The sequence below is a fragment of the Eriocheir sinensis genome, chromosome 48 (assembly GCF_024679095.1).
Source record: "Eriocheir sinensis breed Jianghai 21 chromosome 48, ASM2467909v1, whole genome shotgun sequence".
Taxonomy (NCBI): domain Eukaryota; kingdom Metazoa; phylum Arthropoda; class Malacostraca; order Decapoda; family Varunidae; genus Eriocheir; species Eriocheir sinensis.
The window spans coordinates 11488510-11623354 of record NC_066556.1 but is presented as its reverse complement, the minus strand read 5'-3'; the positions used below and the strand labels follow the sequence as shown (position 1 = coordinate 11623354).

Sequence of the window (134845 nt, the reverse complement as noted above, 5' to 3'; positions counted from 1 at the left end):
GACTTTCCTAATGTTCCTTTTAACCAATCTTAAGGTCGTATTGGCAAGTTAAAAATAAACAATGTTACAACAGAGAAGAATGTTACTTTCCACCAATGTTGTTTAAGCAATGTTTACCATAGTTTCATATGTAAACAAGGAGGCCAGAGTGACCAGGGTGGGAGGCTGAAGTGACCAGGGTTGGGGCCGGAGTGACCAAGGGCCGGAGCAACTAGGGGCTGGAGTGACAAAAACCCACAAAAACCTATACTTGCCACAAACAAAATATAAAGTAGAGGTTGCGGCTCAGGGTTAACCTTCGGAGGGCTCCTGGAACGTCTGGAGCCTTTTGGATGCTGATTGCCTGCCCTACCAAGGCTGAGGGTGGACATAGTGGCACTCTCTGAGACAAGGAGGCCTGGCACTGACGAGATCATTAAGGGTGGGGGGGGGACACATTCTACTGGTCCGTGATGAGCCCAGCGGGGACTCGATACTCCTGCCCTGCCCAGCCCTGCCCCCAGCATCACACACATCACCGCGGCCTATGTCATCTCTCTCTCTCTCGCTCTCTCTCACACACACACACACACACACACACGCACCATCCCCCTCTCTCTTTTTCTCAGCCTCCCTCTCTCTCTCTCAGCCTCCCTCACAGCATCCATCTCTCTCTCTCCCTCACAGCATCCATCTCTCTCTCTCTCTATCTCTTTCTCAGCCTCCCTCTCTCTCTCTCTCACAGCCACAGACAACTCACCAAAACAGACGAAAAACACGAAAATATGAAGGATCTGTCAGTAGTAGTAGTAGTAGTCGGTCGGGACTCGGGAGTTTTGCCTTTGTAACGGCACTCCCTGATGTGTCTACTGTCTGGGTCTATTGTTTTCCTTTTTCTTTCATTCTTTTTTCTCTTATTGTCCAAAACTTGTGTACTGTTGTTTTTGTTTGTTCGGTGTGTTCATTTTCAAATAAAATTTTTCCAATGGTGTCGTCCTCTTCTTCCTCGTAAGGCTGTTGCTGCCTCACGCACTTTATTCTTTCCTCTGCATAGGCCGGGCACCAGAGCAGGAAGTGTCGCAGGTCTTCGTTTTCAGCTTCACACATGTCACACTTGGTTTCCTCTTGCCGGTGTCTGTTTCTGTCTTTTAGTTGCAAGTTGTTTGTCCTGCATCTGAATAGCACTTCTGAGGCTTGGTTGTTGGTGTATACCTCGATCCTCTTGTCCTCCCAACTCCTGTCTCCATTTTCTATATATCTTAAGGCTTGCTCTCTCATTCATTTGCCTCTTCCACTCTCTTGTATCCACCTCTCTCATTCTCTGCTTTATACTCTCCTTTGTCTCATTCCTCACACTCACACTCAGTCCCTCTGTTGCTCTCAGTTCATTCAACAAATCTTTCACCCACCTACTTTGTCTCTTCTCTATCATCTCCTCTCCCACCCTTCTCACCAAATCGTTTCCTTCCACAAGAACATACCTTAAGTACTTCCACTGTCCCTCCCTTATCCTGTTTTTAACACTGGAGCTTCCTATCTCCCCCCTGAGTGCTGCTTCCTGTGCATACATTGGTGCCCTCAAAATCTTCCTGTACACCCCATTCTCTATCCTCTGCAACTTTTTTATGTCTGTCTTTGTGATGTTTATTATATTTACCCCGTACAGGATGGATGGCAGTGCAACATTTTTCCAATAAGTCTTTCCTATTAACATTCTTGAACAGCTCTTTTCAATTACATATTGTACGTCATATTTGCTAGCCTTCTCGCTTTCCTGAACATTTCTTCCTTTTGCATTTGAAAACAGTTCCTCTTGTCATTGACTATTATTCCTAAATATTTAATTCTATCCCCAACACTAATGCCCCCTATATTTTCTGGTTTAGTTTCCATATTAAAAATGATAATATTGCTTTTCTGCTTATTTGCTTCTAGTCCATATTCTTTAGCTATAGTCTCCATCTTCTCTATCACCTGTACTGCTTCCCCTACACTATTTGCCAAAAGCATGCCATCATCTGCAAAGAAGAGTGAGGTAATCCTAAATGCCTCATCTTTGTACCCACATTCTAGCTCCTCTAGCTCCTGAATTATTTTAAAAGTAATCATCTTAAATAGTGTAGTTGAGGCAGTACATCCCTGTCTAATCCCACTGGTCACTTCTATTTCTATCTCCTCCTCTTCTTTATCTATCTCTATCTTAGTTCTATCTCCTACATAAACTCCTGCTATGAAGTTAATTATATCTGGGTTTACCTTGCTATCCTTTAAAACTTCTATTAACTTATCTCTTCTTACACTATCATAGGCCTTTGCAAAATCTATCGAGATTACTATCAATGGTTTCCTCATCTTATATGCTCCTTCTACACAATATCTTAGAATAAATAGGTTGTTTTCTATCCGGCTTCCCTCTGTAAATCCTGCCTGTGTATCCTTACCTATACCATTTATCCTAATGTGGTCTTCCAAGCTAGTGATAATCACCGCCATCATTAGCTTATACCCTACATTCATCAGAGCTATTGGCCTTAGTTCTTTAACCTTTGGTCTACACTTCTTTGGTAACATGACTGTCCTAGAGTCCCTCCATCCCTCTGGTATCCTCCCTGTCTCTAATACTGCCCCAAGGTCTTCAACCAACACCTTCCGTAATACTTTACTTTTGGCAAATTCTTTGTACATTTCTGTCTTTATTTTGTCTGTTCCAACTGCTTTTTTATTCTTCATTCTATTGATACATTTAATTACTCTATCTTCCCTTATGCTTTCTTCTTCCAGATAGATGAATCCTCCCTTCACCCTTCTTGTCATTTCCATGTGTTCTCTCACTTCTATTCCACATTTTTCAGTGTGCTGCCACCCCACTGCCCTCAGCTCATTAATATCCTCCAACCTTACAGCCTGGTTTTCCTCTATGTCCTTTTTTACCTGTTCATACTCCCTTACATACTCCTCTCTCTTCTCTGTGTTCCAAACTTCCTTTATATCATTTCCATGTTTTCTGTACACTCCACTCCAAAAACCTTTTACTTCCTCCCCCACCTTTCCTCTCTCCAGCTCCACTCCGTCCTCCCCATATATCCTTAAAGTGTCTTTATCCTTAACCTTTTCCCCTTTAAGTATTCTTATATACTCCCACATCTTTTTCCCTCCATCTTTCTTATCCTTAATTTCCTTTGTTATCTTCTCTTGTTTGTACATTTCCTTCCTTATCTTTAGTTGTACCTTTGTTCTTTGTTCTACATATAATTTTTTCCACCTTTCTTCCTCTTCTTTGCATTTTGCATTTCTCCTATTCCTGTTTAACTTTTTCCTTTCTTTTATTTATTTCCTTATTTCCTCGTTTATCCATGCTGGTTCTCGCATCCCCTCCTTTTTTTTTCTCTTCTCTTATATTTTTTTTTACTTTTTCTGCATTTCTCTCATTTTTTTCTCCAGTTCTCCTAGCTATACTGTCCACCTTATTCCTCGTCACACTTTCTTCTAGCTTTTTCCTAAAGTTTTCAAGCGATGATTTATCCGTTTTATAGTACTCCCTCTCAATCCATTCATTTTTCTTGAACTCCCTCTTTTCTTCTTTTACCCTTAATTCCACCTCTATTAGGTTATGGTCTAAAAGATCATATTCTTCCTTTTTTTCATCTATCTTCATTTTATGAAACCTATTGTACACCTTGTCTGTCACCACTACATAATCTATTACACTCTGCTGTCCATCTCGGCTTCATGTCACTTCTCCCTCACACCTCTCGTTATCATTTAACATAATCAATCCATATTTTTCCATCCACTGTATAATCACTTCCCCATTCCTGTTTACTTTTTGTGTTCCCTTGAACCCCACATGTCCATTAAAGTCACCCATTATCATCAAAGGCTCTGAATTTTCCTCTATTATTTTTTCTATTTCTTGTGTTATTTCCTTGTTTCTCTCTACATCACTAACACTAAAGTAGACTAACACTAACCTAACCTCCCATTTTCCTATTTTTCCTATTGTGTGTAATACATCCTTAAATTTTGTTTCTATTTTACATAATGTTGTTCCTTTTCCTTTTCTGTAAATAATCATTAGTCCTCCTCCCCTTCTGTCCTTTTCCTCACTCATATTGTCTAAGACTTCAAAATTATCGCCAAAATTAACCTCCCTACATTTTTTCTGGGTTTCCGTTAAACAAACTATACTATTGCCCTTAACTAATTCCTCCACATCCTTCCCCTTAGTTTTAGTTAACCCCTGCACATTCAAAACTTTCACTGCTGCAAATACTTCCCTCTCCCCTTTTCTTTCCCCATCTCATTCCCTACCCTGATGCTCTGCCACCCTCACAACCCTGCCTTTCTTTATTATCCATTTACCTCCCTCCCTCCTTTTCTCTTGTAGCTCTTCCCTTAGCCCTGCATCTTCCTCTCTCTCTTTCTTTGTTTTATCTACACCAATCCTGATATTTTTAATCTCTTCCTCTCGTACATAACTCAGCTCTTTGCTCCCTCTCACTCCCAGCCTGTACACCTTTTCTACCTGAGCTCCTTCCACTCCAAGCTTGTCCTTGAACACATACTGTGTACTCACACAGCTCTTTGTCCTCCATCTCCCTTTCTCTTGCATCATCCTTACTGCTTTCCTTTACATTAAACATGATCACATTCTTCTTTCTCTTCTCTCTTTCCTCCTTCTCTTCCAGTTCCATCATAACATTAAGGTCCATGATGAGCCTGTAGGTCGGGGAGTAGGCCGTGCAGGTCAAGGGGAAGGCTGTGGCGGCTGTTGAGGTGGAGCAGGAGATGGAGAAGGCCGTGGAGGAGATGATATATGACGAAGACGTCAGATGGACTGAAGAGGAATGTCGCCATTTTGGATTTCCAGTTCAAATGAAAAGCTTAAAAAAGAGTATATAATTATTTTATCACATATTAACCTCTCAATTGCCTGATGAATATACTATAATTACTTATATGTTAATTTAGTTATTTTTGAATCCATTATTAGCTTATCAATACGTCAGTCACATCACGAATAACACCATAGGTTTTCTGTTCACTCTTTTAAGGCTCATCGTTGCTGACGTAACTTCTCGTCTCGTCATGCACGTCACCAGCTAAGTCCCAATGTCTGATCAAAACATTCTCTATCGACAATATCAAAGGTTATTCACCCATGGTAGGAACGTCAGAGAACATATTATTTATTTTTATGTTCAGTAACGTAAGAAAAGTCCACAGCACCGCTTCAAAAATGGTAAAACACACCACCAATAAAAAAATAAAAACACGATACACAATGAAAACTAAACACAACATATGAATTCACAGCACGAAACATTTTTAAACTAAAGGAAAAGGAAGAAAAATATCGTTCACCCATCCCCTCCGCCCTCAACACCCCCTCCCTCAGGACAACCCACAGACCCCCCACCCCCACCCAAGACCACTACCACTTCCCCGGGGATGCCCCCCGACCACTCCCCCCCCCCCCGCTAAATACAAAATCGTTGATAACTCCGTTAACACTCAACCGATCGGATTCTAGTAAAGACCAAAATGTTCAGCGTCGAATGTTACACCCGGGGAGCCCCACGAACACGAGGAAAACATGGACACAGCAAGAGGCGCAGGCGAAAACCGTTAAGACCGAACTTTGGACCGGTATAGCTCAATAACGAAAAAAGCTATCTTGATTCTGACAGCGCCATCGTGTTCTCCGGCAAACTCTACGCCTTGGATCAGTTGTTCATTAAGAAATATCAAGAAATAAAAAAAAAAGAACCAAACGCGTCTTAAGTTAAATCTGAAAGCATCAAATTATAGCTCGTCTCGGTTCACCTCGCGATACTTATTTCCATAAACGTATCTCCACTAGTAAGGGCGAGACAGGCGGTTAAAAAAACGACGTTATCTCCGAAACTAAAGGTCGTAGCGCAGATTCGAGACCAGCGTTGTATTCCTCGTCAAATTCCAATACTTTTATTATCTATGGACTAAAAAGAAACAATACATAGTACGCGAGTGACGTTGGCTCAAATGTCGAAAAAAGTGCGAAATTTCAAATCGATATATATCTCTATAACCATTAGTGGTAGCGTAATTCTGAAAGCACCAGCGTGTTCCTCGGAATTTTCTCTAACACGCATTGATTCAAGAGTTATAGGCCTAGAAAGTTTTCGGAGGCTCTCACAAAACCGTTCATAACGCCGTCAGTTTTAGACCTATTGCAATTCTGATAGCACCAGAAATTCTAGTATTTTTTCCTTCACGTATATCAACCTCTCTCATCAAGCTGGAAGAAGGAATAACGATTTTTCAATTTTCAAGCTTTTTCGTGTTTTTTTTTTTTTTTTTTTTGGTTTAAACCAGATTTTTTTTTCTTTTCAGTATTTTTATTCCAGTAATTCTATCCGTATATACATATATGAGTTTGAAAAGGAATTATATATAGATTTAGAGATGGATTTAGCAAAATATTCATTTGATCTCCATACAATCTGTAAAAGAGGCAAAATGCAGCTTCTCTAACATGCTTTTTAATTGCAATGTTAAAGAGTAGTAAAACATGAAAGACCTCTTCTAATTTTCCAATTGCATGCTACAAAAACGGTTGTAAGAGAGAGAGAGAGGGGGGGGGGGGGCTTTCCTGGCTATACCCCGCACCGCATACTGCCGCTGCATCGCGCTCCCCGGAGTTAGGGGCGCTGTTATGATGACTCAGAACAACAATGGCCTCCTTAGCATACACAGACTGTACGTATGTACAATTTACAGTCCACAGACGCCAGTGTCACCATGCAACATGGACAGCATGCATCTAATATCTACTGTGCTAGAACCTAAGTAATACTTATTCTGAGTTGTTAATGAGAATAGAGTCACTAGGACTGAAAATCATTAGAATAGTGGTCCTGGCAATTATTCAGGCGACGATTACCATTGCAGCTTCCAGGACAGCGCCCCCCCCCCTTCGGTGATGACTGCATTCACGATGCCCCCCTACAATACCTAGTTACACTATACCTCGCTGCTACAGTAATACACTACCGGTACACAACACTATCACTTTGCACCTTGCTCCCGACCGCAGCTCTGAATGACTAGAATCGTGAGTCACTCTTTCCCTTCCCACCAGGGTTGCCAGGTTTGGCATAATTATGACAGTTTGGTATATTCCAGGCCTGGTTGGCGTACTGGAAATTTAGTTTTATGCCTAACCTCATTTGGCATAATTTTTGGTATATTCAGGGGTGTTTTTAATATTATTTCATCTATATTCATAATAAGGTGCTGGAAGTCAAACACGTTGACCAGATTCTATAATATATCTAGTGAATAAAACATCAAAAAAAGCATTATACACATCAGATGAGGGTACCGTTCCTCTTGGTACCGTTTCAGGACCTAAAGTTCCTGATCACCGCAGAACGCGTATTGTTCGTGTTGTTTCTATCATAACCCCAGCTCAAGTGGGCCTATGGAAAATATAATGCAAGGTTAAGCTGGGTTTCTCGGTGATGCACTTACAGCTCAGTAATACAGACTTGCTCTTTGCTTTCTATACTTATATTTTACAAATATAAATGTTTTGTATGCCACTGAAATTTAACTACCATCTTTTTTTTTTTTTTTTTTTTTTTTTTGTGTGTGTGTGTGTGTGTGTGTGTGTGTATGGATCAGTGCAGTACTGTATGCAATATATAATTGCTCTGTAGGATGAATATAAATTTGTTGTTGTACGATGTTGGGCTGCCGCCATTATTGGCCGGCACCACCGCTGTGTAGGCAGTCTGTTACCAGCAGCATTAAAGGACTCACGTACGCTCAGCCCGTGTCTCACTTGTTCCCTCGTACATGGCGCAGTGAGTCTTGGACCACGGGACCCCGACGCCCCCACTTCTCTGCAACACCACGGTCTGGTCATCGGCCCCGGCGGGCACCTACGGCTCTTGAGCAGGCGCAGCAACTGCTTGAGGCGCAGACTCAGGCCATTGTTGCACTTCAGCGGCAGATGACGCCTCTCCCTCCTGGGCAGCGCCCTCCACCCAGACCACCGGCGTCAGCCGCGCCCGAGAAGTGTGAGGCTGTGATGTCAACTGCAGCGTTCAGATCCTGGAGGAGATCTATGGAGTGGGACGTGAAGAGGCAGTTCTTCACATACGCCTCTTCTGCACCCCAGCCCTGCAGCGCGCCCTGGATGCGAAGCTCACCGTGGTGGAGTGGCAAGGACTATCAACAGTGGAAGCCTTGGATCAAGTCGGTCGCCTTGCGCTCCAGGCCACGAATCAAGCCGCGGAGTGGCGCAAGTTCTTCGCCATCAGCCAGTTACCCGAGGAATCCATAAGTGAGTACTTTGTGCGCTCGGCACGTGGCGCGGCGGACTGTGACTTTCTGTGCCCTAGTTGTGATAGTAGTCTCACGGATTATGTGCTGCTGCGGAAGCTCATGTCGGGCCTGTACTCTGTGGTGTTAAGAGAGGAAGTGTTCCGCAACTTTGCGTCATTCAGTGATGTGGACTCGCTGCGTAGTTATTGCACAGCGTTTGAAGCGGCTCACAAGGACGCCGCTCAGGATTCTGGCGGGAAACCGAGCGTCGCCCGAGAATGCGCCGTGGCGGCGGCCGCAGCCCCGCAGCCAGACGTAGCAAACAGCTGTTGCACGGCGACCAACACTCACCACCCGTGCATCAAGACCCGCAAGTGTGGCGATTGTGGCCGCAAACACCCCCCAAGAAAGACTGATTGCCCAGCTAGGAAGGCGGTGTGCTACAACTGCAGCAAGGTAGGGCACTTGGCGTCAGTATGCAAGCAGAAGAAGCAGGCGGCGGCAGCGGAGGACATGGAGGCGTCTGGCATTGTGGTAGCGGCTACCGGCAAGGCACCGCCGCAGCCGAGTATCGCTGTGACGGTACGCTGTGCGCATGGGGCAAGCAAGCTGGTAGGTACCCAGGGGGTGCCAGACACGGGTGCACAGGTGTGTGTGGCCGGACCAAAGCTGATGAGTGCCCTCGGCATCTCACACTCACTGCTGAAGCGCCGTGACGGCCTGCGCGACGTAGCAAACGTGCTCCTCCAGCCTTTGGGTTCCGCCACATGCAGCGTCCAGTATGGTGGGCGCTCCACAACTCAAGAAGTGTTCTTTGTGAAGTCGGCAAGCAACTTCTACATTTCACTTGAGGCATGCAAGCAGCTAGGGCTGGTGCACAGCGACTTTCCTCACCAGCCTCCCACCTCAGCAGTCGCCACACTGGACAGCGCCAGTAGCGGGCCTGGGCCAGCAGTCAAGATACCCCCCAGGCCTGACGCGGTTCCCTTCACCCCGTTGGAGGAAAGTGTGCCGCAGCTGGAGGAGTGGCTCCTCCGGCACTTTTCAGCCTCAACCTTCAACACCAGCCGGAACCCCTTACCTGTAATGGCTGGTAAGCCCCACCAACTTCACCTGATTGAGAACGCAAAGCCCTACGCCTGCCACACACCAGCGCCCGTCCCAAGGCACTGGGAAACCGAGGTGAAGCGGCAGCTTGATGAAGATGTAGCAAGAGGAGTGACTGAGCCAGTACCAGTTGGTGAGGCGACAGAGTGGTGCGCAAGGATGGTGGTGGTGGCCAAAAAGTCTGGGCAGCCACGGCGTACCATTGACTACCAGCAGTTGAATGCCGCCTGCCGTAGGGAGACACACCACACTCCCACGCCATTCGACATGGTGTCCAGTATCCCGCGCCACGTCTACAAAACAACGGCTGACGCTCACTGGGGTTTCCACCAGGTAGAGCTGGAAGAATCAAGCAGGAGGCTTACGACCTTTATCACGCCCTGGGGACGTTACCGGTATCTGAGGACACCCATGGGTCACTGTGCAGCCCCGGATGCGTACACTAGGAGGTACGACGACGCCATCGCGGGAATCACGAGGAGGCTGAAGTGCATTGACGACACGCTACTGTACGACACCAATGTGGAGGACTCGTTCTGGCACACCTTCGAGTTCCTGGAGACGTGCGCGAGGAAGGGCATCACACTCAAACCAGAGAAATTCAAGTTCTGCAGGAGGGAGACTGACTTCGTGGGCTTCCACATAGGGTGGGACTCCTACAAGCCCACAGCTGAGCGACTGGCTGCCATACAAAGTTTCAGCATGCCCGAGGCACCCACGCTGACAGACATTCGCTCGTGGCATGGTTTTGTGAACCAGCTGGCGCCGTTCCTCGCCACAGCACCCGTCATGGAGCCGTTCAGAGAATTACTTCGTAAACCACAAGGCAAGAAGGTCTACTGGGACACGCAATTGCAGCAGAAATTCCTACAAGCAAAGGAGATCATATGTAAACTGGCTAAGGACGGCTTAACGTTCTATGACAAAAACAGACCAACTATCGCCATCACTGACTTCAGTAAAGTAGGCATCGGTTTTGTGGTGCTTCAACAGTACTGTTCGTGCCCAGCTAACGACGCTCCGTTCTGCTGCAAGAGTGGGTGGCGCCTTGCACTTTGTGGCAGCCGTCATTTAACAGCTGCAGAGGCGGGTTATGCCCCGGTTGAGGGTGAAGCACTGGCAGTGGCCTGGTGTCTCCGCAAGGCGCGCCTCTTCCTCCTCGGCTGCCCAAACCTGGTGGTTGTCACCGACCACAGACCACTAGTGAAGCTCTTGGGCGACAGGGCATTGAAGGATATAGTCAACCCAAGGCTCTTCGCGTTGAAGGAAAAAACGCTACAGTACAAATTCCAAGTTAAATACCTTGCAGGAAAACGTAACTGTGCTGCTGATTTCCTGTCCCGCTATCCAGTGCTTGGGGAGCCTGAAGCCACAGACGAGGAACAAGCTGACGACCTCGAGGTGGCCGTGGCTGCTGCAACTGTCAACGCCCTCGCCATAGATGAACTCATAACGCTGGATGACACCATAGTGCGACAAGTTGCTGCTGAAGATCCAGATTATCAGCTATTGGTGTCCAAAGTGTCAGCTGAGGACTGGCACCAACAACGAGCCCGTGAGCCAGCCTGCCTGCGGCCCTTCTATGGTGTGAGGGACAGGCTAGCTGTCTCCCAAGGATTGGTGACTTACACATACGACCACGGAGCTGTTCGCCTGATTATCCCTGAGAGTCTTCGTCGGCGGGTGGCTCTTAACCTTCATGCAAGTCACCAGGGCCTTGACAGCATGCAACGACGAGCGAGACAGGCGGTGTACTGGCCCGGTATGGACGGTGACCTGCAGCATATCCGTGACTCTTGTGCCTCATGCAACGCCCACGCGCCTTCCCAAGCAGCCGAGCCTTTCATCCTGATGCCCCCACCGGAGTACCCATTCCAGCACACGGTAGCCGATCTGCTCCAGCTCGAGGGGCAGGTGTATCTGGCATATGCTGACAGGTGCACAGGTTGGCTGGAAATCAACCACCTTCCCAACGGCGCTACGTCAAGCAAAATTATGGCAGTGCTTCGGCAGAATTTTGCAAGATGGGGCGCCCTAGAAAGCATTTCCACTGATGGTGGCACCAACCTCACCAGCGACGAGGTGAGCAAGTTTTTGGAGTGCTGGGGTGTTGCCATGAGGACGTCATCGGCGCACTTTCCCCAATCAAACGGCCGGGCAGAGGAAGCGGTCAAATCAGCGAAGAGGCTTCTACGTGATAACACCACCCCGGGAGGCAGTTTGAACAGTGACAGGTTCCCCAAGGCCCTACTGCAGTACCTGAATATACCTCTGAGGGAAGGGAATAAGTCACCCGCACAGTTGGCTACAGGGCGGCAACTTCGCGACGGCATACCAGTACACCGACAACACTATATGGTGGACAAGTATTGGCAGCAGACGCTCCGCGCAGAGAGCGTGCGGTAGCCCGTCAGCGCCTTACCGTGATGGAGCGACAGGGATCCCCCAGGACGCTCCCTGCCCTGTCGCCCGGCACTCAGGTCTGGGTCCAGAACCAGGCCACACACGTCTGGGACAGACGCGGCGCGGTTGTGGAGGTTTTACCACACCGCCAATACATGATCAAGCTGGAGGGCAGTGGCCGCGTATCACTGCGTAATCGGAGGCACCTTCGGCCCGTCCGTGCTGGGAGCATGCCCCCGCCCCCGTCCCCGCCCCGACCTCCCCGCCATCCGAGTCACTAGTGTCTCAGCGTCCGGAGCGACGTGTCAAGCGACCAGGATGGCTGTCTGACTTTGTGACAGATACACCCACGTAGGGTGTGTGTGTGCGTGTGTGTGTGTGTGTGTGTGTGTGTGTGTGTGTGTGTGTGCTGTTGTGTGCGTGCTGAGTAGAAGGATATTTCTGTACTTTGTTAGTTCTGCCTAACACAGGCTGAGGTAATTTATTCTCTGTACCACCATTTGCATTTAGTTATCAGATATTACACTTTTGTTCCTATTACTTGTCAATATCTTGGGGGGGGATGTACGATATGTTGGGCTGCCGCCATTATTGGCCGGCACCACCGCTGTGTAGGCAGTAGGGATGGGCAAATACCGTTAATTTGAGTACCGGTAGTACCGGTACCGAAAACTCAAGTACCGTTAGTACCGGTACCCAAAGTAGTTTTTTTTTTTTCTTAATGACTTCTGATAAAATTCCCAAACAAATTTCCTGTAAAGAAAACTCTCTCTTCCTTCAACTTAATATCAACTAGAGTAGAAATGCAACGTTTAGGAGCCTTCTGATTAATGTAAAATCACTTAGGTTTAAGGACAGACCACCTAGTCTGTACCATGGGGTCTATGTGGTCTAATTTTCTATGTAAATCTATGTAAATCTCTCTCTCTCTCTCTCTGAATGAAGTGAATATTTATTTTTTCGAAAAAAAAATAGCAGGTACCAGGTACCGGTACCTGGTACCGATAACTGGTATCGGTACTGGTACCGCGAAGCATCATGATCACTTGGGTTCCGGGAAGCTTAATGATCACTCGCCGGTACTGGTACCGATAACTGATATCGGTACTGGTACCGCGAAGCATCATGATCACTTGGGTTCCGGGAAGCTTAATGATCACTCGGCACTGCGCATTGCCGTTAGGATCTTAGTGACGCTCGGTGCTCGCCCGCCTCCATGTGGTATGAGCCCTGTGTGTAGACGCTGAGTCACTGCCCCGCTGACCGTCTCCCCAAGTTCCCACCATTTTGTCCTGCTTTCCGTTTCCATCACAGCTCCCGTTTCCATTATTTTATTATTTTATTTATTTATTGGAGTTACTGGATAATTCTTCATGTCCGATTCTTTTTCTTTTTTAGGTTGCTAATAAATATTTTTATTGTTATTAGACTATGATCGAGTACATCCATAATAATGTTATGCCGGACGTGTTTCTTGGGTTCCGTGTCGCCGTCAGGAGACTCCGTGGGAGGGAGATATGTAAACACTTTGCACAGTTTCTGTAGTTTAATATTCTTCTTTAGTAGTACACTTCACTCTGACTCTTCACTTACCACTAGCTTACTATGACTGGGACTGGGACTCTCTCGCCCTCTTCTCCTATATATATCCAGAACAGTACAGTCTAGAATATTACAGTATATTTCAGATCATACAAGAACATGTAGCAAAAATATATGCGAGTTGGCAACACTTCCCGCCTGGCGCCTGGCCGCGCCCGGTGGGGCGCGGACGGCTCGCCTTGCTCCCCGCCCCTTTGCTCGTTTCTCCGGGAGCCTTCTAGAGGCCTATGGTCGCCGGGGGAAGCTTCCGGCACAACACTATCCCCCCCTCTTAATTGTGATCGTCCCGATCACACACTTAACTATGTACAAACATAAGATAATTAATCAAAAACATAATAATCGTCGTATCGCTGTGGACGCCTGCGTTGTCTCTGTCTTCTGTTCGTTGCCTCCTGCGCGTCTGTCTCTTGGTGCGCCTCGTCGTCGTCCGCTTCTTGGGGTGTCCCTGGAACATCTGCCGAAGCCGGGAGGTTATCTCCCTCGGCTGAAAGGGCCAGGAGGCCTACGTCGTCGTCGACCTCCTCTCGGTCCTGGACGTCCCTTGCGTTTCCGTCGGCTGCTGGGTGTCTGTAGTTGTTCAAGGTGTAGTTTCCCGGACCGTGGTACCTCCATAGGCGGTTGACGTGGACAACTTTCGGCTTGGTCTTTTCCGTTCTCCGGATTCGGTAAGTCACGTCGGAGAGGCGTTCTAGCACAGTGTAAGGGCCTTCCCAGGGGCTCTGTAACTTCGGAGACTGTCCTTTCTTCCTCTGCGGGTTGTAAAGCCAGACTCGGTCTCCTTCCTTGAAGTCAACGTGGCTTGCCCTCATATTGTAACCGCGCTTCATGGCCTCCCCGGAGAACTTCAAGGCACCACGGACTTGATGGTGCACCTCTTCCAGCCGTTCCTCTAGTTGACGGGCAAAACTGGAGGCGTCCCTTGGAAGGCTTTCCCCAGGAGGCCTTCCTGTCAGTAGGTCCACCGGCAATCGCAGCTCACGTCCAAACATCAGCTTTGCCGGTGAATACCCCGTAGTCTCGTGGGCGGCAGACCTGTAGGCCATGAGAAGCGCAGGCAGCTTCTGATCCCATGAAGACTGATCATTGTTGCACTGCTTGGCCAACTCCTGGCTCAACGTCCAATTAAACCTCTCCACCATTCCATCTGACTGTGGGTGCAGAGGGGTGGTCCGGGTCTTCTTGATACCCAGAAGCTTGCAGCACTCAGCAAGGCCTGTTGACTCAAAATTCCTTCCCTGGTCGGAATGGAGCTCGTTAGGCACACCGAAGCGACAGAAGAACTCCTCCACCAAAACCTTGGCGATGGTAGTGGCTTCCTGGTCAGGGATGGCGTAGGCTTCCGGCCACTTGGTGAAGTAATCCATTGTGACACAGATGTACCTATTTCCGTTCGTCGTCAGAGGCAAGGGTCCTGCTATATCCACTGCCACCCGTTCCATGGGGTCTCCAACCTGGTATAGTTGCAGTGGGGCACGGTGACGCTTCTTGGGGCCCTTCTTTGCACAGCACACCTCACACGCGTGACACCATTCTTCCACGTCCTTCCTCATGCCAACCCAGTAGAACCTTTGGCGCAGGCGACTCAGTGTCTTCTTTACCCCTAGGTGTCCGCTGGTGATGTTGTCGTGCATTTCTTTCAAGACGCCTTCCCGGGACTTCACAGGTAACACCGTGGACCAGTAGTGGTCAAGACCATCATGAGAGACCCAGCGTCGCTGCAACACCCCGTCGTCTATCCGAAGAGTGTCCCACTGAGTCCAGTAATTCTTGGTGGTAGGGCTTTCTCTCGAGATTACTTCCCACCCAGGTCGCGTTGACGACTGACTCAGCCACTCCATAATTGGTCTCAGATCTCGGTCCTCCCGCTGCAGTTTTCCCAAGTCTTCCCATGGCACCTCCGCTGTCTGTTCCACTTGGCAACCCGTCGTGGTGGTTCTCCTGCACATTGATATCTTCGGGGCATGTACAGGACAGACTGGTCGTTGCCCCCGTGAACCAGTTCTCCTTCTTCCCTCGCCCGAGTGGTGGTCCCTAGCCGGGGGCACATTTTTCCGACACTCATTCTTCCAGTGCCCCTTTTCTCCACAGGTCCAGCACTTGGGTCCTTCCCTGGGCTTCTTCTTAGCGGCACCTTCATATTCCTTCTTCCTCTTATAGCATTCGTTCTCCTTGTGCCCAACCTTCTCGCAGTACCAGCACTTTCCTTGGAACCTGTCTGTGTCGCTGACAGCGCCCTTTCGTGCCCTAAAGCCAGAAGTCGAGTCGTCCCTGAAGCTTGACAAGCTAGACCTAACAAAGGACTCAAACTCCATGGCACGTGCCAGAGCTTCCTGCATTGATGTTGGCTTAGCTTGGTTCACTTGTATCTTCAGCTGAGGGCTGTCCAGGGCATCGATGAATTGATCACGCAGCAAAACCGTCAGCAGGTCAGGGGTGGCACCTGGGTATGCCTTGTGCGCCATGCTCTCAAGGTCCTGAGCGAGTTCCTGAAGAGACTCGCCGCGCCTCCTGTTGCGGGTTCTGAACCTAACCCTGAAGAGCTCGTTCTGGTGCTTGGTCCCATATCGTTGCTCCAGCGCCTGTGCCAGCCCGCTGTAGCTGCCCTTTGTCGCATTGTCGAGCTGAGCAAGGACCTCCAGCGCCGCCCCTTTCAGGCTAGTGGCCAGCTGTACCGCGCACTCTTGGTCATCCCATCCGTTCCGAGCTGCCAACAGCTCAAACTGAGCGCGGTAAGCCTCCCAGGAGACCTTGCCATCAAACTCCTGAGGCTTCTTTCTAACAGGCGAACCCAGCAGACCCATGGGGCTGGCGGAACTTCTTGCGGGGATAAACTCAGGCGAAACAGGGCTCAAACTACCCCGGACTTGCGTAGGAGAAGCATCTTGGGTACAACTAGCCCCTGCAGGCACTGGCTGTCCGTTTCCAGCCAAGCAGTCTTCAAGGGCCTTCACTCTGTCACTTACGTCACAAACTGCCTGTTCAGTACGGTTCACCTTTCCTTGCACTTCTAATATTTCTTTGTGTGTCGTCTCCCGTACCACCTCCATCTCTTGTTGAAGATTTGTGTGTTCTTTCTCCACTTCTATCAGGCGTTGTCCCAAGTTCGTGGTTACATCAGTCATTTCTCTTCGCACTGACTCACTTCCATCTTGTACTGCTTTAAGCTGTAGCTGTAATCCTGTGAAGCGATCTTCTAGCTGTTCTTTGAGTTCTTGGAGTGTTCCTTCTTGTTGTTGCTGTGCTCTTTCTTGTTGTTCTTTGAGTTCTTGGAGTGCTCTTTCTTGTTTCTCCCCCTGTAGTCTCAAGGCTTCCAAAAGTTCAGTCAACATGTCGTCCCTCTGGGCAGCTTGGGAACGAGTCTCCATGGCGAAAAACAAATGCCTGCACTCCTGACACCAGTGTTATGCCGGACGTGTTTCTTGGGTTCCGTGTCGCCGTCAGGAGACTCCGTGGGAGGGAGATATGTAAACACTTTGCACAGTTTCTGTAGTTTAATATTCTTCTTTAGTAGTACACTTCACTCTGACTCTTCACTTACCACTAGCTTACTATGACTGGGACTGGGACTCTCTCGCCCTCTTCTCCTATATATATCCAGAACAGTACAGTCTAGAATATTACAGTATATTTCAGATCATACAAGAACATGTAGCAAAAATATATGCGAGTTGGCAACACTTCCCGCCTGGCGCCTGGCCGCGCCCCGTGGGGCGCGGACGGCTCGCCTTGCTCCCCGCCCCTTTGCTCGTTTCTCCGGGAGCCTTCTAGAGGCCTATGGTCGCCGGGGGAAGCTTCCGGCACAACAATAACTATACATGCTATTTTTTTTTTCGAAAAAATAAATATTCACTTCATTCAGAGAGAGAGAGAGAGAGAGAGAGAGAGAGAGAGAGAGAGAGAGAGAGAGAGAGAGAGAGAGAGAGAGAGAGAGAGAGAATTTACATAGAAAATTAGACCACATAGACCCCATGGTACAGACTAGGTGGTCTGTCCTTAAACCTAAGTGATTTTACATTAATCACCGATACCGGTACTAACGGTACTTGAGTTTTCGGTACCGGTACTACCGGTACTCAAATTAACGGAACTTGCCCATCCCTACTTCTTAGGACTCGGTTTCACATTAGCCGCCCTGAGCCTGTCCAGCACTGTTTTTAACCTTTCCAGAGCCAGCTTGAACGAGTCCCCGTACACTAGTACATCGTCCAAGTACACCAGGGCGCTTTTCCAGAGCAACCCTTCCAGCACACGCTCCATCAAACGCTCAAACGTTGCCGGGGCATTCACTAGTCCGAAACTCATTACCTTGAACTGGTACAGTCCTTGCCCAGACGAGAAGGCCGTCTTCTCTCTGTCCTCCTCCGCTACCTCAACCTGGTGGTAGCCGGACTTCAGATCCAAGGTCGAGAACCACTGTGCCCCCGTGAGCGCATCCAGCGTGTCATCCACCCTCGGGAGAGGGTAAGAGTCCTTTGTCGTCACCGCGTTAAGGCCCCGATAGTCCACGCAACACCTGGTGGACCCATCCTTCTTCTTAACGAGGACGACAGCGGCACTCCATGGGCTGCACGACTTTTCAATAACCCCTTGTGCGAGCAGCTCCTCCACGGCTTTTTCCACCTCCAGCCGTCGTGCAGGCGCAATCCTCCGGGGCGGCAACTTGACAGGACGACTGTCTCCTTTGTGGATGTGGTGTTTTACCAGACTGGTCTGGCCCAGGTCATGGTCTCCCTTCGAGAACACATCCGCATACTGAGTCAGCACTTTTCCCACCTCGTCCACCTGTTCTCCGGACAGGCATACCGAGCTCCTCTGCAATAGATCCTGCAGATGAGGTGGAACCCCAGTGCTACTCTCCTGCGTGCCCTCGACCAGACCTACCGGGTCCATATTCGTCTGTACACCTTCACACCCGTCCGGAACTAGACTCTCCTTCCCCTTCCCTAGTCGGCAGCGGTGGCTGGCTTCGGGGGGTGACGCAGCATGGGCTCGGTGAGTCTCGACAGAGACAGCACACTCCACTGCGCCTCCGCCGCCTTCCCTTAGCGGCACCACGTTGCCTCCGACCGCCATGGTCATATCCCCGAAATCCAGCACCGCCCTGCTCCGCTGGAGATAGTCTAGTCCCAGCAAGTTCTCCCCGACGTCAGCCACGAAGACAGGAAGACACTCCTCCGTGCCGCCCACAGTTACCCTGGCATCCACTGGCCCCCTGAGCTGTGTGCAGTGTCCCGTAATCCCACACAGCTGCTGCCTGGCCACCGGGGGCTGTCCGGTTGCCAGCATGCCGTCCTGCACGAACGTGCGCTCGGCGCCCGAGTCCACCGTCAGGTAGCAAGAATTCCCATCCACTTGCCCACCCACCTGAACGGTCCGGGCGCCCTCAGCGCGGCAACTTAGGCGGATTGGGGCTTCTTCTCCTCCGACTGGCGCTTGCCCCCCTCCGCCAGCCCGTCCCGGTTTCCCGCGGCCTCCTTACAGTCTGTGGCGGGGACCAGGGTACACTCTGAAGTCCGGTGACCCTTGCCACAGTTGTAACAGCAGGGCTTGTACTGAGTCGGCCCCGCTCCCGTGCCGCCAGCCTTTCTGCTGCTCTTGCTCCCCGGGCAGTACTTCCTGGAGTGTCCCTGCTGCCCGCACGAGAAACAGTTCCCCTTGAACTCACCTGGGGGTGGTGAAGGACTGGAGGACGACTTCCCCACGCTCCCCTTCTTCGCCTTCACCTTGTAAGGGCTATGGTTCCCGCTGGGTTTCTCCCTTGTTGTCCTGAGAAACGACTCCAGCTCCAAGCCCCTGGCCAAAGCCTCCTGAAGGTCCTTGGGGTGTGCCTGCTGCACATAAATCCTCAGTTGTTGATTATCGATAGCGCCAACAAACTGATCCCGCAGGAGGATGGTGATTAGCTCCTCACCTGCCTCGGGGTACGCACGGCGCACCAGCACCTCCAAGTCTTGCGCCAAGCGTGTCAGGGTTTCCCCCGGGCCTCTTGTCCGAGCCCGAAACCCGGTTCTGAACACCTCAGACTGGTGCTGATGCCCGTACCTCCACTCCAGAGCAGCTGTCCGTTGGGCGGCCGGCAGCTGGTTCAGAACCTCGAGCGCTGCTCCCTTGAGCGCGCACACCAGCTGCAGGGCCATTTCCTCCCGACTCCACTGACGGGCGCTCGCCAGGAGTTCGAATTGTGTCTTATATGCCTCCCAAGAGACACTCCCATCGAACTCCTGTGGCCGGCGCCTCGTCCCGTCCCGGAGCCGTCGTGTCGTGGAGCTGGTGCACGAGTGGCAGGACTTTACCGAGCCTGGCGGGGAAGGAGGAGGCGATAACATGTTATCCGGAGTGCCCAGAGGTTGAAACACGGGTGCCGCGGGCGAGAGTCTTGCCGGAACCAGGGGACGAAACCTGCTCCCGTCATCACTAATGTCACTTCCCCCCTCATCCCCACTGCGCTGCTCGTGTACCCTGAGCGGCATGTTTCCCTGAGGGGCGACAAAGCCTTGGCTAGCACCCATAGCCTCGTCAACATACTTCCTTAACTCACTGGCAACCCCTTCCACTTCAGCCTTAACCCCGGCCTTAGTAAACACCTCCTCAAGCACCTCTTCCTTCACCTTTTTAACACGGTTACACTCCTCCGCTAGGTGTGCCCTGAGCTCTTTAAATACCCGCTCGGCACTCCCCGCCACCTCCTCCCGTACACTTGCCAGGCTTTCAGTCATGTCTTCCCTCATGCCCGTCATGTCTCCCCTCATGCCCGTCACAGCCTCCACCTGGGCACTGAGGGCGGCCAGCAGGTCCTCCAGGGTAACTTCCTTCCCTGCCATGACTTAGGTAACAGTCCTAAGCCCGCCCGCTGGGAGGTAAACAACAGCTGATCCTCTTCCCGCCTTTCCGGTCAGCTGACTCCCCCACGCGGCGTCCACGCAGCAAGACCGGGCAAGAAAATGGCGACGCGTGCACACAGGGCGTAACCCTCCCACACGCTGCCCGTCGCTCTCACACTGTCCCAACACTCCCCGTAGCACCACACGCAACTCCAGCGGCACCCTCAGACAGACCAACAATAATCCCACTCCTGACACCACTGTAACCTTCCTGTAACCTCACCCAGGCGCCCGAAAACCCCGTCAGCGTCCCCAGGAGACTCACCGCTCCTTGTGGCTGGCGTCCAACGTCTGGATGGGCTACTCACGTTACTTCCGGGTTCTTGGTCCCCTGAAGTGCGACTCCCAGGCGTGTGTGCTACCCTGTGTTCTCTCCGAGAGCGACAGCGTGCGTGAAATCCAGCCTCTGGCCACCAGTGCACTTTACTGTGGAGAAAGCAAACCCCTTCCACTTCGGCGGGCTCAGAGAAACACAATCCGCCGGTTTAACGTGGTTTATTTCCTTTGTCACAGTTCCCACACTGTTCCACCGGGGTCCGGCCACTTGTTGACCGTCGAAACCCTCTACTAAAGTCCACAAACCCAAACACCGCCAATTCCAGGCACTTTCTCCAAGGGGGTCCGTGCACCGCCACGCTACGAGCCTCAGGTCCCGACCGAGGTTCAGATCCCACTGTCTGCCGGCGTCCCCCAAGGCCCTCGTGCGCGCCCCAATCACAGGCCTTCCCGCTCGGTGACGTCACTTCCTGGCGGGAACCTCAGGCAGCCGTAACAGTATGAATAAGTATTGTACTACATTTGAATTTACAAATTATTTAGCTACCAGTATTTTTCTGTATGCATGGTTGGAAAGGATTTTTATTAAACAATTTATCTGCTGTTTAGTAAAGTGGCTAATATATATATATATATATATATATATATATATATATATATATATATATATATATATATATATATATATATATATATATATATATATATATATATATATATATATATATATATAATGTACCAAAATTATGTTTTCAGTTACTTTGAATTAAGTTACAGCATTTGAATAGAGATTTGAGTTTACCAACTGATGTTTTCATCCTGGTGTTAGTAAAATAACTGTGCATTATAAAAAAAAAAATTAAAACCACAATATCTGATGAAACTAAAAAAGATTCACAAAAAAACACTGGTTTCATTGATGGGTTTTTGGTTTAAACCAGGGGTGTCAAACTCATGGCCCGCGGGATAGTCATAAATGGCCCGCGGTATCACGGTAACTTCAATCTTGTCAATGTATTTTCTACCCTTGTTGGCCCCCATGACGGCACTTCAGAGTATGAATTGGCCCTCCAAGGGTTTTGAGTTTGACACCCCTGGTTTAAACCGCCAACCCTGCTGTACATAATTAAAATCTTACGTATAGTTAAAACCACAATACTGATGAAACTAACATAGATACACACAATAGAAAAACAATGGTTTTATTAGTTGGTTTAAACCGGTTTTTTTTTATTGGTTTAAACCGCCAACCCTGGATTTGGGAGTGTTAGTGAACTCTAACCTAAAACTAAGGAAGCAATGTATTAGTGCAAGGAATAGGGCTAACAGGGTATTAGGCTTTTATCATAGCTGGGCACGATAACAGAAAACCTTATTCCCGATAACCGATAACTGATAATGAAAATCCTTATCGGTGATAACCGATATTCGTTAACTGGAAATACAAATATAGGCGATAACCGATAACCGATACCCGATATATATCCACAATGCCGATACTAGCTAGCGATAAGTCCGATAGGCGAAAACGATACTGTATTGACATTTCAGATGGAAAAACATAGATGAATTAAAATTTTCATTATCTGTATTTTAGAAAACTTACAAAACCTGAAAACCACACGTTTACACGTACATATGGACGGTAATATTAGAAACGCCTGAACCGGTTTTGTGTTATTTGGAGTCCCCAACGTCAAAAGCTGGCGCTTTTGTTTACAAACACTGGTCTCTCGTGAACTGGGCATGCTCAGACCAGCAAGCGTAGACCTGTACAGTCTCACAAAGCTTTTTAACCGTAAGTAAGAGTTGCTGGAAGGCTGAATCAGACATACAGTACCACTACCACCATCCTCGCTGTTTCTAGACCGACATTCTGTACGAGTTGTATTTATATGCACAGAGTGTCGTTCTAGAAAAAGCGAGGATGGTGGTACTGTATGTCTGATTCAGCTTTCCAGCAACTCTTAATGTGATAAAAAACTTTGTGAGACTGCAGTACAGGTCTACGCTTACTGGTCTGAGCATACGCAGTTCACGAGAGACCAGTGTCTGTAAACAAAAGCGTCAGCTTTTGACGATGGGACACCAAATAACACAACACCAGGTGCCTTCAATACCATGGCATGCTCACAAACGAATATGATCAAATTTGAGGCAGTGAATAATCGCTTTTTGGGCAAAGTTAAATGATTTTTCTCTTTGATATATTGATTTTTGAGTAACATAAAAAAACAACCTAGTGTTTTAATGTTGATGATCTAAGTATGAAATCTCTTCATCGAAGATATTTCATACCCCGAAGTTTTTTCATACAACACCGGGCCACGCATGCGCAGTAGACAACTTTTTTTTCTGAGAGGCGAAAAAAAAGTAGCGATTATCGCTAGTTTAGTTACAAAAGTAACGAAGATACCGATATATATATTTTAAAAAGTAGCGGATTGCCGATAACCCGATTTTGTTATCAGCGATAAAGTATCGCGATAACTTATCGCGATGACGCTCAGCTATGAGCTTTATTAACAGGACGGTAACCAACAGTAGTGCAGAGGTCATCCTCAGACTCTATTAAGCGTTAGTTAGGCCACACTTAGATTATGCTGTCCAGTTTTGGTGCCCACACTAAAGAATGGACATCAACTTGCTAGAATCAGTTCAGAGGAGGATGACCTCCCATATCAAAATAGGCTGAAACATCTAAACTTACGGGGAGATCTGATAGAAGTATTCAAATGGGTCAAGGGTTACAACAAAGGCGATATAAGTAAAGTACTGAGAATTAGTCAGCAGGATAGAACATTAATTAGAAATAAATTAGAAAAGTATAGATTTAGGAGAGATATAGGCAAGCATTGGTTTAGTAATAGGGTGGTGGGGGAATGGAATAGACTCAGCAATCACATAGTTAGTGCAGGGACGATAGCTTGTTTTAAGAGTAGACTGGATAACTACATGAACAAGGATGACAGGTGAGAGCGAGGTGTGGGTGCAGTAAGGAGACAGGGTACTGGAGCGTACGCCCGTACCGAAGGTAAACGAGGATCAAGCCTCTACCTGTAACCCCTGAAACTGCACCTCACCCATTGTGAGTAGTGGGGGGGATTCTGGAGCTGTCCTGTGTAGGCCACTCGGCCTCTTGCAGTTTCCCTATGTTCTTATGTTCTTATGTGACTGAAATTTCCTATGTCAGCACATGTAGATTTCCTTCAAAATTCCTCAGTAAACCAAGTTGTTGACTTGTATGACACTAACCAACAGTTATCTGAGTCATGTACTCACAGTTCAGAAAGCAAAGTGTTGAGTAATGAGCATTATGTTAAGCTGCAAGAACCTCTAATGTAGGTTTTGAGAAAGCCCAAGATCAGACTGGACAGATCGTTATTCCTCTCCGCTTTTTAATAGCTCAGAAAGCAGCGAGATTAGTGTATATGAAACTGATATTTATGACAGTGTTGCAGAAATTATAATTATCCTTGCATGGGAAGGAAGGATTTTGAGAGGTGACTATGGAGCTGATCAAGCAGTTTTTCTTGTTTCTGAAAAGAGTAGGATATTATCTGAGTGTACATATTACTACTTTAAACTAGTTTATGGTGAGTATAGGAGTGATGGCTATTTGTGAATGATTGTGTGTTAGATTAGGTATAACATTTTTCTTTACCATTTCAGATTGCACGTTCTTGTGTAAAAGGGGGTGCTGACCTCCTAAGACACAGTGTGAGGTGCATTCTTAGGTATGCTGTGACGAACTCCTTGGCTATGCAGTACAACTGGTGTGGCATCATCATCATTTCATCAAGGCCTGCTCCTAGGAGCTCCCACCAGGGGATGGCCACGGCAGAAGAGCTTCCAACTTTCTCTATCCAGACACTCCCTCCTTGCCTGCTCAAAGTTTCTCAAAGATCTTTCCCCCCTCACCCCAACGTACTCTTGAACCCTATCCCTCCATTTCACTGGAGGTCGTCCTCTAGCATTCCCTCCCTCTATCTCACTCACATACACCCTTCTGGTCATCTTACTCTCCTCCATTCGCTCCATGTGGCCAAACCACTTTAAGGTCTGTCGCTTCACTTCTTCCACCACTTCACACTTCTTCCCTTCACCCCCGTGACACATTCCAAAACGCTCGTACACACTTTCATTACTCATTCCATCCATTCTACTCACACCACAAGCACTCCTCAAATAACTAATTTCCACTGGCTGCAATCTAGACCTCTGACTTTCATTCCAGGCCCACGTTTCACTTGCATATGTGAGGGTTGGTACTATTATTGTATTTCTCAAATCCCTCTTTACTTCCATGCTCACACTTCTGCCATTCATATATATATATATATATATATATATATATATATATATATATATATATATATATATATATATATATATATATATATATTTTTTACATCTAAGGAGACAGTTCAAGGGCTCAAAGAAAATAAGAAAAAAAAAGCCCACTACTCACTGCTCCCAAAAAGAGGTCAATTTCAGGAGGAGAGATGTCCTGACACCCTCCTCTTGAAAGAGTTCAAGTCGTAGGCAGGAGGAAATACAGATGAAGGAAGATTGTTCCAGAGTTTACCAGTGTGAGGGATGAAAGAGTGAAGATGCTGGTTGACTCATGCATAAAGGGTTTGGACAGTATAGGGATGAGAATGAGTAGAAAGTCGTGTGCAGTGGGGCCACGGGAGGAGGGGAGGCATGCAGTTAGCAAGTTCAGAAGAGCAGTCAGCATGAAAATATCGATAGAAGATAGAAAGAGAGGCAACATGGTGGCGGAATTTGAGAGGTAGAAGACTATCAGTATGAGGAGGAGAGCTGATGAGACGAAGAGCCTTTGACTCCACTCTGTCAAGGAGAGCTGTGTGAGTGGACCCCCTCCACACATGAGATGCATACTCCATATGAGGGTGGACAAGGACCCTGTAAATGGATAGCAACTGTGTGGGGGAGAAGAACTGGCAGAGACGGTACAGAACGCCCAGCCTTGAGGAAGCTGATTTAGTAAGAGATGAGATATGAAGTTTCCAGTTGAGATTTTGAGTTAAGGATAGACCAAGGATGTTTAATGTTGAGGAAGGTGATAGCTGAGTGTAAGATTGTGTCGAATGGATAGGTGGAGAAACTGTGTTTTTGAGGCGTTGAAGGACACCAGGTTCCTCTTGCCCCAATCGGAAAGGTCAGAAGCTAAGCATTTTGTTGCCTCCAGCCTTGAATCGTTAAGTTCCTGTAGGGTGGGTCTTCTATTAAAAAAAAGTTGAGTAATGCAGAGTGGAGTCATCAGCATAGAATGGATAGGACAGTTCGTTTTGGAAAGATCATCATCAATGAACAACAGAAAGAGAGTGGGAGATAGGACAGAACCCTGTGGGACACCACTGTTAATAGGTTTAGGGGAAGAACAATGACCGTCTACCACAGCAGAAATAGAATGGTCAGAAAGGAAACTGGAGATATAGGTACAGAGAGAAGGATAGAAACCGTAGGAGGGTAGTTTGGAAAGCAAAGATTTGTGCCAGACCCTATCAAAAGCTTTTGATATGTCCAGTGCAATAGCAAAGGTTTCACCGAAACGGCTAAGAGAGGATGACCACGAGTCGGTTAGGAAGGCAAGATCACCAGTAGAACACCCCTTGCGGAACCCATACTGGCAATCAGATAGAAGGTCAGAAGTGGAAAGGCGCTTTTGAATCTTCCGGTTAAGGATTGATTCAAAAGCTTTAGATAGACAAGAAAGTAAAGCTATAGGACGGTAGTTTGAGGGATTGGAGCGGTCACCCTTCTTAGGCACAGGCTGTATGAAGGCATACTTCCAGCAGGAAGGAAAGGTAGATGTTGACAGGCAGAGGCAAAAGAGTTTGACCAGGCAGGGTGACAGCACGGAGGCACAGTTTTTAAGGACAACAGGAGGCACTCCTGTATATGTGCATATGGCGTGACAAGATGGGATGGCAAAGTAATTAAATCATGTACGAAATGTTTTATTGCCCAGAGCAAAATCCAAAATGGTCACAAGGACTTTTTTTGGATTTCCTAACCTGTCTTTGCAGAAAAAGGAGCACTGTGATGAATGAAAGAGTAAAGTATTTTTATTATCATAACTATTAGCATGATTACCATTAGGGTCTGAAGAGCAGTGGTGACTATTTCACAGGACAGGTTGTCCTTTTCAGACTAATATGTTTTCTAATCCATCTCTTACAATATCTCTGAATTGCTTTTGCCAAAGACTATTTGGCCCTCAAAAATGGAGTAACATGATGAGAACTACCATATTATTTATTAACATTATCATAATTTGATGAACATTATCATTATAATTGAAATTATCCTTATAACTTTATGAATGAAGATTTCATATAAAACAAACAATTCAACTCTCTTTCTCACAATTAAATTCAGGCAAAGAATAAAAAGGCTTAGTGTCCCACAATCTGAAAGCCCCTCATTAGCTGCAATTTCATCATAAACAATGTTAAAATTACCCATAGTTTACAAATTACACTTTATTTTATGTCAATTACAGGTAAAATCATATTTTTAGAATAAAAACACTCATTCAGTTCACTAGGAACCAACATCCATTACCATTTTCCTGTTAATAAAGTCTTTATACTGTTTAAAGGCATATGTTCTTAAGTCCTGAAAAAGACACCCCCACCCCCCCACCACACACACAGTAATGTTATGTATCTTGTGGCATTCATGCCAAGTTAAGAGGAGCAGAGGAGGGTGATTTTTTACAAATACTTTTGAAACAGACTTTTGTTAAGTGTTAAAAGTTTCATGTAATGAGGTGATATTAAAAAAATAGCATAGTTATAGAAAAGTTTAAATCCCCTGCTACAATGTGTCCGCACCTGGTGCATGCTGTAGATCATGTGGTATGCTATGGATTCTGGTATATTTGTAAAATTAGTATAAAAATTACTTTGTTTCATATTTTAACACTAGGCATCATTCAGTCAGTGCAGTGTAGCCTTGATCATGACTCCACCTTTTATGACTCTGTTACTGATGGCTGAAAGAAGTCGGCATACATACCCCAAGAGGATCAAGAGGAAAAAAACAGAGATATGTGATAAGTAAAACAAAGCTGGAGAATTTTAGCAGCTCATTTTTTGTTTGGAAAGACTATCATGAAATGTGGCAACAATGAGGGAGGTGGTGCCCCCTGGTACCCTTGCCCTCATGTAAATAGTACCTTTTTGAAGAGGGGATCAGATGCCTCGCACAATTCTCTAGTGAGTAGAAGACACAGGCAACTGCATGTGCAAGCTTCATGTCAATCAAAATGATACATGTGGCACAACACAGTGACAGCTGTCATCTCAAAGTTGATTTTTTGCTTTCAAATCCTAGTCCTCCTAAATCATAAACGCAATTACATTCCGTGATGTGTCATTTTAAAGACTGATAAAAGGTCAATTTTTTGCAATGAGGAAATTTTCAAATATTTGAAAACTTAAAAATTATTACATGGTGAAATCTGACATGATTTTATTTTTTTTTATTTTTATCAGAAACAGTACTCAAGTTTTTCATCGGTACTATTTGCTGAGATTTCAAACAGCTTTCTAGGGTATTAATTTCAATTCAATTGACTCAAATTACAGGCTTTGAACCAGTTCATTTTTTTTTAATCTTATATCAAAATGTAATTAATTAAATTTCACTAAACCTAGATATGATCCTTAATACATACAGAAAGAAAATCATAGCCATAGGACCAAACCTCTGGACCCCCTACAGTCCCCTTAAGTTACTACACAGCCTTATCCTTTGTTAACAACTGCCTAAATAGAGCATCTTCATCTTATAGATCAGGACTCATCATGATTAAAACCATCCTACAATCACTCTACTAATGGACTGCCTTTAATCAGTTTCCATTGCCTCCAGCTTCATGAGAGCGTCATGATTTTGCTCCAGCTCTGCCTCAAGTTCCAACTTCTTTTGGTTGTTGCGCGTGCGCACATCCTCAGGCACCTGTAAACAGAAGAGCAATGTGTGACAATGTAACAGCATCTAAAAATAGGCCTCAACTACAACCTTCAACCAGAGATAACATGTTCATTGGCTTGTTCACAGCATGGCAATGTGACATCTATTACCACCAGAATTTTAGTTTTCTCTATACTTCCTTACACAGAGGGGTGACTAAGCTATTTCTAAAAGCCAAGTTGCAGGGAAAATTTGGCACTGATTGCTATAGCCATATAAAATAATATTAAAAACCTGTCCATATAACACAATTTGTATATATTTGGGGATAATGAAATTATATATATTTGGGCATACTGAAATTATTTATATCATGTTAAAGATAAAAACTTTCAATATATAAATGATTATTCTGCAAGTGTAAGCAGTATAGCAAAGGACCTGTGATATCATCAAGTCAGACTTGGAAAACAATAATATTGCAGGTTCTTTGTGTGTGTGTGTGTGTATTTACCTAGTTGTGAAATACAGGAAAAGAGCTACGCTCGCACTTTCCCGTCTCCATATCCACTCTCATCCAACTTTTCCTTAAACTCATGAATGTTTCTTGCACAAACCATCTCCTCCTTCAGTCTATTCCATAGCTCAATGCTTGTGTTTACAAAGCTAAACTTTTTCACATCTCTCCTACATGTGGTCATCATCAATTTCTTTCCATGTCCTCTTGTTTCTCTCTCGCTCCACACACACTGGTCCTCTCTGTCCAAATGCTCCACTCCGCTCACCACCCTGTACACCGCTATCAGATCTTCTCTTTCTCTTCTTCTCTCCAGGGTTGTGAGCCCCATGCTATTGAGTCTCTCCTCATAAGTCCGATCTCGAAGTTCCAGTACCATCTGTTGCCACTCTCTGCACTCTTTCCAGCTTCTTTATCCCCTTAGGGACGCCCGTCCTGCCTGCGGCCAAACGGTGGTTTACTGTTGCAGGACGCTCGTCCCGCCTGTGGACGGCCCATTTTCTTTAAATTTCCCTCGCTTTCTCAGTGTCCTTGCCCGCTTCCCTACTCAGATAAACACTCTGGCAATCCCCACACGGTAGACATACAAACATACGCCTAGCCACACAATCACACACACACCCGTACATGATGGAGGGTGGAAGTGAGACCCCACCTTCTCCCCAGCCATCCACTTCCACCGGCACTCGTCCACATCGTGTTGTTAGGAAGAGAAAAAACACATTAAACACTAGCAGTGATGTTAGGTGAGCCCTTGAGTCACGTGGCCGGTGGGTAAACTAGGAGTGGCTGAGGGGCGGGCTGCCTAGAATTTTCCAGTGACCCTTCTCCCTGGTATGTGCTTTGCCCCCCTCCCTTCCCCTCATCCCCACCACCACATCTGACATGACCTGTGTCTTCTGTAAACTTCCTCTCCTGTCGTCTGCCTTGTGGCCAAGGATGCCGGGCGCGTGTACACGTGACCGCCAGAAATTCGCTCCAACCTCCGATTTCTAGACCTCCTGTAGTTTTTTTTTTTTTTTCAACTTACTATGCATTTCTGTGTTTGGCTTGCTCATATCTACAACTTTTGTTATTTTTTTTGTCAGACGAAAAAGTAATTTTTTTGATTTTCCTTGATTTCTAGGCGAAGTGTGGAAATAATCGAAATTCCGAATATACCATCAGAAAGCACTTGAAAAACTCTAAAACTTTTGTTAAATGATTTTTTTTTTAAATAGAGGAGAGAGAGAGAGAGAGAGAGAGAGAGAGAGAGAGAGAGAGAGAGAGAGAGAGAGAGAGAGAGAGAGAGAGAGAGAGAATTACATAGAAAATCAGACCACACAGACCCCATGGTCCAAACTAGGTGGTCTGTCCTTAAACCTAAGTGATTCTACATTAATCAGATGGCTCCAAAATGTTGCTTTTCTACTCTAGTTAATATTAAGTTCAAGGAAGTGATGGTCGAGCTTGTTTTTAAAGGAGTCAATTGTGTCTCACTGGGGGGGGGGAGAGAGAGAGAGAGAGAGAGAGAGAGAGAGAGAGAGAGAGAGAGAGAGAGAGAGAGAGAGACTTATTAACACGTTAACTGCATTTGAACTTCCCGCCGCCCCCTCCCTGTCGCATTTGGTTCAACTCGGTGAAATGATGATGATGATGATTCTTAAAACTTTTTTTTCCAAAAATATTTTTCTAAAAAGTGGCTGAATCATCACCGATCTCCCCTACAAAATTAACTACAACTGAAATTGAAAAAAAAAAATAATAATAATAATTGCCCCTTGACTTATATGGATGACTCCGCTGTAAATATAGAAGTTCTGCTCTTGCACATTCACTACCCTTCGAGCACCTTGGCATAATGACTTCAGTAAACTAATGAAGCATAGTAAAAAAAATGTCTAATGAATACTTTCATTGGACAAAATTGACTAAGAGGAATTAAGAACTATCAAAAACTGAAACTAACAATAGTTAATAACCACCTCTTGACTTATTGGATGACTCCTCTGTAAACATGCAAGCTCTGCTCTTGGATGCCCTTGGACATTCACTACTACTTAAGCACCTTGGCAAAATAGTTTTACCTGATGAATGATAGGCATGCTAAAAAATTGCCCAAGAAACACACTCCTTTGGATAAAATTAATTCAAGTGATTAAGAACTATCACAACTGAAACTGAAAATAGTCTAATCTCTTTGGATTCTTTTTAGGAGCAGGCAGAGTTTTTTTTTTTTTTTTTACTTTTTTTTACTTTTTTGTGCCTTCTCTGTGTCTCAAAAAAAAAAAAAAAAAAAAAAATCACCCTTTGACTTATATAGATGACTCTTCTGCCTTCTCCTCTGCCAGTCACCTCAGACTCTCATTTGTGAGAATTAATTTTAATTAAACTAAGGTCCAGTGCACCCAAGATATACCAGGTCCATGCCAAACCCAACTTGGGGTTGCCCAGCTGTTCTTGCCATATGTTACCTGCTTCAGACAAGGATTACCTCAACAATACTGTAGTGCGGCAACTATACCTGATGAACGAGCCTCCCATAACCCACTTAGCCAGTGGGGTACCTCTTTGGCCAACTCAGTAAGGAGTGGCTCTCCCGTCACGTTGGTTGCGGGTTCAATCCCAGGCAGCCGGCGAATACCCTCTCCTGGTCTTGATTAATTTCTCGTGTGTTTCGATACATGCAGAGGTTGTGTTGGATAATAGAAAAAGAGAAAATAAACTCCCAGGGCATGACAGTGATGGCATAGCGGTGGGCATCCTCTCCTGCAGTCGTGTTGAGTTTCCCTGATGGGGTAACAGGTAGGATGGCCCATGCTCCGAGGGTAATAGAAAATGGGAAGTGTTGGAGGTGTCTCTATGGGGACATTGTGAAATAGTGCACCAAAATGGGTCACAGTCTAAAGGTCTCAACACACAGAAATTAATCTACATAGAGGGGAAAGTCGTGAAGTGCGGCAACTATATCAGGATGAACGAGCTTTCCATAACCCACTTAGCCAGTGGGGTTCCTCTTTGGCCAGCTCGGTAAGGAGTGGCTCTCCCGTCACGCTGGTCGCGGGTTCAATCCCAGGCAGCCGGCGAATACCCTCTCGTAGTCTTGATTAATTTCTCGTGTGTTTCGATACACGCAGAGGTCGTGTTGGATAATAAACAAAGAGAAAATAAACTCCCGGGGCATGACAATACTTCCTCAGATCTTTAAATTACAGCTAAGTAAACATTTAGTTCTGTCCAGATCCTGAGCTTGGTAGTGATGTAGCATCTGGGGAGCCTAGAAGGTAAATTCATTCCTTTGACTTTTTTTAAGTCTACATGTGGTTGGTTCTTTTGTATATATTTCCCTACACTTGAAATCCCAACACATAATTCTTGACAATCTCAATTTCTTGTGCCACTTTTGTCTTTTTTGTGAAAACTGACAAAAAATTAATGTTAAACACTTGTGACTCCCACAATTATTACCTACCTTGTCATAATTTGGTTTGGCCACTTCAGTCTGGAGAATTTTGAGCTTTTCCTCAGCACTCTTTATTTTCTGCTGTATTTTCTCTTGACAATTGCTGATGTTAACCAGACCCTGTAAGATATAATAAAACCATCACTATCATCACCATAAAATCATAGGGTAAAGAGTAGAACAAAATAATGGGTAAAAAAGGAAACAAATAGGAAAAAATTTACCCTGACCACAACCTGGCCCACAGGCACATCAGCACTGCAGTGATTACATGCTTGTTATGTGAGGGGAGAAATGATTCAGAGGCACTTTACCCCCTCAGCCTAACCTAAGCTGTCAGGTGTAAATACATATTATATTTGGTCTTTTTTCTGAAATAGTGAAGCTAACCAACACCTCTTGCCTAACCTAACCTAACTTACAAAGGGATGGAAACCTATTGTACCTAAATTATTAACTCCATATCCTAACTGGAATTAGGAAATTAACCTACTACTGCATAATCCTTTGAATTTACAAGTATTTTTTGTGTTATCCAGAGATAAGTAGATACAGCATAACACACTGAATTACAAAATACAGTGGAACCTCGGTTCATGAACGCCTCTCATCATGAACAAATTTTCTAAAGAAAAAACGTCTCGGGTGACGAACGGTGTCTAGAGCTATGAACACACAAGTTGGCAACATCGTGGGGCGACAAGCCAGGAGTATCGGTGCGATGCGGGAGCAGTGTTGCCAGATTAGCTGTTTTCTGGCTAGATTGAAACAAATTTAGCTGAATCTAGCCAGAAAATATTGCTTTTAGCCACAAGCCAGAAAAGACAGCCAGAAACCTACAATGTTTAGATATTTTTTAGCCGTGTTTTTTTTTTTTTCTTTTTTCTTTTTTTTTAACGTCTTTGCCTGTAGCGCCAGTAGGCTTTCTTCAGGGGCCTGGTGGTCGGCCTAAGCCCGTCATGGTGCGGGCAACTTTTATAGCAGCGCCATTTATGCTTGGCTCATGGTGCCCCCCGAACTCATTCTTGATTCACTTGGACAGTTTCTTCTAGAGTCTGGGTTAATGGGTGGTCTTCAGGACAGCATGTGGGTAGTCTTAGGCCACTTGGCGGTGACTGAAAAATCCCAGGTGGTAGCGGGCGGATTCAAACCCACGTCGTCCATGGCACGGTGAATGTGGTGCCCGCACGCTAACCACTCAGCCACCGCCTGCCCAATAAAGCAATTAGCAATAAAGAAAACACGGGAAGGCAGTGGCTGAGTGGTTAGCATGCTGATTTTGCCATCGAGTCTCACCCCCTTGATTTAATCAGTCTGCTTTGTTTACATACACACAGGGGTGGATGAATTTAGGCACGGTACCGTGTCTATTGTTGACTGCTTGTCATACAAGAGGTGCAGGTTGTCTCATTTATCACATTTACCGACATACAGAGGGTGTAGGTTATCTCATTTATCACATTTACCTGCATACAAGGGGTGCATTTTTCAAATTCAAATTTCTCTCTCTCTCTCTCTCTCTCTCTCTCTCTCTCTCTCTCTCTCTCTCTCTCTCTCTCTCTCTCTCTCTATATATATATATATATATATATAAAAACTTGGGTGGGACAATGTCAGTAAATGTGATAACCAAAACCTGCAACACTTGTATGTCATTAAATGTGATAAATGAAATAACCTGCACCCCTTGTATGACAAGCAGTCGACAATAGACACGGTGCTGTGCTGAAATTTATCCAACCCTGTGTGTGTGTTAACAAAGCGGACGAGACTTGACGCCACACCAGTCCCACGTTCCACCGCGTTCTGGATGACACAGGTACAGATCTGCCATTACCACCTGGGATTTTTCAGTCACCAACGAGAGGCCTAAGACTACCCACATGCTGTCCTGAAGACCACCTATCAACACAGACTCTACAGGAACTGTTCAAGGGAAATCAAGTATGAGCTCTATCAGGCCCTATCGAGAAAGCCTACTGGCACCTTAGACAGAAAAAAAAAAAAAAATCTGGAAACCAGGAACAGATTAATCCATTTTACATTGACTCCTTTGGGGAAAATAGCTTCAGTTTACGAACATTTCGGGTGGAGGACGGCAGAACAAATTAAGTTTGTGAACCGAGGTTACACTGTACATGAAAGCTATAATTAGTGACTGAGTGAGGGACCACTCATTTTATTTCAATAACAGCTGATATACAGTAAACTCTCACTTTAACAAATCTATAGGGGGAAGGGGTGATGTTATAACCAAAAAATTTTCACATATAACAAACCAAGTTTGTTATACAAGCTGAAAAATTTGGTATTTCCAACCATTACTATATATAACGTATTTTGTGGCGTATAACGCGCTCCAGCATATACTGCGCACCCTAAATGTAAGACAACAATTTTCGAAAAAAATATTCAGTGCTTAACCCATAGAGTACCGTTGACGCGTCTCACACGTTAAAAGCGATTTGCAATTACAGTAAACCCTCTGGTATCCGGGTTAGTAGAGCCACGGGGGCACCCGGATATGGAAAAAACCCAGATATGGTGTAGGTTAAGTCTACAGACCCAAAAACCCATCTTTCAAGCATGGCCTGCCATAAAGGCAACGACAGAGTACTGCATAGGTGCTGTCCATACTTATAATGTGGTACGCCCCATGGCTTTGTAGCAGTCAGTTTGCACCAGGGAGTGAAATGCACGCGATTGACGTGCTCCGGGCGCTGAGAAAAGGGTTCGAGCAGCGTCGTCATGGTTAGCACTCATGGCAATCTCTCCCTGGCTTATTGCAGTCCTGCTGCACCCTGGGGGGATCTGTTACTTGGGATTCGGCAATTAGGCGCGACAGCCTCAGCTGCTAACCCATTGCTGGGGTGCCTAGCCCCATGTTCACAGGCAGCAGCTAATGTTCCCCTGCCTGGCCAATCACAGCAGCAGGGCCTGGACCCAACCCAGAAAAGCCCAGGTATTTGTGGCAGCTTAACCACCCAAGTCTGCACCATTGTGTTTATCACATAGGCTTTCTAGCAGACCCAGCACTGCCACAAGAAACTTTTTACGGGTCCAGTTTTACAAAACTGGAAGGCCGATGCTCTGTGCTGTTCTTAGATGCGCGCCCGCGGCTTTATCGCTGCGTAGCTGCGTTAGCAACCTCATGGCTATGAGCACAGCGGGCTTTACCACCCGGGTCAACCAGAAGGCATACCAGAGCGATACCCGAAGCGGTCCGGGCCGGTAACGGGCATCAAGTGCTTAAAGCAGGCTTCTATACGGATGCCTGGGCAGGCACCCCAGGATGCTACGTACCCTTTTAAGCCCGGCAATGAGCCCGAAGGCCCGCAGATGCCAGGCAAGTACGCCAGGCTGCCCCACTCTTGAGTGTGAGTGGGGAGGATAACCAAGGAGTCAATGACAACCTGGTGCATCCACTTGTGCGGTGATCTGTGGCTGTTTAGTTACACTGTGTTGCCCTTGTGAGCCAGGGGGGGCGGGTATCCCCTGCACAGTGCATCCAGCGGGACAACGGGGAGGCCAGCCACAAGATGTAACCACGATTTATGGCCAGCCCGCACCTCCAGATTGAGCAGGCCCACGGGACTCCCGAACCCCTGCGGGCCCCTTTACTCGCCTTACCGTAAGCATGGTAAAATTCTTCTTTCACATGTCGGACCGAGGGTGGAATTTATCTGCATTTCTTATTCCGCCCTCACTCCCACAGGAGTGCTAGCGGACCCGCACGCCTTCTCCACGGGGTCGGAGTCCTACTCACCTAGTCCAGTCTGGATTTATGCAGTCATCGAGGCTTAAGCTAGGGTTCACACTGTCTGTTTCATTTAAACAGTCCTTTGACACTCCCACCATTTAAACCTGCACTGCACTGACTCGTCACTTCGATATGGTCTGCAGCATTCGGAAAGAACGTTTATGTGCCAGTTGTACTGTGAAGCACACAGCTTTCCTGCGAACCTTCGCACCAAGACGTCAATATCATTACTATGTGCAAGCTGGGGCGCGCCTTATTGTGGGTGTGGTACGGTTCCCGGGTAGAGCTTAGAGGCATCGCGCGGGCAATTTGAACGACTTTTGGCGGCATGCGACAATTTAAAAAAAAATTTTTGGGGGAAAAAATCAAATATTTTTTAAAACTCCCGGATACAGGTGAGGTCGGATACGGTGCACCCAGATAACTGAGGGTTTAGTGTATATACTGTTGACGTGTCAGACGCGTTTGCAAATTACCGTAATTAATCACAATTGAAAGGATGGTCCTGTGCACATTTAGACACTCATATGGGTACAGAGTGTCAACTTGTGAATCAGCCTAGCCTCTCCCAGGCCAATATGCCCCCAGGGGTGACGCCTACCCACTGGGAACAAAGGGAAACCCAGTGAAATCAAGTCCGAAACAAAGTGAAAATGTCTGATAATCATAGTGAGGTCAGCCGAGTAGTGACCTTGAGCCAGTCACACACACACACACACACATTTACCTAGTATTTACCATGTATTTACCTAGTTGCCTAGTCACAACAACTAGGCAACTAGGTAAATACACACATACAAGTCCCACAAGGTTCGGTGTTGGCGCCAATAATGTTTGCTGTTTATATAAATGATATGGTGGACGGAGTGACCACCTATGTGAGTTTGTTTGCAGATGATGCAAAGCTATTGAGACGAGTGAATGATGTGAAGGACTGTGAGGCACTGCAGAGGGACCTGGATAAAATATGGGAGTGGAGTGGTGCATGGCAGATGAAGTTCAACCTTGGGAAATGTAAAAAAATAGAGTTTGGTAGGAGTGGAAGAAGATGTGAATATGATCATAAGATGGGAAGTGAGATAATATGCAGAGGAGTGGAAGAAAAAGATTTGGGAGTGACTGTCTCAGAGAACATGTCACCAGACAAACACATCAACATTTATGGGCAGGCGGTGGCCGAACTGGTAACGTACTGGGCCCACATTCACCGCGTGATGGACGACGCGGTTTCGAATCCCCACGCTACCACTCGGATTTTTCAGTCACCGCCGAGTGGCTTAAAACTACCCACATGCTGTCCTGAAGACCACCCATCAACCCGGACTCTAGAGGAAGCCGTCCAAGCGAATCAAGAACGAGTTCCGGGGGGCAGCATGAGCCAATGCAAGATGGCGCCACTATAAACACTCGCCTGCGCCAGAACAGGCTGGGCCGACCATCAGGCCCCACCAGGAAAATGCCTACTGGTGCAACAGGCAACGACGTAAAAAAAAAAAAAGGATAACGAGACAAACTATGAATTTGCTGCGGAACATAAGGACGGCATTTGTGTATTTGGACGAGATGATGAAAAAATAATAGTTACAATGATAGGCCAAGGTTGGAGCATGCAGCAGTGGTCTGGTCTCCTCACGAAAAGGAGAACATAAGAAAGCTGGAAAGAGTGCAGAGAGTGGCAACTAAGATGGTACCGGTGTCATGCCCCAGGAGTTTATTTTCTCTTTTTCTATTTTCCTACTGGCTAAGTGGGTTATGGGAGGCTCATTCATCAGGCATAGTCGCCGCACTACACTGGAACTTAGAGATCGGACTTATGAGGAGAGACTCAATAGCATGGGGCTCACAACCCTGGAGAGAAGAAGAGAAAGAGGAGACCTGATAGCGGTGTACAGGGTGGTGAGTGGAGTGGAGCATTTGGACAGAGAGGACCAGTGTGTGTGGAGCGAGAGAGAAACGAGAGGACATGGAAAAAAGTTGAGGGCGACCACATGTAAGCGAGATGTGAAAAAGTTTAGCTTCCCAAACAGAAGCATTCATGACTTTAAGGAAAAGTTGGACAAGAGCGGATATGGAGACGGGACAGTGTGAGCGTAGCTCTTTTCCCATATGTCACAACTAGGTAAATACACACACTCTATCATAGTTACCAAGTATTGAATTATGGAACCATTTTCGTACACACAAGGGTAGCTGCGAAGCATTTATGGGCAACAGTGAGTAGAATGAACCTGTAGTCGCGCCTACGATATGTTATATATAAGATGGTACCTAATGACTATGATGGTGGTAGTCGCACCTACGATATGTTATATATAAGATGGTACCTAATGACTATGATGGTGAGTCACGCCTACGAAGTGTTGTATGGTAACTAATAACAGATAAGATAGTAACCGTAATGGTAGGAAATGTATGTGAGGAGTTAGGAGGAAGTGTGGTGGAGCAGCGATGGGCGCCTCAGAGTCCCTGAGTCAGCGTGTAGATGCCGAACTCAGCATAATCGTCAAATAATCAAGAACAGTGAATAATGTCATGCCTGACCCAAGGGTCACAGTGCCATAGCAAGGCTTGCTTCAGGCAAGGAGGACAGACGCTAGGTGAGAAGACGAGAGGCAGGAGCGTGAGGCTCCTACCCGTGGAGAGGAGACGAGAGACAGGAACGAGCGCAAGGCTCGTATGGCGTATGACGAGGCTATTATTAGACCCCTCAATAATTGTGAGTATTAAAAGTTTGATGTTGTGTCATAGTATAAGATGACATTTGGTGTATTTGATGTGGCTGCAGTAATTGTATTGCGTTGATTGACACGTGCTGATGAGTTGTATTTTTTTACCTCACTCAGGTTTACACGCATATTAAAAGCGAGTAAAACAAGACGGGTCTTCTGATTTATCCTGCCCAAGCCGCCATATAGCGGCTACAGAACCTATTTTCCTTGTTACTGGTGTCATTTTGAAGGGATTTAGCCAATAATTTTTTTTTGCTCCCAGTGCGGTACTGAGGCCCACTTTTATATCACATAGGGCGGTACACTACGGGTTAAAATGCTCAGAAATATGTATGGTTAAGTAAGATTGATGTACAATTTCCCGAAATTTTTGTTAACCCCTAAAGGGCGGGGGTGTACCGTGAAATCGGTTCTCCCCGAACAGTAATGTTCTGACGTTCTCCCAAAAATTAGTCACTCTCCATTATCAATTTCACAGCTCTACCTAAGCCAGTAGCTTTAAATTTGTGAGCATCAGCTTAATCCATCCTTCCTCTTCAGTCTGCTTCAAACCCGAAGTTTCTACGTCATGTGGTGTTTCCATGGTGATGTGATGAAGTGCAGTAACTTTTAGGTCGAAGCAAGCCTGTGTTCACAGCGCTGCGTAGGTTGTGGTTGGCAGCCGCCCTCCCCCTCCACGCACTCGACTCCGTTACAAATCCCATTCAATACCCTGATGTTCTTAACTTGATAACCCTGAAGGGTGGAGGGGCCTGGGCCCATACTTATAAAGCTAACACTTCGTCTCAGGCTCGTCTTAAGAGCCCAAACCGACCCTGTGAAGCCCTATATCCTGGGTGTTAATCTGAAACGTGGCGCAAGTAGCTAAAGTTGGTCCGGGGCAGGCATAAATCTTGGGTCTTCGTCTGAGGCATCGACCTTCAAATGTAAACATTGCCGGGTGTTGCCAGACGGCCAGCGTGATATGCCTTTCGTTTTGCCGTATGGAAAACAAATACATATTATTCAATAAATATTCTGACTCTGAAAGCCAACACTCACACCGAGTATCTGGTGGTTGCCATCGAACTGATTTTTACACAAACACACTCCTCTCTCTCTCTCTCTCTCTCACACACACACACACACACACACATGCACATTCTCCACCCAGACAGCTGCAGAAAAGGAGAAAAACAATTACGCAAAAACAATCACACAGGAAAGTGCTTTTTCTGTGACTGTAATTTTTGAAGCTGAAATATAACGTGTTGTTTTCCTCTCAACACAGTACCGATGTCATGCATATCCTAAACTCATTGCTCGAAGCGTGAGAAAAAGAGAAGGCAAAAAAAACATATAATAATGTGACTGGATGCTTGCAAACAAATATTTGTTTTCCATGGTGCACATCAGTAAACTAGTTTACATAAATATACTTAGACTGATTCGAATCAGCTTATGTTTGTTTTAGATTCCCATGAATCACCCAAGTTTTCTCTCATGTAGACAGTAGGAGCACAGGGCTGGATGCCAGATGGCACAAATGGATTATTTTGTAACTATAAATACCCAGCAGCAATACTTGAGTGAGAAAACAAGTACTGGCAGTTGCACGGTTATGAGAGGAACACGCTAACGCACACCTCATGCTGTTTTACTATCTTCATGCAGTCCACATTTAGCCATTTCTCAGCCATTTCTGGTTTCAAGTTAGCCATAGGGCTGAGTGTTTGTTGCCTTTCCCTATTAGTAGTTACATTTATATATAAATTAAGTTATAGTTGTTTAACCCGGCAGCAGTGACGGGCTAAATTTGTGGCTTTACCGTGCAGCAGCGACGGGCCAAATTTGTACCATGATATAAACCCCCCAAAATAGATGATACATAATCTGATCACAAGTGCTTTGATATATATTATGAAATGGTTTGTGTGAGGGGTGATTTTTTCTCATTTTTCTCGCTTGGAGGGACCACTAAGAAACATGATCCCCGCTGCTACCGGGTTAAAGCATGTGAAATAGAAAGAAAGGCCCAGTTCTGAAAGATTCCATTCTGTTTTTCATTTTTTACTATACAAGTTTGCCCCCAAACAAGCAGTTTCAAAACTAGCAACATCTGTTAAGTCTCTTAATATTGTTGGACTTGGGGCTCCACTATAATCGGAACCTTGGAATATTTCCTTTGGAGCTTTCACATCTTTTCTATTCTTTATCACTCACTTGACAAATGCTATGTTGTCTGTAATTTGTATTGTCATATTTACCCACCCCTCATATGCCTCTTTTTATTTTTTGGTGCAATAAAACTATTCTGTGCTGTTTAAGAGTTAATTCCATCCTGTAAATATTTTCATGATAACATTCCCATTTATTCAATCTACACACTATTCAGTAAACCTTCTTTTAATCTATTCTCTTTTACAAAAATATGCTCTTTGAAGTATTAAAATTACTGCACTACAAACTATCTGACCTGTAGCTTCATCCAGGCAACTGTATCAGCAGTAATGGGTGTTGGCACTGATCCTTTGGGCTTGTTGGGGGACACTTTAACCTCAGAGGCAACTGTCAGTGTAGCAATGTCTTGTACCAGCAACTCCAAGGTAGCTCTGTTGTCTGCACTCTCAGATTGAAGGACCACTGTAAAGAATATATTATATTAATATGACATTGTCAAAAAATCTATAAAAGATAGGATAAAAGCATCCACGTGCAGGATGGTAGGTCTACCATAATATTGTAATCTCCTCATATCCTTGTCTATATACAGGGAAATGGAATGACCATTCTAGAGAGGGTTCAGGTGTAGAGGTGAAAAAAATTAGCTGAAGGCTGCAATACTTAGTAAGTAAATAGTCTGTGACAATACTGATAGTTCAACCATTTTGCTTTGGGTGTCATATATACATGCCACCAAGTATTTTTCACAGACAGTGGGTGTCATGTACAGTCATACCTCGGTTTACGAGTTTAATTCATTCCAGAATTTTGCTCGCACACCAAAACACTCGTAAACCAAATCGAATTTTCCCATTGAAATTAATGTGTCCCATATCTCAAAAAATTATTTATATACAATCATTTTACATGTTATTTTATACAGAATTAAAGTAATTTTACTAACAAATAGGAATAATAAATAATATAAAACACAAATCAATGTGTTATGATTCTTACGGAGACTCCCGCAGCTGCTAACTATGCTAGAGGTGTAGGCTTCGCACTGGGGTTTAGCAGCCACAATTTCCCTATTCTCGAGGTAACAGAACTATGTTCAACCACCAACGTGAAGCTAACCAAACGTATAGTCCGAAATGGAGGGTGAACGGGAGTCAGTCACATCCAGGAGGGCATACAAGCCGCCAAGGCAAACACCCTGTTCCTGCCGCGAGATAGTATCCGTTGTTCCTGGTTTCTTGTTTGCAGCATCATCCCTACTAATCATCTATACGGGGGACATTGTTAAAGCACAATGAACACACACTACAGTACCCTCCCGAGTTTAGCACTATCCGAGTTTCGCGATCCCCGAGTTTCGCGGTCAATCCTAAATTCTTACCATCACAAGTTTCGCGCATTATCGGCACGAGTTTTGCGCTGCTTTGACATGTATAGGTCATGTCTACCTACCGTCGGTGTCATGCATGATTCCGTGAGGCGGTGTCACACTAGCTGTTTTCCTTCAACCGCTGGGGCTATTGGCAACCGCGGTTGCCCATGCTCCCAACCAGGAGCGAGTTGTCAGTTGTCTGTATGGATGTAAAATGGTTTGGGGTACGAGCAACCGCGCAGTTGCATGTAAACAAACAGACGAGGGCAGTGGCTCAGGAGTAAGGAGCAGTGGAAAATGGCCAACCAAGAAACTCGTAAAGTAGACTTTCAGAGCTGCTTTGTTTACTATTTAATCGATACAGGGTGACTGCTTTGTTTATGTTGTGAATATGGACAACCTACCTTGACCGTGTGTGCCGCACACCCGGATAAGTTGGAGTTGCTGGTCGCCCCATCGCCAACGCAGTTGGAGGAAAAAGGCCCAGTGTGAAACCAACAGCTTAAGGGGGAAATTCGGCAATTTGGGTGAAAATTGTCGAAATTTTCAAACTTTGTGTATGGCATCATCACTCTTCACCCAACCGGGGTGACTGGTTGCCAGGCGCATAACGCCGCATAAAGCGGATTTAAATGGCTGGACATTTAAATGCCTTCACTGCGGACACGCCCTCTTATCCACTAAGCTTTGTTTTCCTTGTATTTCTTTCGTTTTTTCTGCTTTTTTCGGATTTTTTCTGATTGATAGCGGTGTACGATACTTTGGGTCTGTCTGGTGAGGAGTGGAAGCAGTTGGCGTTCCGCATGGCCTTGGGCTCAGTGCTTGAAATAAGACGGGAGTGGATGTATGTACTCTCTTCACGTCATTCTCTATCTTCCATGGTGATGACTTTTGTGCGCTTGTTTTGTCGTACCGACTATAGTAAGTGACAATGCCACGTACGAGTGCAAAAAGAAAGTCGAAAAGTGAAGCAGGCCACCAGAATATATTGAAAAGGTGGAAGAAATGTGACGATACGCATCAGCCACCCTCCCAGGAGGGTGTCAAAGAGTTCACAGCATATACGCCACGGAAAGCAGTAAAGAAGTCAAAGAAGAAAAGCAAGACAACACCTGGCCCTGATTACCAGCCTGATAATTTCTAAACAAACTGTCCTGGCAACAATGAGGTGGGGTGGGCTCCACTGAGACCCAGTGAATATGTTATTTTCATTTTAGATATATATAATATATCAAAAATGTTATATAGCCTAATATGATTATAACACGGGACCAGGAGCCTTGGTTTCTTTAGAGGTCTACCAGGCAAGGGAGAACTCACCTTCCGTAGGGGCTATACAGGTGACATAAACGTGATGTAAACATGGCCTGAACTACCTAAACAACCACTACCAACCTTCCAGGAATGGCCGAAGAGTTATATAAGTAAATATTTGGATTTGGTGCATGTTGGAGTGATTGTTATGGGGTATTGAAGATGTTCACACAAAAATGCATTTTTCTCAAAACTTGTTTTTGGCACACATAATGTTTAATAACTCTGTCAGTAATTGACCAATTTTATAAATTCAAGTATCAAAATGATCACCACCCTCGTGTTTAGTAAACGTACTATTATCACGCATTAATTTCCTCAAATAAATTTATGACAAATTTATAAAACTCGAATTTTTGATGAAATAAAAAGGTAACATTTTGCAGTGTAATAAATTTGTTGTAACTTCAGCTAGGTGTACGAAAATAGTACCGTAGGTACTTTATTGTGTATATTATCTGTGATCAAAAGGAAATTGCCATACTATTCATAGTTTTGAAGTTATTACGTGATATTGAATGTCTTTCGTCATCGCCAAACATAACGCACTGCACAAAAACTACGGCAGCTTTCTTTACCATATTACTGGTATAGAAGCACTGCATATTAATACACATTGTGTAAAAATATTATTCACCTAGGTGAGAAAATAAAGGTAGGAGGACCCAAAAACCGATATCAGTGCCAAGCGGTCGAATTTCCCCCTTAAAGGCACTGTCACACAAGCTAGTTTCTTGGGAATTTTCCACCGAAATTATTTCCCGACAATTTTCTGTCTCGAATTTATCATCAAATTTGGTCACACAGAGGACTGTTGCATTCTGGGATATATCAGCTGAAAAGCAAAACAAACAATGGATCCAGACATTGCAGAGTTTGCTTTGTGGTGTTTGCTGAAGAAAAAGAAAAAATATGACAAGAAAGCATTTGTTGGTTTGTGAGTGGTTAGCCCAGAGACAAATGGAGAGTGTGTTACAGCTTGCTACCGTTAAATGCTATGAGAATGCAACAGTGAGGACCCAGACACGATGAGCCAGTGGCTATGCTTGGACAAGACTCATTGAGATTGAGGTAAGTCTCACTCCGTTGAACCACATAATAACGTATAAGTTATCTACTTCTCAGTATGGAACAAAAGGCAGTTCCACTTAGCTTTAAAATTCAATCTACAGTTGTCCCTCAAATAGTACGGGGGTTAGGGACCCAGGACCCCCGTACCATTCGAAGATCCGTATAAAATTACTGCCCCCCCCTAGAAACACTACGGAATCCGGGTCCCGCCTGGCTCAGCTGTTACCCACAGGTCCAAGTTGCCAGTTATGCATTTCCTGCTGCAGTCACAATGCAGTGTTACCACGCTGGGGGGGTCGAAGGGGGCGAAGCCCCCTGTTAGAGGTCAGGTTATTTAAAGTTCGCTTGGAGTAGTTTAAATATGCGTCCTTTAACTATATAATATGGAGGCGTAATGTCGTATTTGGGAGGCGCGGAGTCAATCTCCACAATTATCGTTTCGTATCTTATTTAAAGTATGATTTAGAGAGCAATAATAGAAATTGTGGTTGAGAGTAAGAGAGTGTGAGTGTATGACATGGTTCGCTCGCTGACAATGTGGAAGGCAGCGCTGCCAGGATGGCTCACTTGTCCAGCTTGGTAACACTACAGCAGAAAATGCATAACTGGCAACTTTGTCCGCCAAGTAGAAATTGAGCCTGGATTCCATAGGAGTGCCCACTCTTGCCCACCAATTTTTTTGTTTAAGGTAAGAAAATGCCTATTTATGTGTTTATAATAGGTTAATTTATGAACAAACAGAAAAGGACGGGCTTTATCTCCACTCTTGGAGCACTCGCAGTTCCTGCGGCAAGAATTTCTTTTACACTATGATAGATACAGCGAACACTGCTCTCATTCACGTGGTATGCTCTCCCTACCACAAAGTAACTCATCCCGACATGTAACTTCTCCTAAATCTGAATTTTTCTGCAAGGTGCACACTTTCTCAAATGCTTTGGGATGCTTTCAGCAGGTGTTTTGGTAGAAAAGTGTTGCCACTCACACCATGGCTACTTGGTGCGACGAGCGGGAAATTTAAAGATCATAAAAAAAATTCATTCATGATAATCCGTATAAAACCGAAACCGTACTATTGGAAACCGTACTATTTGAGGGACGACTGTATCTTTAATAATGTTCTCGACACAAAATTTGATTTTTTTGCTTGTTTTTTCAATTTTTTACATATTTATTAAAAAGGGGTACACTTTTTTTTATAAATTAAAAGTAAAATACTTGAAATTATTATTTATCTTATATTTCAGAATAGGGAAAAGTTAGGGAATAAGCTGAAATTGTGCATTTTGGTAAAGAAATAAATTTGTGATTAATTTTTAAAACCCCCAAAAGTAGATTCCTGAGAAATTAGCACTGAAAAAAAAAAATTATATATTACCCCATATCTCATAAAGTATTAGACTTATATGGATGAAATTTGGTAGGTGTCATCTTTGTCATGTGGTCATCTAACCCTGATAAAATGGTTGTTGTAGCTGAACTATCTTAAAAGTATGAGATTGATATGTTTCTGGCCTTTAGCGGTAATATTTTACCTTACCCTGGGGATCATTGGAACATAAGTTTCATGTGGGTTTTTTGTTTTACCAGAGGTAGGCCGCTTCCCCACACTCCGCCTAAGTTCCTAGCCAGTTTTTAGATGCTTCCTGTAGCATAGTGAGCTGCAGACACTTTCTTTACCTGCTCCGATGGTCTGTGGAGTGCCTTGGCTATAAAGGCAAGCATAGTCTCTATAATAATTTTCAAGGGTAAAACATTTATCTAAAACACAGCTCTGAATGTCATAGTATACACTCCTTGTCATGAGCTTGGTGTTGATGGTGGTTGGTCTCCAGGAGTCTCTATCATATCCGCCACCTGTTTACAAAGAATTAGCAACAAGTTTGACATTATTTTCACAAAATTTGCCATCTCTGTCTTTGGAGGAGGATAACACTTCATAGTGGCATACTTTGCACTTTACATGCAACCAAGTGTGAGAGTCAGCTTCAGTCTGGATAATCAAGCTGGGCATGCTTCACTGACAGCCACAAACATCTGCAGTCCATATATATCAATAATGCAATTGTATGTACTTACAACAGATGTTTTTTCACTGCAGTCCTGATGTAACTGCTCAATTCGTCTAGCCAGGGGTGATTTACTGCTACATGGTGGCTGGCTGACTGAGTGGGTGGCTGGCTGGCTGGCTCATGTGGCACTCTGGCTGCCTTCTCTTCCTCCCTTTTCCTCTTCCTTGCCTCTCTCCCCTGTGCTAACTTCTCAAGTGTCTTCTAGAGTGCTTCAGATTTAGACTTCCGTGGCATATCGACAGTTGATGAAAAAAGCATATAAACATGACACTCGACGGCTGTCGAGCAATGTCAAGAAACCAATAAGCTGACAGGAGAGTCTGAAGGAGAAATTCTACATTTCCTCGCCTCCAGCTTGACAGCATGAAAAGATGGACTAAATCAAACTAAAAGAAATTGAAATTATGGACGAAAAATCAACAAAAAACAATGTAACATCAACCTCTTGCTCGAGTTCTGTGCTGACAGCCACACCGTTCGGACGTGCGGAACTTTTTTCCTGAACCAGCTACCAGCTGTTAGTGTCTTCAGCTCTGTCGTGGAGCCACAGCTACCGCCATGGCCAGCCAGTTCGGTGGGCCGCCCCCGGGAACCATCCTACCCGAGGACGAGACCCTCGAGGCCGTCGAGATGACGGAACAGTACCCCACCGAGGATGAGGAGGAGTCCCGTCAGTGCAAGCAGCAGAAGACATCCTCGTCACCAGCAGAGCCCCAGGGGAACCAGGCCCCTACACCTCCCACCCCTCCGTCCTACACCAGTTTCCTTCCTCCTCCGGGCCAAGTCTGGGGCGCAGACAGTGGGTGCCCTCACACTCAGGCATAAGAGGCAATGTCATAGCCGCCACTGCTGCCGCCAAGATGGCCCTTGCGGAGGTAAACACAATGCCACTCCCCCTGCCACTCTCAATGGCCAAACGCCTCATCTCCAGTACCTGCCGCGCCTCCTGGGACAACACTCGTCAACACCCTCCACATCACCTCCATGGGCCAGTACCGCACCAACTCCTCCCCAGAGCCGTGGGTGAGGAAAACGTCCCGCGTCCTAGATGTGGCCTTGACGCGCCTCCGCCTGGGCCACACATGCCTCAGCACTCACCTCCACCACCTGCGCCTGGTCCCCGACCCTCACCGCCCCTGGTGCAGGACCTTTGAGGACACCATTGAGCACCTCCTGCTGCACTGCCCCCACCACCACTCCCAGCGAGTGCTGCTCCGACACCAACTCCGCGCCCTGGACGTGCCCACCTTCGAGCTGCCTACGCTGCTGGTGGCGGCAGGAGTCCACCCCTCACGACAGGAAGCTGTCATCCACCTAACCTGCGCCTTCCTCAGGAAGACGGGGCAGCTGACGTGCCTGTGAAGCCCTCACAGGACGACGCCAGGGCTCATGCCAACTTGCCACCCTTTCCTTAAAATACGAAATGCCATTTGTTCCATATTTGGTTGTCTGAATGGCTGAGCATATAAAATTTATTTTTTTTAAACTGTAGTGAGTGCATTTTTTGGTGAACCACAAAACCACTTCATAAAATTATGTTTGTCGTGTTCTTCTGAAATATGAGGCGTCCGGAGGTAAAGGGGAAACATCACCAAAACCTGGTTTTGAGTAAATCGCATTTAAAGTTTAACTATGTGTACTGCACTTTCCTTTTGACTTAACAAGTTATTGTTTGTATTCATTTTGATTGTATGGGCTAGCTGTATAATAAGAACTATTGTTTATGTTTTTGTATTGAAAAATAAATCAATATTTTTGTTAAATTTTCATACCTCAATTTGGAAATTGTTTATGATAATTGCAATATCCATAATGTATGTGGATTTTTTAAATCTATGTTGTTCACCTAAACTACGGTATAAACCATTTTGTTTTAAACCAAAAAGCTGATTCTTTATGAATTTTTATAATGAATGAGTTGCAAATTTTTACAACACGATATTATTTTTTTCGTTTAAATTTTATAATCGATTGTTGATTATTGTCTATTTTACTACAATGAACATTTACATTTTCAAATTTACAGAGTAGGGGCCAGTGAAAGCGTTGGAGGGAGGGGGGAATTAGTTGTAATCGATGATGTTGTCATCCGGGTTGGCATCATCATGCGACAAGGGCTCTTGTTGGCGTTGAAGGTTATCATAGAAATCCTTGAAGTATGGGTGTACAAACTGACCAAGTTCCATGACATCCTTAAATTTCTCTGGAGCTAACTGAACTGGCTTTTTATACAACTGCTGAAGAGGTATAGCAGGCAGGTAAAACTTGGCAGCATCATACTCTTTCTGCTTTCCTTTCTGAGGGTTAACAAACGTTGGCTCACTGATGCCGTAACTGTCCTTTATCTTGAAGCCCGCCTTGTTATCAGAGTTTACAATGAACATCTTGGCATCCTTGAAGCCAGACCCAGTCACTCTGCCTTTGGTAACTTGAGCTTGTAGTGCACCAAAGTAAAAAAAAGTTAGCTTGTGTCATTTTGATGATAGTGAAAGGGTTTGTCTTCCTTGCTTCAGCCATAAGTTTCATGTAATGATCATCACTGTACACCTCTACTTTCTTTACCTTCTGCTCAATGTTTCCAAAGTCTCTGTTACAAGGCAGATAAGGATGGCCCGGGGTCATGAAAAAATGTTCCACAGACTTCACTTAGCACTAGTTAGACCTCACATTGATTACGTGGTTCAGTTCTGGTCACCCTACTATAGAATGGATATAAAGATGTTAGAATCTGTACAGAGAAGGATGACAAAAATGATTCAGGGGGTGAGAAACGTGCCTTATGAGGATAGACTGAAGCATTTTAATCAACACTCTAGAGAAAGGGGAAGGTTGCGAGGAGACTTGATCGAATTCTATAAATGGATGGAGGGTTACAATAAAGGGGATGTCAATAGGGTTTTGGCTGTAAAAGACCCAGGTAGAACACATAGCAATGGTCTAAAGTTAGACAAATTCAAATTCAACAAAGACATCGGCAAGAATTGGTTTATCAATAGGGTTGTGGATGAATGGAACAGACTTGGCGGTCATGTTGTTAGTGCCAATACCATTGATACATTCAAGAAGAGGTTGGATAAATTCATGGATGCTGAGGTAAGGTGGGGTTAGGATTACATGAGCTGCCTTGTGTAGGCCAACCAGCCTCTTGCAGACTCCTTACGTTCTTATGTTCTTCTTATGCTCTTATGTAGATGTAAATCACCCACTGTGAATAAGGCGCTGTGTATGATCTTACATGGACAAACTAGCTCAAGTGGAAGCGGCCATAGCTGCGTCTTCCAGACGTGCGACTCTGTGTCTACTCATCTGCTGTACGTTACGTATTTTATTTCGATTTAATATTCTTCAAATACGTTCTAATTAATTTCTAATTCAATTTATAGTTTTTATTTTGTTTAGGATAGAAAATGCTTCTTTTAATGCAAAATAATTTAAATAATAAATATATTAAAATACCTCCATACCGCAAAATCCCACGATATAGTGAAATATTCGCCATACGAAACTAGATATTTACAATTTAAAAATCTACGATAAGTGAACCGCAATATGGCAAGGGATTACTGTATTTCCTTTGTTTCTACGTGACCTTCGCTATTGTTCTACATTTGAAATACACTAATTGAGAACCTTAGGCCTAAATCCATGCATACATAGGCTTAGAGGCTCAGGCACAAGGCTAGTTGTGATGGGGTTTTTTCCCCAGCATACAAGGAAATTTGAGCATGTGCATGTGCACCTCATGTGCACAAATAGACCTTAAGTGTTTATTTCTAATTGTTATTATTAGTTATTTCACTATGATTTTCATTACAAAAAAACATACTTGAAAAAACGTCTGTTTTGCATTCTCCGGGGTCACCCCTTAAATTCTTTTGTATCCCTTAGTGGTGAATCACTAATTTTCAGGTGAGAACATAAAATTTATTTCTGGGGTTCCTAGTGCTGTTCCTGTACTCATTCACAACTGCAGACAATCAGAGTTCACTTACATTCAACCTTTGTTTTGTTGGGAATGTCATACTTTGCCTTGGCACTGCGAATCTCGCCAATGACCTTCTGTCCAAACTTGAACTTGTCTTCCACTTCTTCATCATAAAAGATATCAAACTGTGAAAATGAAATTAAACAGTAAATACAAAAACAAAACAAAAAAAGAGGGACATGATAAAATTTAGTACCTATGTAAAACATATCAATATTGATTAGATGCTAAATTCTTCCAACACTTTTTGGAACCTTTCAAACTAAATATAAAAATTAGAAAATCTGTGCAGCTCTTTAGGAGTGAATGAATTACTGAGAAAAGCGGAATAGAAATGAGAACAACTGCACCGTGGTTAAGGTGTTCAAAACTTACAAGAGATCAGTGGTTGTCATCATTATTAATACTAAAACACGGTGCAATAGGTAGGGAGACCTAGAGAAGTACAATTACTATAAGCTACAACGTTTCCAGTCCCAACAAACCTGATGCAAACAATTGAAAAATAGAGTAGAAAGTGAATAATATTAATAAATAAGGTCTGGATGACTGATATGATGAAGCAATAAAAAATTAGTTTAACCATGAAATGACACCTATTGTTTTCATAGAATGTTCCTGAAGCAACATAAAAATGAGCAGCTAATATTTTTTGTTTATACCTTTGTATGAAGTGTTAACCCTCTCGTGCACATGGACGCTAATGGCGTGTACATATTTTTAGGGCCAAAGTGCACTTCCATGCCATTGGCGTCCATTTGAACAAAAATAATATTTTTATAAGTTATATTCACGCCAATGGCGTCATTTTTTGGTTGAGAGTAAGTTTCCTCACTCTCTCCCAAATTAACTAATTAGTAATCCTCTCCACTGGCGTGGCTTTGAGTGCAAGGCATAAACAAAGGCAGTTTTTGTCTCCCTCACTCATCAGTCAGATCATACGTCTCACTGCTGTGGGCTTTAAACCTTTTGTGGTCTAGGTCACGACCATATGGCCGACTGCATAATAGTGATAATAGTGTTACATAGTGCAATACAGTGATTTGATGAGTAATTTTTGTTTTATTCTCTTTACAGGCAGTAACATATATTTTTTGACCAACATAACGGCACAGAGGCCCTTGAAACATGAGGAATATTACTCATGCCTGTTCTCAGACTGAAAGTAGCAGTGAGAGTGAAGTAGAAATAAAAAAGTCTTTACGTTTTAGCAACTTACTGAGGTAAATATGCAACCGCTCGCACGCGTAGCCTAGTTTTTTATATTCTGTTTGTCACTTTCTATATTCCAGAACAATAGAAGTGTAAGAGATATAGTAATTTTATTTCCCCAAGTTTGATCATTGCTTGTATTGTGATCAAAAAGATAAATAGTGTAATCTGGATATTTTCACTAAAAATCAAACAGAGATCATGTATCTTTATTTTCATTTGATGCTTACTTCTGTTCGACTTCCTCAGTAACTATTGACCGTATCAAAATTCTAATGACACTGCAGCAATCATCATGAAATTCTGCACAAGAAAATCTATAGGTTTTACCAACTTACTGAGGTAAGTATGCAAGTAAGGTGATAAATCAATCAAATCAAATCAAATCAAAAAGTTCGCGGAATTTTATCATAGCAAGAAAAAAATTAGGTGAAAACAAGATTAAACATGTCAGAACATATCACTGAGTGTGTACCTTGCTATTAGTCACTTGCAATCAGTTCTGCGCAGACTATTGTAGAGCACAGACCCTCCTTAAAAAAGGCTCCTTTTGAAACCATGGAAATAGTTATTTTGAGATAAGATCGAATATCAAATTCCTGGTGAAACTTGAATGGAAAGGGACACAGATTATGGAGGCTTTGGAAAAAGTTTATGGTACTACTTCTCCAAAGAAGACTGCAGTCTACAGGTGGATTCAGCGATTCAAAGAAGGGAGAGACGACCTTGAAGACAACCATCGCAGTGGAAGACCGGTAACATCAAGATATGACCAAAACATTAAGGCTGCCCAAAATTTAATTGAAGAGGATCGAAGAATAACAGTTATTCAGTTAGCCAAGTCCCTAGACATTTCATATGGTTCGGCAAATTCAATTCTGCATGATAATTTGAGACTTAGCAAGCTTTCAGCACAATGGGTACCAAAAGCGTTGTGCCCTCATCAGCTGATTCTTCGGAGTGATCTGTCTTTAGCAATATTGAACAAAATTGAAGTTAATGAAGAGCATGACCTCTCCAGAATAATCACCGGAGATGAAATCTGGATCTACCAGTATGATCCTGAATCCAAACAGCAGTCAAAACAGTGGCTTCCACGTGGATCATCGGGACCAATCAAGTTCAAATCTCAAAAGTCAGCTCAAAAGGTGATGGCCACCATTTTCTGGGATTCAGATGGGGTGATATTAATAGATTATCTGGAAGGTCAAAGAACTGTGACAGGAGTCTACTATGCAAATGTTTTAAGGAAGCTGAAAGAGGCATTAGTCAGAAAACGTAAAGGGAAACTTCATGGTGGGATCTTGTTTCACCATGACAATGCACCAGCGCATTCTGCGCAGGTTGCAAAAGAAGTTTTTCAAGAATTTCGATGGGAAGTGCTTCCTCACCTGCCTTATAGTCCAGATTTAGCCCCATCAGACTTCTTCCTTTTTTCCAAAACTCAAAGAAATGCTAAAAGGAACTCATTTTAGTGATGTAGAAGAAGTCAAAAACACTGCCAACACATGGCTTTGAACAAGGCCTTCGACGTTCTTCTGAGATGGCTTACGAAGCTGGAAGCATTGCCTTGAAAAATGTCTTGACCTGGATGGCAACTATGTTGAAAAATAAATTGAAGATACATCATAATTTTTTAATAATAAATTATTTTCTGAAAAATTCCGCGAACTTTTTGATCCCCCCTCATATATATATATACACACACACACACACACACACACACATATATATATATATATATATATATATATATATATATATATATATATATATATATATATATATATATATATATATATATATATATATATATATATCTATAAGGAGAGTTCAATCCCTGCCACCAAGCTGGGATTTTCAGCCGCCGCCCAGTGGCTAAACTACCCACATGCTGTCCAGAAGACCACCTATCAACCCGGACTCTAAATTCTAAGATTAAAGATGAGCTCAGCATGAGCCAATGCAAGATGGCGCCACTATAAACACTAGGCTGGGCCGACCATCAGGACCCACGGGAAGAAGCCTTCCATCAGGCCCCACGGTAAAAGCCTATATAGGCATGACGTAAAAAAAATAAATAAATAAAAATAAAAAAATAAATAAAAATATATATATATATATATATATATATATATATATATATATATATATATATATATATATATATATATATATATGTATATATTACAGTTGGGGTGTCCATTTCATACCGGTCCCTTCTGTGCCACGAGACGGCACTCGCACATGCGGTCCTAGCAGCTGGAAGGGCCGATGGTGCCTTCGTGCCCAGGCATCTGCAGGAGGGAGAGCTCATCCACTTCACCATCGATAATAATGACTTTCAGGGAGACACGATCGACATCAAGAAGCCCCTTCATGCGACAGCAACGGTGGCATTCCAGCCTGGCCGTCAGGTGGTTTGACTCCACTCACTGCTGCAGGTGAACCTCGAGCAATCTGGCTCCCTTCCCCCGTCCATCTATGAAGTCCTCCCGTGCAACATGCATCGGAACGTCAATCCCAAGGTGTCTCCCCTCCCTGTCGACCTCATGAATCACCCGCGAGCTGACGAGTTCCAAGGAATAGATGCCCTCATCCTTCTTTCCGCTGGCTACGATGTTTCCAAAGGAGCTCTAAGGACAATACCCGTTTGGTCAACATTCAACAGCTGGATGGATGAGAAGCCAAATTTTCCGAAGAGTGTCATCTGCCCCCTCCCTCTCCTGGATGTTCCAGCCCCTGAGCACTCATCACTGCTGACGATGATGATGCATATGGAGGGATTCAGCGAGCCCTCAACGGGGAGGGTGCACCGGTACTGGTTGCTGCGGACATGGCATTGTACTCCAAGCTATTGGCCATAAAGCTGAACCTCAAGAAGGACAATTGGGTGATCAGTCGGGGACCTTCACATCATGATGGCCATGCCGAGATGCATTGGTGTGCATATCAATGGTAGCGGCCTTGACGAGATCCTCTCCGAATCTGGCATCTACGGACCAGCCACCCACGCCAAATCCTTGCGGGGAACCACGTGAACTGGGCAGTTGATGCGCACTGTATCCTGGTTTCTGCACTTCTCACTCTCAAGTGGTCAGGCTCAGGTTGAACGCTGTCGACGGAAAAGGAGGAAGCAGTCATCAAAGTATGTATTGAAGAAATAAAAGCGAGCTTGGACAGGACGTTGGAACTCATGGGTCAGGATCTCAAAGAACTGATGTTAGTCGACGATGGGGATCCCATGAACAAGTTCTGCTTGACCTATGCGAAGATAATTCTGCTGCTGCTGAACTACGTTCGCTCTATGAGGACAGGAGACTGTCTACTCCACCTCAAGACACTCCAAGACTTTGTGCTCTTTTTCTTTGCTCTCAACCGAAGCATGTACGCCCGTCTACATTGGTACAATGCTTAGGTTGGAGAAGTAGAACCCTCGCGTCTGAGAGTACCTGACCAAGCACTGGGTCGTCAGGAAAAGTCAAATTGCTTTCACCGCGATTGGCTGCGATCACGCTCTCGAGCAGGTGAATCGAGTCTTGAAGGGTGAAGGAGTCGTGGGTATCACAAGGAATGCCAACGCAAGGACTCGACACTTCATGATCCAGGATGGTGATCCTCCACATGAAGGATGCGACAACTTAGTCGAGTACACGTACAGGGGGTGAGAAGCACCAGCGGGACAGCTCGTCGCTCACAATGAAACACCAAGAGACGATCTAGAAGAAGATGCAGATTGCAGGGGACAACAACCCGTACTCGCATGCATCAGAATCCCTGACCACCTTGCTGTCACGGAAAGTCATTCTTCCTGACATTGAAGTCTCTCCTTCAGGCTGAAAACCATGGAAGAGCAGCCCTCTTGAGGTTCCAACAGGAGAGGCTGGAAACACATCTTGGCAGCCCGTGGGATGTCCTACATTGTCTTCTGGTGAAAACTTTCAAGGACCTGGCGAAGAAGACAAAGGTGACGCTCGCTGGAGCAAAGATGGCTTGATCAAAAGAAAAAGTTGACAAACCAGACCAAACTTGATCAATTCTTCCAAAAGAAGACAGTAGAGGTCCAGGAGTAGCAGGAAGAGGAAGGAGACATGAGTGAGGAAGAAGACACGAGTGAGGAAGGTGAGCGGGGTGAGGAGGGAGAGCGGGATGAGGATTCAGCAGACAACTAGTCACGATGACGACGACAACCAGTCAGAGGAAGGAGGCAAGTGAGGCAGACAGTGGTGGGTGAAGGGAGCGGCTGGTGACGGGAGCGTGGGGTGAGGAGGGACGGTGGCCAACGCAAGTGTCGAGTGTTGAAAGTGAAGTACAAATGTAAATAAAATGAGAACGTGTTTTTTTGTTGTTTCTGTGACCTACTAAAGTATTAATAATGTGTTTTTTTTAAGGTTAGAGTAACAAAATCCCAAAAACAGGCAGACTTTCCCAGTGTCCAGGAACGTAGCCCCGTTACTATTTTTATATATATATATATATATATATATATATATATATATATATATATATATATATATATATATATATATATATATATATATATATATATATATATATATATATATATATATATATATATATATATATATATATATATATATATATATATATATATATATATATATATATATATATATATATATATATATATATATATATATATATATATATATATATATATATATATATATATATATATATATATATACATACACACACACATATACAGTACCCTCTCGAGTTTTGTGCTATCCGAGTTTCGCGATCCTCGAGTTTAGCGCTTAGTCCTAAATTCTTACCATCACGACTTTCGTGATGGGCTATGGGCAACCGTGGTTGCCCATATGCCAAACCGGGAGCGAGTTGTTGGTTGTCCGCATGAATGGAAAACGGTTGTGAGTACGAGCATGGGTACTTGGGTACCTCACTGCTGTATGTAAACAAACAGACGACGGCAGTGGCTGTGGAGTGAGGAGCAGTGGAAGATGGACCACCAAGAGACTCGTAAAATGGACTGGCGGAGCTGCTTTGCTTACTACTTGATTAACAAGTTAAGAGAACACCCCGTGCTGGGGAACCACAGTCCAAAAAACTTTTTTCTCGAGTCTATGAAAATTGTAGATCTCCCAGTGATGTTTTCCTCTTCTCCTTCTTTTGACCTGTAATGCATGGCAGCAACAGTGAAAAGTAACAGTGGAAAATAGCAAAAGGGCATAGAAAACCAAAATCAGGGAAAGAAAAGAACAGAAAAACACCTAAGTTCACGGTGAAGTGTATAAGTGTGCACCGTGAAGTAAATAAGGGCCACTTTCACAGTCACTGTTTGTTTTGATCGTTACCAATGGCGGCAATCGACGCTATAGTTTTCCACATGAAATTGGCCTATGGGGTAGTGGTGGCTGCAGAGAAAGCGACAGGTGTTGAGTGTGTGGTAAGGTGCGGGGTGAGGCTAACCCCGCAGCCGCCACGAGGTGCCGTTGTCAAAGCAATACCTCCAACACCATCACATCACATCACTACCCATCTGCCAGTTTCACATGGAAATACTAGAGCGGCGATCTCCGCCATTGGTAACGATCAATACAAACAAAATAACTGTGAAAGCAGCCCTAAGTGCATGTTGTGAAGTATAAAAGTGTGGAGAAGGAGGACCTAAGAAGCGATACAAAGCATTACAGGTCAAAAGAAGAAGAAGGTCCACTACTGACTGGGCGGTGTTGCAAGAAATATCTTCCCGCTGAAATTAGTCATTCTGCTGTCCACCACGCATGTGCGCTGTGGGAATACACAGCATTAAAAGTTTTAATCTGCCTGGATTTGTTATTTTTAGTCCGCTTGTGGTCTTTATGAGCTGTGATGGAAATATGGAAGCAGTAAGCAAATTGAACCTCTCTGCGAGCTATTTTGCGATTGCGGCGGCAGTTTACATTCAATAGGCATTGAAAAGTCAATCATGATGTTAGTGATTTCATGATATATAACAGAAAGAGTTAGCAGATTATACCATAACACACAGAAAACTACCAGAAGCTACAGGTTTGTCCATCTGTACCACAGGTGACCGCGAGCAACAACCCTTACATTAGCAGACAACACCACGTGGATCACAAGCGTGTATTCAGAACTACCATCCAATTGTAAGGCAGCCGCCTTCAACTGCGGCTTCAGAACGACCTGTTCTCACTTCCCATTTTCTGCCTATTACCAAGGTTCGTATTTTGAGATAACAAGAGAGTAAATATATATATATATATATATATATATATATATATATATATATATATATATATATATATATATATATATATATATATATATATATATATATATATATATATATATATATATATATATATATATATATATATATATATATATATATATATATATATATATATATATATATATATATATATATATATATATATATATATATATATATATATATATATATATATATATATATATATATATATATATATATATATATATATATATATATATATATATATATATATATATATATATATATATATATATATATATATATATATATATATATATATATATATATATATATATATATATATATATATATATATATATATATATATATATATATATATATATATATATATATATATATATATATATATATATATATATATATATACACACACACACACACACACAAGGAACTAAATCCCTCGCTGTTACGAGAGACCAGTGTTCGCACTGTACAGAAACGTTTGAGCAAGGACCTCGATTTTAAGAAGATGCGCTCGAGGAGAAAGCCTTAACTAACAGTTGCTCAGCATAGGAAAAATATAACTTTTGCTAAGAAATATAAAGAGTGGGATATTGAAAAGTGGAGGAAGGTACTTTAAACTGATGAAAGTACAGTCAAGTCGCGTATGATGCGGATTCGTAGGGCGCGGTTTCCTATGACGCGGTATGGTTTCAGAACTGTATTTTCAGATCACGCGGGTAAAACCATCTATGACGCAGTTTGTGGTCTCCCTTACCCAGACCGCTCAGGGTCCTCTCAAACGCATGACGCCGCAGCCCGAGTTGCCAACTCGGACCGCCCGCTGCAGCTCGGTTGGAGAGGTGAAGCGCCTTCGTGCTGTGATGACGTCATCAGCAAATATGGCGGCCCAAACAAACACATATAAGTGCTTCTGCCACAATAACCACTGCAGCTTCCTTTTCATTCTCTGTTGCAAGGAGCTCGTCACCCAGAACTGTTTGTGATGCATGTTTAAACGTCGTCAGGAATATCAGTGGACGCCATTTTGCTGCCAGAACAGCTAGTAAACGTCGTCACTCACTGGCAGCAAAATGGAGTCCGCTGATCTTCCTAACGACGTTTACTAGCTTCTCTGGCAGCAAAATGGCATCCGCTGATATTCCTGATGATGTTTAACCCCTAAAGGACCGGGGGTGGCTGCATTTTCGGTACTGTTAGGACCGGCCTCCCGCGCTAAGCCCTGAAAATTGCCTGTACAGTATTCACACACTCTCTACGCTTAACCTACATTACATGAGTGAATAAGATAGATTTTGTACCATCAAGTCTTCCTCTTTCTAATGACGCCATCCAGAAGTCTCTAAATGCCGTGGTTACGGAAAAACAGCGAGTTGAATAGGAGAGAGTGGGGAGTGGGGTGAGCGCACCAGTAATAACCGCCTCCGGCCCTTCCCCGGCAAAGCGACTATAGCCGCCTTCAGTCCTTGTGGGGTTTAACATGCATCACAAGCTGTTCTGGGCAATGAGCTCCTTGCAACAGAGGATGACAAGGAAGCTGAGGCGTCACCAGTTTGAGAGGACCCGGGCCCGAGTCGCTCCCTCAAACGCAAGTAGCTGTCCCCGCACGCATGGCGCCTCATCTTGCGTCATCCCCCACGGACTCATCTCAGACTGAACAACATCAAAAGGCAGATAATGCCTACCAGTGCACTCGGGCTAGAATGAACGAAAAAAAGGGTGTGGGTTTGGAAAAATGGCAAGAGCCAGAAAGAAAATTGTATTTTCCCCGTAAGTTTAGTTATTCCTATGACGTGGTTTCCTATGGCGCGGCCGTTGCTCATAACCAATTAACTGCACCATACGCGACTCGACTGTACCTTCTTTGTGAGTGATGTGAGTGGCAAGCGTGTGTTGTGGAATGGGTATGACCCCATGAACCCTTAGGTGACAGCTTTTGGGTATGGTTGGGAATCTGACCTTATCATATTGCCTAAAGGTGAAACAGTTAACAAAGAAGAATACTACTTGATCCCTAATGATCATTTAGAGTATGCTTTTGAAAAGACTGGTTGTGAGATCTTTCAACATGACAGTATGCCAGCTCACACCACCAAGTCCATCAAATCCTGGTCTCAGGATTGTGGAACTGAGTGGATTCCTGATTGGCCTGGGAATTCACCAAACTTGTTACCCATAGAGAACCTCTGGGCAACATTAAAATCCAAGATAAAGGAATCAGACATGTTGACAATTCCAAAATTCAAAGCAGAGCTGTAGCAAGGCTGGAAAGTTCTTTACTCTGCTACTTTGAGCAACCTTTCAGAAATATTCCCCAGATTTAGGGGACCCTCTGCCTGTAAAATCCGAAAAATTTGAAAAAATCATTTTGAGAAAAAAATTACCAAATCATTTATCCATACTCTGTGAAAGTTTCAGGTGTCTATAACTAAATTTTCTGCCCCCCCCAAAAGTATCATGAGTATCCTAGAGTAGTCGTTCCTCTGCATACTCTATTTTACAGCATTGTTCAATACCATTTCACACTTTATAGGCTTTTGTTTGTTTCATTTTTGTGATATTTGTTAAAATGTATCACTGCTCCTGTTATGGCAACATCCCTTGACGAGAGCACTTAGCTTGTGTGCTGCTCCCCCCAAGGGCAGTGAGAAAACAGACATTTTCTCAAAACGTAAGTTTTTGGTAGTTGAAGCAACACTCCTCCCATAGTTTCAAACATAAAATAAAAGTGATATATAATAGCTAAAGAAAAGACAAATGTTTTGAGTGCAACACATTTTCAATATCTCTTTCAGTCATGATTTTATGTAGTTTTTTATTTCCTTATCGAGGCGAAAAAAAATCTGTTATATTTTTTTCATGAAAATGATGATACATAATCCAAAACTTTTACAGTCAAATTGTAGCAGTGGCTATAAATATTTTGTGGACCAGCAGTCAGAGGCGTACTACTGAAAATAAAGGAGGAGTGTTCCATAGAATCAAGACGTTTTTCCGAAGAAAAAATGTTTTCTCTAAACCTATTCATTCAAATTTCATCCAACTTTGTTTTTTTTTAAATTATATTGTAACAATAATAGGTATAAGAAAAATGTGTTGAAGAGCTGAAAAAAAAAGTTTGCATTCATGAGTAACAGGAGGAAGGTCCCCTCATATGAGGTGATTAAGAGGAAAGTCTTCTCAACAAAGTATTAGAGAAAAGATTAGTGACTGTCCAGCAGAAATTTGATGTTATTTCATGATGTAGTTTAGTGGTTATTATGATGTTTACAAAAGGTAAACATATGATTATACTGTCCGCAGAGTGAGCCTTCACTAACTGTAAATGAAAAGCTACAAATATACTCTACGAAAAAAAAAACGTACGTGCTGAGGTTCTGGATAAGGAGTCACACACAGAGAAGGGGGTTGGCCAGATGTGCGAGGTGGTAGGCGCTGGAACAACTCCTCAGAAAGAAAAGGCATGAAGGGAGATATAAGAGCTAATCCAACATACAGCGCTGTGTAGAGCACATTACGGCTCAAGTTCTTGGCTTCCTCATCATTGGAGTACATCAGAGGTTTCAAACACTCCTGTAATATGAAAACTCTGATTACTTCTAAATGTACAGTGAAATAATATTGAATGATATCTTCCTGTTGAAGAAATACAAGTTGATTTTGATCAATTATTGCAATGAACTTATTCTCAAACAAACTTAAATAATAACAGTAGAGATGATTAATGAATAAGCATAATCTCTCTCTCTCTCTCTCTCTGCCCCAACAATGCATGAATATCTTATTCAACTTCATTTCCATTTTATTCAATAGAATGGAGAAAAACATTCTAGAAATTATATGGCCAAATTAAGATAACATGCTTACCAAATAAACATCACAAATCTGGTACCACCACAGGTTATATAGAGCTGTAGTTGCTCTTGGGAAATTGAATTCTTCAAAGGCAGCATTACATTCTTGTACAGCAAATAATAGCTGTCCAAGCATCCACCTGTCCACAATGCTCAAGACTGTTCTCTGGAAGAAAGTATTTTATACTAGAAAAAATATTTTAAACTGCTTGCAGTCACAACTATAATCATATTAATCAACTTTTCTTAGCTACTATGTTTTTTACACATAGCATTTGTACCATATGAATTTTTCTCACCACTAAACAAATGTGATGATTAGTTATTCAACCAAGAAAAACTCAACTTTAACAAGCATGCATTGTTAACACAGGCCTACCAACACCAAAACCAACACAAATGATTGTCCCTCTCACATAACGCTTTCACTGGTAGAAGCACAAAAATGTAGTCTAAAAATTATTGGTCCAGACCGACAAAATTGCAAAAAATGTTACAGCCCTCAAAAAAATTCTTCCACTAGTGGAAAGGTGTGTGAAGGCATCTTCAATGCTCACTTTGAAAAATTAAATGTTTTGTGACTATATGCATTATTCCTGTTCATGGAATTTGACACCAGCATTTTCCTGTTTTATGAAGAAAAATGGAAACAAAACTTCAATCACATTTTCCTCAAAACATGTATAAAATAAACAAAAAATGCAACTACTCTCTTAGTTTTTGCATGATATTGATAAAAAAATTCTGGCTCGTACCAATAATTTCAATTATAATAAAAAAATTTACTTACCTTTTTTATGTTATATTTTTTGCAAATCATGCCAAACATTATAACTTAAATAAAAAAATTCCAATGTAAACAAAGTTATTAAAATAATAAGATAAATTTGCTAGGACATTAATAAATTATATTATGTGTATGCAAGAGAAGTGGATGCATAAATGACTCAGAAAAAAAAAAAAAATCGAATTGCATTTTTTGTTTGATCAACTTGCAATTTTCATATAATAATTAAGGTAGTTTTATACAACATAAAACATAATAATGACTGTGGACACATTTAAAGTCACAGTGTATAGTTAGCATAGCACATGCAAAAATCAACAAAATTAAATAAGTTATAAAGTACTAGAAGTAAAAATCAAAGTGTGGTCCATAAGTTACGTGTATCAAAAAGCAAAAATTAAAACAGAACAAACTCGTTTCCATAAATTTGCTACACTATTCAGGACCTACGTGCATACAGTAAAAGTCCAATGATCCGAACACAGATAATCTGAAAATCCCAATTGCCTGAATTTTTTAAGATGGCAGACAAAACCTCCTAAACTGGTAAAAAAATAAAATAAAAAAATAATGCAAATCGTGCTTCAAGCAATGCCAAGCAACGGAGCCTAAAATCAGGAAACTTAGTTGATTATCAACTTTAGTCTAGGTATTGACAACTGAATATTCACTTCATTTATGGACTGTATTGTACCTTATATTGCTACAAGATGGCTCCAATGGCTTCTATAAATGACAATTCTGAGCCGATGCTCAAGAACGATGAGTAAATGTGACAATGAAAGTGTGATATACAGATACCTCTCGTATTATGCAAGTATAAAAGCAAATTTAGTTTTAACACAGTGTTGAAAAGCCAGTTTATATTTTAAACAATGGTGGGCACTGCTAACCGAAATGTTAGCTTTGCTAACTGGTAATCCACTAACTATAAAGTTAGCTTTGCTTATGCTAAACTGCTAAACTGATAAAGAAAGAAATGGAAGCTAATACTAACCGCTAACTTTTTATATGGATTTTGCTTCGGTTTAGTATTTTCACTCTAAAACCCTTAACCCTTTCCTCTCGCGCAGTGCGAACGCGACTATCCCCTCAGGCGCAGTCGGACAGCCCAATGGGGGGTCTATTTTTAACCTCTGTATCTCAAAAACTATTCATCACAGCTAAAAACCAAAAACACCATTGGAAAGAGGAGGTCCAGATCTATAGGAGTCGGTTATGTATGCCTCTCTTGCGAACGTACATGCACGTTCAAGGAGTGTTGAATGTTAACATTTACGTCGGTGCGTGCGGGATGATCAGCCATATTGAGATAACTGCGGACGTCTCTCCTTCAGATTCTGGCAAGGGACTATTGCCAACTGCAATATTTACAACTATTTGGTCAAAGAATCAGTCAGGTGATTGGTGAAGCTATGCAAAAATGCCGCTATATTGGGCAAGAACATCCACCAGTTACTCGTCCGTAGATTTGCCGCGCTGGGCTGATATGATTTTCCACCAAATTTAGTGAAGAACCCACTCAATTGACAATCCTGTGTTGTGAGAATTAGTGTTGGAACACTCTCATATGCGGGAGATTTGAGTGCGGGTGGAGCTTGCAGCGAGCGTTTAGCATCACCAGCAAATACGCCTAACGCTCGCTGTGAGCGTTTAGCAATGAAAGGGTTAAAACAGACCTAGTGACCTGAAATATCAATATGTTGTAGCTTAGATATAGAGCTTACCAGAAAGGTATAGCATGCCAAAATCAGATGATGAAAAAAGGAGTCGGCTCGCTTACCACACACGTGCTGCACAATGGCTTTCAAGCCTGCTGGGAAATCCACGGGTGCAGGTGGGATAAAATGGCGGCTAGCCAGGACCAAATTGTATTTTCCCCATATGAAGTGAAAAAGTGGGTGTTGGCGGTGGCTGAGTGGATAAGGTGGTGAGCGTGGGGTCGGACTGAACAACATCAAAAGGCAACGCGACTCGACTGTACTCAGGTAGCCTCGACTCAACTAAATGATTATCGAAAAAGTTTGCCTTTCCAAAGGCACCTCCTTATTTCTTGGTGTTTTCATAATCTGGCTTTACTTATTTGTGCTTTTAGTATATCTGGATCTACCCTCTTTACGTGGATTTACCTACCTGAAACTGCTGTTCAGCACTTTTACATATTACTGACGTGTAATAAAACATGTGTGAATACATTTTTTGGTTTCATGGGTCCCTCCTAATAATCTGAACAAATCAATAATACAAATGACCTTCAGTCCACTGCCATTCGAATTACTGGACTTTCACTGTGAATACAAACAGAAATAGAAGTCTTTATCAGCACTTGATTGTTTGTGGTTTGCATTAAGCCCCAATTGAGACAAGCAGTAGGTGAAAGTATCCAGGGCAATCATTGCCTTACCTTCCTGGATTTTATGGTGGAAAACATTAAGCTGTCTTTAGCTTCACGAAGGGTGCTTCTTTCAGCCTCTGAGAAGCTGGAGATATGACAGTACCAGCGTGAAATATGTGGGTAATTTGTGAATGGTAAATCTGTTTCTGCCAAGTGATTCATGACAGAAAGATCAGCTTGTGATGGAGTGTATCCTTCAACATAACTGAAATTTTTCAAAACTTCATTTAGTTCTGATAGTTTCCCTAGAGTATAACTTTGTTTTGATGTGTAAGATGAGTTGGCATGCTCATCACCATATTCTGACTTTGCTTCTTGCACCTGTTGGACAACATCAATGGTTATTAATAGCATACTCTGATTTTGCTTCTTGTACCTGTTGGACAAGATCAATGGTTATTAATGTGTACTCGTATGTTTAATCATATGTATTTCATTGCTTCGTATTAAAGCTGGAAAGAAATGTGAATCACATAAATAATTAGCCAAAAATCTATAGGTAACATGGAGGTATGAATAAAGACCAAACACAAAATAAAATGGTGGCAGTATTCTTTACTCACCTTTTCATGTAGTTTTGTGAGAGAGTCATATGGCTTGAAGTTTTTGCCCAGATTCATTAAGGCAAATTTAGTTGCATTCCATAGTTTGTTGCAGAAGTTGCGATAGCCATTCACTCTTAAAACATCCAGGTTGATATCTCTTCCTGCAGGGATTGGGAGAATATCCTGTGATCATTTTGTATTTAGTTATCAATATGTCTAGACAAATGAAGCTAATTTCACTGGTTAAGCAGTTTTCAATTTTTTTTCTCCCTATTATTTTTCTTTACTCACACAATCTCAATTCTCCAACCTTCATGAGAGATGAAGATGATGATTCTGTAAATGTAAGCACAACTTCATTAGCAGAAGAGAAAAATTGAGAAACCCATAAGAGTGAAACTAACCTTGGGATGTATAAGCACAGAGAGCAAAACGAAGAGCATCTGTGCCACACTCAGGAATACCCTGTGGATAATCTTGTTTCTGACCCTCCTTAGCTTTGGCAATCTCACGGGGATCCAAATTGCTATTTTCCTCGAGTTGTTTATGAAGGTCCTACAAAAAAGTAATTTCTTGTCATATATACTCCACAAAAGAAATTGTCTATATATAAATGCCTATGCAAATATATATATATATATATATATATATATATATATATATATATATATATATATATATATATATATATATATATATATATATATATATATATAAAATGATAGTGATAATTTTATTTTGCACACCCCACTTTGGGAACTGCTGATACAGATGATAGTTTAACGTCCATTATGCATTTTAACTATATTTATGCTATGGTCCTAGGGTCGGCACCATCTAAGGGTTAATGAACTAATTCAGCCAAGCACCAGTTTGCTAAATCAATTTTCATGCTAAATTGAGAAAATGCATTTTCTGGTTTTCTGGCCCGTACAGCCCCCTAACACTTTGTCCTGCAGCCTCCTGTGTTCTTGTGTGTTATTCAACATTGAAAATAAAGATTTTTCAGTAATTGTAAAGTAGTTGCAGCAGTAGTAACAGTACAGAATTGATGGGTAAGGCACTCAAAAAACACAACAGACTGATGCTCCAAGTTGAGCCCGGCAGCAGCGGTCAGTGGAAACACTTGATTTAAAGAGTTTTACCACTAAATTGCGCAACAACAGGAATATTTTTATTTTATTAAATCAAGCTTTCAGTTGAATCAACCTTTTACAGTACAGTAATTTGTTCAAGTGGTAAGTTTTATATTAATCTACACTTTTCTACATTAAACTATCTTTTTATATGAATGCTTCATGCCCAAATTTTTCAAACAAAAGGATCTGCTTTCTTTATCTGACACTACATTTTTGGTTTCTTTAAGACCATCAATACTATTATATCTATGTCCTAGCAGTTAAATTCTGCTCAAATAAGTGTGACAAAATATCAACTGTAATCATATACTCACCTTAAGACTTATTCCATAAATCACATCCATGGGATCAATTACATTGCCTAAGGATTTGCTCATCTTGCGGCCATGGGCATCCCGTACCATGGCATGCAGGTACACTTGCCTGAGGATAAATATCTCTTATGAAGAAATGCATTCTGAAAAAACTCTTGGTAACATTAATAATCAAGTCTAAAACATTTGCCTATAATTAGGTAAATATACAGTAGACAGATATTAATAAATGGTAGCTCTTTGAGTTTTTTACATTTCCAGACTTTTGATGAATATAATCTCACTTATAATTAATTTCCTTGCCATAAAATGAGCACGAGACTAAACACTAGTCGTCCCTCAAATAGTACGGTTTTGGTTTTATGTGGATTTTTTAAGAAGATTTTTTAGGATTTTTAAATTTCCCTACGAGCAGGAAATTTAAAATCCTAAAAGATCTTCTATGACAATCTGTATAAAACCAAAACCGAACTATTGGAAACCATACTATTTGAGGGACGACTGTATTCTGAATTTTTCTCTTGTAACACTATCAGTACTGCATGAAGTTATGAGAGTAAATGTGGATTACTGGTTAAGGAGATCTTGCAGTATAATATCATGTCCTGATGCATTTACCTTATTTTCTAACCAACAAATGCCTCCATCAAAGAAAAGGCAGAAACAGCAGCAGAAAGAGAGGTGGACTAAGGACACTGATTATAGCAACGCTTCCACTATCACTGCCTCCCCTATACCACCACCTCCTCCTCCTCCATCTACCTCTACATCACCACCTACACAACCTCCACTAGCTGTACCACCATCCACTTCTCCACCACCTCCTCCTCCTCCATCTACCTCTACATCACCACCTACACAACCACCATCCACTCCTCCACCACCATCTCATGTGCTACTTTCAACTGCAAGCTCCATTCCTGATTGTCATTTTGTTCGCCCTGTTCCATTGCCACCTGCACCACCTTCTACTGAGGGTGATCAAAATGTCATTTTGCCTGCCAGAAAAGGATCACCACTAGTGATGAATATGAGGCTGGAGCACACTGATTTTTGACACCACCTTGGTGACTATTAGATTAACAATTGTATAAATAATTATGCCTATTTTTTGTGTTATATAGAGTTAATTTAGTCAATAAAACTTACTTTGTAGGAATATGCTATCATTAAATGGTGGGAGGAGGAAATATAAAATGTTTGAATAAAAACCCCTGTATCTCAAAACTATTTTTTTCGGACTTCATATCGATGTGGATGGAATTTCATAACTCTGATTGCCAATCTGCTTCCATTTTCTAATAGTACATAGCATAATCTACATTTGGATGCATGGATATGAATATTTGTCTCAAGTGTTGGTCACTGACAAGGCTAAAAAAAAAAAAAAAAAAAAAAAAAAAAAGTTTAACTCAAAAAAAAAAAAAGATAACCATAATACAAACATATGTAGCAACTTCATGATGCATCCAAATGTAGATTAATGCTTAATATACACAAAATATAAAGGAAAAAAGAATTTTGAATGATGGTGTCTTGTACGCATTCACTTTAATAATGCCTAAAAATTCCTCTTTCGAGTAATTTTCGGGGTAAAAAAAAAATTATAAAAAAAAACTATCGATCATAGAGCAATAATATTCATTACAGAGAAGTAGCATAATGAGACATATATGCTGTGAACATTTCATTGAGATAATCCTATAAACAAAACAAAAAAACTGCATCGCCTCCCTTAAAGTCTCCTACGATGTTGCCTCTATCTTCTATTAATATTTTCATGCTGACTGCTATTCTGAGCTTGTTAAGCCTCCCCCATCTGCAGCCCTGCTACCTTCAACTTTCTAGTGTAGCTCACCCACATACTGTCCAAATCCCTTATGCAAAAGTAAACCAGCATCTTCATTCGTTCATCCCTCTCCCTGGTAAACTCTGGAAAACCTTCCTTCATCTGCATTTCCTCCTGCCTATAATTTGACTTCTTTCATGAGGGGAGTATAAAGACACCTCTTCACCCCAAATTGATCTCTCTTTTGGCCACTCTTCTCTACGTTTATAAGAGCAATACTTAGCAGGCTTTTTTTTGTTTTCACTTATTTTTTGCCCTTGAGCTGCTTCCTTAACTGTGAAAAAAAAAAATCTAAACATTACAACTTCCTTCATCTTCTCTTCTCTCAACTTAACCTTACAGTGTCATAGTTTCTGTCTTAACTTTGCATGGCATCGTAAAATCTAAAGTCTCCTCTCATGTTCTTTCAAACACCATTACATTGCTCAAGCCAAACATAGTGATAAGAATACAAACTTACTTGAATGGAAGTTCTCCAAGTAAATGCTGACCAAAGAAAACCATTCGAGCTACCCAAAAGAATAGGATGTCATGTCCGGTTTCCAGAAGAGTGTTGGGATAGAAAAGTTCCATGTCCTGAGTCTGAAATTAAAAGAAAACTTGACAACTATTTTATCATTAGTATTTGCACTCCCAGTTTAGCTTTCAGCATGAAGTTTGTGAAACTGAACAAGTTTCTGGACTGAATACAAGTTAAAAGTCAATAAGTAAATAAAATGTTGTCATATCAACTGGTCATTAAACATTATCTGTTTTCTTTATATTCATCTACACACCTAACCAGTCTCAAGTTCTGATGATGAATATGAATTAATTAAAGGTAATATTTAATAATTATAATTAGTCTGTAGGCCAAACAACAATTAGGAATGAAACAGTTACGAGTGAGGAACACACCAAACTTGGACAAATAATTATGGTGCAAACTCAGCCTATAAAAAGGAGTCATAAAGAGGATAGGAATGAGAGTAATTTTGGTAAACATAGTAATGCAGGAATGTCTTGCTTAATGACTGGCTGATGTTTCTTAAAATTTGATCGTACATCAACAGCATTGTGACATTGCTTAAATGGGGATACATTCTTGGCCATTCAAAATACAGTAGAACCTCGTTTATCCGGCATTCAAGACAACGGCATATATCTGGGGCCCAAATTTACAAAAATTTCCCCTCCCCCCCTTTTTTTTATCTATTATTTTTTTTTACTTGCTGCCTGTAGCACCTGTAGGCTTTCTTGAGGGGCCTTATGGATGGTCTCAGCCCATCAGTGGTGCAGGTTAATTTTATTTATAGTGGCTGCCGTGATGTAAGACTCTTGCTGGGCCCATGCTGCCCCCGGTGCTCCTCTTAACTGAAGTTGCTAAAGTTAGGGTTGATTGAAGATCCAGACAACATGTGGGTGATCTTCTGCCACTCGGCAATGACTTGAAAAATCAGCGTGTGTCGGTTTGGGCTGGAAACTAGTCCGCGCTAGGTCCTCAGGCTCACCACGCTCGCAAGCTAACCACTCAGCCACCACCTCCCCAGAGTTCCACTTAATCTTAAGTTTCACTTAAATGGGTTGAACATTTCAGTCACTGAATAAGTAGTAATAGTACTTTATAAAAGTTAAATGATGATCTAGTCAATAAATATCGGCATTGTAAGGTAGCTTATGATTATAAAGGTTATGTTTATCATCAAGGCGACAGACTTTTCTTATTTGTAAACAAGAGCACGTGTGTTGTGCCGCCGGCGCTGTATCAAGACCTGCTGCCTTTTACCATTATTACTAGGGGCACATACTCAAAACATTCAAAGGGGCCTTTCGTGGCAATGGCACCTTTCCGCTTCACCATTCCCTGAGAGGTGCATAAACTAACGGCCGTAGTAATAATCTCTCCCATTCCCGTTTCCTTCCCTTACCTATCCCTTGGCTGTGAACCACAGTTTTAAGTGTTCCCGGGGGGTTGACACTGATTAACACTATCTCAAGAGAGCGGATGGGGTCGAAAAAGTGTTCACTTTGCGAGGTGAGAGGTAGGACATCTTTGGCTTCCCCTTCCTATATTTCATGAATAAATAGCGTTCTATTTGTTATTAAAGAAGGAAATATATTGAAAAGTATCAGAATATTTTTATGACTGATATTACATCGCAAACTTTGCTGAAGTTAATACAGTCGTCCCTCAAATAGTACGGGGGTTAGGGACCCAGGACTCCCGTACTATTCGAAAATCCGTATAAAATTAGTGCCCCCCCTAGAAACACTCCTGGGTACTCCTACAGAATCCAAGTCCCGCCTGGCTCAGCTGTCACCCACGAGCCCAAGTTGCCAGTTATGCATTTTCTGCTGCAGTCACTGTAGTGTTACCACGCTGGGGGTGGTCCACGGGGGAGAAGCCCCCCCGTTAGAGGTCAGGATATTTAAAATTCGGTTGGAGTAGTTTAAATATCCGTCCCTTGACTTTATAATATGGAGGCGTAATGTCGTATTTTGGAGGCGCGGAGTCAATCTCCATAATTACCGTTTCGTATCTTATTTTCCAGTATGAATTAGAGAGCAATAGCAACTGTGGTAGAGAGTAAGAGAGAGTGTGAGTGTATGACACGGCTTGCTCGCTGGCAATGTGGAAGGCAGCGCTGCCAGGATGGCTCTGTTGCCCAGCGTGGAAACACTACATCAGAAAATGCATAACTGGCAATTTTGGCCGGCGAGTAGAAGCTGAGCCACGCGGTAAACTCTCCCTACCGCAACGTAACTCGTACCAAAACGTAACCTCTTCTAAATCTGAATTCCTCTGCAAGGTGAATACCTTTCTCGAACGCTTTGAAGTGCATTCAGTAGGTGTTTTGGCTTGTCTCTTGAGCCCCATGTTCATGTTATGTGGTAATGCAGAAGCGTAGCTAAGGTTGTGCACACACACAGACTTAGGGAAAGCACATTGGTTTCAATCTGGCAAAATAAGTGTTCCTGATGTTGTGCACACACACGGACTGAGGGGATGTGCATGGGGTGGGAGGCAGTCTGGTAGAGCAGTGTTGCCACTCACGCCATGGCTACTTGGTGCGATGAGCGGGAAATAAAAAAATCCTAAAAAAATCTTCTATGACAATCCGTATAAAACTGAAACCGTACTATTGGAAACCATACTATTTGAGGGATGACTGTGTATTCTTTTTAGTTTGTAAACATAGTTATTCCTGAAGATTCCTTTATAATTAATTGTCTCCAAGAATGGCAAAAGACAGCAGATTGATGACCAAATATGGCATTATTATGGCAATACTTAACATATACCATAAAAAAGGGCATTTCTTGGCGACCGCCTCGATTTAAGACAAAAATGCCATAAATGACACAACCTGGCAACCCCTATGTGGCTGCCCAGGTGTATGTGACCAGTCATGGATACCAACCAGTCTCATAAATTAACTTACCCACATTACTTGTTATTTACCTGTAGATCAACTACGCTATTGTTTTGTTTTATGATATATAATGTATGTGAATACAGTGGTGTGAAAAATGCATTATTTATCTCATTTTCTGTAATTATTGGTTTGAAAGTGCTGGCAAAATTATAATGACGTGCAGGTTGGTCTTGTTTGGCCAGCATATTTGTCACAGGGATGGGAAGGGGACAGGGCAACTTATACATAACCCAGACCTGCATATGGGGATGGGGATGGAAAGGGAATGGGGAAGACTAATACTACGGCTGTAAGGCTCGGCAGGACAGTGCCATCTTTTAAAACAGGGCTCTTGAGCACCTTTGCAGAGAGGTAGGGTCGGAGCTGCCATTGAGGCAAAGGTGCCTTGTGGCAAGTCAGTGGAGGAGAATGCCTCTCCTAGCTCACAGTTGCATGATATATACCGTATTTCCCGCCATATAAGATGCACTGGAGTATAAGACGCACCTATAATTAGGCAAGATATATTTAGAAAAAATAAAAACTCCACATTTTCCCTAAACTTGATGTATGTGCAGTGTTACATTTGGCCACCTTAATTACAATTATGAATATGATACCGTATGTTGCTTTGTGCCCTTCTCTGTGTTCAAAGTGTTCCACCATTACCCCGAGCAGCTGTGACTATGAAATGGTAAACAAAAGGGTTGACTGGTAGATTCAATCACTGCACAGTGTGCATGCGGTAGCTTTCGCCGAGCTACTGAGGGAACTAATCACACAGGGATGCTACGTTCGATGGGCAATCTTGGTCTTGATCTTGACTTTCAGGAACTGTGTACCTACTTAATCTCAAATAGAAATAGATGTTGATTAATTTCTATCAATCATATTATGTTTTAATATAGATATTTTTGTAATGAGTAACAAAAATGTGTATACAACAAACACCGTAGTCATCCACGGATATGCGTTCTTTCGAACATGTATCGCAGAAAACGTCAACTGACCCGGCCGTTGCAGAGCAGATATACCTCCAGACTAATCCACCCAATCCGCTCCACGATCACCAAGCAGTCATGTCAGGCAGCACCCTGCTCCGCCAAAATTGTTCCCGTGTAATAGCCACTTTAACCATCACTGCCAAGGTACCCGGCACACTGGTGACTGGTGTGCCGCGGCGGTGTGTTTTGTGTTTCGTGTTCATGCAGCGCCTCAGGTCCCATGTGTGACGCGTCTTCTTCTTCTTTGACCTGTATGGTTTTATTGCTTCACATTTTTTTTTTTTTTAACATCTCTGCCTGTAACGCCGGTAGGCTTTCTTCAGGGGCCTGGTGGTCGGCCCAAGCCCATCATGGCGCAGGCAATTTGTTTATAGTGGCGCCAGTTATGTTTGGCTCATGCTGCCCCCCGGAACTCATTCCTCATTCTTGATTCACTGGACGGTTTCCTCTAGAGTCTGGGTAGATGGGTGGTCTTCAGGACAGCATGTGGGTAGTCTGAGGCCACTCGGCAGTGACTGAAAAATCCCAGGTGGCAGCGTGGGGATTCGAACTAACGTTGTCCACAGCGCCGTGAATGCCAGGCCCGCACACTAACCACTCAGCCACCGCCTACCCTTGTCCTCCAACTCTCTTCTGCTTATTCACATTTTCCTTTTCTATTGCATCACACTATTCATTATTTGTGTGGTATTCGGTGAATACCACACAGTTATCACTTTTTGGCATTTTCTGAGTGAAAAAAGTGTGCATTATGTCACAAAATTTCATTCTGGGGATATCTGGGAATTATTGTGTCAAATGGAGGTGTTTCAGGTGTTAGTTTCGTACAAGTAACAATAACCCCTAGGCCTACCTAAACCTAACCATCAGGGTATAACATGCTGGATGATTTTTTGAATCTTCTTTTCTGAAAAAAAGTGCATCTTATATGGTGAAAAATACGGTAACCTCAGAACTTGGTTTTGAGTGGAATGCATCATTTCAGGAGTAATTACTGGATGGCAGCACCATAGTAAACTTATATTACCCAATCAAATAATAAGGTTTGAATTATTACTAGGGATTTTGAGTTGTAATTCATGAACAGTTATATAATGCTGTTTTATCCACTCACTGTGAGGTGGATCCCAAGCAACACTATAATAGGCTAGTAAATGGAGTCACATTACATCAATAGATAGAACAATCGATGGTGTTGTTATTGATAGGGGCTCACGGGAATGTGGCTACTGCCAAGTGTTAGGCTATGTATTGTTTTATTGCTTCTCAACGGACATACTTCTCACCCTCACTTGTATCAGCATGTTTTCTCCCTTTGCGCCGTGCAAGGATTCTAGAATGTTCTATCCACTCCTTGGTGCCGTGGCTGTCAGCTGTGGACAGTGCTGCGTGATTGGCTCACACTTTTAAAACCACAGTTGTCACAGGCACTGTGATTGATTGCCTGTGAGGGAAATCCCACCTTTTAGTGATGCAGCATGCCAATGGCACCTTTGAAATGGAATGTGTATTGGGATCCAGCCGAAACGAAAAGCGCCGTTGGTGCGTCATTTCAAACAGTGCCTTTTGTCAACTGCCGCCTGTCAGCAAGGCGTGTTTTGTGTATATGGCCCTGGACCATTAGGCCTGTTATTCATTAGGATAGGATGTATTTACTTTATAAGCAATTCTATAGTTCTATTCTATTGGGGAGACAGTGGCTTAGTGGTTAGTGTGCCGACACCACGTTTCACCACGTCCTGGATGATGTAGGTTGAAATCCACCGATAGCAGCCAAGAACAGACGGCATCACTATCAACATTTGGCTGCACCATTACAGGCTTGGGCTGACCACCAGACGCAACCAAGAAAGCCTACCAGCGTTATAAGTGTGGATGTAAAAAAAAAAAAATAATAATAATAAATAAATAAATAAAAAAAAAAAGTTTTGGCAATGCTGCAGGAGCAAGTCTCAAAACAACGGCAAAACGGTTTATCAGGCATGAGCTTCCCCTCATTCGTGGCAGATAAACAAGGTTCTGCTGTACTTCCACTGTCCTCCTTCCTCTTCCTTTTCTTCCCCTTAGTTGGTGCTATTCTTCTTTTCTCTCTGAGTTCCAGTCCTTGTTCTATATATGCAACTGAGGCTCCATTCCAACCAGCATTCCCTACGCTCTGAGGGTGGAGGCCATGAGCAGTGGCATGCCACGACAAGAGGCACCAAATGATATGTGATTATTATGCATTATCCATTGCAGAAAACGCACCGTATTGACTCCCAGCATGCCACACCCACACGCAAGGTATTTAAATCCCTTTTCTAGAGGCATTTATATTTACGGTAAACAAAAAACTATACCACCACTTGATTTCTCTAAGCCAGTATGTGTTGGGACAACATGGAACTCAATTTCGTATATGATCAATTTTTATTTGAATATTCGACGGTGTACTCTCCCCTTAAGCCCAAGTTTCGTATTGCCATAAAGAGATCACAAGACATACCTATACACTAATTTCATGTTCATCTATACTTGCTGACAATTTTAAACAAGTGAGTCATTTTCATATAAAAACCTTACCTTCTTTGGCCATCCCAAAACTGAAAATGGGAAGAGGCCTGAACTGAACCACGTATCAAGAACATCTGGGTCTTGTTTCAATTTTATCTCATCAGGTGAAACACCAAACTTCAAGGCTGCCTTCTGTCTTGCTTCTTCTTCTGTTCTTCCACTCACCCAGTATTCATCACTCTGCAAAGATGAATCAATGACTATAAGAAAGAAATAAGATATTCTCAATTCACACAAGTGTAAAGTAATGGAGGTAGCTGGAAGGAGACCAGTTGGAAGACCAAGGAGAATATGGAGAGGAACAGTGCAATACACACACACACAAATTAGATGGTGAGAAAGGGAGAGAATGGTTGAGGAACAGCAAGCTGAAACTGACTTACTATATTAACGAATTAAGTTCCCCCCAATTAGTCTGTTATATCGAGGGTTTACTGTATTAATATAGGTTACTCTTATGGTATTTATAAAACAATTTTGGTCCATCCTTCCATTTTTTCCCACTGTGTTCTTTTCATAATTTTTTTCTACCTCTCTTCTCACTCTTGTATATTAATTTCTAAGATGTTTATATCTTTCTCTATTGATTTCATTCTTTCTTCTTTCCCAAATTCTCCATGCCCTATCTATTTTGTTTGGCCTCAAAACATCTACTGGGCAGGCCTGCAGGTGTTCATGGCAAACGAGCTTGCAGGTGCCCAACCTGCCAAAAGCAGCCACATTCATGGCATAAGAGACATTTCTAGGAGACAGGAAAATGATGCAGAGAGGACAGGTGAGATTCCCATGTCCACCACCTTTCTTTGTAAACAGATGCCTTGGAGTATGGAGCATACACCACCTCTGAGGCTGGTAGCCAAATGGCACCATTTTTTCTGTACTCTGGATAATATGATGTACATATTACTCACCTACCGAGCTTGCATATTGTCTCGGTCATTTTGCTTTCACAGAAAACATCCCATAATATAAATATTGCATCATAAATTTGTGCTCTCACATTACATAAAATACAAGTGCAGTGCTGTGCGAACACATGTGTGAATTAATAGTGTGATGGCCTATTTTGTGACTGCAGAGCCATTTAAGGGGGAAGCAAACATTTCTGGACCTTTTTATTTTTGCAGGGGTCACTGTCCCATAACCCCCATGAATGTCATGTCTCTTCTGATAACAAATAATTGCTGATTAGTAGTCATTAAACATACCTTTTGCTGAGGAATAGATGAATTCTCAAAGGTGACAAAGTAAGCAGGAATTTGGTGACCCCACCAGAGCTGCCGAGATATACACCAGTCTCTGATTTCTTCCATCCAATGATACCATGTTTTCTCATGCATTTTGGGAATGATTTCCAGTTTTCCTGACTTCACAGCTTCTATTGCCTTCTGAGCCATGGTGCTGCATTTAACATACCTGTAATAAAATGTATACATCAAACTGCAAGGCTTTGCAAAGCTCAAATAAACAAAATATATCCCATAATCAATTTATCATCCATTCATTCATTTCATCAATGCCTGCTCCTAGGAGCTCCCACCAGGGGATGGCCATGGCAGAAGAGCTTCCAGCTCTCTCTCTCTTTTTACATCTTCGCCTGTGGCGCCGGTAGGCGACACTCCCTCCTTGCCTGCTCAAAGTTTCTCAAAGATCTTTCCCCCTCTCCCTAACGTATTCTTGCACCTTATCCCTCCATTTCACCGGAGGTTGTCCTCTAGCATTCCCTCCCTCTATCTCACTCACATACACCCTTCTGGTCATCTTACTCTCCTCCATTCGCTCCATGTGACCAAACCACTTTAAAGTCTGTCGCTTCACTTCTTCCACCACTCCACACTTCTTCCATTCACCCACGTGACACATTCCAAAATGCTCGTACACACTTTCATTACTCATTCCATCCATTCTACTCACACCACAAGCACTCCTCAAATAACTCATTTCCACTGCCTGCACTCTAGACCTCTGACTTTCATTCCAGGCCCACATTTCACTTGCATATGTGAGGGTTGGTACTATTACTGAATATCTCAAATCCCTCTTTACCTCCATGCTCACACTTCTGCCATTCATGATTCGTCCCAAAGACCCTACCACCCTTCTTCCTTGCAATGCCCTTTCTCTTATCTTTCCCTCCGTACCACCATGCTTACACATAACTGATCCAAGGTACTTAAACTCATTGACCTCCTCCATTTCTTCACCATTCAAAATTATTTTGCATTCTCTTACACATTCAGTTCCCACTCTATATGGGCATACAAAATCTACAACCTCACTTCTACTTCGCTCACAAACCATCACTTTACTTTTGTTGACATTTACATTCAGCTTTCTGTCACAGACACTATCAAAAACACTGACCAAATTTTGTAAGTCACTTTCATTTTCTGCAATGAACACTGTGTCATCAGCAAACAGTATCGAATTCAGTACCCACTTCCTTCCCTCATCGAAGCCTTACTCCAACTTCTCCAACTTTGCCCTTCATTTCTCTCATAACACCATCCATATAAATATTGAATAACCATGGTGACATGACACACCCCTGCCTCAAGCCCACTTTTATCTTAAAATGTTCACTTGTTTCTCCAGTAATTTTGCCACATGCAGATACATCCTCATAGAAAGACTTTATTGCACTAAGCAGTTTTCCTCCCACACCATAAATCTTTAAAACATCCCACAATGCAATCCAATCGACTGTCATAAGATTTTTCAAAATCCATGAAGGCAGCGTGTAGTTTCTTTCCTTTTGCTATTATTTTTTCTACTACCATCCTGAAGGAAAATATCTGATCCACACATCCCTTCCTGAAGCCTCCTTGTTCTTCACTGATTTTCTCTTCTGTAAGTCTTTGCACTCTCTCTGTTATGACTTTCCCATATACAGGTAACTCTCGATTTATGCGAGTTTGGTTTACGTATTTTTGAAATAACACGGGGTCCAAAATCCAAGTAAATGTTTAATTTACACGTTTTTTTCACTTATATGCGATATTTTATGGAGTGGCCACCAGATGTCTCACGCAACTGAACTCACACGCCGCCGTGGCCACACAGCTGAGCTCAGTTCTTCCCGCGCGCCACTTGAACAACAACACAGTACCCACACTGCCACGCTACTCAACAATAGGGGTGGGCAGGTACCAGTACCAGTACTAACGGTACCAGCTAATTGGTACAGTACCGGTACTAGACTGCTCGGTACCGGTACCAATACTAGCCAGCCGCTCATGGTGTCCCTCATTTCTTCCTCGCACGAGTGAGGCTGAAACTGAGTGCCTGAGTGGATATCTCGGTGATATGGATATTCTCTCTCTCTCTCTCTCTCTCTCTCTCTCTCTCTCTCTCTCTCTCTCTCTCTCTCCACTGAATGAAGTGAATAAGCATATTATTCTCACCATCACTCGTAGGTTATGACAGACAACTAGGCAAGACACAATTCACACGGTTCTGGTGACACGCGGCATGCAGCTGTTTGTTGTATGGGTGTGATTGTGTGGTTTGTAAACAATGCAAATGGCGGCCGGGCTGGTATTGTGCGAAATAACTCCTCGTACAAGACTCATGATGTACAGTTTCTGATATCATATTTACCCCATTATTCTCACTAATATTAATAATTAATAATGAACACTTTGATATTTTTTTCCAATGTGATTTTTTATGTAGCTTGTACTGCTCCTTAGTCATACAATCTTAAGCCACCTGTGACATCAAGATCATACAAATGGCGCCCGACGGAAAAACAGGATAACAGCGAGGCATGGGCGATCCTCCACCGATTTCATTTTTGTATAGTAGTTATTTGATCACCCTGTATTCTATGGTAACATATTATAAGACAGCCATGGACTATGAAGGATTATAAACAATAATAAAGGTAAGTTTGCTGTTGTTGTTGGATAAGATGAAAAACACCCTTAAAATCACCCCAAAGAAAAAAATCATTAAAAATTTGTACATTCGGCGTACAAGGCGCAGGGCTAAACTTTCAGGCACTTTTTATATGAAAAAGGTGTGCGCTATACACCAAAAAATACGGGATTTATTTTTCGACAGCAACCTACCTCTAGTTTGATTTACATTGTTTTTGATTTACGCGACCTCTTCAAGGACGCAATACTCGCGTAAATCGAGAGTTACCTGTACCTTTCTGGGTATACTCAGGAGACTTATACCTCTATAGCTCCCACATTCCCCTCTCCTGCCCTTCCCCTTGTAAACTGGGACAATGATGGCTTTCGTCCAGTCTGATGGCACCCCCCCCCCCCCTTCCCATGCTACTTCACATATCTTGACCATCCATTTAATGACTACATCTCCTCCACACTTCAACATTTCAGTTTGCCTTAAAGGAAGAAAAAATGGGAAAAGAGAATGGGTTTCTTGAACCAACAGCTGGAGGGGGCTCCCTAGGATTGGCTGACGGTTCTGTAAACGTGCTTGCGATTCGCTGCAAGGCCAATGACGTCATCAACCAATCAGCGGCCTCGCTGACTTAGCGCGCCTCCAACTACCATCTAAGGTTTGCTTCGTGAATCTGACGCTAACGTCAGTAGCTAAATCAATAGTGCGTAGTTATGTTAGTTCGTAGTTAGTGAGTATGTTTGTGGATTCCGCCCCTGGACGTCCATCCTCAAAATTCATTAAGAATATTTCTGACTTTTGAAAATTCAATTAATGCCTCTACTCCATGTTTTTATATCTAAATAGGAGGAAAAATAAAGTAAAATTCATCATAATGAAAAACAGAAGTACAAACAATGTCAATTTTTATCTCTACCAAAGTTCTTGCCACTTACCACTGAGGTTTTATCATGGGCTCAATAATATCCTTGGACCTGGAGCACACAGGAACAACCATGGGATTATCCTTGGTGTCCACATAGAGGCCCTTCTCCTTGAGAGCTTCTAATACAGCATGACGAGCTTCAAACCTCTTCATCCCCTGTAGATATGATGCAGGGGTCAATAACAATACTCAGATACTTAGAAGAGATAACATTACTTAATTGATTTTACCTACTTCAGTAAACTTTTGATTTAATGGATAAATTTAACTCATCAACTTCCAATAAATTAAACTTCTTTTATTTTGACTATTTAACGGAATATTTCACAAAAATCATTGTAACATGATACACAAACAACAAACAGTATCATAACCAATAAGGCTACAGGTTGACAACACTGTTCAAGAAATCATATTGTTGGGGGAAGTAGCAGCACCTTGAGAACTATCACAGGCATTGCTCGTGGCATCCAAGCCCTACCCCACATTCACATCTTTTAAACATTTTTTTTTTTTTTTATGGTTTAACATGTATGAAATTTTTGTATGGTAGTAGAACTAAAGGGTAGGGTATGCAGTTTTGGTACTTTGTTTTATTATACTGAAAAGGCTTATGGACCCAATGGAGTGACTCCTATTGACCTAAAAACTATGCATCAATGCTGACACCCTGCCTGGTATTTTTTTTGTTTGCCTATCAACATTTCTCTTTCCTTCCTGTTGGCAGTACACCTACATACAACCTGTGGCTAAGAAGCATGACCTCTCTAATCCTCTAAACTACCATTCTACAACTTTGCTTTCTTTTCTTTTTAAAGTTTTTGAAACAATCCTTAACAGGAGAGTTCAGTAGCATCTATCAACTTCTGATGTTCTCCCTGATCATTGGTAGGGATTCAAAATGGGGCATTCTACTGATCTTACCTTCCTAAATGACTCCCAGTCATCCTCTCAACCATTTCAGAGAAACATTTGCTGCTGCCTCGGACATCTCAAAAGCCCCTGACATCTGACAGTCTGGCACAAACATTTTTCTAAACTACCCTCCTACAGATTCTATCCCTCTCTGTACTTTTATATCGTTTCCTTTCAGACTGATCTATCTCTGCTGTATTTACCTACAGTACCCTCTCGAGTTTCGCGCTCGCTTCGTTCCGAAGGTATAACGCTAAACTCGAGATATTGAAAACACTAACAAAGCGCTTATCTGTTCCAACCTGTGGATTTTTTTTTTTTTTTTTTTTTTTTTTTTACAAGTGGGTTATGGCGCCGGTAGACTATCCATCTCGGACTGATGGTCGGCCCCAAGCCCATCATTGCACAGGCAACTGTTTATAGAGGTGCCATTAAAAGTGGCTCATGCTGACCCCCAGAGCTCACTTTTTTTCATTTACTCCCTTGTTATTTCAAAATATGTACCTTGGAAAAAGGAAGAAAATAGGAAGAGAGAACGGGTCATTTTAAGGTCACAGATGAAGCTCTGAAAACAAGCTTGTGATTCGCTGGGAGTCCGATGACATCATCACCGGCACTCATCCAATCAGCGGCCTCGCTGCCTTGGGGCAGTGTCACACTTCCTCTAACCGTTGTGGCTACTGGCAATGCCCATGCGCTCATCTGGAAGCGAGTTGTCGGTTGTCCGTAACCTGGTGTCACACCGGGCCTTTTTCTTCCCACCGCGTTGGCGGCAGCTAGGGCAACTGGCAAATCACATTTTTCCGGGTGTGCGTCACACACGTCCAAGGTCAGTTGCCTGTATCCACATCCACAACGTAGACAAAGCACTTGCCCTGTATTGACATGGCATCGTCTGCTAAAGTAAGGGCTGTCGCGGCTTGTGCTGCCATTACCTTCTATGGACTTGTTGTATCAGTTAAATGGCAGGAAGAAGCTGTTGTGGGTGTAGGGTGTCTGTGGGTCCTCCGTGCCAGTTCTCATTGTCACCATGGCGCATGAGCGGCCAACCCACCCAACTAGACTCCAACCACATAAACAACAAGACACACACACACACACACTCGCACACACCAGACTCATCACAAACCATGACAGATGTTTCTCACAAACAAAAGTGGCTTCCCCATTTTCTAGAGTGTGTTAGAACTTATTTGGTGAGTGGTTCATACAAACTAAACATACCCAATGGCAAGAAGAGAGCAGTGTTAAAGATGGCTGCTCTCCTCTTTCCAAGAGCTAGGTTTGGTTCATGTGAGTCACTCACAAAATACAATCTAACACACTCAAAAAATGGTGAAGTCGTTTCAGTTTGTCAGAAACATCTGCAATGGTTCCTAATGAGTTTGGTGTGTGTGTGTGTGTGTGTGTGTGTGTGTGTGTGTGTGTGTGTGTGTTGTTATTTGATCCATGTGTTTATGTGGTTGAGTCAAGATGGTTGGGTTGGCGGGGCACGCGCAGCAGTGACAATGAGCACTGGCATGGAGGAACCACAGGCATGACACACCCACAATTGTTTCTTCCTTCCATTTAACTGCAGCAACAAGTCCATAACTTGGGTAATGGCAGCACGCGTCGTCTGGCACCCTTACTTTTTAACAGAACCAGATCTTTTGTTGATAAGTGCTTTGTTGTTTACGCTGACTAGGGATGTGGACGGCCACCAAAAGTGGCCGGTATTGCGGTTGCCCTAGGTGGCACCAATGCAGTGGGAAGAAAAGCCCTGTGTGACACCACACTAGGATAACCATGAACTTCGTTCGGTTGGGTGTGCAGGCGTTGCCCGTCCATTGTGACACCGCCTTAAGGCAGTGAAGCCGCTGATAGGATGAGCGTTGGTGATGACGTCATCAGACTCCGAGCGAATCACAAGCGTGTTTTCAGAACTGTCAGCCAATCGTAAGGCAGCTGCCTTCAACTGCGGCTTCAAAACGACCCGTTCTCTCTTCCCATTCTCTCTCTCTCTTGCCATAGCCACAATGTTTGGAGGAAAACGTCCAGTGTGATACTACCTTTAAAGGTAGCGTGCGTGACGCCGATGGTAAGTAGACGTGACCCATACATGTCCAAGCAGCGTGAAACTCGGGATGATAATGCGCGAAAGTCGGGATGGTAAGAACTTAGGACTAACCGCGAAACTCGAGAGGATACTGTAGTTGTATTTACCAAGTTGTAATTTTACAGGGCCTGGGCTTACGCTCGTGTGGTCCCGTCTCCATATCTATACTTGTCCAGTTCTTCCTTAAAGTTGTGCACACTCTTTGCCGATACTACATCCTCACTTAGTCTGTTCCAAACCTCTATGTTTCTTTGTGGGAAGCTGTATTTTAAAATCCTAAAAAATCTTCTCAGAAAATCCACATAAAACCAAAACCGAACTATTGGAAACTGTACTATTTGAGGGACAACTGTATAAGGAAAGAAGAGAGGATTCAGAGGGCAACAACAAAATTAGTTTCAGAACAAAGAGATTTAACCCTCTCACGCAAGATGACACGTTTCGCGTCATCGAAGGGTAAAAGGTCCTGGCGCACGATGACGCAAAACGTGTCATAAAAGTTAAGAAATTGATTAAAAATTAAGTTTTCGGTGAAAGTGCGTCAAATTTGGGAGAGTCATTTGTTGGGATAAGTTTCTTAATGGTAACATATGGCAACCTTTCTAAGGACTGTAGATGAGGAGCTTTGAGCAATATTTATTTGTTAGCCTACTCTGACCAGAGAGGAAAAAATACAGTTTTCTCGGTGTAACTTAGGAACTAATAGGCGTATGAGGATTTGAGGCAACCATAAGAATCCTCACTAAATTCCGCTTTGAAACATATATTCGGCTAAAAAAGTTTGCCCACAAAATTTCTAGCTAGCAAGTGGGGAAGAGTTGGTGCTTCAGATTTATTGTCTACAATACTCTATACGGAGACTTGAAACAAGTTTGTATTGTTTATATATATATATATATATATATATATATATATATATATATATATATATATATATATATATATATATATATATATATATATATATATATATATATATATATATATATATATATTTTTTTTTCCTCTATTTTTATTTGCCCATGTTCTAGTACAAGTCTTTATGAAGTCATTGATACCAAATTTATTAGGGTATGATATATCTGTGAGGGTAAAATACATCCAGGAATGTAGAGTATCGTGGCGGCAAAAAAAGGCCGGTCGGGCCTGAGAAATGTATGATGAGTGGAACAGAAACTTATTGGAAACTTACGGTGCACGAGAGGGTTAATATACGAAGAGAGATTGAGGAAGCTGAACTCACCGACAGTGGAACAGAGGAGGGAGAGGAGATTTGATTGTGGTGTGGGTGTAGCCTATAGGGTGTTGAATGGGATGGAGAAAGTGAACAAGGAAGGAATAACATGGAATAGAAGAGAATCAAGAGGCCATGTAAGGAAGATGAAAAAGGAAGCCTGTAGAAGACATTAAAAAGAACAGCTTTCCACAAAGAGGCCTGGAATGGCCTGGAAAAAGGTGTGGTCCACACAAAGATGATTCATGCATTGAAGGCCAAGATGGATTATAGCAGGAGATGGGACAGTAAGAGTGTAGCTTCTTTCCTGTATAACACAACTAGGTAAATACACACACACACACACACACACACAGCAATCGGGGCAGATGTCAACGTAAGTGCTTTTGGATTTTTCAAGAGGATATGGGTTTACTGACAGCCTTCCAGCCTAGGCTGTGGTTGTGGATTGCGGCAAAGTGTGAGTGCTGTCCCATCTCTTTACAAGTGCAGTAGTGCATAGATAACATGGAAATGGAGGAAAGGCCAGGGGCCAGCAGTTTGTTTACATCTGGGACCCCTGCATTGATGCCGGTAGCCAGGTCAAGGGCAAGTTTGCTTCAACCATTGAGGGATTTTTCTGGCTTAGGCCAAGAGGAGGGTTCAGTTCCTAGCAGGATGGCGTACAGGAAAATATTGCTATCAGAGTAAATGGTGCATGATTTAGCTGAAAAAGAGGAGAGAATGGAGGAAAGGCAGAGATTGGTGGAGGAAGAAAATAAAGAGCTGAAACACAAATGCAATAAATACAAGGTGATGTTAACCCTCTCGCACACCATAAGTTTCCAATAAGTTTCTGTTCCACTCACCATGCATTTCTCAGGCCCGACCAGCCTTATTTTGCTGCCGCGATACTCAACATTCCCAGACGTATTTTACCCTCACAGATAGAGAAAGTTGGAAACTCTTCTGCCATGGCCATCCCCTGGTGGGAGCTCCTAGGAGCAGGCATCGATGAAATAATGATGATGATGATGATGCTAAAATAATGAGGAGGGTGGCTAATGAGGAAGACTGTGTAGGTCTAAGCCAGGATCTGAACAGAATAAGCGAATGGTCACGCAAATGGGAAATGACATTCAATACAAAGAAGTGTAGTGTGACGGAGTTTGGTAAGAGCAGTAGACAAATATCGGGGAAATACTCTCTGAGTAATGAAAGAATCATGAAAAAACAGGAAAAAGATCTGGGAGTGATCATAACAGACAAGTTATCCTTTGGAAAGAATATAAATTGGATAACTGGGGAAACATACAATCTTCTTAGAAACATAAAAGCAGCATTTACATATTTAGATGAAGAAATGGTGAAGAAACTAATAACATCGATGATACGTCCAAGACTGGAATATGCAGCATTAGTGTGGTCACCTAGATTGAAGAAAGAAATTAGAAAGTTGGAAAGAATACAGAAAGAAGCGACCAAACAACCGGAAACTCTGAGAGAGCATACTTATGAAGAAAGACTGGAGAAATTGGGACTAACAACACTGGAAAGAAGAAGAGAGAGAGGGGACCTAATAGCATTGTACAGGATACAAGAGGGATTGGAGAAATTGGACAGGGAAGACTTAGTGGTACGTGATAGGAGTGAGACAAGAGGGAATAGTTAAAAACTGAAGAAGAGTGTCTGTAGGAGAGACGTCAAGAAGTACAGTTTTCCATACAGAAGCAGAACAACATGGAACAGACTTGACGAGGAGACTGTGTGTGCAAAAACGATTCATGAATTTAAAGCCAAACTGGATAATATGCGTTATGGAGACGGGACAGCACGAGCCTAGTACAGCTCTTTTCCTGTATTTCACAACTAAGTAAATACAACTAGGTAAATACACAAGACCCACCTCTGGGAGGACGGCCTTTCAACCTTTTACTCCATGAAAACTGTGTGTATTGCTGGTGAATCAGTGGGATATTTTCCATGATCTTACGTCTGTGTCCTTCCCTTCCCTCTCCTCCACTTTCCTTCACAAATCTATTTGTTTATCGCAACTAATATAAGGAAATACAATTCACCAGATACACGTCATCTACACATAATGCAAATTTCTCTGTATATTTATGCATACATCTCAAAATTATCATCATGTTTCTTTATGTGCACCATTTAATTTTGCACATTTTTTTTATATATAATACACAAGATTATGTTGAGTTTATGACTTCAAATTTATATTCAGTAGCGACGTTTGAAATTTGGCGTATGCTGCCAGACCGGATACGGGGCGGGGCGCTGTTGTCACCCGGCCATAGTGAAGGGGTTAACTCTTTTTATAGGATCAGTGATTTGCAGGCTTTTTATTTTTTTTATTTATTATTTTTTTTTTAGGCAGTTTCCTTCACTGGAAAAAAAAAAAAAAAAAAAAAAAAAAAAATAAAGAAACAAAATCCCTCTAAGACGAAGTGATCACGTGCTAACTGAGTTTTCGATGAATCATAAATAGAAGTTTATTAGTTTTGATAATTGTGATGGATAAAATGCTATTTAACAGTGGGCACTGATACCTACTGGTAAATTGTTTGGAATTTTACCAAGATGGAAATATATATAAATCATCTGAGGAAAGATAAAATCAAGAGGATGCAATAATGATATAAAATGAGGATATAAATATGCAAGAACATCCAGCCTCCCCCAACAGAATATTCACCTGATGGCAAGGTGTATCAAGTGAAATATAAATGCAACAAAGTTTATGGATCTAACAGTTAATATAAATTAGAATTTAGTAAATACAAGCTCAACTTTTTTCCCTGTAAAAATAAAAATAGGTGAAACGTTATTACTAGGGATGCAATATGGTTAAAAAAGAGAAACTCACAGTAAACTGGCCATAGCCTTCCACTATGTCGCCATCATCAGTAAATATGTTGAGGAAAGGTAAGTCGTGTCGCTTCCCAACCTCATAATCGTTAGGATCATGAGCAGGAGTGATTTTGACAGCACCTGTACCAAAGTCCATCTCCACAAAATCATCTTGTAGCACAGGCAGCCGGCGTTGTGTGAATGGATGCACAAGGTTCTTTCCATGAAGGTGTCGGTATCTGCCTCATCACAACCCCAATAAATAAGAAAATTAAAAAGGTTCAATTTTAGAGTAGAGGCTATGGTTTCCAGTCTTACTGCATTTATGGCCTCTCTTTAGCCTTCACCTTCAAATATTCACCTATTGGCATAATGATATACAGTCGTCCCTCAAATAGTACGGTTTCCAGTAGTTCAGTCTCGGTTTTATACGGATTGTCATAGAAGATCTTTTAGGATTTTTAAATTTCCTGCTCGTTGGGAAATTTAGAAATCCTAAAAAATCTTCTTAGAAAATCCACATAAAACCAAAACCGAACTATTTGAGGGACAACTGTATATCACACCTCAAAATTACTCACCTTTCGTCTTTGGGATGAACAGCTACAGCAGTATCTCCTAGCATGGTTTCAATGCGAGTAGTGGCCACAACTACACGTTCCTCAGAGTTCTCTACTTCATAGGCAAAAGACACAAGTACACCAAACTCAATTTTGTTGGTGTATCCTGGTACTGGAATCTCTGTCCGCCCAGTAAGCTCTTTCTTCTCAACCTGTTAGTGAAAAATAAAATATCAGTGTATTTAAGAGAACTGAAATATTGCTGAAGATGTGGTTTATCTGGAGTGTACTATTATCCTGACACTGGTACTACAGGACTGAGCTGCAAAGACTAACAACACACTTACCCTTACAAGAAAAGGTATCTAATGAGAGAGAGAGAGAGAGAGAGAGAGAGAGAGAGAGAGAGAGAGAGAGAGAGAGAGAGAGAGAGAGAGAAGTGGTGAGGGAGAGCATGAGCACATGAGTGTGTGGGAGTGTAAAAGTTTGTTGAGTGACCCCTTGAATGGTTTCCGCACCACCGTTCTTAACGCTGGTGCCGCAGGTGAGTACAGTTCAGAAATATACGGCCAGGTCTTAACAGAACACCCGCGTCCTTAATTGGGGCCATGGCGGGTGCTGACCAGCCCCACAATGCCCCGACAATTTTTCTTAGGTTAGGTTAAGTCACTAATTATCATTTGCAAGAGACGCCACAATGGCCACGCATTCACTGTGGATGGGGAAAGGCTCCTCTACACTGGCGTTTGCGTAGATCATGTAATATTGCAGAAAACAAGGTAAAACATTCTCGGGGCAGCGTGGCAAGGCGGGAAGTTTGACATAACCCGTAACATTTTTTCGTTTTTTCGGCACTCGTTTCATATATCCATGTATGCGCAAGCATAAAGGGGTGATGTGGGCGTCCGGACGTGAGCTTAAGTAGCTCCGTTTGTGAGACGATAAGGATATATATTCTCAGGGCGAGCGGGGCAGGGTGGTGGCGCTGTGGCTGAAATGTAGCCTAACCCGTAACATATTTTTCTTTTTTACGGCTATAACATATCGTCCCTGCACTCATTTCATATATGTACATATGCGCGGGCGTGGAAGGCTGTCGTGGGCTTATGGGCGTGATCTTCAGTAGCTTCGTTTGTGCCGATGATATATTAAATGCAGTAGGGGAAAATTTGGTTTTCTGGTCAGTAGACTTAACCTACACCATACCTGGGTTTTTCCCATATTCGGGTGCCCCCGTGGCTCTATTAACCCAAATACCAGAGGGTTTACTGTATACTGAAAGCATTATGTGTGCTAACACTGTGGCACTCCACTTGTGACCTTTCTTCAGTCTGATTTTTCATCTTTCAACATGTATCTCATTTCTTCGTCCGTCAGGCAATTTTTCATCCATTGTCATTTTTCTATCTAATCCTCCTCTATGTTCTAGCTTCCACAGCAATCTTTTATGTGGGACTATACTGAATGCCTTTTTAGGTCCAGAAATATGCAGTCCATCGGTGGCTGAGTGGATAGTGTGACGGCACCGCATCCAGAACGACGCGGGTTCGCGCCCCGCCCAGTGCCACTAGCTGGGATTTTTCAGTCACCGCCGAGTGGCCACCCGGACTCTAGATTCTAGGATCAAAGATGAGCTTCGGGGGGCAGCATAAAAAATTATTTGGTGCACACGTGGGTGCAGCGCGGCCTCACAACATGGCCGAATGGCCTTCTGTTTATGTTTGTAATTCCGTCCAGCATGGCCCACCGCCTCACAGTGTGTGTCACCTTGCGGTGTGGCCTTGAGGAGGGAAGCGACGCGGACAGCCGTGGTGTACACATTATCTATGCTCCACAATGTCTGCCGTCTGGATAAATAAAGACTTTTGGATCTGTTTTATTGATCTGTACAAGGGCCATCCATGTTTGTGGAACATAAACCATAAATTGTGTTGTTGTCGTCGTTGCGGCGGTGGGGCTCAGAGTGACAGCCGCCGCCCGGTATTCCGTGAGGTCGCCTCACAGTGTGTATGCTTCATCCAGCTGACGAGGCTCCGCCCACTTTCGACCGCCAGACAGGCCGCATCGTTTAGTGTGTCCACCTTTAAGGCAGTATCACACTGGCCATTTTCTTCTAACTGTTGTGGCTACTGGCAACGCCCATGTGCCCATCCAGGAGCGAGTTGTCGGTTCACCGTAACCTGGTGTCACACTGAGCCCTTTTCTTCCCACCGCACTGGCGGCAGCTTGGACAACCAGCAAATCCAAATTTTCCGGGTGTGCGTAACACATGGCCAAGGTCAGTTGCCCGTATCCACATCCACAACATTAACAAAGCACTTGCCCTGTATCAACATGGTGTCGTCTGCTAAAGTAAGGGCTCCCACGGCTTGTGCCGCGCATCATGGCGGCTTGGCGCAATTTTCAAAATTCAGTCGTGGTGGCTGCTCGCGCTAACTGAGGCTTTCATGCTAATTAATTTTTTTCTTGGTAGATGGTGGCTCGTGCTAATTGCGGTTCATGCTAATTGTTCTCACGCTAAGTGGGGCTCTATTATGTCTCTACGGGAACATTGTGAAATAGTGCACCAAAATAGTTCACAGTCTAAAGGTCTCAACAGACAAATATTAATCTGCATAGAGGGGAAAGTCATGTAGTGCGGCGACTATGTCAGGATGAACGAGCCTCCCATAACCCACTTAGCCAGTGGGGTACCTCTTTGGCCGACTCGGTAGGGAATGGCTCTCTCGTCACGCTGGTCGCGGGTTCAATCCCAGCCCAGGAAGCCGGCAAATACCCTCTCCTGGTCTTGATTAATTTCTCATGTGTTGTTTCGAAACACGCAGAGGTCGTGTAGGAAAATAGAGGAAAAAGAGTAAAATAAGCTCTCGGGGCACGACACAACAACTGAAAAAGTGTTTCTAAGGGGGCAAGCAGATATCCGTAAGTCACTATTATTTATTCCAGGGTTGGCGGTTTAAACCAATAAAAAAAAAACAGTGGTTTAAACCAACTAATAAAACCATTTTTTTTCTTTTGTGTGTATCTTTGTTAGTTTCATCAGTATTGTGGTTTTAACTATATGTAAGATTTTAATTATGTACAGCAGGGTTGGCGGTTTAAACCAGGGGTGTCAAACTCAAAACCCTTGGAGGGACAATTCATACTCTGAAGTGCCGTCATGGGGGCCAACAAGGGTAGAAAATACATTGACAAGATTTAAGTTACCATGATACCGTGGGCCATGAGTTTGACACCCCTGGTTTAAACCAAAAACCCATCAATAAAACCAGTGTTTTTTGTGAATCTTTTTTAGTTTCATCAGGTATTGTGGTTTTAATTTTTTTAATTATGCACAGTCATTTTACAAACACCAGGATGAAAACGTCAGTTGGTAAACTCAAATCTCTATTCAAATGCTGTAACTTCAAAGTACCTGAAAACAACTTGCTGCAATGACTCTTCATTTGTACTATTTGTCCTTCCATTGCTTTACGGCAATTTTTACAAATTGCTCGGCAGCCTTTTCTGCCTTCAACAACCTTTTTTTCAAAAAATTTCCATATATAGTCTGGTTTTCTGCCTGTCATATTGATGAATAGTTCAGCACTAGGTTAATCACCAACAGTTTCAACTTTGTTTCTAATAACTTGAGTCTTGATAGTTAATGGTTTGATCACTGCATTATAATATCTCTGTGCCTGTTTGAATAGAATAGAATCAGTAAAATTTCTAATAGTTTTCATAGTTCAAGAAAAAGATTAAAACACAATCATAGTCACTTTTCTATACACTATTTGCTCTGTTTCTGTAATTAAGTATGTTCAGTATACAGTATGTATCAATTTAAATTACATGGTAGTTCAGCGTATACGTATCTATATATTTTCGGCGTTATGAGGTCTGACACGAGAAGGATTTAGCACATCATCTTATCCTCCCACTCATCCTCACATCACCTTCGCTGTATGGCACTGTTCAAGCACTGGAATGGTAGACACACGCACACGTTGCATTATTTCAACACTTTTAAGACTTGCACATCTTTCAAATGCGTATTATCTTAGCCTTTTCTTGGGAGTTACACGCCAAGACCCGTTACATAGGACCCGTTTTCGCACCAGACTTGCGCGTCCCTCACAGCGGGCTCCCTCACTCTAGCTTAGTTAAAACACAATTTTGGTCTTTCATATCTTGTTTCCAATCAAGCAATGTCCACTCCCTCCACATTCCACACCATCACATCACTGACGCCCCTGTAACTAATGTGTGCAGCAGTATTACAAGGATGCAGAGGAGTTCTTTGACTCAGAAACTGACGCCTATCAGCACATTTTAAAGATTTCCGGCTTCCTTTCTTTGATGCCACACTGTGAGGGGAGAATACGATACGAACGGCTTAATTTACCCCTAAAATCACGTTAAAATGGCTTCTCAGGGTCTTTATAAGCACATAAAAATGTGATGCCGCAGCGTTTCCGTCATATTCGTCGATGCCTCCGAGGAACACGCCACAAATACTTCCAAGTTTTTGTGACTCATAGCCTTTACTGCGGGTCAGGAACGGATCCTAGCACACTGATACTTAAGTCCACTTGTAAGACACAACAACACAGCTGGGATAGCGTAAGTCCTCGTAAAGTAGCGTACAATCCTGGGCACTGCTGGGCAGCGGAGGCCACTTTCTCCTTTCCCGCAGACCCGCAGACTAGTAACTGAACACGAACAATACGCGTTCTGCGGTGATCAAGAACTTTAGGTCCTGAAACGGTACCAAGAGGAACGATACCCTCATCTGATGTGTATGATGCTTTTTTCTGATGTTTTATTCACTAGATATATTATAGAATCTGGTCAACATCTTTGACTTCCAGCACCTAATTATGAATATAAATGAAATAATATTAAAAACACTCCTGAATATACCAAAAATTATGCCAAATGAGGTTAGGCATAAAACTAAATTTCCAGTACGCCAACCAGGCCTGGAATATACCAAACTGTCATAATTATGCCAAACCTGGCAACCCTGGTGGGAAGGGAAAGAGTGACTCACGATTCTAGTCATTCAGAGCTGCGAGCTGCGGTCGGGAGCAAGGTGCAAAGTGATAGTGTTGTGTAACAGTACTACTGTATTACTGTACAGTATTACTGTAGTAGCGAGGTATAGTGCAACTAGGTATTGTAGGGGGGGGCATCGTGAATGCAGTCATCACCGAAGGCTGTCCTGGAAGCTGCAATGGTAATCGTCGCCTGAATAATTGACAGGACCACTATTCTAATGATTTTCAGTCCTAGTAACTCTATTCTCATTAACAACTCAGAATAAGTATTACTTAGGTTCTAGCACAGTAGATATTAGATGCATGCTGTCCATGTTGCATGGTGACACTGGCGTCTGTGGACTGTAAATTGTACATACGTACAGTCTGTGTATGCTAAGGAGGCCATTGTTGTTCTGAGTCATCATAACAGCGCCCTAACTCCGGGAGCGATGCAGCGGCAGTATGCGGTGCGGGTATAGCCAGAAAGACGCTCTCTCTCTCTCTCTCTCTCTCTTACAGCTGTTTTTGTAGCATGCAACTGGAAAATTAGAAGAGGTCTTTCATGTTGTACTACTCTTTAACATTGCAATTAAAAAGCATGTTAGAGAAGCTGCATTTTGCCTCTTTTACAGATTGTATGAAGATCAAATGAATATATTGCTAAATCCATCTCTAAATCTATCTATAATTCCTTTTCAAACTCATATATGTATATACAGATAGAATTACTGGAATAAAAATACTGAAAAGCAAAAAAAGAAAAAAATCTGTGGTTTAAACCAAAAAAAAACATGGTTTAAACAAAAACAAAAACTGGTTTAAACCAAAAATTTTTTTTTTTTTTTAAACATTGTTTTATGCCAACCCTGATTTATTCCCTGTGGATGTTGAGGCTTGACTCTATATATCAGTTTTTATGATAGCATAACAGAATTATCTCACAGAATACTGCATAAAATGCTTACCTCTATATCTGAAATAGCAGACTTCAAGGTGCAAGACCAGTTAACAAGACGATTTGACCTGTAGATGGTCCCATCTTCATGCATCCTGACAAAAGCTTCTTTCACAGCCTCCTGAAGCCCTGGATCCATAGTGAAACATGTTCGATCCCAGTCCAATGATGAGCCCATCTTTTCTAGCTGGTGATAGATACGATCACCCTTCCTGAATAAAACACAAAGAAAAAAATCAATTAGAGGTAGGTAGTCCTCGAGCCACGATGCATCAAATGAAGAGCATCAGAACCAACAGACTACCAGCCAGGCATGTTATGACACTGCTCAAACCTGGAGACAGTAAGGAAGATGTCACCTTCTGAAAACCCCATGTTCAGTGAGAATATCCTGCATTGCAGGAGAGGACCAGGTGACAGGTGTCAAAGTTACTGCAAAGACTCAAAATAACCCTGAGTATAAAACAGAACATGTTTTCAAGCACTCTTGTAAAGTTTACTGTCAAACAAGAAAAAAATAAATAAATAAAGCTTGTTTCTGAGATATGTAAGTTACAGTTATATAATTTGCATCTCCATCCTCAGTTTTGATCCAGTCATTACAGACTAAGCATGTATGGATAGCTAGATCAAAAACAAAAAAAAGCTGTCAGCTTTTTGTTCTAGGACAATTAGGACAATGTCAATGAATTTTCAAAGTCAAATTTGGGGGTATTTTACAATTTTCTTAGTTTTTTTCTCAGCTATAGACAAATATAAGGAAAAAAGCTGATGGCTTAATCCAGCATTATACTTAGAAATATGTATGGTTAGAAAATAAAACACTGACGAAAATGGGGAGGCGGTGGGCAAGTGGTCAGCACCCAGGAGCGGTGGGCCCGCAGACCTAGGTTCAAGTCCCATCGATGCACGCTGACAATTTCCAACCATCGCCAAGTGGTGGAAGGTTACCCACATGCTGCCCAGATCTTCAGTCAACCCTAACCTCAGCAACTTCATTCAAGTGAAGCACTGGGGAGCAGCATGGGCCAAGCAAGAGTCAAACCATGACAGTCATTCTACATAAAATTCACTTGCGCCACTAAAGGGTTGTCCCTGTCAGCGCTAGAGGCAGCACATATAAATAAATAAAAACATAAATAGACTCATTTTCAGCATTTTCTTCCCTTTTGCTCAAACACTATTGGCCAGACCTAAATAAAACTTAACCCTATAAGCTCCGACGTTTTCACATTTTCGCACTTCTAACACCTAGCATCGTACTCATTTATCTGAACAATAATAAAGCTCGTGAACACTAAGTACTGGTACCGAATCAATAGCGTAAAACAATAATGAATGAGTGAAAAGAAGCTAATGGACAGTAAAAAGAAAGAGTATAAAAAAAAACGGAGGTAATTCTCTCTCTCCCCCTCCCTCCTTCCCTCTGTCGCTCATCACAGGCTTGGAGGAAGAGTGGAGACATCTCCACACGGCAAACAAATGTCATACACACGCATCATGTATTTAGCTACCTCGCTGTTGATTTTATTTTTCAGGAAAAATCAGCACAAAATAGACAGCGATGATGATAAGAGATATGTACAAGTGTGTCTGAGAGAGAGAGAGAGAGAGAGAGAGAGAGAGAGAGAGAGAGAGAGAGAGAGAGAATTTCTGCCACTTAAGTAAGACACACTTACACTTGGACACATCCATGGTGGAGAGCCTTTGAATTACCTTTTTTTTTATTTATTAGCAAGTTTCTGATACGTCAAGGGGGTGGAAATAGGTTGACTGGAAACAATTTTATCCATTGCTGGGGCGGTGCGGCGGGGACAGCAAGAGCTTTTATACGGAGGTAAGAATCACAAATATTACACTACAGACATTGCAAATACCCTTAGAAGAATGATTCGTTACATCATGATAATAAATAAATACCTAAATAACCAGGGCAGGAACAACGGAGAATAAGACACAATCAACCAGTCAACTTGCATTTCCATTTCTCTATCCTCGTTTTGACATTCAAGAAAAAATAAATCACCATCAAAATCGTACCAATAATTTGTCTAGTTAACTAATCATACATCTTCATTTCTTTTTTCCATTATGGGGAGAAAAAAAGTGGAAAGATAACCAGCTCTGAAACCGTAGAGTAGCTACTTAGTTTTCATTATGTTTTCACTATTAGGCTACTTCCTCGGCAACAAAGAGACAGTCATTTAGAAGGTTTGAGGAAGCGGATGGGAAGAAGAATGGCCAGTACTTCGTCTATTCTTTCTTTTCTTTGCCCCTCTCCATCACTTGAACTGTTCTTATTTCTTTTCCAGTATTTCTTTATCCTCGATGGTAAAACAGAGGCGATTAGAATGTTCAATAGGAAGGGGAAGTGTATCATTTTGATCGAAGTGCCTGAGGGGTGGCCAGATGTGGCCACCCTCGGAGCTTGTAGGGTTAAGGCTTTTTTTTTTTTTTTTTTTTTTTACATAAAGGGAGACAGCTCTAGGGCACTAAAACAAAGTAGCAACAAAAAAGCCTGACAAGCACTGCTCCAACAACAGAAAACAGAACAAGAAGACAAACGAGAGGTCAATATCAGGAGAAGAGGTGTCTTGACCCTTCTCTCTTGAAAGAGGTCAAGTCATAGGCAGCAGGAACAATAGACAAAGGAAGGATGTTCCAGAGTTTACCAGCAGAAGGGATAAAAGAATGAAGATGCTGGTTAACTCTTGCATAAGGGATTTGGACAGTACAGGGGTGAGCAAGAGTAGGAAGTCGAGTGCAGCGGGGCCATGGGAGGAGGGGAGGCATGCAGTTAGCAAGATGAAACACTGGGGAGGAATTTAAGAGGTGGGACACTGTCAGTAAGAAGAGGGGAGTTGATGAGACAAAGGGTGGTATTACAAGACACTTTCGCTTCTCACATTATCTATTTCTAAAGGTCGGGTTCTAATGAGTGTTTCTACAGGTTCATGGTACAGAGGAAGGGTCACTCTATCACCAGGGTCATAGAACTACTCCTGGAAATGCCCACAACTCCTACGAAAGCCTTGTCAAATTAGAGTTTTTGGGCGATGAAATGTCTTAAAATACGACCTAAAGAGTCTTAGGCTCTACTCTATTCAAGAGAGCTGTGTCCCCTTAAAACCAACACAACTTACTCATTTTTCCACTGCCACACCCGCTTCACAAACTCTTCTCGTCCAAGGTCATGACGAGACACTCCCTCCTCACGTCTCAATTTCTTCTCTACAGCCACTTGTGTAGCTATACCAGCATGGTCACACCCTGGCACCCATAATGTTGTGCGACCTTTCATTCGATTCCTGTAGGAAAAGGATTAGGTTATTTGTTTGTGGATGTGCAAACTCTCACCAAGATTTTGAAGGAATTACAAAAATATGTGTCATTTTCATATGTTAAATCTAAGTCAGAACAATTATCTAAAATTTTATTGAACTTTTCGTAGTTGAATCAACCTGGCAATTTATTGCAAAAAGTCTTTTCCTTACTATAGGATACATTCCATAATACTGGGTACTTTATGAGGGTTTCATAATTAAAATTGACTGAATTCTTTCAAAATCAATGAAGTTAATCCATTACGGTACCCTCTCGAGTTTCGCAATCCTCGAGTTTTGCAGGTCAGAGAGGCTGTGGCAAAGTTGAGGGGTGGAAAGGCACCTGGCACCTGTAACATCAGTGCAGAGCCGCTCAAAGCTGGAGGTGAGGCCATGATCCGTGGGTTGCATGCGGTCTTGACTGCCGTATGGCAGTCCGGTACCATTCCTCCTGACTGGAAGAGGGGTTAGTCGTCCCTATTTGGAAAGAGAAAGGGGACCGCCAGGACTGCAACAACTACCGTGGTATTACACTGCTCAGTGTGCCAGGAAAGGTGCTTGCCCACCTATTGCTGATGCGAATTCGCAGCCAACTGCTGAAGCTGCAGAGACCTGAACAGTCTGGGTTCACGCCTGGCAAGTCAACAACTGACCGTATCCTAGCGCTTCGCGTACTGGTGGAGCGCTGACGTGAGTTTCGATGGGATGCTTGCAGCCTATGTCGATCTCAAGAAGGCATTTAACTCAATGCATCGCAAGGCACTCTGAGATCTTCTGCGACTCTGTGGGTACTGGGCAGAGTTGTGGACCAGAGTCATTGCGGAGCATTCAATGGCAATGCCAGGGTCACTGACCTTGTTTCTGCCGATGATGCAGTAATCCTGGCGGAGTCGCTGGAGGTTTTGGTGATGGCTCTCGAGGCACTGAACGAGGGGGCAAAGCCCTTGGAACTTCAGGTCTCCTGGGCCAAGACCAAGGTACAGGTGTTTGGAGGCTTGCTGGATGAAACAGTACAGTCTGTTCAAGCGTGTGGCGAGGACGTTGAGATCTCAGAAAGTTTCACATATCTTGGTAGCATAGTTCATAACAATGGTGAGTCTGGCCAGGAAGTTTTACAGCGGATTGGTCTGGCCCACGGTGTTATGGACTCACTCAACATGAGTATATGGTGTTGTTGATGTCTGTGCAGAAGGACAAAGATCCAGATCTTCAAGTCCCTTGTGCTCCTTGTCTTACTCTATGGTTGAGAAACATGGACACTAAATTGGGACTTGGAGAGGCAGATTGATGCCTTTGGTAATAATTGTCTACACAGAATCATGGGATATCACTGCAATGACTTTGTGTCAAACCAGCGACTACTCCGTGAGACTGATTCAACATATATTACCTGCATAGTCTGTCAACACCAACTCCGGATATACAGGCACGTGGCACGTTACCCTGCAGCTAATCCTGCTCATCAGGTTGTCTTTGTAAGAGACAATCCTGAGTGAAGGAGGCCATGGGGATGCCCATGGAGTTCATGGCTTGAGCAAGTCGATAGATCCTGCCGGGAGGTACTAGGGGTGGGAAGGGGGCCTGCATGGAGACTCGCCCAGAGGGACCTCCACGTTTGGCATCGTAGGGTGGGCGAGGCGATGCGCCCCCTGGTGTATGCCCCCATTGATTGATAACACTTTCAGTGCAAATATTTGGTCTACACAACCCCTCCCTTTCATAAAAAAACCTTGTTTATCGCATACACTTCTCTCAGTTATATTCTTCATCCTCGCATTTAAAACCCTTCCATACACTTTCCTGCCACACTGAGTAGACTTATTAACCAGTTACACTAACCAGTACACTATATAAAATATATTAGTCACTAAATCATGCATATCAGTTACCCTGACAACATGTTCAGAGCTAGATAAAAGTTAAAAACAAGTCCTAAACTTTTGCATAACAAATTTTACATTTTTTTCACTTTCCAACCATTGTTCAAAGACATTCAGAATATACCATAGCCAATAACATTACATACTGCTGAGTATTCTTACCAGCGACATATAGCGTCCTCCACTGCGTTGGTAAGTGCATGGCCCAGGTGTAAACTGCCTGTCACGTTTGGAGGAGGGATGACCATGACAAACTTTCCTCTTGGATTTTCTTCATTCATATTCCTCTGCAATATTAATTATTCTTGGTGAATATATGACTTAATACCTTAAGGGCAGTATTGCTAAACATTTCGTCGCCTAAGTTCACATATTTGACAAGGTTTTTGCAGGAGTTTGGGACATTTCCAGGATTAGCTTTATGACCCTGGTGGTAGTTTGATCCCTCTTCTGTACCGTGAACCTGAAGAAACACTCATTAGAACCTGATTAACCCCTTCTTTGACCTTTACAAATAGCTGATGTGAGAAGCAAACATGTCTTATAACACCAACCTAAATGTTGCTAGAATAAACTGTAGACAATTTAATCTAACATGAAGTGCTAATCTTTAGATACTTCATACCTTTTTCATTATCTTCACTGGGTTTTGTTAGATCATTTCATGTGCATAATCAATCCAGGGCCTGGATACAAAGGAAACACTGGGGCTAAGTGATCTTGCCTGATGCTCTTACCCAACTTAATATATGTAATGCTAAGTCCAAGGGTGAAAAAAAAAAAAATAAATAAAAAATACGTTTACTTTTACCCATTTCAATTTACATTCTTATTACTGAATTTGGTTTTCTCATGGATAAACTAATTACAATACCTACTTGTCAAATAGATGTCAATGTAGCCATAGATTCATACTTTAAGATTTTATATTAACTTAACCCTCTGAGTACCGATGACGATACGGTATCGTCACCACTGGATGTTACCGCCAAATGGGGGTGGATATACACATCGTCACTGAGTTACCCTTACACTCGGTCTTATTTAAAGTTTTGGTTCCCGAAGACCAGCCGGGTATCACGTGATAGCTAGAGTTCTCCCAGGTTCTCGTGATCCTATCGGATCGCCACATAGTGAAAACAAAGGAAAAGTTCAGGACAAAAACAAAATGTTGCTTCCCATACTTTATAATTTTCAAAACCGGTCTTATTTCTCGAAATATAATTGTTCCATGATGCACTGAGTGTAAAGTGTGGAACTACAAAACCGCTGAAAGCGGAGTGAGATGAAGAATGACAACATTTTTTATGGTTTTGGGATAGATTCGAGTGTTTTGAAAGAAAAAAAAAAAAATTGTGCACATAGTGCAGTATGGGGTGTACTAGTTTTCTCGCCATAGCGCGGTACTCAGAGGGTTAAGTAACTTTCCCATGCTCTTAACCCCTTCAACACGAGGACGCGTATACTGTCCTTGCATGCCCCGTACCATATCCAAGGACACGCATACTGCGTCCTAACTTGCTTTAGCCAATATACAAGTTATTTTATCTCTGTATATTTATGCTTACATCTCAAAATTATCAATTCATTTATGTTTCTTTAGGTGCACCATTTAATTCTGCATGTTTTCATATATAATACATGATGATTATGTTGAGTTTATGGCTGAAAACTGGTTTTATTCAATAGCGACATTTGAAATTTTCTTTGGTCTGCCTTTTTCCGCCATAATCTTTAAGTGTGTGTGGGGTTTTATGGGTCGGCGTGACTCCTAGGCCGACACACAACTTCTCCGTGTCATTCTCAGTGTTTCCATGACTAACAATGGCAGGAGGAGAGTGTTTTGTATCTTTCACGTCTGATTCTGCACCAGAGTGTCCACAGCCAGAGACCTTGACTCCTCATAACCCTCCTATAACCCTCCTCTGGCTCCTAAAAGAGCTCTCAGTGTGAACACAATTGGGAGAGAGCTGAAACCGACTTTTTCAAACTTGCAGTTAGCAAGTTCAGAAGAGCAGTCAGCATGAAAATATCGATAGAAGATAGAAAGAGAGGCAACATGGCGGCAGAATTTAAGAGGTAGAAGACTCAGTAAGAGGAGAGCTGATGAGACAAAGAGCCTTAGGCTCCACTCTGTCCAGCAGAGCTGTGTGGGTGGAGCCCCCCCACACGTGAGATGCATACTCCATACGAGGGCGGAAAAGGCCCCTGTATATGGATAGCAACTGTGCGGGGAGAACTGGCGGAGACGGTACAGAACGCCCAACCTCGAGGAAGCTGATTTAGTGAGAGAGATGTTAAGTTTCCAGTTAAGATTTTGAGTTAAGGATAGACCGAGGATGTTTAGTGTTGAAGAAGGTGACAGCTGAGTGTTATCAAAGAATAGGGGATAGGTGTTTGGAAGATTGTGTCAAGTGGATAGGTGGAGAAATTGGGTTTTTGAGGCATTGAAGGACACTAGGTTCCTTTTACCCCAATCGGAAATGATAGCAAGGTCTGAGGTTAAGCGTTCTGCAGCCTCCAGTCTGGAGTCTTGTAATTCCTGTTGAGAGGGTCTTCTGTTGAAAGAAGTTGAATAATGCACTCAGCGTATGAGTGGATAGGACAGTTTGTTATAGAAAGAAAATCATTGATGAATATGAGGAAGAGTGGGTGATAGAACAGAGCCTTTTGGAACATCACTGTTGATAGGTTTAGGGGAAGAACAGTGACCGTCTACCACAGCAGAGATAGAACTGTCAGAGAGGAAACTGGAGATAAAGGAGCAGAGAGAGGGATAGAATCCGAAAGAGGGCAGTTTAGAAAGCAAAGACTTGTGCCATACTCTATCGAAGGCTTTCGATATGTCTAGCGCAACTGAGAAAGTTTCACTGAAACGGCTAAGAGAGGATGACCAAAAATCAGTTAACCCTTTCATTGCTAAACGCTCACAGCGAGCGTTAGGCGTATTTGCTGGTGGTGCTAAACGCTCACTGCGAGCTCCACCTGCACTCAAATCTCCCACGTATGCAAGTGTTCCAACACTAATTCTCACAACACAGGATTGCCAATTGAGTGGGTTTTTCGCTAAATTTGGTGGAAAATCATATCAGCCCAGTGAGGCAAATCTATGGACGAGTAACTGGTGGATGTTCTTGCCCAATATTGCGGCATTTTTGCATAGCTTCACCTATCACCTGACTGATTCTTTGACCAAATAGTTGAAAATATTGCAGTTGGCAATACTCCCTTGCCAGAATCTGAAGGAGAGATGTCCGCAGTTCTCTCAATATGGCTGATCATCCTGCACGCACCGACGTTAGTGTTAACATTCATCACTCCCTGAACGTGCATGTACGTTCGCAAGAGAGGCATACATAACCAACTCCTATAGATCTAGACCTCCTCTTTCCAATGGTGTTTTTGGTTTCTAGCTGTGATGAATAGTTTTTGAGATACAGATGTTAAAAGAGACCCCCCATTGGGCTGCCTGACTGCGCCTGAGGGGATAGTCACGTCCCGTCCCGCACACAAGGAAAGGGTTAAGAGAGCAAAAAGATCGCCAGTAGAACGCCCCTTGCGTAATCCATACTGGCGATCAGATAGAAGGTTAGAAGTGGAAAGGTGCTTTTGAATCTTCCGGTTAAGGATCGATTCAAAAGCTTTACTCATAGAGGGTAAGAAGCAGCAGCAGAGGTGACACTGGCAACACCTATATGGTCACAACAAGGCATTTATCTAAGAACATTATTTCCCCTACCTGCACTCCCCCCCTGAACAACAATTTATTGGGCCAATTGGCTAACGGTGCAATTTGGTCTCTCAGCTGCCATTCATTGCACATTTGGTGACCATTTGATCAAACATATGTAGGGCAGCTTTCACTGCTGTCCATGGAGAGACTTGCACTTGACCGAATAAGTGGAAGAATGGTGGGAGGATCGACCAATCACTGAGCAAGGATGGTCGATTATGTAGAACCTACCAGCTGCCATGTACTGCATAGCATGGGTGATTGAAACCCAATGATGCACCAAGGTATTGTGTGCATAATAGTGAGTTTTAGGTGCATGATTGCATAAGGATGGGAGCCTATATGGTGTGAGTGATAGTGGAAAGTGTGAAAACTGGGGGGGGGTTGAGTGTTTTTTTTGACAGCTAAGGAGACAGTTCAAGGGCGTAAAGAAAAATATAAAAAAAAAAGCCCGCTACTCACTGCTCCTGAATAGAGATCAAAGGAGTGTGTAGCATAGAAACATATTTGCTTCTGAAATTATAAAACATTGATGCCATCCTCGTTTTCTCTAAAGAAAACCTTTTTCAGCCATCCAAAACCCCACAATATTATTATTGTAAATTCTTAATAATTTCCAAAATATAGAAATTCAACAAGCTTAGATTATAACTTTTTGCCTTCAAGAACTGAGATTAGAGTGATATAGAGTTGTGTGGAGGTCAGATGCATAAACTTTTACTGTATTATCATAAAAACAGTAGATTTTGTGAACAAGAACACAGTGAACTCAGCACAGCATCAAGCCGATTCATGTTTAGACTTCAAAAAATATTTTCAAAACAATTAAGCCTATTGTTCCCAAGGATATAACAGGCACTTTCTAAAATCAGAAGAAAAGGCACTGAAAACTTTTAAAATGCCTACATGACAAAGCTATGAGAATGCCAGTATCAAACAATTGAAAAATGACAAAATATTTACAAATGAAACTCACCCCATGCTCTGGTTTGAAGAAGCCCTCCTTCTTCCACCAGTCGTACCATGCAGCTTCCACATAACGGGGGCTGTATTGGGCAGGCAATTCTTCAGCAACATCCTTCTTTTCCCCCACAGGTGTCAAAATGTCGTAGGTGATGACTTTTTTCTGTTGAAGGTATGCAAAAAGATTCTATATTAAAACAATAAAAATACAGTAAATGTATGCATGCTTTTCTTTCTGAACAAATAATAAAGTACACCTGTCCCCTTGTATTCACAGGTTCACTACTCCTGGATTCATATATTCGCAGATTTCCCTCTAATTGCACAAAGGCTGCCACAAAGAAATTTTCATGGCACCACTCCAAACATTTCTGCGGATGATTTGGCCATCCAGAAGGAAAGTATGCTGTATACATGTATTTTTTTTTTTTTTTTTTTTTACAGTAAAGGAAGCAGCTCAAGGGCATCAATAAATGAGAACAAAAAAGCCTGCTAAGCACTGCTCCTATAATAGGAAGTATGGATGAGTGGCCACAAGAGGTAAGTTATGGGTGGTCAGGTGTCTTGATATTCTTCTATTAAAGGTCAAGTCATAGGCAGGAAAGTAGATAACTAGGACCGTAGATAACTAGGCAGTGACATTATTCTTGACAAATTCTCATGAATTCGGGTATGTATGTCTTTGTACCTTAAGTATAAGATCGCCAAGTTTCATTGAGATATGATCAGTATTTAGCAACAAAAATTATATAATACGCGGAAAATGCCAATAAATGACAAACATTTTTCACAAAATCTCAACTATTTTTCAACCTACTGTTTTGAAAATGTCTGTGGACAAAGGATACATATTGCTTCTTTTACATCATGGCAGATTTTAGTTATCAAATTTCATATAATTATTATGAAAAATAAGATCAGAAATCAGGTGCCAGTTTTTACTTTAACCCTTAGATTACGGCGATCGTATATATAAGTGCGCTAACACACGCCCCACCCGTACGGGGATCAAATATATAATCATCACACTCTATGCTCCCTACGTTGCAAATATACCGCCAGTTCTTGACTCAGAAGAATGGTGGAGGCATCTGGCATCCGTACACACTCTCATTCGTCTCAACGCGCGGCCTACCTAAGGCCACAGATCATTTTCCACTTTTGTTCAGAATACATCTGGCATGTCTCGTGACGCATCAAGCAGTTCCTCTGCTCCGAGTGGAAGTAGAGCGCAGGCGAATCAGTGACAGTGACTCTGATTACTGCTAAAGAGGAGGGAGGGGCAAGTAGGTAGAGAGAGAGAGAGAGAGAGAGAGAGAAGTGGGGGGGGAAGAATTGAAGATAAGGAAGTAGGGAGATGAATGTTTACAAAAGTAAGGAAATAAAGCTTAAAATTTGATAACCTATGGTGGAGTTGGGAGGGAGCGCGAGAAAAGGGAAAAAAAATTAACTGAGGGTGGTGCCGGAAGCAATAGCCAGGATTACAAGTTCATTACTCCACACCTGTGTTAACAAAAGTAGATTATGTCTCCCCTTCTCTCTCTCTCTCTCTCTCTCTCTCTCTCTCTCTCTACCTGATGGGATTAATTGGCAGGATTAAGATACTGTAGATATACACCTTGATAAGATATTTTTATAGCGACAGAGAGAGAGAGAGAGAGAGAGAGAGAGAGAGAGAGAGAGAGAGAGAGAGAGAGAGAGAGAGAGAGAGATTTACATAGAAAATCAGACCTAACAGACCCCAAGGCCCAGACTAGGTGGTCTGTCCTTAAAAATAAGTGATTCTACATTGATCAGATGGCTCCAAAATTTTGCATTTCACTCTAGTTAACATTCTTTGCATTTAACTCTAGTTAACATTAAGTTGAAGGAAGTGACAATTAATTTTATTTTGAAGGGATTCAATCGTGTAACACTGGACCACTGAAGGTGGGAGCTTATTCCATTCTCGCACTACAACATTGGTGAAGAAAAATTTGCTGCAGTCTGCATTTACTTCCATACATTTGAGTTTCGTGCCACTGTTCCTCGTCTGCACTTTCCACACGGAGCCAGACGCAACACATCCGATCACGGCCACGACTACTCACTCACTCTCTCCCTCTCTCTCTCTCTCTCACTCTCTGAACATATACCAAAACAAGCTATCGTCCCTGCACTAAATATGTGATTGCTTAGTCTATTCCATTTCCCCACCACCCTGGCTGCACCCTGTAACAGACAAAACTTGTACTCAGCACAGCTAATATCCAATAGGCTCTAACCTACAGGGGGTCTTACCTCCCTCAACCCCCCTTAGTCATTAATAGATAGGTAAATATACATGAACCTCCTATAGGGGGTGGTGGAGGGGGGCTTGACTCCCATTCCCAAATTTCATCGAACTGGGTAAGTATGCATCCTAGGGCCACATAGGTTGCCACGCACATTTCATGGCTATTTTAACACATGTTTGGGGGAATATGGAGGTGAGTGTAGCCTTCTCTGCCATCACTGACAACAATGCCTGAATGTGAAGCATATCACATGTATTTATCATAAACATTTAAACTTAACAGTCCTAACAAAACTAAATCTAACCGAAAATAGCAACCTGACCTAACCTAACCATATCAAACTAAACCAAACTGGACCTGATACCCCGGCTGCCAAAATACAATGTGCTAGACTGAGGTCATCAACTTAACATATTATTTTTAGACTTCTTTAGTTTTTCAGAGGCTGTTAATTACTGCAATGAATTCAGAGAAATAACATACAACACAATGTCAGTATTAACCTTATGCAAGATGGCTGCTTTTATTTCCTCAAAAAATAAAAACTATCTCAATAAAAAAGCATCATATTTTACTATGAAGAGAGTGTCTTGAAAATACCACACCAACTACTACTGCATTATTACCAAAAACAATCACAGAATAATTAAAAACCTTCATAACTTTCCAAATATAAAGGGCCATATTACTAAACATTTTGTCGCTTAAGTTCACCTATTTAACAAGGCTTTCCTTGGACGATTGGGCATTTCCAGTAGGCTTTTTGACCTGATGGTAGTTTGTCCCTTCTTCAGTACCATGAACCTAAAGAAACACTCATTAGAATTCAATTGCCTCCCTCTTTGACCTTTAGAAACAGTTGATGTTAGAAGCGAAATGGTCTTATAATACCAACCAAAGATTCATACATCATTGTGTTATTTCCTGTATATAGTGTATAGCAAGTATCTTATGCAGTGGAGTAGCTATTTTTTATGTAAATGATGAGTATTAGGGCCGTATTACTAAACATTTCGTCGTCCAAGAACACATATTTAACAAGGCTTTCATAGGAGTTTGGGACATTTCCTGTAGTAGTTCTATGACCCTGGTGGTAGTCTGACCCTTCTCTGTACCGTGAATCTAAAGAAACACTCATTAGAACCCGATTGATCCCCTCTTTGACCTTTAGAAATAGTTGATATGAGAAGCGAGTGTCTTGTAATACCGACCTTAGTGCAAATTAACAACCATATGTTTAGGGTAGTAATTGCAGTTGGTCCTTTGGAATGACATTGACCTATTGCTTTCACTTTTAAGCTCTTCGGTGCATCACGTACATGTAACCTACAACTAATGATGAAATTAGGAAGTATTTCGGCACCGTGCGGGGATTTCATGTCAACCTACAATACAATTTTAATGCAAGCACATGTTGATCTTACCTCCTCCACCTTTTTCGTTTTTTTTTTAACTTCGGTACTTTTTTCAGTCGTCTTCGCCTGCTTCTCAGCAAACTTAGCTAGTTTGGCTGCCTTCTTGGCTTCCTTTTCGAGTTGCTTGGCTGTCTTGGGTTTGTCTGAGGCTGGGTCCGGAGAGGCCGGGTCCCCCGTGCACCCGTTGTCAGCCATGCTGCCACACTGAACGGACGAGCTGATTATGACGATGATGATGTACACGGTCCTTATTCTTTCATCATCTACATTATGTTTTAAATTCATGTAACTAGCATTAATTCATAAGTCACTACTATGAAAAGTATTATAAAAAAAATAGATGCATACATAGCTATTCAAGGTAATTTGTCAATGATAAACGATCGAATATATATATATATATATATATATATATATATATAGTGACTTTAAAATATGAATTAATGCTAGTTACATGAATTTAAAACATAATGTAGATGAAAGAATAAGGACCGTGTACATCATCATCATCATCTGCTCGTCCGTTTAGTGCGGCAGCATGCAGACTACTTTTTCAGTGGATTGTGAAATGATAAATGTTGGTCATCATTAAATAAATCAGAAAATGTATGTTCTTTTCATATATTTCTTTTGGTTACCCCTTAAGAGAATTATCCATTTTCTAAATTTAAGATTTGAAACAGAAAACAAATCAATTTGATGGGTAACTATTTAAAGCACGTTCAATTAATTAACTTATAACACACGTATAGTGACATATATTAACTGTTTTTGCTTTTCTTGTAAACTGTAATATTTATGTTGACTGCATTATATTCGTCATTTACACAAACACTTCAACGTGGTCAACACGACTGATTGGGTTTATGCATCAGTATAGGTATATATAGGTGATTGGTAGCCTATTATTGAAGTTCTATGTGTGTTGCCTTCAGCTCTGTTTTTAATATATTACTATCAAGTGTATACATATAGCTTCATAGTTATGGTTGTTAGGGTGACGCAACAAAAGGTTAAATTAGGAGGTTTATTCACATTATGTTGGTATATAATGGTAGCGGGCTTACTGAAGTTAAGCAACAATATTATTGTTATGCCGGACGTGTTACTTGGGTTCCGTGTCGCCGTCAGGAGACTCCGTGGGAGGGAGATATGTAAACACTTCGCACAGCTTCTGTAGTTTAATAGTGTTACGAATGTGCTGTATGTGAATGATTGTATGTGAAGCATGATGCAATGTTAGCTCAGCATGGTGCAACTCTACTTGTTGGGACAAGAGAGACAGAGGGGAGCCCGGGGCCTCCGGCCGCCGGGCAGGAGAGGTGCTGAGTCAGCAGTTGCGGGCGAGAGTGGCTGAGGGGAAATTGAGGGTGGCGAACGGAAGCGAGTGTGACGCGTGTCTGGGCTGGCGGGGGTTCAGCTAAATGCCCCGTTCGTGAGCCGTGTGCGTGTCTGTCGTGCCTCTGTGTGCCTGATTAACTGTTCTGTGCCCTTAAGAGTTGCTGTACTGTGTGAGGAACCTGTCATTAAACTAGAACTTAGTGTTGAACGTGTATCCTTTGTGCCCTGCCTCGTGCCCCCTCTCTGTGTTCTGTGTGGGCCGCTGTGAGTGACTGGCGCCCGTGTGGTTGTTCTGGGGATCACGCCGCCTGCCTGCCCGTGGATGGTGTGTGGTAAAGGGTGGCGTAACACTTGGTGTCAGGAGTGGGATAAGTGAACAGTGAAGCGCGCCGAGTCGTCATGGCGTCCCAAAATGGCCGCCGTGAAGGTGAGGAGGAGGGCAAGGCTGAGGCTGACGCGGATGAGGTGAAGCCGGGCCAGATGGACTTGTTCGCTGCCATGCTGGCCGAGATGGAAAAGAGGGCAGAAGAGAGGGCACGCGAGCAGGCTCAGAGGACAGACGAGAGGGCACGCGAGCAGGCTCAGAGGGCAGACGAGAGGGCACGCGAGCAGGCTCAGAGGACAGACGAGAGGGTACGCCATCTTGCCAAGGTCCTCCAGAGCTGTTTCTCGTCGCTGAAGGTGGAAACCCAGCAGTACACCGACCAGGGCTGCGACAGCGCGAGGAGTGAACGGCTGGAGGAGGTGCGGACCCAGGAAGGCGAGGTCCGAGGCCTGAGGGAGGCGGAGAGGCAGCTGCGAGAGGTGGCACCGTAGCACGCGGAGGAAGAAGGCTCAGTTCTGGCAGGAAGCGCCGGGGCGGCGGTCCTGCTGGGGCCTATCTGGGGCCCCTGGCAAGGACTCCTGGAGCCTGGTAGCGTCGTGGCGGAACCAGTAGCTGCCGCAGGAGGTTGGGGAGCCCCCGCCTCGTTGCCTCCCTCACCCCCTCCCTCTCCTCCATGCCAGCCGGCTCGCAGGTCACGTAGTCCGCTCTCTCTCCCATGGCAGCAGCGAGAGGTGGGAACGTGGTGGGGGGAGGAAGAAGAAGCGTCACGTGTGCTGGCAACGGGCGCCGGGGTGACGGACTGGCGGGGCTCCGCGTGGGGTCCTTGGCAAGGGCCCCTGAAGCCCGGTGGCGTCGTGGCGGAGCCGGTGGAGGCTGGGGAGCCGTCGGAGCCGCTCCCTTGGGTCCAGCTGGTGCTGGAGTCGGACCCATTAACCCTGCCTCGTTGCCTCTCACCGCCTCCCTCTCGGCCATGCTGGCCGGCTTGCAGCCCACGTGGTCCGCCCGCTCCCCGCTGCGGCCCCTCGGCCTCCCGGCGCTCAGGGAGGCTTAAGCCAGCGGGGCACGACGGGAAGTTGGCATGAGAGGACCAGTTCAAGATGCCAGCTGCTGCCCAGGGCTGGGGCGAGGATGAGAAGGCGCTGCAGCTGACAACAGAGCTACGGGGCTCAGTGGACGAGCCAGACCGCTTGGCGGTGGGCGCCGAGAGGACCTTGGGGCGGCCTGACATGCTGGCCGCTACGCGACTCCAGGACGCGCCACAGAGGCTGTGTGGCGTCACGGGGCACTGCGTGCAGTCTGAGGGCCCAGTGGAGGCTCGTATCGGCGTAGGCAGCGCTGTGGAGCGCCGGCCGACGGACGTCGCCGATCGAGACGAGCCGTGCGTGCTGGGCCTCGACTACCTGACGCAGGGCGAGGCCTGTGCCGACCTTGGACGGGAGCTGGAGAGGCTGCGCGGACAGGCGCCTTTGCTCCCGAAGGTCGGGTGCCCCGGGGACGGAGGCCAGGAGGGTCCTGTGTTGCCGGTCGGACGCGATGCTAGAGGAAGGCGCGGTGGAGTCCACGGAGGGCCTGCAGCTGCCTGATGGTGTGGCAGCCGGACGGAGCCTCGAAGGAGCGGGGGAGGAGTCAGTCATGGTGCTGGTGGCTAACTCCTCCGACGAGGCTCGGAAAGTACCCGCTGGTGCCAAGCTGGGCACCTGTGAAGAGGTGGAACAACAAGAGGAAGCGTCGGGGAGCGCGGAGTCGGCCGCTGTGAGGCCGCTGCCCAACTTCCTGGAGGATTCGGCGCACCGGAGCGCCGCTCACCTGACGGAGGCGCAGACGAAGGTGCGCCACACCCTGGCTCGGTGCGCGGACGTGTTCAGCGGGGTGGATTGGACCTGCTGGGCTGCACGGGGTTGGGCCCCCCTCCCCGACAAACGTGTCGACGGCAAAAGAAGCCTCAAAAAGGACCCAAAATTATTCTAAGTGCCATTAAAGTTGGCTGATAAAACCGTGTAGGTTGTCAGTGGGGCTGTAGTCAAGGGATACTGCACTCCTTCGAAGAGGAACTTTAAGGACAATCATGTACACAAGGAACTCTAGTAATAATCCAGCATTAGCTACAGAAATGGTTTGTCCATCTGTCCAGTTTCCTTGTTTAAAACACGAGATCAAATCAGTAGATAGCGTATAGGCGCCCACTGGCCTGTTAAAAAGGCCACTCGTTTGCACAGTGTCCACAGCAAAATGTATACCCTTTCCGAGGCTGTGTTGCCCATCTTCCCCAAATGTTTCAAGAAAAAGTGACCAAAACGCATCATAATCCTTCTGTCCTGTGAACGCGCTCCTGTTTATGAGGGCCCTGCGCCCGTTCCCGGGATTGACCTTCGAGCGGCTGAGAGATATTTTATCTCCCGGATTTGACACGAATGAAATGTCCATGACAATCTCACTTTGAAACAAGAAGTCCCTGGCCGAATAATCTGTCTCCCTTGCTACCCTGCGAAAGGCCTAACTGCTGTTGCTGTTAGCGGGTGATTAGGGGCAGAAGCCATTGTGGGATTAGTAAGGTAAGTAAATACCTCTTGGTTGCTTATGCAGCGTAGAAGGAGAAAGCACCCTTTGAAGACTGCTACACTCCTTACATGACAACAGTTACCGTTATCCTTGACGGCACTGTCATTTCTCTCCACCCACCCCTCATAGTCCTCGGTGAGAGCTTGTAACTGCGGGTCAGGTATCCCTGCCATTAAAAAGAGTTACTAGTAAAATGAGGAGTAAAATGGTAGAAGAAAAAAAATTATCGCTGCAAAAATAATTAAAGTAATAATCATTCACCGCTAAGTATGTGCTCACTCCTCCCTGATGCTTTTAAAATGCATAATAAAAGAGGAAAAAGAATAATGAGTGAGGCTTAGCAAGACAAAACTTCTCCACTGTGCAATAAAACACACAAAAGAAAGGAGAAAATAAAATGAATGATTATACATAAAATGCGTAACAATGTTACTCAAGAAAAATATTAAACATCCACACGCCAGAAAAAAACAGCTGAAAAATCTAATAGATTAGATACGGCCCCACACGCCTAAACACGTGAACATAATAATAGTAATTCACCTGAAATAATGTTACAAGTGGTGTAATTACTGAAACCGTATCAATGAGTGTCAGCTATAATGTGTTAAAAATCTCGAAGACAGCAACTCGATACTCCACTACTCAGCACGCTCGCGTCCTTCGCCTCGCCGGTGACAAGGGCAGGGCTGCAGGCAAAGAGACTATATATAGTCTCCTTGGGTGGCAGGGTCTGCCGTCCCTCGTCTGGTAGCGAGGAGGGTTTATCGGCGGGCAGAATATATACGCCCACCAGTCACCCTCAAGGCCCGAGTTGTCTGGCGAAGATAAGTGTACACCTACGACAGGCTGGGTCGTAGGTACACGATGGGGCGTCTCAAACTTTAATAGGTAACGAGACCCCTAGTGGAGAGTATTGGCTGTGGGGAGTCGCGAGGCGGGGCCCCGCTGGGGGTGGGTTCCGGTTGATGACGGCTGATGAAAGTCATCATTTGCTGATCCTAGTGTCAGTTCATCACAGCTTCCCACGGCCAAAACCACGACGTGTTGTTAAATATCCTGTTGTGCGACACCGACCGGGTGTCGCCACACGTACAGTCATACATTCACATGTACATTATAATATACACATTACACGATGCCCCCCCTACAATACCTAGTTAGTAGTTACACTATACCTCGCTGCTACAGTAATACACTACCGGTACATAACACTTTCCAGGACAGCGCCCCCCCCCCCCCTTCGGTGATAACTGCATTCACGATGCCCCCCCTACAATACCTAGTTACACTATACCTCGCTGCTACAGTAGTACACTACCGGTACACAACACTATCACTTTCCACCTTGCTCCCGACCGCAGCTCGCAGCTCTGAATGACTAGAATCGTGAGTCATTCTTTCCCTTCTGGAAATTTAGTTTTATGCCTTATCTCATTTGGCATAATTTTTGGTATATTCAGGGGTGTTTTTAATATTATTTCATTTATATTCATAATAAGGTGCTGGAAGTCAAAGACGTTGACCAGATTCTATAATATATCTAGTGAATAAAACATCAGAAGAAAAGCATTATACACATCATGAGGGTATCGTTCCTCTTGGCAGAGACACGCCAGTCCTCGTCGACAGACCGACTTGGTCGGCTAGATTTCGATCGCCGATAGAGTCGGACTGCCGGCTCCCTGCTATGGGCCGCCTTTGGCAAAGGCCCGTGCTCACTCGTGCAAGAGGGAGCAATCTTTCCTCCCCCCCACCCCCTCTTGGTACCGTTTCAGGACCTAAAGTTCCTGATCACCGCAGAACGCGTATTGTTCGTGTTCGGTTACTAGTCTGCGGGTCTGCGGGAAAGGAGAAAGTGGCCTCCGCTGCCCAGCAGTGCCCAGGATTGTACGCTACTTTACGAGGACTTACGCTATCCCAGCTGTGTTGTTGTGTCTTACAAGTGGACTTAAGTATCAGTGTGCTAGGATCCGTTCCTGACCCGCAGTAAAGGCTATGAGTCGCAAAAACTTGGAAGTATTTGTGGCGTGTTCCTCGGAGGCATCGACGAATATGGCGGAAACGCTGCGGCATCACATTTTTATGTGCTTATAAAGACCCTGAGAAGCCATTTTAACGTGATTTTAGGGGTAAATAAAGCCGTTCGTATCGTATTCTCCCCTCACAGTGTGGCATCAAAGAAAGGAAGCCAGAAATCTTTAAAATGTGCTGATAGGCGTCAGTTTCTGAGTCAAAGAACTCCTCTGCATCCTTGTAATACTGCTGCACACATTAGTTACAGGGGCGTCAGTGATGTGATGGTGTGGAATGTGGAGGGAGTGGACAGTGCTTGATTGGAAACAAGATATGAAAGACCAAAATTGTGTTTTAACTAAGCTAGAGTGAGGGAGCCCGCTGTGAGGGACGCGCAAGTTTGGCGCGAAAACGGGTCCTATGTAACGGGTCTTGGCGTGTAACTCCCAAGAAAAGGCTAAGATAATACGCATTTGAAAGATGTGCAAGTCTTAAAAGTGTTGAAATAATGCAACGTGTGCGTGTGTCTACCATTCCCGTGCTTGAACAGTGCCATACAGCGAAGGTGATGTGAGGGTGAGTGGGAGGATAAGATGATGTGCTAAATCCTTCTCGTGTCAGACCTCATAACGCCGAAAATATATAGATACGCATACGCTGAACTACCATGTAATTTAAATTGATACATACTGTATACTGAACATACTTAATTACAGAAACAGAGCAAATAGTGTATAGAAAAGTGAGTATGATTGTGTTTTAATCTTTATCTTGAACTATGAAAACTATTAGAAATTTTACTGATTATATTCTATTCAAACAGGCACAGAGATATTATAATGCAGTGATCAAACCATTAACTATCAAGACTCAAGTTATTAGAAACAAAGTTGAAACTGTTGGTGATTAACCTGGTGCTGAACTATTCATCAATATGACAGGCAGAAAACCAGACTATATAGGGAAATTTTTTGAAAAAAAGGTTGTTGAAGGCAGAAAAGGCTGCCGAGCAATTTGTAAAAATTCCCGTAAAGCAATGGAAGGACAAATAGTACGAATGAAGAGTCATTACAGCAAGTTGTTTTCAGTTACTTTGAAGTTACAGCATTTGAATAGAGATTTGAGTTTACCAACTGACGTTTTCATCCTGGTGTTAGTAAAATGACTGTGCATAATAAAAAATTTAAAACCACATATAATTTAAACCACAATACCTGATGAAACTAAAAAAAGATTCACAAAAAACACTGGTTTTATTGATGGGTTTTTGGTTTAAACCAGGGGTGTCAAACTCATGACCCACAGTATCATGGTAACTTAAATCTTGTCAATGTATTTTCTACCCTTGTTGGCCCCCATGACGGCACTTCAGAGTATGAATTGGCCCTCCAAGGGTTTTGAGTTTGACACCCCTGGTTTAAACCGCCAACCCTGCTGTACATAATTAAAATCTTACATATAGTTAAAACCACAATACTGATGAAACTAACAAAGATACACACAAAAGAAAAAAAATGGTTTTATTAGTTGGTTTAAACCACTGTTTTTTTTATTGGTTTAAACCATTTGGTTTAAACCGCCAACCGATATATATATATATATATATATATATATATATATATATATATATATATATATATATATATATATATATATATATATACATATATATATATATATATATATATATATATATATATATATATATATATATATATATATATATATATATATATATATATATATATATATATATATATATATATATATATATATATATATATATATATATATATATATATAGATATATTAATATTCTTATGCTACAGTGAATTGAATTAGTTTTAATGTTCCAATGAGTTCCTTAACAAAAAAGCAGCTTAATGTTATCTAATACATTACTGTGATCAACACTTGACAAAGAATTTTTCATTTTTTATTTTTTATTTACCAAAGCATTACTAATACAAATTACATCAAGTGTAAATAAACTCAAGAGCAAATATTTTCTCATACTCCAGCAGCTTCTCTTCCACATTCATCTCACAAATAAAGCTAATGAATCTCCTCTTGTAACCTAACATATTTTAGAATCACAATATGGAAGACAGGCTGGGATGGAAAAAATAATCAACCCAGAGACTAGCCTACAATGTCTGCCTAATAAAATAATAGTCGTAGGTTAAGTGGGGAACATACGATATTGCTGCGCGCTGCTTCCTTGACCATTTGAGCCTGTGGTGGACTCGCATCCACTTGCCCGGAAACACTTGGCCCTATGCCGTTCGGATTCCCACAAGTTACCTTCCCCAAGTTTCCCCAGGTACCCGTTTATCGACCAACCCGAAAGGAAGGATGAACAGGAGCAATAGCTAGGTGGGCTGTGCGCCGAAGGCACCTGATAGGACTCGAGCCGGTGCCCCGAGGAGTGGTAGGCGGTCACAGAAACCGCTCATCTATGGAGGCGCAGTGGCTGGGGTGTAAAGAAAGCCCATTGTAACTCTCCCCCCTCCATTTTTTTTCTAGATCTGCTACACACACAAAAAAAAAAAAAAACTGGAGTACCTACATACTGAGAGTAGCGACATAAGGGTTACCGGAAACCAATCTCCCAGGCGCCATTTTGAGTCCTCCGCGCGCCCAGTTGACTCTTCACAATCTCCCACTCGGGTTGTTCTTTTAAGGACATTCTGTCCTTTTTTGAGCCTGTTTGTCCTTAAGTTTTCTTGAAAAAAAGGAGTCAAAACCTGTCCTCTTCTGTCTTTTTTTCAGTAAAATTTATTTATTTACTTATTGTTTATTCATTTATATTTGTTATTATTATTATTATTATTATTATTATTATTATTATTATTATTATTATTATTATTATTATTATTATCTTATTTATTTATTTTATTTTTTTACAATTTATTAAGCAGCGCTGACAAATTGAGTCTGATCATCCTGAATGAAAAGATATGGGGCAGCGGCAATTTTCTTCATATTTGTTCTCCTCGTGCTAGATAAAAAAAATAATAATAAACAGGCATATTATAAAGTGATGATTGTTCTGTGGGGACGCAGAGGTAACTAACCGGCAACCCCGGCAAAGCACTCCCACGTTCTCACGTGACTCAAAGCTCCCGCTCCACATTGCTGAGGCAGGACGATCAACAGGACATTTTGGGAAGGTAACAGTGATTATTATAATATAATATTATGTTTAATCTCTGTTTGTAGATGTGAGTGATTATGTGACAGGAGATATCAACATGTTAGCAAGCCTATCGAGTTTTTTTTTTTTTTTTCACGAAATACGTTCCATGTCTGAGCTGGTGGGCTGGTTCATTAACAATAATGATCTTTCAGCTGTGCTTAGTGTGTATCCTGCATTTGCCCCTAGATTGTAGTCCAAATGTACAGTCCCTTATGTCTGCTCCCTTGACTAAATCAAGGCCTTTATTTTTTTTTAGCACTTGTCCCCTACCATTGTATCTTTTTAGTTTCCTGGTGCTACTTCCACATGTATCCTTAGTTGTATAATCACACTCTGTACTGCCTGGGGGTTGGGATGGCATGCTCCTCCCTTCTCCTTTGTTGTTTTACTTGCAACAATAAACTATCAATCAATCAATCAATCGTGAACAACTGTACGTGGTACAGACTATATATATATATATATATATATATATATATATATATATATATATATATATATATATATATATATATAAATCTAAATATATATATATATATATATATATATATATATATATATATATATATATATATATATATATATATATATAGATATATAGAGAGAGAGAGAGAGAGAGAGAGAGAGAGAGAGAGAGAGAGAGAGAGATATAGAGTCATAATATAAATATATATATATATATATATATATATATATATATATATATATATATATATATATATATATATATATTATGGGGAGGCGGTGGCTGAGTCGACAGAGTGACGGCGCTGCGTTCAGGAGGACGCGAGTTCAATCCCCGACCAGTGCCACCAAGCTGAAATTTTTCAGCCGCCGCCGAGTGGCATAAAACTATTCACATGCTGTCCAGAAGAACACCTATCAACCCGGACTCTAGATTCTAGGATTAAAGATGAGCTCCGGGAGGGCAGCATGAGCCAATGCAAGATGGCGCCTCTATAAATACTCGCCTGCACCAGAACGGGCTGGGCCGACCATCAGGCCCCACCGGGAAGAAGCCTTGAGCCGACTCGGGCCTACCGGCGCAATAGGCCACGACGTTATATATATATATATATATATATATATATATATATATATATATATATATATATATATATATATATATATATATATATATATATATATATATATATATATATATATATATATATATATATATATATATATATATATATATATATATATATATATATATATATATATATATATATATATATATATATATATAATTTTCGTAGTGCTCTCCTTTTGGGGGGGCCAATGTCCTTTTTTCAAAGCAGGTCTGTCCTTTTTCCAACTGTAGTGTCTGGCAACCCTGACTCACACACAAATTCGCACTTTTTTGCAGTTGCCTGATGATCGGCAGTCAGTTGTGACGTGATGCCGTGCTGCTCTGTTGTTGGATGCAACAATAGGACGGAGGGAGGCGTGAAATTGTACAGATTTCCAGCAAATCGAGAGAGACAGCAGATAATGGAAAAACAAAGTCAGTCGTTTGGGGTGGGAACCATGCAACTTCGAGTTCGTATTTATGTCAGGTATGTGGTACGACTCTTCTCATGCAGCTGTTGGAGGCACAAATGCAGAAAAAATATCGTGTGTTATAGGGAAGTATCCAAGGAAAATAAGGACAGGAGAATTTGCAGAATATAAGAATAATGACAGGCATATAATCCACGTTTTTTAACGATGTTTGCGGTCATTTATTGTGTTCCTTCGCGTTATACATATACCGTTCTTGCGTGTGTTTTGTGTATTATTTGTGCTTGAAGGAATTAATAGATTGATACCATATGCTATACTCTGGGCTGTGATCTTTTTTATACTCGTGCGTGTTTATGTCTCATAATTATGTCTTATTTTCGCGTGTATTCTTACGTGAATCTTACGTATATATTTTTCATAGTCTGTCTTATTGTCCCGTGTATTCTTATGTGCATTGTACATATATATTTTTCATAATTGTCTTATTTTTGTGTATTCTTACGTGCATCGTACGTGTTTATTTATCATACTTGTTTTACTTGTTCGTGTATTACGTGCATCGTACGTGTTTAATTATCATATTTGTCTGATTTTGGCATGTTTTACTTTTTTTTTTTTACAACAAAGGAGGCAGCTCAAGGGCACACAAAAAAAGAAAACAATAATAAAAAAAAAGCCCGCTACTCGCTGCTCCTAAAAAAGAAACAAAAGAGGTGGCCGAAAGAAAGGTCAATTTCGGGAGGAGAGATGTCCTGATACCCTCCTCTTGAAAGAGTTCAAGTCGTAGGCAGGAGGAAATACAGATGAAGGAAGATTGTTCCAGAGTTTACCAGCGTGAGGGATGAAAGAGTGAAGATGCTGGTTAACTCTTGCATAAGGGGTTTGGACAGTATAGGGATGAGCATGAGTAGAAAGTCGAGTGCAGCGGGGCCGCAGGAGGGGGGGAGGCATGCAGTTAGCAAGTTCAGAAGAGCAGTCAGCGTGGAAAAATCGATAGAAGATAGAAAGAGAGGCAACATTGCGGCGGAATTTAAGAGGTAGAAGACTATCAGTATGAGGAGGAGAGCTGATGAGACGAAGAGCCTTAGCCTCCACTCTGTCCAGAAGAGCTGTGTGAGTGGACCCCCCCCACACATGAGATGCATACTCCATACGAGGGCGGACAATGCCCCTGTATATGGACAGCAACTGTGCAGGGGAGAAGAACTGGCGGAGACGGTACAGAACGCCCAGCCTCGAGGAAGCTGATTTAGTAAGAGATGAGATATGAAGTTTCCAGTTGAGATTTTGAGTTAAGGATAGACCGAGGATGTTTAGTGTTGAGGAAGGGGATAGCTGGGTGTTGTCAAAGAATAGGGGATAGTTGTTTGGAAGATTGTGTCTAGTGGATAGGTGGAGAAACTGTGTTTTTGAGGCGTTGAAGGACACCAGGTTCCTCTTGCCCCAATCGGAAATAATAGTAAGGTCTGAGGCATAGACTTCACAACTAGTTGACGGGAAATCTCTTCAGTCTTGGCGCGCTGGCTTCGCGTAAGGGGCCGATTGTTATGGCGACTTTCACTGCGACAACTCAAACACACTCTGCGTTCTTACTCCGAATTTAAGAGGAAACAGGACGAAATCTTCAAGTTTTAGTGCATACAAGCAGGCAGGAGTGTCTCTAGAGTGATTTGGTCGAGGATTCAAGGTAACTTATATAAAATAGCACCATGCGTGCACTTTGAAAACGTTGTGTAAAAAATGGCAAATTTGCGTAACTTTAGGTTGAAATCTTTACGTAAAATGAATGATAACTGTAGGATAGTGAAGTCCACAGTTTTACGTATTAGGAAACAAGAAATGTACGTTTAGTTAGTGCCTACATGGCAACTCAGCTCAGTTCCCGCGTCGCCTAACTCGCCTTAGGCACGCAGTCAGCTGGGCACTTCCCCTCTGTAAAGGATTATCGCTGTCCTGCCTCTGTTTACTCTCCAAGTAAAGGACCTACAGTTATTCATCGTCTCTGTACCCTTCCCCACAACTGCAAGGATCCAGAGGACGATACAAGAAGACACAGAAGGCAGTGGATCGAGTGGAAGTGACGGAGGAGACACAAGATATGAGGACGCCGCGACCAGCCGGACCCGCCGACGGACGAGTTGCTCCTCGCCGCGGTCGGCAACTACGCCGGCTACCTGGCCAGGAAGGTCAGGCCAACTCCTCTGTGGCCGAGTGCTGCAAGCAGGAGCTTGCCCAGCAGGAGGAGATGAAGATTACCGTGGAGCTCGAGAGGGCGACCCGCCCTCTGTGATGTTCGACGCCCTGGTCGAGCTGGTCGACAGGAGAGCTGGAGACAGGCCGGGCGGTCCTGAAGCCATCTCTCCCAATGGCCCACATGGCGTCCTTCAGGATGTCGCTGTGGGACTCCCTGATGTGCAGGGAGGACAAGAAGGAGCGCAGGTTGAGGTTCCTCTCCTTGCCATGCGCCACAGGGACGGGTTCAGGCACCTCCTGGAGTTCCTGGCGGCCTCAGACCCGACCTTGCAGGGGTACAGGTGCCAGGAGGGGCTGGCCAACACCATCTTGCCGCACATCAGCAGGTCCCTCTTCAACTGTTTCGGTGCTAATTTCTCCAAGGACGTGACCTCAGAAGCGAGGAAGAACAAGGCCTTGAAGCAGCCGACCGGCAGGAAGAGGAGCAGTATCGAGGAGGGCAGGAAGGAGACGGCGAGGAACAGGGACGTGTACAAGTCCAGGAAACTGACCGGGGCCCACAAGTCATAGGTCAAAAGGCTAAAGTGATTGTTCAGGGACGAGGGCCAGATAGCCGGCAAGACGTGCTGCGGCAATAGTGACATCGGAATTCAACCAAAATAAGTTGTGATTGTATATAGAAAAATGAATATTTTGCTTTTGTTGAGTAAAATTAAGATGTTTCTGCATGCTTTCCTCAAGTATTAAGTTTCTAATGTGAAAATTAAGTGATTTATTAGATGTTAAAAACTTGCGTAAAAAATTGCACTAAATAAAAAAAAAATAAGTAGCTATTTCGGGCAAAAACTTATAAGATATGCTAAATATTGCTATTGATTCTGAAAATATAAGTGATTATCTCTGCATTTGGTGATGTTTGTGCATCTAGCGTAAAATCTGAGGATTTTATAGCCTTTTTAAGTTTTGTTATACTTATATAAAAAACAATTAATCGGGATTTTATTAGGGAACGACTTTGAATTTTTTGATACCGCTGCTCATGGAGACTCATATATGCCTAAGGGAGGTGCCTGTTTTAGTTTCAGGTCGCTAGCTGCTTTGGTTTTGAAAATATTTAAATTTTAAATTTTTGAAAATCGGCCCCCTGCGAATCGGCCCCGCGCCCCGTTTCCCGTCAAGAGATTGTGAAGTCTATGTCTGAGGCTAAGCGTTCTGCAGCCTCCAGCCTTGAGTCGTTAAGTTCCTGTAGGGTGGGTCTTCTATTAAAAGAAGTTGAGTAATGCAGAGTGGAATCATCGGCGTAGGAATGGATAGGACAGTTCGTTTGGAAAGAAGATCATCAATGAACAACAGAAAAAGTGGGAGATAGGACAGAACCCTGTGAGACACCACTGTTAATAGATTTAGGGGAAGAACAGTGACCGTCTACCACAGCAGAAATAGAACGGTCAGAAAGGAAACTGGAGATAAAGGTACAGAGAGAAGGATAGAAACCGTAGGAGGGTAGTTTGGAAAGCAAAGATTTGTGCCAGACCCTATCAAAAGCTTTTGATATGTCCAGCGCAATAGCAAAGGTTTCACCGACTTGCATCGTACATTTATTATACAGGGCTGGATTATCCTATACGCCAAGTACTCCATGGCGTAGGGCCCCCAGCACTGAGGGGCCCACAAAACCCGATAGACCCGACCCATAACTGGGCCCCCATATAATGGAAATCCCGGAAATGCCTGTAGCCTCAGGGAGATCACTATGCTTCGATGGACTGTTGGTGAATGCTTAAGGAAGAATCCAGTTGTAGAGTTAACATTTGCCAATGTTTCAACTGCTCTGGAACTGTTCTTAACATTACCAGTCACAGTCTGCGAAGGTGAACGTTCATTTTCCAAACTGTCTTAGATCAACAATGAAACAATGACTCAAAAACGACTGAATGCTTTGTCTGTTATGTCAATTGAAAATGATGTCACCTCAATGACATTTGAAACAATAATTGAACGGTTTTCACAAGAGAAATCAAGAAAACGGGCATTGGTGTTGCTGCTATAGTTACCTATGTACATAAGTATGAGATGTATGCTGCTAATACAGAATATAAAAAAAAAAAGATCATGACAATCTGTATTAAATATATTGTATCATTAATTCATTCTGATGTTTCAATAAAATATGAAATCGTCCAGATCTTGCCTAATTTATTAAGGGGGGGGGCAAAACTGTGGGTGGCGTAGGGCCCAATGCAAGCTTAATCCGGGCCTGCATGTATATTTACCCTGTCTTATTTTGTGTATATTTACGTGCATCGTACGTGTTTATGTATCATATGTCTTATTGCTGCGTGTATTCTACGTGCATTTTACATGTTTACTGTATGTATAGCATATGCCTTATTATCTCGTTGTGTATCTGTCTGCTTATGTCTTTATCTGTTTGTCCGTCCGCCCGTCTATTTTCTATAATATCTTGGCTCTTAGCGGGCCGATATAGACCGTGTTTAGTACACAGGAGAGAAAAAAGAAGGTAGAACTTAGTAGCAAAAGTGTGAAGGAGTCAGCTGAGCGATTGACGCGCGGCTGGATTCAAAATGGCGTCCAGTGCTGGGGTTGTCGCTACTCTCAGTATGTAGGTTACTCTACACACACACACACACACACACACACACACACACACACATTATCTACATTTACTGCGTCTTACACATCTTATTTGGCTATACACTATTTATAATACACTTGCCTCATAGCGGGTTTTCCACGTCTTCAGAGACAAAGAAGCGGTCTTAATCATCTTGAAACCTGGGACTGCATCCGTTCAGGTCACTTTTATCTACTCGAAGCATAAGAAAGCTGAGATAAAGGAACACGTGTCTGAGGGAAGGCAGGAAAGACCGGTGTGAGAGAGAGAGAGAGAGAGAGAGAGAGAGAGAGAATAAAGGATTGAGAAAAAAAAATAAAAGAAAGGCCTAAGAAAGCAAGGGAGAATAAAAGAAGAGAGAGAGAGAGAGAGAGAGAGAGAGAGAGAGAGAGAGAGAGAGAGAGAGAGAGAGAGAGAGAATAAAGAATGGAGTAAAAAAAATAAAAGAAAGGCCTAAGAAAGCAAGGGAGAATAAAAGAAAGAGAGAGAGAGAGAGAGAGAGAGAGAGAGAGAGAGAGAGAGAGAGAGAGAGAGAGAATAAAGAATGGAGTAAAAAAAATAAAAGAAAGGCCTAAGAAAGCAAGGAAGAATAAAAGAAAGCAGGAGAGAGAGAGAGAGAGAGAGAGAGAGAGAGAGAGAGAGAGAGAGAGAGAGAGAGAGAGAGAGAGAGAGAATAAAGGATGGAGTAAAAGAAATAAAAGAAAGGCCTAAGAAAGCAAGGAAGAATAAAAGAAAGCAAGAGAGAGAGAGAGAGAGAGAGAGAGAGAGAGAGAGAGAGAGAGAGAGAGAGAGAGAGAGAGAGAGAGAGAGAATTTTTATTTGATTCATTGATTGGTTTATTGGCCTTAAGGTAATTACATGAAGGGATTTAAACATTGTTTTTAAAAGCCACTAGTCCATTGAGCCGTAGCTCTCTTATGGACTAAATGCTATATATGGAAATGAGCAGAACAGGTGCGACAAGGCCTTCCTATAATATATTGAACATTGCAAAACATGGAAATATGGCTAACTCAGAGTGCACAGTAGTGACATGTGCATACCAATATAAGATTAATGAAAGTAAGCATTTGTTCCTGATTAATAGAACAACAAAGTGATAATAGTAGGAATAACAAAAGCAATAGCAACAATGAAAATAGTACTAACAGTAATAATATTTTTATAACTATATTACTTATATTATTATAATAATAAGAAGAAAAATAGTGATAATGACAATAATAATGATGATGATAATGATGATAATGATGATAATAATAATAATAATAATAATAATAATAATAATAATAATAATAATAATAACGATAATAATAATGATAATAATAATGATAATAATAATAATAATAATAACGATAATAATAATAATAATAATAATAATAATAATAATAATAATAATAATAATAATAATAATAATAATAATAATAATAATAATAATAATAATAATAAAAATTATAATAATAATAATAATAATACCTAATAATAATAGACAATAATGATAACAATGACAGTAATAAGAATGACAGTAATAATAATGACAGAAATGACAGTAATAATAATGACTAATAATAATTAATCACAGTAAAGCCCGAGTCACACATTCACAACTATGACTCCCGGCGCTCTCCCGACTCAGACCACGCCTCTCACCGTCGGGCCGCACGCCGACAGTTTTGGACATTTTCAAAACAATCGGGGCCCTCCCCGATATCTGTCACCCGTCGCGAATAAGCTACGGCCGTCGGATGTCATCTCAACGACGTCGTAACAACGTCGTTTCGACATCGGCTATGGTCGGCACTCAAGGGGATGGACTTACGATGGTCGTTACGTACGTCTGGCAGCGCGACATTCTAAAACTGGCAGCGCGTGGTCTGATGTCGGGAGGGCGCCGGGAGTCATTGTCGTGAATGTGTGACTGGGGCTTAATAATAATAATGACAGTAATAATAATAATGACTAATAATAATAACAGTAATTATAATAATGGCAGGGTGCTGCACCCTGCTTGTCTGAAGGGCAGGGTGCTGCCCCCTGCTTGTCTGGAGGGTACGGTGCTGCCCCCTGCTTGTCTGAAGGGCAGGGTGCTGCCCCCTGTTTGTCTGAAGGGCAGGGTGCTGCCCCCTGCTTGTCTGGAGGGCAGGGTGCTGCCCCTGCTTGTCTGAAGGGCAGGGTGCTGCCCCCTGCTTGTCTGAAGGGCAGGGTGCTGCCCCCTGCTTGTCTGGAGGGCAGGGTGCTGCCCCCTGCTTGTCTGGAGGGCAGGGTGCTGCCCCCTGCTTGTCTGGAGGGCAGGGTGCTGCCCCCTGCTTGTCTGGAGGGCAGGGTGCTGCCCCCTGCTTGTCTGGAGGGCAGGGTGCTGCCCCCTGCTTGTCTGGAGGGCAGGGTGCTGCCCCCTGCTTGTCTGGTAGGCAGGGTGCTGCCCCTGCTTGTCTGGAGGGCAGGGTGCTGCCCCTGCTTGTCTGGAGGGCAGGGTGCTGCCCCTGCTTGTCTGGAGGCAGGTGCTGCCCCTGCTTGTCTGGAGGGCAGGTGCTGCCCCTGCTTGTCTGGAGGGCAGGTGCTGCCCCTGCTTGTCTGGAGGGCAGGGTGCTGCCCCTGCTTGTCTGGAGGGCAGGGTGCTGCCCCTGCTTGTCTGGAGGGCAGGTGCTGCCCCTGCTTGTCTGGAGGGCAGGTGCTGCCCCTGCTTGTCTGGAGGGCAGGGTGCTGCCCCTGCTTGTCTGGAGGGCAGGTGCTGCCCCTGCTTGTCTGGAGGGCAGGTGCTGCCCCTGCTTGTCTGGAGGGCACGGTGCTGCCCTGCTTGTCTGGAGGGCACGGTGCTGCCACCTGCTTGTCTGAAGGGCAGGGTGCTGCCCCCTGCTTGTCTGGAGGGCACGGTGCTGCCCCCTGCTTGTCTGGAGGGTACGGTGCTGCCCCTGCTTGTCTGGCGGGCACGGTGCTGCCCCTGCTTGTCTGGAGGGCACGGTGCTGCCCCTGCTTGTCTGGAGGCACGGTGCTGCCCCTGCTTGTCTGGAGGGCACGGTGCTGCCCCTGCTTGTCTGGAGGGCAGGGTGCTGCCCCTGCTTGTCTGGAGGCACGGTGCTGCCCCTGCTTGTCTGGAGGGCAGGGTGCGCCTGCTTGTCTGGAAGGCACGGTGCTGCCCCCTGCTTGTCTGGAGGGCACGGTGCTGCCCCCTGCTTGTCTGGAGGGCAGGGTGCTGCCCCCTGCTTGTCTGGAGGGCACGGTGCTGCCCCCTGCTTGTCTGGAGGGCACGGTGCTGCCCCTGCTTGTCTGGAGGGCACGGTGCTGCCCCTGCTTGTCTGGAGGGCACGGTGCTGGCCCGTGCTTGTCTGGAGGGCACGGTGCTGCCGCCTGCTTGTCTGGCGGTCACGGTGCTGCCCCCTGCTTGTCTGGAGGGCAGGGTGCTGCCCCCTGCTTGTCTGGAGGGCAGGGTGCTGCCCCCTGCTTGTCTGGAGGGCAGGGTGCTGCCCCCTGCTTGTCTGGAGGGCAGGGTGCTGCCCCCTGCTTGTCTGGAGGGCACGGTGCTGCCCCCTGCTTGTCTGGAGGGCACGGTGCTGCCCCCTGCTTGTCTGGAGGGCACGGTGCTGCCCCCTGCTTGTCTGGAGGGCAGGGTGCTGCCCCCTGCTTGTCAGGAGGGCACGGTGCTGCCCCTACTTGTCTGGAGGGTACGGTGCTGCCCCCTGCTTGTCTGAAGGGCAGGGTGCTGCCGCCTGCTTGTCTGGAGGGCACGGTGCTGCCGCTTGCTTGTCTGGAGGGCACGGTGCTGCCGCTTGCTTGTCTGGAGGGCAGGGTGCTGCCGCCTGCTTGTCTGGAGGGCAGGGTGCTGCCCCCTGCTTGTCTGAAGGGCACGGTGCTGCCGCCTGCTTGTCTGGAAGGCACGGTGCTGCCGCCTGCTTGTCTGGAGGGCACGGTGCTGCCCCCTGCTTGTCTGGAGGGCAGGGTGCTGCCCCCTGCTTGTCTGGAGGGTACGGTGCTACCCCCTGCTTGTCTGAAGGGCAGGGTGCTGCCCCCTACTTGTCTGGAGGGCACGGTGCTGCCCCCTGCTTGTCTGGAGGGCACGGTGCTGCCGCCTGCTTGTCTGGAGGGCACGGTGCTGCCCCCTGCTTGTCTGGAGGGCAGGGTGCTGCCCCCTGCTTGTCTGGAGGGCACGGTGCTGCCCCCTGCTTGTCTGGAGGGCACGGTGCTGCCACCTGCTTGTCTGGAGGGCACGGTGCTGCCCCCTGCTTGTCTGGAGGGCACGGTGCTGCCCCAGCTTGTCAGGAGGTCAGGGTGCAGCCCCCTGCTTGTCTTGAGGGCACGGTGCAGCCACCTGCTTGTCTGGAAGGCACGGTGCTGCCCCGGCTTGTCTGGAGGGCAGGGTGCTGCCCCCTGCTTGTCTGGAGGGCACGGTGCTGCCACCTGCTTGTCTGGAAGGCACGGTGCTGCCGCCTGCTTGTCTGGAGGGCACGGTGCTGCCCCCTGCTTGTCTGGAGGGCACGGTGCTGCCCCCTGCTTGTCTGGAGGGCAGGGTGCTGCCCCCTGCTTGTCTGAAGGGCAGGGTGCTGCCCCCTGCTTGTCTGGAGGGCAGGGTGCTGACCACTGCTTGTCTGGAGGGCACGGTGATGCACCCTGGTTGACTGGAGGGCAGGGTGCTGCCCCCTGCTTGTCTGGAGGGCAGGGTGCTGCCCCCTGCTTGTCTGGAGGGCAGGGTGCTGACCCCTGCTTGTCTGGAGGGCAGGGTGTTGCCCCCTGCTTGTCTGGAGGGCAGGGTGCTGCCCCCTGCTTGTCTGGAGGGCAGGGTGCTGCCCCTGCTTGTCTGAAGGGCAAGGTGCTGCCCCCTGCTTGTTTGGAGGGCAGGGTGCTGCCCCCTGCTTGTCTGGAGGGCACGGTGCTGCCCCCTGCTTGTCTGAAGGGCAGGGTGCTGCCCCCTGCTTGTCTGAAGGGCAGGGTGCTGCCCCCTGCTTGTCTGGAGGGCACGGTGCTGCCCCCTGCTTGTCTGGAGGGCACGGTGCTGCCGCCTGCTTGTCTGGAGGGCACGGTGCTGCCGCCTGCTTGTCTGGAGGGCACGGTGCTGCCCATACTTGTCTGGAGGGCACGGTGCTGCCCTCTGCTTGTCTGGAGCGCACGGTGCTGCCGCCTGCTTGTCTGGAGGGCAGGGTGCTGCCCCCTGCTTGTCTGGAGGGCACGGTGCTGCCCTCTGCTTGTCTGGAGGGCACGGTGCTGCCCTCTGCTTGTCTGGAGGGCAGGGTGCTGCCGCCTGCTTGTCTGGAGGGCACGGTGCTGCCCCCTGCTTGTCTGGAGGGCACGGTGCTGCCCCCTGCTTGTCTGGAGGGCACGGTGCTGCCCCCTGCTTGTCTGGAGGGCAGGGTGCTGCCACCTGCTTGTCTGGAGGGCACGGTGCTGCCGCCTGCTTGTCTGGAGGGCAGGGTGCTGCCCATGCTTGTCTGGAGGGCACGGTGCTGCCCTCTGCTTGTCTGGAGGGCAGGTGCTGCCCCCTGCTTGGCTGGAGGGCACAGCTGCCGCCTGCTTGTCTGGAGGGCAGGTGCTGCCCCCTGCTTGTCTGGAGGGCACGGTGCTGCCCTCTGCTTGTCTGGAGGGCACGGTGCTGCCGACTGCTTGTCTGGAGGGCACGGTGCTGCCGCCTGCTTGTCTGGAGGGCACGGTGCTGCCGCCTGCTTGTCTGGAGGGCAGGGTGCTGCCGCCTGCTTGTCTGGAGGGCACGGTGCTGCCGCCTGCTTGTCTGGAGGGCACGGTGCTGCCGCCTGCTTGTCTGGAGGGCACGGTGCTGCCCCCTGCTTGTCTGGAGGGCACGGTGCTGCCGCCTGCTTGTCTGGAGGGCACGGTGCTGCCGCCTGCTTGTCTGGAGGGCAGGGTGCTGCCGCCTGCTTGTCTGGAGGGCAGGGTGCTGCCGCCTGCTTGTCTGGAGGGCACGGTGCTGCCCCCTGCTTGTCTGGAGGGCACGGTGCTGCCGCCTGCTTGTCCGGAGGGCACGGTGCTGCCGCCTGCTTGTCCGGAGGGCACGGTGCTGCCGCCTGGTTGCCCGCATCCTGCAGTTCTTACCCCTGCGTGGCGTGCTGGCCTGGGTGTGGCAGCAGCCGTGGCCCCGTGCGTCGGGAGCGGTGTTTCACGGACGCCCTCAGCCCTCTGTGATCCCTGAGGGTGTGCCCGTGGGGACGCATCTCGGGGCTAGGTAAGTACCATCATCGGAGTCTGCATTTTCGTACTCGCGGCTGGGTGGATGCCCTGAGGTTATGCCCGTGGGGGCGCACCTCGGGGCTAGGTAAGTACCATCATCGGAGTCTGCATTTTCGTACTCTCGGCTGGGTGGATGCCCTGAGGTTATGCCCGTGGGGGCGCACCTCGGGGCTAGGTAAGTACCATCATCGGAGTCTGCATTTTCGTTCTCGCGGCTGGGTGGATGCCCTGAGGTTATGCCCGTGGGGGCGCACCTCGGGGCTAGGTAAGTACCATCATCGGAGTCTGCATTTTCGTTCTCGCGGCTGGGTGGATGCCCTGAGGTTATGCCCGTGGGGACGCACCTCGGGGTGAGGTAAGTACCATCATCGGAGTCTGCATTTTCGTATTCTCGGCTGGGTGGAAGCTCGGGGATCTCTTGGTAGATTCGAGGGTCGGGGATCTCCTCGTAGATGTGCTCCTCGTCGTCGCCGAAGTACAGGTAGTCAGGCTCCTGCTGCCGCGGCGCCACGCGCGGGAGCATGGTGGGACCCATGGGCGGCTCCACATGGCTGTCGCCGACCGCTACCTCGCCACCGACGCGCAAGAAGGCAGCCAGCCCACGCCGCGTCGGCACGCAGGGCACTGCGGGAAGAATGTGACCATTACCACGAAGACGACAACGACCGTCACGAAGGGGGGGGGGGAGAGAGAGAGAGAGAGAGAGAGATTTACATAGATTTACATAGAAAATCAGACCACACAGACCCCATGGTCCAGACTAGGTGGTCTGTCCTTAAACCTAAGTGATTCTACATTAGTCAGAAGGCTCCAAAACGATTAATTTCAACTCTAGTTGATATTAAGTTGATGGAAGTGACGGTCGAGCTTGTTTTTGAAGGAGTCAATTGTGCTACACTGGACCACTGACGGTGGGAGATTATTCCATTCTCGCACTACAACGTTAGTGAAGAAAAATTTGGTGCAGTCTGAATTTACTTGTCTACATTTGAGTTTTAAGCCATTGTTCCTCGTACGCAAAGTGTCATTGATCATAAACAATGTTGATCTTCCTACATTCGTGAAACCATTAAGTATTTTAAATCATTCGATCAGTTTTCCTCGGAGGCGACGTTTCTCAAGAGAGAACATGTTAAGGGTGGAAAGCCTTTCTTCGTAAGATTTGTTGCGCAAGGAAGAGATCGTTTTTGTTGCCCGACACTGAACACCTTCTAATTTAGCAATGCCCTTTGCATGGTGGGGAGACCAAAACTGTACCGCATATTCCAAGTGGGGTCTGACTAAACTATTGTTGAGTGGAAGTATTACATCTTTATTCTTGAATAAGAAGTTTCTTTTAATGAAGCCCAACATCCTGTTCGCTTTATTTGCTGCATCGATGCATTGCTGTGAGAATTTGACGTTTGACGCGATTTTGACCCCCAGGTCCTTGACGCATTGAACGCTTTTGAGTTTAACGCCGCGGATTTCATAATCGAACTTCTTATTCCTTGTTCCAACTTAAAGGACCTGGCACTTGTCTACGTTACAGAGAGAGAGAGAGAGAGAGAGAGAGAGAGAGAGAGAGAGAGAGAGAGAGAGAGAAAACAGAAACAAAAAAAAAAATACAAAAAGAAAAAGACGAAAAAAAAGAAAAAAGAAAGAAAAGATAGAAAGAACGAAAATTACACTCCCTCCTTCCTTCCCTCCCTCCTCCCTATCTTCCCTCCTTCCTTCCCTCCCTCCTCCCTATCTTTGCTCCTTCCTTCCCTCCCTCCTCCCTATCTTCCCTCCTTCCTTCCCTCCCTCCTCCCTATCTTCCCTCCTTCCTTCCCTCCCTCCTCCCTACCTTCCCTCCTTCCTTCCCTCCCTCCTCCCTATCTTTGCTCCTTCCTTCCCTCCCTCTTCCCTACCTTCCCTCCTTCCTTCCCTCCCTCCTCCCTACCTTCCCTCTTTCCTTCCCTCCCTCCTCCCTATCTTCCCTCCTTCCTTCCCTCCCTCCTCCCTATCTTTGCTCCTTCCTTCCCTCCCTCCTCCCTATCTTCCCTCCTTCCTTCCCTCCCTCCTCCCTATCTTTGCTCCTTCCTTCCCTCCCTCCTCCCTATCTTAGCTCCTTCCTTCCTTCCTCCCTCCTCCCTATCTTTGCTCCTTCCTTCCCTCCTCCTCCCTATCTTTGCTCCTTCCTTCCCGCCCTCCTCCCTCTCTTTGCTCCTTCCTTCCTCCCTCCTCCCTATCTTGCTCCTTCCTTCCCTCCCCTCCTCCCTATCTTCTTCCTCCTTCCTTCCCTCCCTCCTTAATATCTTTGCTCCTTCCTTCCCTCCCTCCTCCCTATCTTTGCTCCTTCCTTCCCTCCCTCCTCCCTATCTTTGCTCCTTCCTTCCCTCCCTCCTCCCTATCTTACATCCTTCCTTCCTCCCTCCCTCCTCCTATCTTTGCTCCTTCCATTCCTCCCTCCTCCCTATCTTTGCTCCTTCCTTCCCTCCCTCCTTAATATCTTTGCTCCTTCCTTCCCTCCCTCCTCCCTATCTTTGCTCCTTCCTTCCCTCCCTCCTCCCTATCTTTGCTCCTTCCTTCCCTCCCTCCTCCCTATCTTTGCTCCTTCCTTCCCTCCCTCCTCCCTATCTTTGCTCCTTCCTTCCCTCCCTCCTCCCTATCTTTGCTCCTTCCTTTCCTCCCTCCTCCCTATCTTTGCTCCTTCCTTCCCTCCCTCCTCCCTATCTTTGCTCCTTCCTTTCCTCCCTCCTCCCTATCTTCCCTCCTTCCTTCACTTCCTCCTCCCTATCTTTGCTCCTTCCTTCCCTCCTCCTCCCTATCTTCCTCCTTCCTTCCTCCCTCCTCCCTATCTTCCTCCTTCCTTCCCTCCCTCCTCCCTATCTTCCCTCCTTCCTTCCCTTCTTCCTCCCTATCTTTGCTCCTTCCTTCCCTCCCTCCTCCCTATCTTCCCTCCTTCCTTCCCTTCTTCCTCCCAATCTTTGCTCCTTCCTTCCTCCCTCCTCCCTATCTTCCCTCCTTCCTTCCCTCCTCCTCCCTATCTTTGCTCCTTCCTTCCCTCCCTCCTCCCTATCTTTGCTCCTTCCTTCCCTCCCTCCTCCCTATCTTTGCTCCTTCCTTCCTCCCTCCTCCCTATCTTCCTCCTTCCTTCCCTCCTCCTCCCTATCTTTGCTCCTTCCTTCCCTCCTCCTCCCTATCTTCCCTCCTTCCTTCCTCCCTCCTCCCTATCTTTGCTCCTTCCTTCCTCCCTCCTCCTTATCTTCCCTCCTTCCTTCCTCCCTCCTCCCTATCTTCCTCCTTCCTTCCTTCCCTCCCTCCTCCCTATCTTTGCTCCTTCCTTCCCTCCCTCCTCCCTATCTTTGCTCCTTCCTTCCCTCCCTCCTCCCTATCTTTGCTCCTTCCTTCCCTCCCTCCTCCCTATCTTCCCTCCTTCCTTCCCTCCCTCCTCCCTATCTTTGCTCCTTCCTTCCCTCCCTCCTCCCTATCTTCCCTCCTTCCTTCACTCCCTCCTCCCTATCTTTGCTCCTTCCTTACCTCCCTCCTCCCTATCTTCCCTCCTTCCTTCCCTCCCTCCTCCCTATCTTTGCTCCTTCCTTCCCTCCCTCCTCCCTATCTTTGCTCCTTCCTTCCCTCCCTCCTCCCTATCTTTGCTCCTTCCTTCCCTCCCTCCTCCCTATCTTCCCTCCTACCTTCCTCCCTCCTCCCAATCTTTTCTCCTTCCTTCCCTCCCTCCTCCCTATCTTTGCTCCTTCCTTACCTCCCTCCTCCCTATCTTTGCTCCTTCCTTCCCTCCCTCCTCCCTATCTTCCCTCCTTCCTTCCCTCCCTCCTCCCTATCTTTGCTCCTTCCTTCCCTCCCTCCTCCCTATCTTTGCTCCTTCCTTACCTACCTCCACCCTATCTTTGCTACTTCCTTCCTCCTCCTCCTCCCTATCTTCCTCCTTCCTTCCCTCCTCCTCCTCCCTATCTTTGCTTCTTCCCTCCTCCTCCCTATCTTTGCTCCGTCCTTCCCTCCCTCCTCCCTAACTTCCCTCCCTCCTCCCTATCTTTGCTTTTTCCCTCCCTCCTCCCTATCTTTGCTCCTTCCTTCCCTCCCTCCTCCCTATCTTCCCTCCTTCCTTCCCTCCCTCCTCCCTATCTTCCCTCCTTCCTTCCCTCCCTCCTCCCTATCTTCCCTCCTTCCCTCCCTCCTCCCTATCTTTGCTTCTTCCCTCCCTCCTCCCTATCTTTGCTCCTCCCTCCCTCCCTCCTCCCTATCTTCCCTCCTTCCCCCCTTCCTCCACCCTATCTTCCCTCCTTCCCACCCTCCCTCCTCCCGATCTTTGCTCCTTCCCTCGCTCCTTCATATCTTTTCTCCTTCCGTCCCTCCTTCCTTCTTATCTTTTCTCCTTCCTTCCCTCCCTGTCTCTCCTTCCTTCCCTCCCTCCTTCCTTCCTTCCTTCCTTCCATCCTTAACATCTTCCCTCTTTCTCACCCTCCCTCCCCGCCTTTCTTCTGAACATAAACTCCTTAATGAACCTATCTTCCTTTCTCCCTTCCTCCCTTTCCCCCTTCCTCCCTTTCTTCTCTCGTCCTTACCTTCCCTATGCTCCTCTCCCCATTCATCTCTCCCTCCCTCTCTCCCACTTTCCTCCTTCCACTTTCTTCCTCCATCCTCCT

The 134845-nt window shown here is 44.1% G+C and overlaps 2 protein-coding genes across 4 annotated transcripts in view; both read right to left on the bottom strand.

Moving 5' to 3' along the window:
* Positions 1-26535: 26535 nt before the first annotated feature.
* Positions 26536-108490, bottom strand: LOC126981597 (valine--tRNA ligase-like). Of its 2 annotated transcripts, XM_050833039.1 has the most exons (21): positions 108282-108490; positions 104595-104744; positions 100048-100172; positions 97826-97990; positions 94693-94894; positions 88725-88915; positions 88160-88382; positions 81060-81205; positions 77460-77667; positions 76261-76431; positions 69760-69881; positions 67451-67559; positions 66402-66552; positions 66016-66158; positions 65462-65773; positions 62284-62436; positions 61783-61989; positions 50944-51061; positions 41418-41584; positions 32483-32593; positions 26536-28559 (listed from the first exon to the last, which is right to left on the bottom strand). In XM_050833039.1, the coding sequence occupies exons 1-21, from the start codon at positions 108465-108467 to the stop codon at positions 28449-28451; spliced, it is 3471 nt and encodes a 1156-aa protein (XP_050688996.1). In that variant the 5' UTR covers positions 108468-108490; the 3' UTR covers positions 26536-28448. The 2 variants fall into 2 exon arrangements, with proteins under 2 accessions (XP_050688996.1, XP_050688997.1); XM_050833040.1 differs by lacking the exon at positions 65462-65773 and having other exon boundaries at positions 108282-108489.
* A 21668-nt stretch (positions 108491-130158) lies between these two features.
* Positions 130159-134845, bottom strand: part of LOC126981596 (uncharacterized) — a 19177-nt gene continuing 14490 nt past the window's right edge. For both annotated transcript variants that reach the window (XM_050833038.1, XM_050833037.1), the window contains exon 2: positions 130159-130841. In XM_050833038.1, the coding sequence (XP_050688995.1) occupies positions 130159-130841 (683 nt within the window). The remainder of the gene's footprint in view (positions 130842-134845) is intronic.

Bases quoted from the DNA above. Each gene is read 5' to 3' on its own strand.
- LOC126981597 (XM_050833039.1), bottom strand. From the start codon at position 108,467: ATGGCTGACAACGGGTGCACGGGGGACCCGGCCTCTCCGGACCCAGCC. The intron at 100,173-104,594 runs GTGAGTTTCATT...TTAATATTGCAG, and splicing joins TCTTCAAACCAGAGCATGGG to AGGAATATGAATGAAGAAAA. The intron at 76,432-77,459 runs GTATGTTTAATG...TCATCTTTGCAG, and splicing joins CATCTATTCCTCAGCAAAAG to AGTGATGAATACTGGGTGAG.